Source organism: Elaeis guineensis, chromosome 2 (assembly GCF_000442705.2).
Source record: "Elaeis guineensis isolate ETL-2024a chromosome 2, EG11, whole genome shotgun sequence".
NCBI lineage: Eukaryota > Viridiplantae > Streptophyta > Magnoliopsida > Arecales > Arecaceae > Elaeis > Elaeis guineensis.
In genome coordinates this window covers 109,863,778-110,006,629 of record NC_025994.2, presented here as the reverse complement: position 1 = coordinate 110,006,629, position 142,852 = coordinate 109,863,778, and the positions used below count along the sequence as shown (strand labels likewise).

The 142,852-nt window shown below is 38.6% G+C and overlaps 9 protein-coding genes and 2 long non-coding RNA genes across 30 annotated transcripts; 5 read left to right on the top strand and 6 right to left on the bottom strand.

The window, feature by feature from the left end:
- Positions 1–1,112: 1,112 nt before the first annotated feature.
- LOC105048695 (probable receptor-like protein kinase At2g42960) lies at positions 1,113–6,346 on the top strand. 3 transcript variants are annotated; one of them, XM_010928106.4, is made up of 8 exons: positions 1,122–1,720; positions 2,408–3,083; positions 3,200–3,304; positions 4,631–4,753; positions 4,902–5,072; positions 5,178–5,307; positions 5,588–5,797; positions 5,899–6,346. In XM_010928106.4, the coding sequence occupies exons 2-8, from the start codon at positions 2,416–2,418 to the stop codon at positions 6,028–6,030; spliced, it is 1,539 nt and encodes a 512-aa protein (XP_010926408.1). In that variant the 5' UTR covers positions 1,122–1,720; positions 2,408–2,415; the 3' UTR covers positions 6,031–6,346. The 3 variants fall into 3 exon arrangements, with proteins under 3 accessions (XP_029121222.1, XP_019706445.1, XP_010926408.1); XM_029265389.2 differs by having other exon boundaries at positions 1,113–1,720; positions 2,403–3,083; positions 4,902–5,307; XM_019850886.3 differs by having other exon boundaries at positions 1,115–1,720; positions 4,902–5,307.
- An 8,304-nt stretch (positions 6,347–14,650) lies between these two features.
- Positions 14,651–15,647, top strand: LOC105048687 (chlorophyll a-b binding protein 1B, chloroplastic). The gene has a single exon (XM_010928095.4). The coding sequence runs from the start codon at positions 14,734–14,736 to the stop codon at positions 15,526–15,528; it is 795 nt and encodes a 264-aa protein (XP_010926397.1). The 5' UTR covers positions 14,651–14,733; the 3' UTR covers positions 15,529–15,647.
- Positions 15,648–21,780: 6,133 nt separating this feature from the next.
- LOC105048676 (probable starch synthase 4, chloroplastic/amyloplastic) lies at positions 21,781–42,775 on the bottom strand. 3 transcript variants are annotated; one of them, XM_010928073.3, is made up of 17 exons: positions 42,442–42,775; positions 40,023–40,239; positions 39,767–39,919; positions 37,885–37,966; positions 36,714–37,791; positions 36,567–36,618; positions 34,458–34,580; positions 34,285–34,360; positions 34,016–34,200; positions 33,726–33,920; positions 33,549–33,620; positions 31,020–31,229; positions 27,532–27,657; positions 23,204–23,353; positions 22,818–22,879; positions 22,644–22,719; positions 21,781–22,482 (listed from the first exon to the last, which is right to left on the bottom strand). In XM_010928073.3, exons 1-17 carry the CDS (start codon positions 42,573–42,575, stop codon positions 22,303–22,305), a joined length of 3,171 nt encoding a protein of 1,056 aa, XP_010926375.1. In that variant the 5' UTR covers positions 42,576–42,775; the 3' UTR covers positions 21,781–22,302. The 3 variants fall into 3 exon arrangements, with proteins under 3 accessions (XP_010926375.1, XP_073108765.1, XP_073108764.1); XM_073252664.1 differs by lacking the exon at positions 39,767–39,919 and adding an exon at positions 41,196–41,335 and having other exon boundaries at positions 42,442–42,579; XM_073252663.1 differs by lacking the exon at positions 39,767–39,919.
- Positions 42,776–45,009: 2,234 nt separating this feature from the next.
- On the top strand, positions 45,010–45,920 carry LOC105048668 (large ribosomal subunit protein P2B). Its single transcript, XM_010928062.3, has 3 exons — positions 45,010–45,175; positions 45,299–45,531; positions 45,610–45,920. The coding sequence occupies exons 1-3, from the start codon at positions 45,088–45,090 to the stop codon at positions 45,634–45,636; spliced, it is 348 nt and encodes a 115-aa protein (XP_010926364.1). The 5' UTR covers positions 45,010–45,087; the 3' UTR covers positions 45,637–45,920.
- A 2,498-nt stretch (positions 45,921–48,418) lies between these two features.
- On the bottom strand, positions 48,419–60,324 carry LOC105048654 (uncharacterized). Of its 2 annotated transcripts, XM_010928053.4 has the most exons (9): positions 59,978–60,323; positions 57,256–57,516; positions 56,795–57,168; positions 55,186–55,374; positions 54,959–55,050; positions 51,257–51,316; positions 50,861–50,930; positions 49,290–49,493; positions 48,419–49,154 (listed from the first exon to the last, which is right to left on the bottom strand). In XM_010928053.4, the coding sequence occupies exons 2-9, from the start codon at positions 57,503–57,505 to the stop codon at positions 48,771–48,773; spliced, it is 1,623 nt and encodes a 540-aa protein (XP_010926355.1). In that variant the 5' UTR covers positions 57,506–57,516; positions 59,978–60,323; the 3' UTR covers positions 48,419–48,770. The 2 variants fall into 2 exon arrangements, with proteins under 2 accessions (XP_010926355.1, XP_010926348.1); XM_010928046.4 differs by having other exon boundaries at positions 56,795–57,516; positions 59,978–60,324.
- A 14,170-nt stretch (positions 60,325–74,494) lies between these two features.
- LOC105048602 (carboxyl-terminal-processing peptidase 1, chloroplastic) lies at positions 74,495–84,132 on the bottom strand. 11 transcript variants are annotated; one of them, XR_832666.4, is made up of 14 exons: positions 83,383–84,094; positions 82,588–82,707; positions 79,630–79,767; positions 78,743–78,847; positions 78,478–78,646; positions 78,320–78,396; positions 77,565–77,609; positions 77,297–77,380; positions 76,303–76,353; positions 76,165–76,227; positions 75,925–76,054; positions 75,794–75,855; positions 75,018–75,157; positions 74,495–74,939 (listed from the first exon to the last, which is right to left on the bottom strand). XR_832666.4 is itself a non-coding variant. In XM_010927979.4 (13 exons), the coding sequence occupies exons 1-12, from the start codon at positions 83,809–83,811 to the stop codon at positions 75,800–75,802; spliced, it is 1,467 nt and encodes a 488-aa protein (XP_010926281.1). In that variant the 5' UTR covers positions 83,812–84,095; the 3' UTR covers positions 74,495–74,939; positions 75,794–75,799. The 11 variants fall into 11 exon arrangements, 7 of the variants coding, with proteins under 7 accessions (XP_010926281.1, XP_010926264.1, XP_010926256.1 ...); XR_832665.4 differs by having other exon boundaries at positions 74,495–74,896; XR_832667.4 differs by having other exon boundaries at positions 74,495–74,877.
- Positions 84,133–85,161: 1,029 nt separating this feature from the next.
- LOC105048593 (uncharacterized) lies at positions 85,162–99,786 on the bottom strand. Its single transcript, XM_010927942.4, has 10 exons — positions 99,467–99,786; positions 96,687–96,730; positions 96,087–96,198; positions 95,860–95,986; positions 93,149–93,858; positions 91,110–91,386; positions 90,760–91,039; positions 87,455–87,613; positions 85,924–86,412; positions 85,162–85,820 (listed from the first exon to the last, which is right to left on the bottom strand). Exons 1-10 carry the CDS (start codon positions 99,648–99,650, stop codon positions 85,542–85,544), a joined length of 2,661 nt encoding a protein of 886 aa, XP_010926244.1. The 5' UTR covers positions 99,651–99,786; the 3' UTR covers positions 85,162–85,541.
- Positions 99,787–107,808: 8,022 nt separating this feature from the next.
- LOC105048578 (pterin-4-alpha-carbinolamine dehydratase 2, mitochondrial) lies at positions 107,809–118,036 on the bottom strand. Of its 2 annotated transcripts, none has more exons than XM_010927924.4 (5): positions 117,667–118,036; positions 113,466–113,551; positions 113,264–113,387; positions 111,167–111,235; positions 107,809–108,285 (listed from the first exon to the last, which is right to left on the bottom strand). In XM_010927924.4, the coding sequence occupies exons 1-5, from the start codon at positions 117,671–117,673 to the stop codon at positions 108,197–108,199; spliced, it is 375 nt and encodes a 124-aa protein (XP_010926226.1). In that variant the 5' UTR covers positions 117,674–118,036; the 3' UTR covers positions 107,809–108,196. The 2 variants fall into 2 exon arrangements, with proteins under 2 accessions (XP_010926226.1, XP_073108762.1); XM_073252661.1 differs by lacking the exon at positions 117,667–118,036 and adding an exon at positions 113,966–115,002.
- Positions 118,037–123,683: 5,647 nt separating this feature from the next.
- LOC105048551 (aspartic proteinase oryzasin-1) lies at positions 123,684–133,028 on the top strand. 4 transcript variants are annotated; one of them, XM_010927895.4, is made up of 14 exons: positions 123,744–123,896; positions 124,233–124,604; positions 124,736–124,796; positions 126,382–126,476; positions 126,562–126,674; positions 128,597–128,765; positions 128,901–128,940; positions 129,051–129,115; positions 130,449–130,562; positions 130,678–130,742; positions 130,859–131,015; positions 131,098–131,217; positions 132,659–132,747; positions 132,822–133,028. In XM_010927895.4, the coding sequence occupies exons 2-14, from the start codon at positions 124,239–124,241 to the stop codon at positions 132,904–132,906; spliced, it is 1,539 nt and encodes a 512-aa protein (XP_010926197.1). In that variant the 5' UTR covers positions 123,744–123,896; positions 124,233–124,238; the 3' UTR covers positions 132,907–133,028. The 4 variants fall into 4 exon arrangements, with proteins under 4 accessions (XP_019710458.2, XP_010926197.1, XP_010926203.1 ...); XM_010927901.4 differs by having other exon boundaries at positions 123,858–123,990; XM_010927907.4 differs by having other exon boundaries at positions 123,862–123,990; positions 124,237–124,604.
- Positions 133,029–133,546: 518 nt separating this feature from the next.
- On the top strand, positions 133,547–135,437 carry LOC140855798 (uncharacterized). The gene is made up of 2 exons (XR_012139085.1): positions 133,547–133,968; positions 134,071–135,437. It is a non-coding gene; the product is annotated as an uncharacterized lncRNA (long non-coding RNA).
- A 686-nt stretch (positions 135,438–136,123) lies between these two features.
- On the bottom strand, positions 136,124–142,343 carry LOC140855799 (uncharacterized). The gene is made up of 3 exons (XR_012139086.1): positions 142,207–142,343; positions 141,997–142,130; positions 136,124–136,256 (listed from the first exon to the last, which is right to left on the bottom strand). It is a non-coding gene; the product is annotated as an uncharacterized lncRNA (long non-coding RNA).
- Between the last annotated feature and the right edge of the window lie 509 nt (positions 142,344–142,852).

Below are 142,852 nucleotides of genomic sequence, written 5' to 3'. Positions count from 1 at the left end.
AGAAAAAAAAAAAAAATCATAAAAAATTCAGAAATAGTATGAATTACAAATAATTAGAAGAAAAAAAAATTAACCTAAAAATATGAACTTTATTAAAAAATGAAGTTTATTTATGTACAAATAAGTACAGTAGAGGCAAAAATAATAAATAATAGTAAAAAAAAAAAATCATTGGTAGCAATAATATATGATATCCTTAATTTCAAGCATATAACTTTTTTTTTAAAAAAATAGTTATGAATAATTCATAAATAAATCATAAATTTTATATAACATTTATTGATTCATTTTTGGAGAATTATTCCTAGTCAAGAAAAGAAATCAAGGATAATTCCAAAAAAATAGAGAATATTGAAACCGTGAATCATATGACTTGATTTTGCATCAAGATATGGAATTGTTCATTGCTTGCCTCTTATAGACGGGTTTTTGTTATAAGAATCTATTTGATGCATTTTGATCACAATAGTTTCCCAAGCACACAGTATATTGTACATAATCAGCTAGTTCTATGACATAAGCGATTTTGATTTTATGGTGCAACTACCATCACTAGCACTATACGGCAACCACCTATACATGTTGCGGATTAGTTACATGATCGTGAATGTTATTATTATTTCAATCGTACCCAAAATAGCTGCATATATCTAAATGTATGAAAGCGTTACTAAAAATAGAACATAGTTTATGATTTATTTCCACTAAGGTATCTCATTAGACAAGTAGCTTGAAGTATTCACCTAAGGTATTTTGATTAAATAATGACTTTGTAGATGATACAACGTACCTTGGCAATTGGCATAGCTAGCTGTTTTGTTTCTTCCATCCCAAAGCCCACCGTATATTATTATTATTTTTATTGTTACTCTCTGCTCTTGACCCATAAGTTGAGATGTAGTTTCTTGCATTGCCACCACAGAGCTCGCGAAATCAACGAGCAGAAATAGGTATTGCAAGGGTAGGTTGGTCATTTCGTCAAGATTAGAACAGTGCAACATCTGAAAGATTAAGACCGGGAACGGAAGGATACGATGGTAAATGGAGATGTGCCAGCCAGCGAGCTAGATTTGGAGTTTTGTCTTCCGGGTTGACCTCATCCCCATCCCTCCCATTATCCCTCCTATTTATCTTTTCTCCTCCTCCCACTAATCCCGTTGTTAATGATTTCCTCTATTTTCTAACCCACCTTTAAATGCTAAAGCTGCATCTCTTCTCTTGCTTACCCTTTACTGCTCTCTCTCTCTCCTTCCGCTCTGGCTTTCCTCCAATGCAGACAAAGCCTCCCTCCCTCCCTCCCTCCCCCCCTCTCTCTCTCTCCTGGTTTTCATGGTTTCTCTCCCTTTCTCATCAACCCAAAGGGGAAAGGACTCACCAACCATTTAACCAAACCATCCCTTTCTCTCCCTCCAAACTCTTGTAGATTGAAAAAGACTTTCTTTTTTCTTCTTCCAACGGTCCTTCTTGGTGCTGAACTGGTGCTTTCTTGTCTATTTTTGCTTTGAGTTTACTCTTCCATTTTTTTGGGTTTTTTATGGATTAATTTTCTTAGAGACCATTTCTCTGCTTCGAAACCACTCTAAGTGCGTCTCCTTGGTTGGGGTCCTGTGTTTTGTTGGGGTTCGTTCTATTTGAGGCCCCATGCGTTAAGGGTCGGTTTGTGGGAAGAAGCCCTTTGCTTGGTGGAGGGGAGATCATCAGGATCAAATCACCAAAAGAGGTATTTTTCCTTGCAAAATTTGTTCTTTTCCCTATGGTTATGTTAATGCTTCAAATGCTATGTTTTCTTTCATGCAAATGCTGTTATGAATACACCTTTCTCATCCTCCGGCAATGATGATAGATGGGACAGAGATGGCATGGGGGAATTTGCTTCTTTATTTTACCTTTCACTTCTTCTCGTCTGTGGATGTTTAGCATGTTGTCATCAATTTGGGATTTTTAGAAATTATTGCCACACAATGCTAATAATGTTATTAAATATTTTGGAATCAGTGAAATATATGGTTGCAAGTGCCTTCCTTTTGCACATTAAAGATGTCATGCAAACTTTGTGCGTTTCATGTTTCTGAAGAATTCTCACCATGAAAGATAAAAGAAACGCAGTGTTTCCGTTATTCTTGAAGTGCGAATTGGCGAGTTCAGCATGCATGGAGATCCATGGCAACATATGTTTCGTTTTATAAATGGAATTAGATTTTTATTTTTTATTATCAGTGAAGCATCATCTTAGCACTTTCACAGAATAAGATTTCTGGGTGGGGGATGAGGCCTTTCAAAAATTACTTAACATTCATACTGTAATCTGGTTGTTTATCGATCCATTGATGTCAACTTTTTGCAAAGCTATGTGCAAATGTGATATTTAGAATCCTATGCCTGATCCCATTCCCTTTTTCAAGCCCAGAGGAGAAAATGTCAACCAGTGATTCTCTGAATACTGAGTTGTTGAAGAAGACCCCAGTTTTTGGCCTGAGAGTGTGGGTCCTGATAGGCGTCGGCGTAGGTTTGTTGATAGTGCTGATTCTCCTTATCCTATCCATATGGGTGACATCTCGGAAGAAGGCAAGGAGGACCTTTGCTAAGTTCCCACTCTCACAGATTCCTAATGTCTCCAAAGAAATAACAGTAGACAGAGTTGATGGTCATAGTCTTGCTCAGAGCTTCCATGAACGTGAAGGACCTATATATTCCTTGAACGACAAGTTCAATGATAAAGATTCAGGAAAGACATTAGCACACTTAACAATGAGCAAATCAAGTGATGCTGATAACATGAGTCAGTGCAGCTCAGTTTACCATAATGACAGGGCCGGGAGTTCATATTCTGGAGATGAAGGCAACTCCGGACCCACTAGGAAAAACTATTCTTCATATGGACTTGTATCAGCATCTCCTTTAGTTGGTCTGCCTGAATTCTCTCATCTGGGATGGGGTCACTGGTTTACTCTGAGGGATCTTGAGTATGCAACAAATCGGTTTTCAAAAGAGAGTGTCCTTGGGGAGGGTGGATATGGAGTTGTTTACCGGGGCCTCCTGATAAATGGGACTGAGGTTGCCGTCAAGAAGCTTCTTAACAATCTGTAAGTATGGTTCTGGCCAATGTATATAAGTTTCTAACTCATTCAGCTTCAAAATTTAGGCAACATTATTTTTGGTAGTAAACATTTAATGGTAAATTTCTGCTTCGGTCTTGTAGGGGGCAAGCAGAGAAGGAATTTAGAGTGGAAGTGGAAGCTATTGGCCATGTTCGACATAAGAATCTGGTGCGGCTGTTGGGATATTGTGTAGAAGGAATCCATAGGTGAATGCTTGTTTTGATTAATTCACTTGTTTTATTTTGTTCAATGTCGTGTTTTTGGTTGACGAGAGCTATGTAAGAATTCATTAGCATCTTAGATCCTTTGCTAGGATTTCTTACATAATATAAGATGCCAAAGGATGGAGCAGGAGGGCCACCATGAGCCCATATTCTAACAATGTAATCTGCGAAAATCTCTGACCGGTAATTCAGTATTATCAATAGAAATTCTGTCGATAAATGGTACCAGTGAGCCTAATGCTGTGACACCACAGGTCAGCAAATTCTTTTGGCAAAATCAGCTGAAACAATAAAATAAACCTAATTTCCAATACAGCACAGAAGTAAACTAGTTAGTGTACTGGTTTTGAAACCAGACAGCATTGAACTGTGAGCATTTGTATGCATGGAGACTGGGTTAGTTTTACACCAAAATCATCTGCTAAGAGAACCCTTGTGATGAAATCATCTGTACTTATCTTCATTAAGTTTCTTATTTCAGAAAAAAGATGCTTCACTGTCATATAAAAGTAGACTCCTCTAAACCTCTAGACAAGGAGAAAAGATTTTAATAAATATGGCAAATGAGAACCGTAATGGAATTGGCCAACCCCCTTCTAATATTATAATTTAAGCCTTAGAATGCTACTAAAGAAGTTTCTATGGCTCAACGTGGAGAAATAGTGCACAATCATTAAATTTAGATTCCACACTTTGGAGTTTTATGAGCATAAAAAAGCATTTTCAAAAAAAGAATTGTTTTTTGTTTCTACAGCCATGCACACAATAGGTGATATCAAAAGTAGATTTAGAAATGCCAAATCAAGCACAAGAAGATAAGTTTTTGATCAGATCTGCTCATTCCAAAGAAAATTGCCAGATGATCCTCATAACTCGATTGGTTGAATTTCTTGGAAACTTTCATTTGCACATTAAATAATGTACTTCAAACATAATTTGCAGAAGATATGTACAAAAAAGTAATAAGAAAACCTGATGATAAGATACTTTTCCATTCACTAACGATTGTTTAAGCAACCTTAGAGGCTGGTGAAACCCAATTGTACTCAAACTATATGGTCATTCTCATAGAATTAGTTATTCCAACCACATTTGTTCAAATGCTTTGGTACATTATTGTGCTTTTTTCCTCTAATGAAATTTAATTTTGTCATTTAATATCTACTTATTGCATCTTCAGTTGGGTGATGAATGGCCCATCCCCAGTGGTTGATAATCAGGAAAAGGTTGATTGCTAGTGCTTTTATGATCGGATTTTTAGCACTATCCTCATAGAGCTCTCTGTGCAAATTGAATAATGTATTGTAGGATGCTTGTTTATGAGTATGTGAACAATGGGAACTTAGAGCAGTGGCTTCATGGAGCTATGCGTCAATGTGGTGTTCTTAGTTGGGAGAATCGCATGAAGGTTATCCTAGGCACCGCGAAGGCGTAAGTTTTGACACCCTAATATAATTCATCCCTTTTGTCTTTCCTGGTTTTCTGATTCATTATGATGAACTTAAAATTTAACTTTCTGTTTGGTATTAATAATTTGTGATTGATAGTTCACTAAATTGAATAACTAAATGGCCTTCAGACTTGCATATCTGCATGAAGCAATAGAACCAAAAGTCGTGCACCGCGATATAAAATCGAGTAATATTTTAATCGATGATGAATTCAATGGCAAGGTTTCTGATTTTGGATTGGCCAAGCTCTTGGGTTCAGGCAAGAGCCACATCACAACTAGAGTAATGGGAACATTTGGGTATGCCTACATTTTCATGTCTGCTATATTTCATGTTCTGTTAATAGAATCTGAGAGTAAATTTATTTGTGGATGTTCCTGTACTTTGGTTTTTTCCTTTTCCAGGTATGTGGCACCTGAGTATGCAAATACTGGATTACTAAATGAGAAGAGTGATGTTTACAGTTTTGGAGTACTTCTGTTGGAAGCTGTGACAGGAAGGGATCCTGTAGATTATGCTCGGCCTGCAAATGAGGTACGTCTAACTCAAAAAATCTACGACCCACAACTCGCATTCCTAATGAGTACTCCATTTGACATCTATTTTTTTTGTTGGCATCAACATTCTGAGCTTCAATTGTTCATGATATTCAGCAACCAGTGGTACATCTACCAGCAAAATTATGTCTAACTTGTAAGATCAAGTGATGACTCAGATTAGGGATTTCTTGGTTTTGGTTTTGGCCATCGCTAGGTATATCTACAGGTTTTTTAGCTGTTTTAAGAAGTGGTATCAATAACATCTATGTGACCAGGTCAATCTTGTGGAGTGGCTTAAAATGATGGTAGGAAATAGGAGGGCTGAGGAAGTAGTGGATCCCACCCTGGAGGTGAAGCCATCCACAAGGGCTCTTAAACGAACTCTTCTAGTAGCACTGAGATGTGTCGATCCTGATGCCGATAAAAGACCAAAGATGGGCCAGGTTGTTCGAATGCTCGAAACAGAGGAAGTCCCGCACCGTGAGGTTGTACTGTCTTTTATGAAACCCCTTTCCTTCTGCCTGTCTCTTGAATGATTTATACCTCAAGGTAATTATGTTGTGACTCGTTTTATCTTTCACAAAAGGATCGGAGACACCGGAGGAGCCACATGGGTAGCATGGAGATCGAGTCCCTAAAGGAGAACGCAAATTCTTCTGATATGGAAAACAATGTAGGACCATCAGAGAGTGGGACATGGGGGAGGTCTCAAGCATAAGGTGGACTGATGTATGGTGGAGATCAGTCTCCAGCATTCTCTCTTTGCTGACAAGATTGAAAAGCTTTCATTGACTGCTATCCAGAGGCTGCTGGCTGCAAGAAGAAGGTGACATTTCGAGATAAAATGCGGACTTATCTTTTGTGGGTTCTTGGGTCATGCTCCTGTTTCTGTCACCAGCATCAGGAGAGACAAGAGGAGCAAACTCATCCTTGTGAGTTTCTCAAGTATGCAGTTATTCCAGCTTTTGTTGTACAGATTCCTGTCTTCAGTTAAGAACGTTCGGTTAGTTTATACAATTTATCTGTTATTTTTATTCCCTCTTCCCTCTGCCCTGTCCTTGGTGTCTGCCTGAAGAATGATCATTTATTATTCCCTCACTTTGCCTTTTTGTGCTCTTGAGGTTTTCTTTATTGGGATGGAATGATGCCTTGCTCCATGGTGTCTCTTTTCTCTTTTCAGCCCTGTCTCTTCTTCCATGTTTTAGTTGCAAGGTTTTTTTTTTTTCAGTTTTGTTTAGATGTAAAGTTTGATCAAAAAGATCAACGACATCCGTATCTGCTAACGAATCAATTATTAGGGAGAGAAAGGAGACATGGTTAGGCATCGACCATTAGCTATGTTTTTAAAACAATTAACCTTTCTGGAATGCTGTATAAAAAGGTCTCAGTATAAAATAAAAATAAAAAGATAGAATAGTTCGTTGGGAAAGCTTTGGATCTTTAGTTAACCTGGCATTAACTACTCTATGCATGGAGGGCTGGACTAGTTTTGGGGTCTTGTAGTTGAGTGCTGTTTGCTATATGGAGTTTGTATCGTCAAGTACTAGTTCCCTTCTATTTCATTCATGTTAGATCTTTAATCTTGAACCTCCAAACATCTTTTGAGTCATTTTGCAAACTCTTGATGGTGGCTGAAATTTTTTTAAAATTAAAATTGGTCCAATATTTGAAAAGGCATGCGCTATTTATTTGCTTGCTCTTGCGTTCATTCATTCGTTCCTTTGTTTATTTGTTGCTTGGAGTTCTAATTTGCATCTAGCATGTCCCTTAAAAATGTAATAGGGATGTACTTTCATGAATTTAAAATGGGAAGCAAGAATTCTTGAATGGGAAATTATTTTTATTCACCAAGTTTTCTTCCCTGGAAATTTTAATAAACTCTATAATGAGATCTATCTCGATATGTAGTTTGTTGCATTTTGTGCAGATATGTTAAACAATGTGCATCTTTCACCATAAATGGTGGCATCTATAATTTCAATATATGTAACATGAAAATTTTATTTATGATTTATAGTAACTTTAAAATTAAATAGCAATAAATAAATAAAGGTCTAGTTGATTTTGATGCTAATTGTATATTTGTTGTAATGTAATTTGAATATTGATAATTAAAATGGATAGATTATTAAAAATTATTAAAACAAGATAAAAATATTCTCATGCGTAAGGCTTTAAAGCGCACGTTTTGGTTTTCGAGATCTTCACATTATATTTACTAAAGATTTATCTTCCAATACTCGCCTTCTCGTTCACAATGGAGGATTGCCGTTAGTGTATGAGAAACAGACCTGCTACTGATATTATTAGTTTGTTGTGGGACACCTGTGCAGGTTCCTGCCCTTAGTTTGCAATGCTGCCATCATTGCTTGATAGTTTCTTCCAATCATTTCCTAAAGGTGTTAGAATTTTTCTTTCTTTGCATGAAAAAATGGGATAAAGTTGTTTAGATTAGATAATAACCAACACATTAGCATGAGTGCAAGCAAATATCCCAAGTCCAATTAAGATGTTGCTTGTTTGTTACACTAAACCTGCTTTCGACATGAAGCAATCCTAGATGCTTCAAACTAAAAATATTTCATTTTTATAGTTATGAAGTATTTCTTCTGCTATAATCATTTTATAGCATTGAAGTAAGACTTCTTTATGATGGGTGAGTGATGACATCTAAACGTTCAATATCTCAATCTCATCTTCCAAGTGGAATATTTTCTTCTCTCTCTCTCTCTTGGAGGAAAGCTGGCTGATTATCTTGCCAATCCTTTTTGTAGGCATTTTCTTTTTTGGCAGACTATGGTAGGAGCTAAACGCTTGGGGGATTGGGTGTAATGTGAGATGTGGGAGTGCGCACCTACCCATTTGGAGTACCGACCCTTGGTCATCTATTTGGCATCAAGGATGTCTTGGCAGGTCACTCAAATAACAATCCAAACAAGCACTCTAAGCTGCCTGACATGACCAAGTTGGCACTCTTCTCTCCTTTTTCTTTGTTAATAAAACCATTCTTACTTACATGGCCTAGTACGGAACTGGTGGTAACTCACCCTTAAGCAACCCTACCGGAAAAGGCTCACCTTTGAGCAATAGCAACCATCTTAGATTGTTGAAAGAGCATTGTAAAAGAGTAACACGCATGTGAAAATAAATAGATGGATACCTTCTTTGAGCATCCAAACAAAACCAAACATAGCCTTTTCTAACTGAACCATGGATGGGATAAAAAGAGAAGGGGAGTGACACACTTGCTCGAAAGACCTTGTCTTATACCAAGAGAAGCCACCGAACACCATCACATAAGACTTTGTTGCTATATTCTCTCTCCCTCTCTCTGAGCTGAAATGGTCTTAGCTTTAAGCTCTGAGCCAACGACCTTTACACCCTGGCTCGCACGTCTTGGCCTTGTGATGCCATTATTATTATGATGTGGGAGAGAGATGGAGCTAGAGAGGGTGTGGAGAAAAATAGATAAAAAATGATCAACTGAAAAAGCCTTCTGCTGGAAGTGGTTGGTGTGACTATTTGACTCGCAGCATTCCATGTGATGTTGCATTCCTTTTTCTTGGCGTAATCCCATGCAAGGAAGCCCTTTCATCATTCCATGAGCTAGGAGAGGATCTAAAGCCCCTATAAAATGATTTTTAAAAAAAAAAAAGAAAAAAAAAGGAAAGGAATAACTAGAGCACATGCCTGTTAGTTAAATTTGGGGTGGTTGTTGCTCAAAACAAAGTCCATGAGCTTGTAAGTTGGTACCCTATGCTCCTATGGAATAAACGTGATCATTTAATACAAGATTTTATAGCGAATCGATCTATAGCTCCAAGACCATCTTGTTTTGTTTGGAATAAACATGATTGCTTAAAGACAAGTCTTTATAAAAAAATTCATTACGTATGGTTAAGGATCTTGTGAGAATTGCAAGTAACGCGGTACTTGGATCACCATATCCAAGGATGTCACAAAAAGTGGTGCTTTCAAATTGACCCGTGAATGAAGGAGACATCTTTTCTCTTTCTTTCCTCATGTCCCTCTGGTTTTTTATTTCTTTATTTGTTAACAATGACAGGCAAGCATCATGTTGGGTCTCAGAACTAGGTACTAAATTACAATTATATGCGTACAAGAAAAATCAAAAGCGGCCACTTCTTCCCCAACTCTTATTTGTCTCAGTTTAGTTTTCTTATGAAGACATCTTCTGCTATTCATCTTTTCTTTTTGCCTTTGCTTAATTGCGTATTGTTCCACGATGCTCGATTCTGGGAAAGGACTCAGTTATGGTTGAATTTTCAGTAGTTGAAATCTTTTAGCCCAAGTGTTGCATTTATTTGAGTCTTGCCAAAACCTTGCACATGCAGCCACTTATTAAACCTTTGCCTGCTTTGAGTCTTTGTAACAGCCTTAGTTCCCTGCTTCTGTATGGTCTTAATACCTACGCCCGCTTTAGGTAACCAAGGAATATAGGATCACCAGTTGCTCAGATGAAAAGATTTGGACTACTTCCAAGTGGTTGTGCTACTATCTTAAATCTCTATAAAATGACTTGCAATGTCAACAATATGATTATGCTTCTCGTCAAGAATTAGACATTTAGCGAAGTCAAATATTGCCTGTTATTTTGAATGCAGTCCAGCAGAAAAAATGGATGAATTACTTTGTGGCATCAGGAGTTGAAAGTACTAACAGCTGCTCGAATTGGTTCCATAAACCAGAATATAGCCTACTCTCTGGACGAGGTCCGAGGTATAAATTTCAACTAGCATTAAGACAAAAATCTGTAATTTGGTTTCGTAGATGTACAAAGAGTTCTGGACGCTGCTAAGTTATGAAGTTGTGATTTTTATAGTTATGTGCTGCAATATCTAGCCTTCTTCAAATGTTGCTCGGGATATTGACATGCCAAATTAGATGCGCACAAGCACTGGGTGAAAACATCCACAAACTATAATCCAATAAACTTTTGCAGTGCTGTCAATTGAAGTAATAAAAGAATATTATCATGCTGTAAGAGAAAGGACATTAGTAATCCTATATTGATTGTAAATCAAGAGAAGTTATAGTTTATATGGAACGCCTTATCTCCTCTGTAAAAGCATCTTTTAAAGAATAAAATCAAGAAACCCCATACTTTAGTGGCTAAAGATCGAAATGGACAATATTTCACATAAATATCGGCACCTATGCACCGTAGGGCTGATGTGCCTCCGACGGATCGTGGAGATTGGTCCATCCAAGCTACGAGTCCTTAACCGCAATAAATATTATACATGAACCATTTATTTAATAGGTTCCTGCCTCTAACCTATCTGATTTCCAATCCACATTGATCGCAACAATGGAGCTTTATGCGGAACCTCGAGCTCCAGTATCCGAAGTGTTGCTCCTTTGTGAGATAAAGATTTCTCAATGGCTGTCACATAAACAGACTTAAAGGTGCCAGCCATGCTGTTGAGCATCTCCAATTCTCAATTACAACTGTTGGAATTCCGCCAGCGTCAGGAGAACTTGCAACTTGGGGGTAGTCATTCGTATTTAGCTTATAACATTGGATTCTTGAACCTTATTCTCGTGTAACGTAATCTATTATACGGTGGGCAGCTTATTCTCGTATAACGTCATCTATTATACGGTGGGCCATCTTGCATGATCCACATCGTGAGCCCACAAGCCTCCACAAGAAGGGATGTTACTGGCCAGAACGGAATCGATCCAATGAAATGGACTGACGGCCTCAGCCATGGGAGAAATAAGTAGGGGAAAAAAAAAAAAAAAACTCGAGGATACAGGTACAAAGAAATGCTTATTAACCTTAGCATCACTATCATTTCTCTTAATTTTAAATTAAATAAAACTTTTATTATATTTTATTTTTAAATTTTAAAAATTAAATCTATTTGCTGTAGTTAATTATTTTTAAAAATAGAAATATGATGGCAATGTCTCAAATGGCACTGGTGGTAGTGGAGATGACGAAGGCTATAATAATAGTAGAAACAACACAAAGGTGTTGGCAATGTAATAGATATGATAATGGTGATGAGGATATTGATGATATAATAGCAATAATGATAGTGATGGTGATGGTATGACAAGTTGTGAAGGTGACACTGATGTATAACAGAGGTAGTGGAGATGGAGATAATATTTCTACATATAGGGAGATGATGGAGGCAGTAGGGGCAACAATGACAATGATTTTCTACAATCATGATGGTAAAAAATATATTTTTATTTTCAAAAATAGTTAAATTAAAATTTTTTATTTTATTTTCTCTATAAATTGTGAAAATAAAAATAATACCACCAATCATGTTTTTTATCTTAATTTTAATATCCTATTTTTAAATAAAAAATAAAAAAATAAAGGTGATGCCAAAATGGCTCTTATACATGTATATGTATGTATATATATTTATTTATGTATATGTATATATAAATAGTGATACACCATAGTCAACGAATCGTTACAATCATATGACCTAAATCAAGGACATGTGTTGTTTGCAACTAAAATTAGAATTGGATCAGAATAGTCACATCTTCCGATATATTTAGTTAGTGATTGAAATTAGAATTAAAATCAAAATAATATTTAAATATTAAGAAAGAGTAAAAATTAAATTTTGAGAGATTAAAATATTTTTAATTTTTTTAGAATTGAAATGAAGAAGTTAATCATTTTCATTCTTATTTTTGTTTCAGGATTCAACTCCATCTAATCAAACATACCTCAAAAATTGTTATCGAATAAAAAAAAAAAAAAAAAAACAATCACCATTGCACCTGCCTGTCCTTCCCACATTTGCCAGTCGACTAGATCTGACGTTACGGTGATTCATGCAAAAGAGACAAAGTATCAAGTATCAAGCACCATCGGGCGGATCGACCAAGGGATTTGTTCTGCTTGGTTGAGAATTTGTACGACGGTGAGAAAATAACTCAATTAGCAACCAAGGGATACCCAGGCTAGTAGCAGAGCCTCGCATGGTCCATGCCTCCGCCAGCAATAAGCATAAAGCTGCCAGCACCCACATTTCTTTCTTGAGTCGAAGGCAAACCCATCATGCGCCCTAACTGCAAAACCGGGCACCGCCTATCTGTCCCATGGGCCACAGCATCCATCAGTATTGAGCCCAATCCACTGAGTTGCGGGTAATGCCCAAACCATGCAAGTGGGGAGGATGGGCAGGAGAATACACAATATTTACATCATGTTAACAGTGCTCGGACACTTGTAATAATATTTGCCTGAGTGATCCTAGTGCCGTGGAACACAAAGGCGCCCTAACTCTTCTATATATACTGGAGTATTAAAGCAAACATACATATTCTTACCCAAAACCTGTCAATCCGACTCACATTCGATCCATCTTAAATAGATGTGAATTTAACTTAAATGGATTCAGATCGTAAATAGGTTAATCTATTTAACTTGTTTAATAATTAGATCGGATTCAGATTTCAGACAACTGGTTTGTTTAATAAATGAACTGGATTGGATCGAATTGTAACAAATCCGTTTAACCCGTGACACTAGAGAGCTTTAAGGATTTAAGAATTTCGGCCGATTTCGCTATTCGCCATCTCATCCTCCTCTCGACGCTCTAAGGTTTTCTATCCCATCCCATTCCATCTTGATGACGACACTCGTGGACGGGCCGTTCGTTTCGATGATGTCGCATTGGACGACGTCGAATTCTGCGGCCGCATCATGAACCTACTAGACTTTGACCTTAAGGTGAGCCGTCAGGCGTAGGGCTTTGAGCCGGTGTAGATCTCCATCTCTCTCTCTTGTTCCCTCCACCGTCGAAGCCTCCAACGTCACTGGAGGCAGTTAAGAGCACTAGGGTGGAGGTCAGAGAGACGGTCCGACAGAGATGCGGTGAGGGCGAAGGTGGAGACGATCAACCACAGAAACGGAACGAGTTTTTTTTTATTTTTTTTTAATTATACAATCCTCATGCTCTAGGGATCCCGACGATACTGGACGGGCCGTTCGTTTCGGTGACATCGACGCTGAATGGCGTTGGGTTCCGTGGCCGCACTGTGCAATCTGTCGGACTCCGTCCTCAGGGTGAGGCACTGAGTCCAAGGCTTCGAGCTAGAGCAGATCTTCGATTCTCTCTCCCATTCCTTCCACCGTCGAAGCCTTCGACGTCGTTGGAGGAAGTCGAAAGCACGAGGGTGGAGGTTAAAGAGACAGTCGGACAGAGATGCGGCTAGGACGAAGGCGGAGACGGTTGGCCATAGAGATAGAAAAGTTTTTTTTTTTAATTTTATTTTTTTTATAAATAGATCATTAAACGGATTGAATTTTATTTTTTTAAGAGATTATAAACGGATTGTAAATAGATCGGATCGGATAATCTATTTATTAAATGGGTTGAGTTTGGATTTTAAAATTTGATCTATTTAAATAAAGAGATCGGATTCAAATTCAAAATTTTTTTATTCGATCCATATCTGGCTTGATCTATTTATATCCGATTCAATCCGATTATCATCCCTAAAAAAAATCATCATGCGTGCGGCCATTATATCATTAAAATTGGTCATCTTTATCCAGTGCTGCGCAAATGGGTACATGTGGAGTGCCATTGAATTGCTCCCGTGCAAGCGTGGCATGTCAACGTTCGAATTAAGGGTATGAGGAGCGTATGGAATAGATGGGGCGGGAGCCTAACAGGCTTATGTTGGCCTTGCTGGCTTGCTCGTGTTTGAACACGTTGGTGACCAATGAGCCATAGTTTGGTCATTTTTGGTCTAAGATAATAAGTATTTTTTTTTCTTTTTTCTCTTTTTGCTTTGATAAATTAGATTTATTAAATCAAGCTACAGTAAATGTATCCGTGAGCATCACCGAAAATCCTCCTCTTAAAGAGGTCCGACTAGACTGGGTTACATGCTAAGCAACTCAAAACTCAAATTCCAAATCAAGTCACTCATGCACCGGCTCAACTTGGTTTAGGGTAGACGACTGCCACTAGAACGGTACATCTAGAACCTTCCGACAAGCTGTTTGATAAAAGTCAGGAGATGTTTACATCAAAAATAAAGATAAAAAATCGGGGATACGTGTAACTCCAATTTACGCGTGGATCCCAAGTCGTGGAGGGGCGACCACCGGGGAAGAAAATCTAGGAGGCCCAATCACAACTCAAGAACGAGATTCCTAGCAGAAACCAATGCCCAAAGTATCTGAAGCGCAGCTTGCCAGGTGTTCGACCATTAGCCTTAACCTCAAAGCCCATGAAGCAGCCAATCAAATGAAAGAATTAGATTTCCTGGGATAAGGACTGCACCCGCCCCTCGTCTTTTAAGTCCCCTTAGACCCAACCCTGCACTCAGAGCACCTACCCAACAGCATTTCCATTGGGATCACCGCTCCCATCTCCAAGGCATCATCTCTATCTAGTCCTTCTCAATGGCTGCCACCATGGCCCTCTCCTCCCCTTCCCTCGCCGGAAAAGCGGTGAAGCTCGCTCCCTCGGCCTCTCCCATCCTCGGGAATGGCAGGGTCACCATGCGGAAGACCTCGACCAAGCGCGTCCCCTCCGGCAGCCCATGGTACGGGCCAGACCGTGTCAAGTACCTCGGCCCCTTGTCTGGGGAGCCCCCGTCCTACCTGACCGGTGAATTCCCCGGTGACTATGGGTGGGACACTGCTGGTCTCTCGGCCGACCCTGAGACCTTCGCCAAGAACCGGGAGCTCGAGGTCATCCACTGCAGGTGGGCCATGCTGGGTGCCCTCGGCTGCGTCTTTCCGGAGTTGCTTGCCCGCAATGGCGTCAAGTTCGGCGAGGCCGTCTGGTTCAAAGCGGGAGCTCAGATCTTCAGCGAGGGCGGTCTGGACTACCTGGGCAACCCGAGCTTGATCCATGCTCAGAGCATTCTGGCCATCTGGGCTTGCCAAGTTATACTGATGGGTGCCGTCGAAGGGTACCGCGTCGCCGGCGGTCCCCTGGGTGAGGTCACCGACCCTCTGTACCCTGGGGGGAGCTTCGATCCCTTGGGCCTTGCCGATGACCCGGAGGCGTTCGCAGAGCTTAAAGTGAAAGAGATCAAGAACGGCAGGCTAGCCATGTTCTCCATGTTCGGTTTCTTTGTTCAGGCTATCGTGACCGGGAAGGGCCCGTTGGAGAACCTGGCCGACCACCTTGCGGATCCTGTTAACAACAATGCTTGGGCCTACGCCACCAACTTCGTGCCCGGAAAGTGAGCCTGGCAACCTTAATTAATTTGGTGCTTAGAAATTCTTCATCTGTTGTGGTTTTTGTTTGAATTGAAATTGTTGGCGTGGTGTGCATTAATCCAGTGCAATATTGTCCTCGCTCTTAAGAGCCACTTGTCTTCTTCTCTTCCTTTTTTTTTTTTTTTTCTTCGGTCTCCTTTTCTAGTATTTTCCGTTAAAGATCGGGTGCCCCAAATCATCCAATTCCTTCTGGACCTGAATAAACCAAGACTTCAACAACCCATGTGAAGGTCCGGGGAGAATGAAGTTTTGTTTTATCAAGATCCAGAAACTAAAGAGATGCCAGGAAAGGGTCTGTGGACTGAGGTAATTTATATCCTACACCCCGTGCACCAACACTCGTCGCCTTCCTGTGGGCCAACTGAAGGGAGATGAGGTGATTGGCATTCTGCAAAGCCACCATTCCTTCCTGATCACGTGAATGTACGTGGCAGGAGATTTTCCATCTCATATTTATTGTCCAAGACCTACAATCTAATAATAGAGATCTTACATGTAAGACTTTTTTTTTCTTTTTGATATAATCAGATTTATTATACCGAATAAAATCATATATGAAAATCGATAATTAAAATAAATATTGACAAATTCGATAGAAACATCCGGCAATGTCAAACATAATGTCAATTTAGTATAATTAGCCACGTATGTCGTCATTCAATCTGCAGAATTGCTTGTTTCTCCATAAATATGTGTGACTTTTAAATATTATAAAATTATCTTCATTTTTCAATAAATTTATTGAAGTGGATAAGAATCAATCTTAGAAAATATAGACTTACATAACCAACGGGTCATCTTTCGGAATACTTTGAGTTGCCTTCAGAATTCTCATTGGGCAGATTAAAATCATTCTAGGATTTCGATCAACATTTTGAAAAATAGGATCATTCCGGCCCTCCCAAACTTGATATGCTATATAAGCCATTAAAATAACATCTAATTATTCTCTATTTTTATGTGATCTTTCTCTGAGTATATAAAAAAGATCATCAAAAAAAAATTAGAGATAGTTGAAGAGTTAGAAATTGAAGCCATTCTCCAAATATGAGTAGCCAGTTTGCAATACAAAACAACATAATCAGTTGATTTTTCCGATCATGATAGAGATCACAGAATGTATCAAAGCAACGGTAAAATGGACACCAAGCTTCTAGATCAACCGATAGTTCTAGTTAATAGAGCTTTAGTTTTGAAATATTTTTAAAGATCGGCAACTCTAACAATAGCCTAGATGAACGTCCTCATCCCAGCCTATCAGCGTCATCTTTATTGGGATTAAGGATAAAAAGAATTTTCTTAGCCACGGACTTAGAAAAACTACTGATGTATCATTTAGACATTCCAACCATTTACATTGGGCAACAAAAGATAATTCACATTAAGACTTTGCAAAGATACAAAATAAACCAGAGTAAGCCGCTGTCCAATGGGAATTGATGTTTCATTACCTAGAATCCACCTAAGATTAGTTAGAACCAATGGAGCAAAAGAACACAACTTCTCTAAATAAGTGAGCCACTATTTGATCATACTGAAAAAGATATATATGACCGCTCACCATATTTTACCCTCATAAGAGATACCCACAACTCCTCTAAGGCCAACATAAACTTTGCGGCATGTTTGGCCATCAAAATATCACTTTGAAAAATTAAAGAGATAATTCCCAATCCATCTATTCAAATAGGCTAGTAAACACAATACAAAAAAGTCAAATGTACTCTTCTGAAAGAAATTGATGAATCCCATAGAAAATTTCTGGTTATACCCTCTACCTTCAATGGAACACATTTAGAAATTATACAGGAGACATTAAATAAATAAGGATCGTAGAAAGTACTAACTTAACTAGGATAATTCTATCTATCATAGATAGAGCTTCCACCACTAACCATCTAATCTCTTCAAAAACTACTATACAAGACCACTGCAATTGGCCAAAATCAACCTCATCCCTAAAATAGGCACATCCAAACAATTTCAGATTCTGTAAGATTCTCAAATATACTGATAATTCTTCATTCACAATCTCATTAAAGTGTTAACCTCCGAGCTAAACTTAATAGCTGATTTTTCTAAATTAATTTTTTGACTAGACATCCCATAATACTCTAATAAAATATCAAAGGTTATAATGGCATACCGCACTGTAGCTCGAGCAAAGAGGATGCAATCATTAAAAAAATAAAAAAATAAAAATATTTGAACAACAAGACAAATATACGGTAACAAAATTTATCAAAACACTATTTTTTTTGACAAAGTAATAAAATAAATAATAAATAAATAACATGAAAGATGATAGTCTTGTCACACACCAGTAAAAGAATAAAAAAATATGTGATAGTGTCCCATTTATTAGAGTAGCGAACGGCGGAGAGACAATGTTAAGTCTTGAAAATTTACTTTGCACGAAGACAAACAAGTGTTATTTTCTCTGTATTTTGCTATTGATCTTATACTTGGGTTACATATTCTTATTTACAAAGTACATGTATATGTTAAATGACATATTATTGAATAATTATTTACAACATGTTTAAATCAAGGAAGAAGACCTGAGTTATATTCCCGAAATGCATAGATCTCCTCATGTGACTTTCTTCAGTTACACATCAGCAAGTTGCTATCACATGTTTACAATTATGGTATGTTGAATCACTAGGTACCATAACGCTTAGGTCATCCACTGCAGGCAGGTGATGCTCAAATCTTTAGGTTGAATTCGATGCATCACCGGATAATTTTAAAAAATAATATAAATTATCTTTAAAATAGATTATCATCATTAAATTATTAGTAATATTGATTACTATACTAGATACAGGTAGGTAATATTGTAGTAAAATTATTAAAAATTTTTATTGACATATTTGGTATGACAATTATATTATTAGTAATATAAAATTAAATTTTCAAAATATCTTCAGTAATTTTATCCTGATACTCTTCTTTCTCCCTAATGAGAACTGCAGGAATGATGTGGATATGATGGTGGCGTAGAGAAGCGGTAAGTTGAGGAGTGTGGGGAACCATGGGCATAGAGGGAGGGGGCAGGTGTATGTAGAAGAGCCGTGAGGGGGTGGTGGGGATGAGCATGGAGCTCGGGGGAGCAATGCAGGCACAGAGGAGTTATGGGAGTGGTGGAGAGGAGTGCGGAGGAGCCGCAAGGGTTGGTAAGGGCCAAAGGTGGAAGAACCACGGGCAGGCAAGGGGGTGGAGGAGTCACGGGTCACGAGGGGGGATGAAGAAGCCGCGGGCAAGTGGTGGGCGGAGAAGTCACAAGCAGGCTGGGGGCAGAGGAGTCGCAGGTGAGCAGAGGGAGATGAAGGAGCTGCGGGCAGGGGCATATGCGAAGGAGTCATAGATGGCGCCGGGGGAGGGTTGGGCGATAGGTTTTATGTGATATTTTTGAGGGATAATTTTATTTAAGATTTTTATTGTAACATTATCAAAGAAGTGATAATCTGGATAGCCATCTCTCTCCAAAGCTATCTAGATTGTCTCATGAGAAGTAATGTAGATTGCCAAGGTAATTTAAATTGTCATCCAAAAATCATACAAAATACAGCAATCCAGTGGGCCTACTTTAAATTGTTGGCAATCTATCCAAATTGCCAGCTACCAAACGTAACCTTAGGTCTATTTTCTTTGAGTATAGCAACTCGAGACCTCATTCCAAAAAGTTAGTCGAAAGGTATGATTTGGATTCTTTGATCTTAATAATTATTCAAAATCTATTAATATATAGGACTAAATATATGCTCGCATGATCCCCACTAAAATAAGTTATATAACCCATAATTCGAACCAATGATCTCTCATTAAAATGTGAAGATCATGCAGGCGTGCATTTAATTTCACATTAGCTACGTATTAGGTAGATCATGGGTATTTATACAAAACCAAAGAATCCTAATAATATTTTTCAGCTAGTCTTTTTGGATGAATCTTGCATATCAAATCAGACTTGGTCTATGGCCTACATGGCTTAAGGGATATTATAGCATGGGTTCATGGGAACTAATCACAAGTCGATCGTGGTGTTTATAATCAGATTTAAATGGATTTAGATCCTTATCCTAGCAAGGATGCTAGAGCTTAAATGAAGGGAGTATGTGAGAACCATGTGGATGTGCGTTTAGTTTCGTATTAGCTATGCACTACATACATCTTGAATATTTAAGATCAATGAATCCAAATAATATATTTTGGCTAGTTTTTTTTGGATGAGGTCTCAAATTATTACACTGAGCTTCTGGTTGCAATGGGGTCAAGTTCAACGAGGCTACGTGGTTCAAGGTCAGATGTTATATCTTCATGGATGATTGGACTACTTGGACAACCCAAGCTTGATTCACATCCGAAGCATTCTGGCCATATGGGCCTGCCAAGTCATTATGATGTTTGTTGTCGAGAGGCACCGCATCGGTGGTGGGGCGTTGGTGAAGTGACTGACCCTGTTTACTCGGTAGCCTACCGGCAATTCTGATCCCCTTGGTCTTATGGATGACCCAAAGGCCTTTGCCGAGCTAGAGGTGAAAGAATAATTCTTTGTGCACTATGAGCAGTGTAAAAAATTCGATGTGGAGCACATCACTTTATGTGATTGATCCACGTAGCCATCGCTTTCCAACACATATTAACATATGTAGTTTCACTGTTTTATTTAAAAATTTTGAATGACGAAAATACTCCTACTCTCTAAAAAAAATATGACATCCCGTGACATATTATAATTTTTTACACATAGGATATCATAATATGGTTCAAAAAATTATGACATCATATGTTATATTATGATATTCTATGTTAAATTATGATTTTCTATATTTAGGATGTCATAATATGATCCAAAATAACATAATATGTCACAGAATGTTATAATATAGAAGAGATATTTTTGTTCAACTACTTTTGAACACGTATTTAATGCCTGCAATTCTACTTTTTCGTTTGAAAATTCTGAACGGTGAAAATATCTCTGCTCTTTGAAAAAAATTATGACATCTTATGGCATATTATGACATCCAGCATTAAAATTATGATTTTCTGCATACAGGATGTCATAATATGGACATAAAATATCATATTTTTTTTTTCAAAAAATAAAAATATTTTCATAATTCAAAATTTTCAAATGAAAATACGAAAATACAGATATTAAATACACGTTGGAAAATAGTGGCTATATGGATCAATCACATAAAGTGATGTACTCTACATCAAATTTTTTACACCGCCTACGGTGCACAAAGAATTTCTCACGGTGACAGAGATCAAGCTCCATTTCCAGCTTCTTCGCTCAGGTCACTGTGACCGGCAAGGGCCCATTGGAGAACCTGGCCGACCACCTTGCTGATCCCGTCAACAACGAGCCCGGGCCTATGCTATCAACTTTGTCCTTGGCGAGTGAGAAATGGAGAGATTCCATTCACCTGCAGATCAGCACCAAGGAATTAGACCGCGGAACCGTGCACTAGTACGGTCTTCAATAATGTTAAGCTCTTCCTATTTTCTTGGCATAAACCATGAGTTTAGCACCGCCGGAGTAACAATTGCAGGGTGTGGGTAAATGACTCAATAACGTCATGCCTCTTATGCAAAAGCACACATATATTGATATCTAGCAAATTAAAGTGCAGCAATGATTAACTTACAATATCCCGGTCCCAAGGAAAATAACCAATGCATCTACACATACCATTACAATAACAGTTGCTGAAGGTTTGCACCTTTATTTTGCCCTTCTTAACTTACCATAAGACGACTGGCAGATGCCTAGACAAAAAAGGTTGATGTGGTCAAATTAGAAACTACCGAATCCCATCTGATAGAGACAGCACGTTCACTGAGAATAATGACAGACATGAATATTTCTGTAAGCATTGTAGAATAGAATCTTGCATGTAGAATTCTACATTTCAACTTCAGTAATACATCCAATTAAATAAGCATGCCAGCAACCATCAAGAAATACACGTTATAAAGTCCGATGCCCAGATCCCTCTCTCTTTCCAACAACTGATATAGTTTCAGTTCTACTGCCGCACCATGAACTAATCAGAAGACATTTCTAATGCTTCAGAAATTCTCTCCTGTTTACCTCTTGTGATATTTAAGAGGCACAGGCAATAGTCAAATTATTATCAGCAAGTACATACACGCTCAGCATAACATTTTAATTGTCTAACTTTAAGGGATCCTGAACCAAAATAAGAAAATGAGAAAGTAAAATTGTGATCCCTGATCATGTTAACCGTGCTTGTCATTCATCAAAGCACTCCATACTACATACAAAGAATGCACAAAAACTGAACAAAAGATTCTCTTTTGTAAAGGTTATAGGTATGTCACCCGTTGTAAAAGGCTGGGCAACAAAATTACAAGAGCAGAGTGAGAGATCTACATCTATGTAAGACATGGACCAAGAAAATCCCTTTTGAGTTCCAAGAGAGTGGAATTCTCGTATTTTCTTCTCATCTAGCATGGATGGAATAATGGCGACCTCTTGTGCAACAGTGACATCTATTCCATGCATCATCATGATCAAAAAGCTCATGTATAATTCTGTTAACCATCAGTAAAGTTTGTATTTTGAATCACTGGCAGACTTTTATGTCAAAGCCATTAATCAGAAACCCAAATGCTGCAGTGTGTCACATAAGGTACTCCAAAAGAATGAATGTGACAGTTGGTCTCGCCCCAAGGTGGATTCTATATAATACGGACTAGAACTTATGCACGAGCTGCCGCCGCCCTTGCTCTAGCTACAGACTTCTCATATAGCTCCTCATACTGTGCAGCTGATGAATCCCAGCTGAAATCCATTCTCATGTCATTCTGAACAAGTTGTTGCCAGCCAACAGGATTTTTCATGTAGTAACTGAATGCCCGTTCCAGGGCACCACTTAGGCCCTACAAGTGTGTGCAGTAGTTAATTCAGAAAATGAACAGCAAATCTTTGGCTGATAACAAAATTTTTCAAAGGAGTAAACATATAAAAAATATATAAAATCCTGAATTTGCGAACAAATTATGCTAGCTCCTGGCACAATGTGCCAAACAATGGTGCATACCTGCTCATCTGGCGTCATAAATGTAAAGCCATTTCGATATTGTACTGGAATTGTATCATCATCAACATCAAAAACACTGCAAGAAATAGTTGATAGAGAGATAACCGATGAATTAGTTAAACAAATCCTGTTACATTGTGAAATTTACATAAAAATGCTAAATTGACTGCCCACCTATCAGTCAGTCCACCAGTTTTCCTTACAATTGGCACAGCACCATATCTCATAGCTATCATCTGTAAACATCAGAGAACTTAAAGTTTTAAAATCTAATAATAAAAGAACAGTACCCATCTATATATAATGAATTTTGTAGTTTCCACTTCTTCATTAATTTCCTCAAAAATGTATCCATAGTTAAAGATGTATCCATTAATCCGGAACAAAAGACTCATAATATGAATGATGATATGGAACAGCATTCTTCCATGTACACAAGAATATTCCACCTCCATACAATGACAATGATGATGACAATGATGCCAGGACTGTCGAAACCAATTGTAGTGATGATGCTTAAATGATTTACATAGTTCAGGTGAATGAGAAGAGAATAAAACCTGAGTAAGGCCACAAGGCTCGAACATTGATGGAATCACAAACATGTCAGATGCTGCATAGATTGTGTGTGAAAGAGCATCATCATATTTCAATAGCAATCGAACATGAGGGTGATTCTGGAAATGGTTTGCAATACCCTCAAACTCCCTCTGCAAAGTAAATTCAACTGATCAGACTAATGTTTGCAATGATACTCTTCTGAAGTGCAAAGAATTTAACTTAAATGACTTGTACCACCAGAAATTATTAAAACTATCACAATATACTCAGATAGTCAGAAGTATCTTTTTTAGCCAGGAGTATACTTTCTAGTATGCAAGATATAACTAATCAGGTAAATGAAGGAACAGGTTAGCAACTGAACTCATAGCATGGATACATTGATTTTTCCATATATGAAACCCAACCCCACACCTGCCCACCAACAAAAAAAAAAAAAAAAGAAGAAGAAGATAAAGAAGCATAAATGAGTTGGTTCACAGTCAAAACAAATCCATGCTAGAGTAGGTACCAAAAACTTTAGTCCTCTCAAAATGTCTATTTACTTGGAAATAATCAATTTAGTTACAGAAAATGACAAGAAAACTCTTTTTCTAGATCTTTAAGCCCTTAAATATCTGAAAATATGTTATACCTAAAAATATTTTTAAAGAGTATAAGTATAATTTGCTTCCCAACTATTTGCTATTTAATATCTGGGATCTTCATAAATGTGCATGAATTGCTAATAGTGATCCCAAACAGCATATATGGATGCTAATAGCAATGAGCTATACTTGATTTCCAATCCATGGGTGAACTTGCCGAATCACCATTACATTGTAGACATGATGCCCTAACTAAGAGCATTTTGTAGGTATCAAAGGATATGAATTACAATAGATAAATTAATTATCATGACAAGCAGTTGTTAACTAGAATAAATTGCCAGCAACACATTGTATAATGCATATATGTAAGATTTATCTATGTTTTAACAATATCAACAGTCTGCTGTTAAGATTTGTATTGACATTTATCAAAGTGTCATGATTCAATAAGTTTATCCTAAACACACCAACCTTATATATGCAAGGGGTCAATTTTAGTTAGGGGTGTAACTGGGAGTTGCTTGACCTGGGTCTGGTCGAGTTTGATTTGAAATTAATTTCAAGCTCAAAATTTCAGAATCAAGCTTGATTTTTTTAAAATACTATTTCTAGCTTAATTCAAACATAATTTTGAAGTGAACCGAACACGGTCCTAATTGATCAGCTTGAAAATCCTAAATCAAGTCAGAAATCAGTCCAAGTTTGAACCAAGTTCAGTTCAAGATCAAATTCAAGCTTGATTTCAGGATTGCATCAAATCTAAATTAACATTTAAAGGATTCAAAAATTAAATAAATATTCCTATCAAATAAATAAATAAATAAATATTCAAGCTTGAAACAACTCTAATAATATGGAATAGACCATTGGGTATAAGATCCAGTGAGGCAGTTTGCCTCACCAATGGTGGCGAGTGCAACTGCATGCAAATGGTGATTGGGGGGCCTACCCACGATATGCATACCCTGCGTATGGCACATATCCATTTGATGAGTGCACCCAGTGATCATTGTGCATTTGTGGGTGGCAAGCTAATCAAGCCAAGCTTGATCGAGCTGGGTATTTTTGGCTCTGATTCAAGCTTGGCTCATTTGACATTAAACTGTGCTTTTTTCATGCCAAGCTCGAGCTGTTCAGATCATTTGCCACTCCTAGTTTAGTTAATAAAACTATCAGCATAAAATGTGATAGTTTTACCAGTGAACTGGTATAATCTCATCCCAAAAGAAGTATCTGGCTGATACAACCAATAAATAACCAATACAACTGGAAAGGCTGGTCGATTCGTTAATGTCCAAATTAGAGGGTGGCCTGGTGCACAAGGCTCCCAACATTGCAGAATCTGTCGAGGGTCAGCCTTACCCCTGCATGTAGAGAGGCTGATTCAGGTTCTTGAACCCATGACCTCTAGTTCATACTGGACCAAGCTTATCATTGCATCAAGACTCACCCTCTTAGCAATGTCCAAATTAAGGACAGAAAATCTATATAGATGACAATAAGGAACTTATACTGTTTCGGTCTCTTTATGCTAACACTGATAAAAAAGAAAATGACAGCAAAAGAAGACAGATGATTTAAAAACAAAAAAAGAAGAGAGAGAGAGACATTAGAAATATCAGCATGAAAACTCAGAAGAAATATTTCCATCAAAATCATAATAAATCATCATCTTTCCTACACATTTTACTTAGCCGACCCACTTAATAAAGCATGCAGAATCTTAGATTTATCTGTAAAACGCTACACTTTTTTTTTATCCAATACCTGTTTTCAACTTTTCACTCCTATAAGAAACAAATTACCAGGAAAAATTATTTCTGGAATATGATATTTTATCCAGGCCTGTACTTGAATTGTAAACCAAAGATGCATGCAGATTGATTGTCATATCTATGGATGCATATCTTAATTTAAATTTTTTGGCCTTAAATGTTTTCTTACGAGAAAATGCATTCGCTTTGCTAGCTGGACTTGTCTAGATATAAAACAACAGCACTTCTAATATGGTTTTAAGTTTTTCACATTTCTTTCTGATTCTTCCTTAGTATCCTCTTCTTGTTATGCTTATCTTTCGCTGGTTCTAATTATTTCTATATTTTTCATCCGCAGCTTGACACTTAAAATTGATTTATGGCATGCCACAGAAAGTGCAACACCTTGGTTAGAAGTTTCTGGTTGCTAAGAATGAGAACATAATGCATAATTAGCTAATAAGAGAAATTACTAAAGATACACGCTTATACAATCATGTTAGGGGCCCTACAAAAGTTAGGACATGCTTAGAGCATATTTCTCGTAATTTCTTTTCTCCTTGTTTTTTTCTCAATCCCTGCTTATGTCCATTCCTTTTCTTTCTTGTTCCTTCTAGAAACCTCTCATATTTAGTATAGTCATTTGCAGTTTTCATTCTCCTTGTGTGTCTTACTAAAAAATTCTTGCATCCCTTATTAAAAGATGTAATTATTAATAATGCATGGATACCCTTTAAAAAGTTAAAGTGCAATATATATCGACATAGACACACCACACACAATTCTTGTTATTTATGGGGTCCATGCAGTATAAACACATGCACACACCATGCCTGCAAAATTCAGAAACTTGCATATATGCCTACACTATTACATAAATATCATCCAAATATAAAGTAGCATAATAATATATGATCCTTTTAGTGGACACCTTTATCCATTTAGGAAGTTTTGCTGGTCTATTCAATGAAACAGTCCTTAGCTGCTTATTTATATGTCAAAAAAATAGCACATGTACATTGGCATGAAATTCCAGATACGCCCCTCAAAATTTTCAAAAAATATACAAAAGGAAGGGGAAAAATAATTAATACCAAGTTAAGCTCCTCTTTGACCCTGCCAAACTAAGCCTAGAATGCAAATGTATTACAACAAGACAATAAAAGGATAACATAACCATAATCATCCAGTCTCTCCCTAACTATTTGAGGTCAGCTTTACGGATCCTTATTCAAAATTTGGATCCATTTCATAATTATCGACATATTTTGACAACCAACTGTCAACCTAACATCAAGCTCCGCAGCTCCACCTTTTATCAACATCTCATCCAGGCATGTATTTTAAACTTTTGGAAGGGAATGTATACGCTTTCAACCTTTTTGAGAATAAATTTTCAAATAATGGACTTAGAGGGGCACATATGTAAAAAAGCCCATAAATCCATAGCATCTTTCTTATAATAGATCAATTGGCCATATATAAAACAGCATAATTCATGCAGCCTATATTAATTATAATACACGGTATTGAAATAACATACAATCTAATGACTAGATGAATATGTTCTTGGTTATATACATTATCTAGATCCATATGCTCAAGCAAAGGATCATGATCAATGATTCTTCATACAAAATATTCACTTTCATATTCTGGAATCATGTGGTGAAGTAAATAAATTTCCAAAATAATCCAGGAAGAATACATGCAATGAATTCTGTTTTTGGGTTAGCAGGACACAATCTATCATTTATGTAAGCAGGATGAAGCATAAACAAGTAAATAAGGAAGAGACTAGCTGATTGACAAATCACATCATCAACATGTCATGACAACAGTCACCATGGATATTATGTAGTTGCACCAAGCGCTAAGGAAAACTACGCTTAAAGCATTCTTTGTTCAAAAAGGAGTGAAATACTGTTTTATGTGAAAAAAAATGACAAAACTTATTATCTTTCATGACAAAGAGAGTTTTACTTGAATGTGTGACACTGGACTTGAACCTAGAAGCACAAACTGTCCTCCTAACTCCAATGTTCGGTACATTGCATGCCTGATAAGATGTACACCCTTCTGAGGTACCAGTCGTGTAATGCAACCAACCTGTTACATGAAGTATTAATGAACTTTACTTTCTCTGAGATGATGGAAGATAAAAAAATATAAGAACATATAAAAGTTGCTTGAAATGAAGGGAATAATTGATGCAAATCAAATTAAAGCAGTGAACCATGAGTAATCGAATTAGAAGACTTTATAGTGAATATGATACAGAATGGTATCTGGAAAAAAATGTGCAATGTGAGTTATTCCTCAAAAGGTCAAATGACAATTATGGTTGTTCAGGTTGCATTTTAATATGATTAACCAGGAATAGTCAAATTGGTCAACAGTCAGAAATTTTTCAAAATTATATTTTTTGGAACAAAATTTTAAATATCAGATAATCCTGCAACATAGTTATATTACATAGTTATATTTGCTAGGTCTGACTACTTGCCAACTGACAATGTAGGTCATGGTGGCCCCTCTCTAACCAAAAATTTCCTTCACCATGGGTCCAACACCATTTCAGAGTGTTGCCATTGAGAGCCAGTTATCAATATTTTCAAATTTCATTCCGTTGGCCATTAAATGAACCCACTAAATATAAGCATTGCTTTATTCCCCAAGGTTAAGATTGAATCGTATCGCATTGCAAAATTGTTTTGCTTGCAATTTATTAATATATGCAGATCATAGACTCATTTAGTTCAGAAAATGCAGAATTTTTATTCCTTCTAGACAAGCACAATAAACAGCTCTCCATAAACTTCAGTTATTTAAACTTTTGGAATAGCTTGGCTATTGGTATTCTATGAAGAAGAGCATTTCAGGAAAGATAAGATTGAATGAATGGTACAAGTATATATTTAAACCATATATGATTGAAAACATGAGATAACAAGTGGTTATGCAAAGTAGTTGCACCTCAATGGCAGTGAGATAAAGAGCACAGCCTTGAATAAGAAATGATGGTAGTAAATACAGAGGAGGATGCATGGCCAACTACGTACAACATGCCACCAGCAATGCCTCAGTGCCCAAGATCAATCCAAGAGATGTGAAGATCCCACGGTTGTGAGAAAAAATGGCACAACTACAGGTCGAGCATGATCATGCAATTAGTCATGATCATTGCATTGAGGATCGAATCAAAAGGATGATGTCACTAGATGCATCTTCCCATCATCTTATCAATCCTTCCCACCATCATGCTCTATATCGATGCTTGATTCATCTTCTCCTGCTTCTTGAAAAAGTGTCGTAAGGTCATGATTTGGTAACAAAGCCAAGCTTCCTGAGTTTCACAGGAGGCTCAATCCAAAGGATTTTCTTGGCTGCATCACTACCATCATGAGGTTCTTTGAAGCTATGAATGTCTCCAACAACAAGACCATAAAGATCGTGGCCTTGAAATCAAGGTTTTAAATCCCGTGGTATAAGGTTGTCCTGGTTTTCCTATGGAATGAGACGTGCCACCATCCCGTCCCATCTTGATACTTGGGATAGGGGATATCCCAAGATGTCCAGATCAGGATGCCGGGATGCCAGTGGGACAGCCATATCCCGATACATAGGATGGTACCCCGTCCTATTGTCCTACGGGATGTCCCGCTAGGACCTAAATCCTTGCTTGAAATTACAAGGCTACATATCTATTTAGTGAGAAAATATCCAACTTTCTTGGATAACAATTAGAAAAATGAAGAACACTGATTAGCCAAAAATGGAAAAGTATCTATCATGCCGCTTCCTTTTGGTAGATCACCCTCACCCTCTATATCAATCTTACTTAGATCTAAGATGGGATGAAAGAAGCATCACCATCGGAACACAGAAGAGTTTATCACAATCTCCACTCTGGTGTACCCACATGAGGACAAAGGAATTCATGTATCCCATTATCTCAATGACGTATAGGTTTTTCAATTCATGATGAGATCATTGAACACAATTTGTGGCATATGAACGATGCCTATCACAATGCATTGTATGCAAAGAAAAAGCTGCAATGAGCCCAAATGGCAAGAAAGAGAACCACCGACATGCCATAACGCATGCTACCCTTTCCTCCTCCTAAGACACACCACAATGCATGCTACCCTCCCTCCTCCAAGGACACAATTGCCCCGTCCAACACTACAAAGAAAACGCCAGCCACCAATCATCACATCCTGGTCTAGAATGAGGCAAGTCTTTAGGAGCCATGCCAAATGGCATGCATACTCCATCTTGCTACACTTGTGGAGATCCAAGAAACCATGCTTTTGAGTGTCCTCGCCAACATCCCATTACTAAACTCCACCTCATTGATGCATACGATGAATGCGATGGCAAGTATGAAGAGAATGATATCATCAATGATAGTTGGTTGATGAACCCTACATCAATCTTTAAACAGATTGAGGCCAAAGCCTTATTTGTAGAGAATAGCATATGCACCTAAAGCCGAAGAGGAGGATTAGCTTTCAAGCAACATTTTTCGCACTTGCTGCAACACAGACAGGCGTGTTTTCAAATGCATCATCGATAGTGGATTGTGCTTAAATACTGTATCTCAAGAAATTATTGACAAGTTCAATCTAAAAGTTAAGAAGCATCCTTGATGATGCAAAACTGCCTGGTTTAAAAAAAGGCAATGAGGGGGCAACCATCTCCAATTGATGCTTATCAATTTCTCTACTAGCAGCACTTATCTGACAGTGTATGGTGGAACATAACATCTATGGATACTTGCGATATATTTATCAGGTTGTTCTTGACAATATAACTAAGGGACGACTCTCGAAGGAAGATAGAATGCATAGTGTGGAAGAATCAAGTAGATTATAATATTCTATGATATGAAGAATCATGCAGATTGTGTTATGAAGATTATGCTGATATTATGCTGATCCTTGATATCTCCTTTCTTTTGTATTCTCTTGTATACATAGTTATAATTCTAGCCTAGATTCATTGTATCCTTTCTCTATAAATTGTACTCTACTGTATCATCAAGAATTCATTAAAATCAAATACAGAAATAAACAATCATTTTTCACATCTTTTATGGTATCAAAGGAGGACGTTATTCTGCTCCTATGGTCGCCCTAGCGTAGCGACTGCCCATTGATAAGCCAAAAGCAATAGAATTGGCAGCAGCAAACTTTACCAAACTTTCAAATGATGAAATTACTTAGAATCTCAAAAGAATGTAGTGGAGCATGCTTCCAAAGCGCAAAGGATGCATTATCCATATTGCAAATAATATCATACATTATTAGACATTAAGTACTGGCATAGAAGTCTAGTTGCTGCAAAATTATATCAAATTATCCCAAAAAAATATATAACCAATGTTCTTGATGGTCATGATTAAATATGGCTAATTTTGTAAGGTGCTTATGACATGTCATGGTAGTACAGATTACAGAAGTTACCAGTGGCTGAAAGGCATCTGTAGAAGATAACTTAAGATACTTTCTTATAGCATCTTTATTCTTTGCTTTCCCATGAAGATCGTCAGCATTGTACTGCATGCTGACAAAACCATCTGTAGAAGGATTCCATGCATCTGTATCAATTCCATTGAGAATTCCAACAAATTTCTTAGAGTGGAATTTTAATGTTTCGTGGAGGCCCCGTCCACCCTGTAAACAAGAAGAAAGCTTGATCAGAGGAGAAAGATTAGATGAACAAACCTTATGCAGAGAACTTTTCAGAAATAAATGCTCCAATGCTAACTAAACTTTTAAAAGACCCAAAACAGAGGTCATCAACAAATACCTCCTTCCCTCAAGAGCCATGTATGACTGCAACCGGGGAAAAAATGATACATCAAATAATATGCAATAGATTAAAGATGAGAATTCCAAGTACTACACAAGGTGAAAACATAAGGCATATAGCAAACTGACGCTGCAGGAACCTTTTGAGACTAATGCTGAAGAAAAATCTAGATGAATAACATGCCAAATGCTCATGGTCAAGTTTTTAGAATGAACTTGCACTTCTAGTATAAAATATGACAGCATAATGGTTTATAAGCGAAACGTACAATTGTCCTACTCTTTTAGGGGCAGACAGTTTTGTGACCAGAATTTTTCTTTAATGACCCAAAGACCCTTCTCTGGACTCCAACTGTAGTGTTAAGCTATTTCTCAAATCATGGCCTTCCAAGCAACTCTAGTGTTTCCATTTCCCACTCCTTTTTTCACTTTACAGAGTCCATTTCCTCCCAGCTTTTGTACTATTCCAACTCAGGGATTGTTTAACTCCCCCTAACCACCCTTCCCCTTTTTTTATTTTTTATTTTTTGACTCATTCAGCCCCTCTCCCCTGTTTGACCATGTGCATCGCACATGCAACATGCTAGTAGGAAATAATAAATGACTGAAAGTTGATGTTCATATTACATGATCACATGGTAAACAATGGTTGATATTTTCTATAAGATGAGATTAAGCATTTTTATTATTTCAAAGGAGATCTGGCACTCTAAATGGAATATGTCTGAATGAAGGACCTGGATGGATGGATGTGCACATTATCCGTCAGACAGAATTCCGTTGACTTGAGAGTTTACAGAGTTCATAGATGTAAAGAGAAGAGAGGAATCATATTGGAGGACCCCATTAATCATACAATTCAAGGAAATGGGAGATTATTAATTCCTTTTAAGAGGTGATTAACAGCATCCATTTTTCTTTTCAAAGCATTCTATTCTCCAGGAGTTCCTCCACAGCATTGTTTTCCTCGCTCTGCCTCTAGCCCAGACTCCTCACTTTGAGTCCCTAGCAGTTATGTAACAAAACAGGCCCTAGCAATGGAGTATGCAATTTTGTGGGTGACTAAACAGCAAGATTCAAGCTCGATAAAGAAATGGAACAACAAAGCATGAAACAAGTAAACACATTAACTTATTAGGAAAAGCATGGTCCATAATATTCAGATTGGCCCATTCCTTCTATCCTAAAAGGACAAAAAAATGAAAAAGAGCCGGACTAACCATGATGAGCTTTTGTGCATTATCACAAATTTTACTAACCGAAAATCTGAAAGCCTTCATTGAAAAGAAAACCAATAAATCGAAATCCAGATCTCTTGGAACCCATGCAGGTAATGTAGAGGTTGCATAGAACCAGAATCACTGCTTGCTACAATGACAAGCAGACACGACTAAAACATTGGATATGATTGATGATCATCAGTGTTGGTATTACTGGGTATATTTATGTAGTAATGTACAATTAAAACATCTAACATTGCAACAGTTGGTCATTTGCAGTAATGTCCTATTAGAAGCCCAATGCATAGGTTGATTTGTCTGCAGCCTAGACATAAACTAAACAGTTTACATTTGCCTCCAGAGTAGATAAATGGTGACCAATAATTTCTTCTTTAGAATTCTATGTTGGTTCTTTAGCTTTATGCTACAGATGGATGGAATTTGTGGAAATATAAGAGAGCACCCATCTGCCACTAGGGGGTGCTCAGGTCAGGGAACCATAAATTATTAAAGCAGAATTTTTTCATACAGATGTGCAGAAGTGTCATCAATAAATGCTTAATTGACACTATTTCCATGTCAAGAAGATGTGAGATGACTCTTCATTCTTTCATGTCCTTGATGCCAACCCATGTAAGAATGATACTGGCTTTAGTCTCTTCATGATACCATTGTGTAAGCGTCTTCTGACTAAATCCATTGACTTTTGTCTTTGTGTGGTTCATGTATTTGTTTCTGCATTTACATTGGTATGCATTTCAGGTGTAACATTAGCTGCATTGGTCCACAATCCACATGCAGATATTAGTCAGACACATTAGCAAATATTTTCAAGCTAGAACTGCAAACGGCATAGTTATATAGATCACAACTGATATGACTGAGATACAGCAAACTATCAGATATGAAATAATGAAACAGATCATTTGCAGTGTTCCTAATATGGTGTCATGATCAATACCTCTGCAGTGCGCACCTCTTGAGCATAAGTTGGTGATACTGTGGTAACAATGTTGGAAAATATGATTGCACCCTGAAAATGATAGTTGTCCAATTGTGACAGAAATACATAAAAGACACATGAAACTACAGAATATTTTATTCCAAACTAACTTTATAATCCATTCTATCTCATTACCTTAACAGGATTGACTTTGTCATGTGCTGAATTGTCCTGCATCCTATCTGGCCTATTTAGGTGGTGAACATCAAGGCCACAGGATCCCAACTCTGAAGCAGGCGTTGTTCCTTGATATTCAAAGTTGTGACATGTGAAGCAAATTCTAGCAGAATTGAACCCCTGTCTTGCATATATTTCCCAATAAAGTGGTGCCTGTTATGTTGAAAAATGTCAATCAGTATTTTTTACAGAATAATCAAGATTCTTGTATTCTATGAAAGCCATGCTTTTTCATGCTAAGTGCCTACAACAAAAGCTGTCTGCCAGTCATGACAATGGATTATATCAGGCCTCTTTCCAGTTTGATAGAGCAGTTCAAGTGCTGCACGGCTAAAAAATGAGAAGCGTTTAAAATCGTCATGCTCTCCATAGTACTGTCCTCTCCAGAAAAAATTAGCTGGATGATGAGGCTCTATAAAATAGATGGGAAGACCTGCGCATTACAATTCTGGTAAGCCTCAATTTATTACAAACTTATGCCCCTAAGAAGACAAACACTTCTGAGGCAGTCTTAAACCTTCAACAGTTCCAACCCAGATTTTATTTTTGAATAGCTGTCCATCGAAATAAGACTGTACCACCACATCTAGTACCTACAAGAATAGCCAAGATATGAATTCAATTAATCAATAACATGGCACAGTTTTCAAAAGGTCATGAAACAGAATGAACAACTAGCAAGTAATAAACCTTCAGATCACCAATATGATCATGCTGCATGCAGTCATATTTAGGAAGAACAATTTCCACAAGATGTCCCTTTCTCTGCAATGCTTTACCAAGACCAGATACAACGTCCCCCAGACCACCAACCTTAGAAAGCAAGAAATTAATTGATTAGGAGCTGAGTACAGAACTGAGTTAATTCAATTAAGCATTTCAGATCAATTACAAATATTAATCAAAGGTAAAGAAATTCAGAAGAGTAAATTGTAGAAATGCACCATTTTACATCTATATGAAATGTGCACACACACACACCAAAAAAAAAAAAAGAAAAAGAAAAGAAAATATAAAAAATCTATCAACAATGCAGTGCAGATAACAATACAACCTACAAAGCAAACAATAAGGTCCAGTACTCTAGTTAGTGAAATAGCTTAGAGAAAAGTATTTCAAAACCAAAATAAAATAAAGGAATGGTTCAACTATCGTGTGAGTAGGGATGGACACTTAAATAAATGCATACATTGTGCAATCACATGCTATGTAATGAAATGAAGAGACATCCTACTGACCACAAGGAAACCTATCATACATTATCAATGCTTTGTGATGGCTGGTGATCAAGTTTTCTGAAGATATTTGTCATACTCTATCCTTGGAACACAATTATGATATGCCGCAAAAAGGAACCACTGTAGGCATGAATGAGAAGTTCCTATAAGGAAGTAAAATTCATAGGTACAAGTACAACCTTTCCTCAGCAATTTAGCTAGAGCAGGCTTTGTCGATTGAACTTTGAAGTACCAACAAACACTTATGAATGATTTTTAAGGGGGAAAAAATTCTCAAGATGACCAAAAACCTTAATCAGTAAGTATCAATCTCTTGGTTAAGCAACTTTAGAAAAAGGATGGTGCAATGGGACCTAGAAAACAAGGCGATAGAAAGGGTGTTACCTATTTTATCAGTTATGCAATCTATGCTCATGCAATTACAGACAAGCCATCTAACGCACCCTTCAAATTCTCATAAGTGTAATAATTTGATGATTATATCATCACTATTTGGACTGTCAGATAAATCTTATCTTTGTTATTTCCTGATTTGTTAGTTTGGTTATATATATCACAATAGGAGGCTCACCGAAGCATCTAGTATACTTATCAGTATTGCTCATCAATTGTGTCATTGACTTCTGTTCAAGTCTGATTAATAATTTACACCATCCATCAGCTAGAAGAAAATTTTTAAGTCCTTTATATCTAGGTCAGCCTGCTGTCCATAGAGCCATATGCTTGCTTGACAGCCTGCTGTGCATAGAGCCATATGCTTGTGATATCTCCACTCAGTCATGGGAGAAGAGGAGTTTGGAGGAGAGTGAAGCAGAGAGGATTGGGATGTCTTTGATTTGCAATTGCAAAATAGTCAGGATACTGGTACCATTCAAATGACAAAGTAATCTGAAAATCTTGGGATTGTGGGATTGAGAACCTTCCTATTCCCCACGGCTCCTCCCTTCTCAACTGCTTCAGGCCCCATGGGAAAAATCACCCAGATATGGTATCCAGGCAATTATAAGGCTCCTTAATATATGTGGTTAATCAGTTATATTGTATCTATGTCTTCTCCTCTTTTAACAATTTATTTAAAAATCTACTGCCTTTTCAAAACTTTGTCTTGTAAAAATGCCTTCATACGTCATGTTGGCTCCAAAAATTAGCAATAAAAATATTATTCTCAAGTCCTCATAGCCAGTTTATACACCTACTTTATTCTCCATTCTTTAACATGAAATATTTTCCATTTCCACTTTTCCAGAAACAAATATTAGTATCCTTTCCCTTGGGACTGGACTAAAACTTGTTTTGCCCTTTCCAGGTAAACATAATGATGAGGTAATCAATCAAATTGATGTTAGATTTCAGCACTAAAGTCCTTCAAAAAGCTGAACTGACTCTGTCTAAATGTAAGCATACAACATCTGTAGAAATTTAATTTGAACAACTGAAGAATACTATGTTCAAAATGAAATATAAAGATTCAATCTGAGAAACATTAGAAACATCAGCATGCAGAAAATTCTCAATGAGAAATGGTCACATGTGATGATATTGTACTGGGAACTTGGTGTACCTTCGCAACTGGAGCCATCTCTGCTGCAATGTGAACAACATGCAATCCAGGACTGTATCAATGAAAACAAGATTATGCAAATCACCTTATATATCCAAAGCATGCAACATGATCATATTTCTCAATGAAGGAGGGAAAAACCAATACCTAGTTCGAGACAATGTCAATTTGAGGAATGTAGCCACAATTTCACGGTCATTCTTGCCCCTGCAAGCCAAGTATGCATCACGGATTTGAACATCCCTTTTCCATGCCATTTCTCTCAGTAACTTTGCATCATTGGACGATAATTTCTTCTCGAGCAACAAACCATCAATTGTAAGCAATAAACGGCTCCAAAATTCCCAAGGCATATCATCAGCAGGTTGTTGAAGTGATCTTCTCATGCTTTCTTCTTTTAACTTCTCAAGTGTATCTTGGAATTCTTTGACTGATTCTTGATACAACTGAATCTGTGAATTTATTTCCTGATCGGACATTTCAAGACGCTCATCTAATAGTTCAACTTTTTGTTGCAAAAGCTCATTATAATGTTGAAACATGTCTGATGAAAATTTATGTGCATTTGCTTCTTCCAGAGATGCTTCTAACTTCTCAACCTTCTGTCCCAGCTCCTGATTTTGTTGTAAAACTAATTTAGCCTGGTCTGCTTGTTGGGTGGCATTTTCAAGCAAGGTTTGCAAATTTTCCACCTTCTCCCTTAAAGCCTTGCATTCATAGGTCACAGAAGTAAGTTTTGAAACGTCAATCTGAGCAGCTGAAAATCTAGACTCCAACTCTCTTAGGGAATCCTCCAAAGAGGATCGTTCTTTCTCCAACACCAGTACACGTTCCCCAGTTTCCGTAACATCAGTAAGTTTTGCCTTCAGAGTTTGTATATCATCCTTCAGTAATGTATTCTCCTTCTTTAAGGCATCAAGCTCCTCTATAAGAGGGGAACTACCAGCATCCAAGGAAGATAAATCTGGGTTCCAAATTTTACCCCCAATTTCAAACTGTCCCTCGATGGTATTCCTTGAAGATATTTCATTATTCAACTTCTCAAGTTGATCTTCAAGAAGTTCAACGTTTATCTTTTCTTGTGCTGCAACTTTAAGTCGTGCATCAGTTTCTGCCAACTTCATCTCTAGAACATTCATTTCTGCTTGTAAGGTCTCCTTTTCAGAAAGAATCTTGTCAAGATCTTCAAGTGCACGAACACGAGCTTGATTGAGAAGCAAGATATCTAACAGAAAACCAATTAAAAAAGAAAAGAAAATATAAGATATGAATAAAGTGAGAAAATGAGAATTTCAGCGTCAAAAGAAATATTGCTTACTCTTTTCGGCATTCCTTATCATGCCTATCAAATCTTGAAGACGAACACTTGGAAGCTGCTGTCCACCATCCACATGCTCAATCTGTCATATAAAGCAACTTACAATAACCTAGAATCAATTTCTCTTAGCAAAGTAATTGAGAACATATGGCACTCCACGAGAAGCTCAAAAAAAAAGAGCATAATATGGCTAAAGCTCCTAAAAATAACATGAATGACAAACTATATGGTGCCAAAATAACTCAAATAAATCTGATATGGTGCAGTGTCATGAGATTTCAAAAATAAATGTTAAAAAAATGATTTCAGCTAGGTAATAAAACTCTCCATTCAAGAATCTACATCAATAGATTGCTACAACAGGTCAATAGGTAGGTCCACAACAGGGTTCAAAGGTGACTATGGGGAAAATACAATATGAAATTATGAATCTCAAACAGAATATATGGTTGGACAGGAATGCTGTTCTGCATAAATTAATGATAAGGAAGGAAACAAGTGCACAGATGACACAAAGTGAATAACAATGCCACTGGTTGGAATTAAAAACTGTTCAACATTAAAAATTTCAGAAGAACAAGTTAGTTTCAATTTTTCCATTGAATGTCTGGCTTGAAGTTCAGATATTCTATAAATTAAAGGTGTGAAACATGAAATAACTAGATTGAACCCCCAGTCTTAAACATCTGATCTTCAGTCAGCCAGATAATAAATTGATCAGAAGAACATTGATAGCAAAATTTCAAAAGAGGAAGATGTTAGGGATCTTCCAAAGGGATGTGGAGAACAAGAGAGAGAGAGGAGAGAGGTAGGGAGAAAGGCTCTTTTTCATTCTCCTTCCCATCAAACTTCTCAAACTCCACCTTCAATCCGCTGCTCATGATTGGCACCAATCACAATCACAACAAAAGCAGATCAAATTTGAGAAGGTATACCTTGGAAGAGGGTGTGCAGATTTTTCTTTCCTTAGAGAACTTCCTTCCTTCTTCCTCCCCACACAACCAAATGTTGGTCCAACAGAAGATAAAAATAAAATAAGGAGAAAAGAAGAAGAATGAAAAACTAAAGGATCAACTTATTAATAAATGTCGATTTCACATATCCAAGAACAGGTCAAGGATTTATGGGGGAAAAATAATTAACATGCCTCATAAAGTAGCTGAAATAGATAGTGAAAAACCTTGCAAAAGTCGTGTCATTCCATGTTGCTTTAAAGATGGAAAAAGCACTAACTTATTTGGGAAAGCTCTCTTCCAATATTTGGTAGCCTTTAAATGTTCATTAAGTCAGACCAAAATTTTACATTTTAGCAGGATGAGGGGCATCCTGGTCGTCCTGTCTTGTTCTTGTGAGAAAACGGGACCGAGATGGGCTCAGGACTCCAAAATCCATTCATATAGGAAAAGAAGAAAGAGGAAAGAAGGAAAGGAAGGAAACAAAAAGAAAAGAAAAAAAAAATGAAAGGAAAGAAGAAGAAAAATAAAATTAAAAAAAAAAAGAGAAAGGGAGATGAAAAAGAAAGGAAAGAAAAAAAGGTAGAGAAAAAGAAAGAAAAAAAGGAAGAAAAGACAAAAGAAAGAAAAAGAGGAGAAAGATGGAGGATATCCACCAAGATGCATGACCGAGATGATTGTCGGGATAGGACGGGACAACGAGACGACCCATTTTATGAAGAAATTAGGACACCTTTATCACACAAGATTGAAAACCTTAAGTCAGATGAGGTATAAGTTAAATTATTATTTTCCATCTTCAGCAATTATTAGTTACTGAATCCAATTTTAGGGTTAAAATATATGCTTTACAGATGATCAAACATAGAAACATAATTAATAAGAATCAAGACTAAACTTGATATAAGTGCTAGGATGAAATACAATACCGCAATATTTTTCTCCTCAACGGAGGATGGTAGTCCATCTATCTTGGTAACAAGACTAGCATCAGCATCAGATGTTGATAGAGTTTTTTGATGAGAATGTACATCATTTTTGATACTAGAATTTTGAACTTCATGGCTTTCTTCACTTTGCGGCTGAAGGTTCAAATTTAAATGCGGTTCAGGTGCCAGACACAGAAACATAATTAATAAGAATCAAGACTAAACTTGATAAAAGTGCTAAGATGGAATACAATACCACAATATTTTTCTCCTCAACAGAAGATGGTAGTCCATCTGTCTTGGTAACAAGACTAGCATCAGCATCAGATGTTGATAGAGTTTCTTGATGAGAATGTACATCATTTTTGATACTAGAATTTTGAACTTTATGGCTTTCTTCACTTTGCGGCTGAAGGTTCAAATTTAAATGCGGTTCAGGTGTTACTTTTTTAACCTGTCTCCTATGCTGGGAACTGCACATATTGCAATATATTCAAAGAAAATGATAACATTGAAGACTATAAGGTATTATAAATTTACCATGAGTCCTGTCAAAGATATTTGTACCAAAAGCATATTAGCTGCTCTTTAGTGTAAACTTGACATTATATGTAGGTGAAAACTTAACTTATGCCATGCCAAGAGCTTAGCAATCTCTTTGAAAAGATTCATCGACTGGATGTACCACCCTTTAGATGGATCTGAAGCTAAAATGTGGTTTTGAAATAGATTAGGGAAACTAAAAATAAAGTCTTGACACCTAACAACTAGTTTTATGATTATGATGCTAATACTGTATTTCTACATACATAGGTATGTAACTGTGTGCATGCATAAAATGGTGGACTTACTCTGACAAAGGCAAGAAACTTTAGATTTAGGACAGTGTTATCCTAAAAGAAATCTATATCAAACACAGACATGAACATTAATACAGCATTTTTGCACTTTGTATCATATATTAGATGAATTATTCCCATCATATTGTCCTTGGAAGCAAATCATGGGGGATTCCATTCCATAAAAGAATAGATGATATGGTAATACTTACAAGCAAGTGTGTCAAGCCAGGCAATACAGCTCGCAGATAACATCAAGAACTGAGTTCAGCTTGTTGTAATATTTCAAAAGTGATAATTTGACATCTCAAAACAGTGAGAACCGGCAGGCAATGTTATCCTTTATAATGCATATGCATATCATGCCCTCGATTAAGTTCAATAAATTGTTCAACAATTGATCTAATTTCATTCACTGTTCCTGAGATTGTATCCATGCATATTGGTGCTCAATTCTTAATCAAACTGGATCATATCTACCTTTCTGAAACAAGAAGGGGAGGTTCTTTTGATCCAATCCTAAGAAAATTTGGATGTTCAAGAACAAGATAGGATCGAGATATAGTTCTTTCTTGAAAATCTAACATCACCTTTTCTAGACAACACTACAGGTTCAACACGGAGTCTTGAAGGCTTGATGTAATCCGTTCAGAAAAGATTTGTCACTACCTAGTTTCCTGGAGCCAGATGAGCCTGTGCACTTTTTTTCCTCTGTTTTCTACCCAAGAACCTATTCCAGCCAAGTAGACTATAGTTATTTTCACATTTTGGGATGAGCTTAATTGCAATGATGACCAGAGAAACAAGAAATAATAAACCAAGAACTAAGAAAGTTCATTCAAGAAATCAAATCACTTGTTTCTTGCTTTAAAAGATTTTAAATAACAACTAATCCATATAAAAAAACCACAGTGATTAGCATAAATCAATGCTTAAATAAATCAAGCAAAGCACGCCAATAGATTATGGTTATTCTCACATTTTGGGATGAGATTAATTTTTAGAATGATGACAGGAAAGACCAGCAATACTAAACACAAGAATTGAAAACCCAAAATCAAGAAATCAAATAAATTGTTTCTTGCTTTGAAGGATTTATTTAAAAAAACAACAACTAATACATCCACGAAAACCAAAGCGATTAGCATAAAGACAAATACAGTAAAGAACAGAAGTCAAATCATTAAGCGAAGGACACTAGTAGACAACATTTTGGGTTGAGATTAGTTTTTTACAATGATGACAAGAAAATCAAGAAATGACAAAAACCAAGAACTAAAAAACCTCACTCAAGAAATCAAATAAGACGTTTCTTGTTTCAAAATATTTGGAGAAAACAACTAATGTACCCAAGAAAGTCCTAGCAATCAGCATGAAGACATGTTTCTGTGAAGAACAGAGATCAAAATCAAGCAGAGTAAACTAATGCATCAAAAGCCACCAAGAGTAAACTGATGCGAAACTTTACACTGATTCAATACGTTTTCTTCTCAAATCAAAAGATCACTAGAGAAAATGCAATCAAGAACCAGAGTTTATTATGTAGCAACGGAGAAATAGAGAAACGGTCCAAAGAGAGGCACGGATGCAGTAAAGAACGGAGCTCAAACCATCCAAGCAAAGTACACTACCGCATCGAAAGCCACCAAGAGATAGACATGCGAAAACCTTGCACCGATTCAATTCCAGAAACAAACAAGAAGTCGGTCGACCTAACGTTTTCTTCTCGAACCAAAAGATCGCAATAGAACGATGCGATCAAGAAAACAAAGATAATTTCACAGCAGCTAAGAAAGAGAGAAACGATCAAGGAAAGGCGAAGAGACAAAGCAGGACCTCAAATTCCGATGCCGCATCTTGCATGAAACCGAGAGAAAGGGACGCGGGCGAGTGATCGGGAGGCGAGCAAAGGGCTTGCAGTAGCTCAGGCCATGGCCAAGAACCAGGGCGCCGCACGCCTCCGACGCCATGGGAGCAGAGCTCGGAGGAACGAATCAAGAAGAAGCGCAGTAGTTGTAGAAAGATAGAGGAGGTCGATGGGAGAAGAGGAGAAAGGATGGGAGGAGAGCGATTTGCTCTCTTTTATAGGAGGAAGAGGGGAGCAGAGAGGAGAGGCTTCTTGGCCACGGTAAAGCAACGTCCCCGTGGATTCTCAAGAAAGGCGGAAACGGCTGGAGACTTATCGGGGACTTTTTATTTTTGGTTCTCCGTTCGTCCGAGAGTTTCCACTCGGTGATCACATCAGAGATCCATCCATCGTCACCGTCGGTTCGATGGACTCCTAGGAAGTATGGGTCACGTGATGGCTACGTCTAACCATTGGAGCGTTTGGGCCGTTGAAAATAGGATAGAGGAACATTCCTCGGCTGCCACGTATACAAAAACGCAACAAGTCATTTCATGACTGCATTATCTAGTTCTCGAGTTTTTGATTGGCTTAATTATGATGGCCAATTATGATTTCGGCGAAGATCAATTATAACGGTATGGACAATATGATGTGTTATTCAAAACCTTCGATTAGACTTCTTGGCACTAAAAAAAAAAAACCCTTCAATTTAATTTCATTTGGTTGTAAAATATTATTACATTCATGTAGTGTGCTAAAATATATAAAAAAATAGTCATTTACTTAAATTATTATATTTCACAGGGCACATTTAATATTTTTAAATTACTTTGGATATATACAAATCTTACTTTTCTCTTTTCTTACATAAGATATTTGTTGTTATTATATTTCTAACTCAATAAAAGTAATCCTTCACTTGAGATTTAGAATGGCCCAATTGATAAAATTTTGTTGTTGAAAACTAGGAATACTCATGTACCTGGATCATGTCCTTCAATTGCAAATGGCATGATAAATATTTCTTGAAGGTTAAGTAAAATTGCATAATGAATGTTTCTTGGATACATACTAATGGCTGGAATGTACAAAAATGCCATGCATTTGGATGCAAGCTATGCAGCCAAATTCACATCTAAGTTAGATTTTTTATTTGTTTGTGTACTCCTCCTCTGTCCCATGGCTTGTGCTCTAGATGCAGATATGTTGACCAAGCCTCGTGAATTTGGAACTAGCATTGCGATGAAATATTAAAGCTCTGTTAGATCTTAGGCAGTGGAAAATGAGAGAAGGACCAGCACACGAGGTGAAGAATCCACCAACAAAAAGATTTTCTATGGTTAAATATTATCTTCCAATTGCTTAACTCCTCCATCTCATTCCAAACTTTCGGCCAGATGCAAGCTAAAGCATAAATTATTATCAGATAAGATATTGAAGCATCCAAACATCCTAAATCAAGCAGGCTATCTTCCCTTTCCAGGCCACATATGTGCATCGGCAGTACAATCGAGCAGCAAATTGGAGTGCTCAACAAGCGTTAGATTGGGATATTACTCTGGATTCCTATGCCTCTGTTTCACTAGCTTTAAGCCGGCCCCACCACCACCACCTCCTCCTCCTCCCAAAAAAAAAAAAAAAAAAAAAAGACATACGGAGCCTAAACTTAAAAAATAAAGGATGAAATAATTTGTTGCTCAAATAAATTTTTGGTGTACGACGTTCCATGTTAGCATGTTATGCAAATGTTGATTTCAAGAGCCAGCCTCTCATGTTTCATGGGGATCCAACAACATTGGCCGCTACGTTGTTGGGCCTTTGGTCGTAACTAGCTCAATCTCGTGACCCCTTCGGCACCTTCAAATACCGACAGGTCGTTAGCACCAAATGACCCCTCTAAGAGTGCCCGGGAACTAGTTGCTGATAGGTCTCTCTAGCCCAAACATCAGGGAAGAGATGGCAATGGGGAAGTAGACGGTAAACTATTATGATTCCTAATAACCTCTAGGGCACCTTTGGTTGGAAAGAGAATCGGAATTTAGAGTGGAATGGGAATGAGTAATCCTTATTTTAGTTATTTGGTTGGGAGATTTTATTTTCATTCTGATTCTAGAAAGAAATCAATCTAATTTTTTAAAATTCAATCCCTACTCTCCTTCAATATTCAAATCTCATTTCGATTCTAATTTTAATTTCAATTTCGATCACAAACTAAATATTTTAAAAAATATAACTATTTTAATTTTTATTCTAATTTTAATTTTAATTGTAAACCAAATATGCCCCTAATAAAATCACAGTCCAATTTGAATGCTTTTTGCATAACATATTTTCCCAACAGCTTTCGTACAAGGATCAAATTAGTCATCCAGAGTGTTCTAGCTTTTTGAACACAAGTGCATTCCATCTTCCAACCCAAGCTCGAACCGAGCCTATTATAAACCATGTCGAACTAAAGCACAAATTCGTATCGGAGACGGCAAAAGCTAAAAAAGTTCCGAGGTACAGCGTAACACCAGAGCTGGGTGTTTTATAAGACCCATGACGTCCTAGGGCTTCTGTCGTCATTAACCGCTCGCACTCGCATCCTAGTCTCGAGCTCTGCAGCGGCTGCGGAGAGTTCGCAAGCGGAGATGAAGGTGGTGGCCGCATACCTCCTTGCCGTCCTCGGTGGCAACGTCGACCCTTCCGCCGACGATATCAAGGCCATCCTTGAATCAGGTATAATCTCTTACCCCCCGTTGATCTTTTACTCGTTTTGTTCTTGCTCTTAGATTGTCTTTTCGACCCTTCTTCCAATCTAGGGTTCGATCTGACCCTCTTTCTTTGGTTCTTGGTTCGTAGTGGGAGCGGAGTCGGAAGAGGAGAGGATAGATCTTCTGCTGACCCAGGTCAGGGGGAAGGACATCACGGAGCTGATCGCGTCCGGGAGGGAGAAGTTCGCCTCGGTCCCGTCCGGAGGAGGCATCGCCGCTGTCGCTGCCACTGCGGGCGGTGGAGGGGGTGCCACCGCCGAGCCCGCCGCCGCGGAGACCAAGAAGGAGGAGAAGGTCGAGGAGAAGGAGGAGTCTGATGAGGTAGGAACCGTAGCATTCTTTTTTTTTTTTTTTTAAATGATCTTTAAATTATTTTTTTTATTTAATTTTGTAATGCAGGATATGTGCTTTAGCTTGTTTGACTGAGGAGCTTCTTGCGTCTTGCTTTTTTTTGGATTGGAAGGGTAGTTCTTAGATGGATTTTTGGTCTTAAACAGAAACGTCAGTCTTTTTTTTCCTTGTTTTTTTTTTTTCTTTTTCTTTTGCTTGAACCCAGGATGGAAAACTGAAGATTTATGAGTGAATTTTTGCTTCGTTGAATATTTTCTGGTATTACATCTTGGATTAGTATTGTCTTGTATATGATATAATGATATAGTAATCAGTGGTTATTAGACCGGTGATATAATGATTCAACAAAATTCACAGCCAACTGTAATTTATACATTTGATAATTAATTATGTTTTGCTGCAAACACCCACCCTGGCTATTTTATACCTTGTCCTCTTTTTACGTTTAATACCTGGCACCTATTTGAAAGTGGATAAACGTGTAGAGAAATAAGCCTAACCACATACAGTACAGGTCCTAAGGGTAAAATGCTAATCTATATGCTAAATATAAACATGGCATTTAAACAACCAATTGGATATTAAGTTCCCATTCACTTATGCTTCGGCCCAGGCTATCGTTGCACCGCTGTTTCAATGGCCATGCTATAAACAGCTAATCCATAATTCGAGAATGCTGTTCAGAACTCAAGCTGTCGTAGTTTTTGGGATGTTGAAATCATTAGTGCAATAGGTTAAAGGTAACTTAGATGAACAATACGGGACTTAAGAGTTCTGTTTGGAATTGCTGTTAGGAGTAGAATTTTTGGAGCTTTTGGAAGTAAGAATATTTTTTGATAAAAATTATTTGCTGATTGATAACTATATTTATAAAATATTTCAAATTTTAAAATATATTTAATAATTAAAAAAAATATTTATGATATGATAAAATGATAATTAAAGACATTGCATGGTATTGATATAGTAAAAAATAATACAATATAATATTATATATTATTATATATTAAAATATTATTATCATATGATATAATATAATGTCATAGTATAATATAATATTATAATAATATAATAGATTATATTATATCATTATAATATATCATATTTATAAAATATTTTGAAACTTTATTATATGTTTGATTACTAAAATAAAAAGGTACTTTTGATATAATAAAATGACAATAAAAAACATTGGTATTGTATGGTGAAGAATAATATAATATAATAATATTATTATATTATATTATTATTATATAATTTATAATGTAATATAATATATTGATCATAATCTAATCTAATAATAGATTATATTATATTATATTATATTATTATAATATAATATAATGAATTATAATTTAATCTAATAATAAATTATTATATAATAGATTATATTATATTATTATTAAATATTGTTATATCAAATTATATTTTTATAATATAATAATATTATAATAGATTATGGTATATATTTATAATATATCATAATATTAATTTATTATTATATTATATTTTATAGTATAATAATATAATATGATATGATATAAGATATAATTATAAAATTTGTTAGTAAGCATTTTGATCATTAAAAAATTTATCTAAATCTTGACATTAGCTAAAAAGTATTTCCGAAGAAAATTTCAAACTTTTCAATTTTTTAGCAAAGTCAAAACAATTTCTTAAATTTTTTATCAAACATTATGTACCTACTTTTAGAGAGCTAAAAAATACTTTTTAATACTCTAAAAACTTAGTCAAATAGAACCTTACATATTTTCTAGCATGAAAACTTAAAATTTATATTTTATTATTGATAATTCAAAAAATTATTAGTTAAAACAATCCAACCATGTATACGCTGCACCACCCAATAACACACTAGCACACCATTCCAAAAAATAAACTTTTTTCCATTCAAAACATTTAAAGTAATTTTTTTTTATTTAAAATTTTCAAACAAGCATGGATAACAATGCATATTTTTATTTTTTTAGATAATATATTAATTTATTATTGAATGGTGTAAATTATATATGATAGAACTATTCTAACTAATAATTTTTTTTGATAATTCAATTGCCCCCTCTTTAACGCTATAGTGATTGGCAGAAGATCTCATGAAAGACGATCTTCTGACCGAGGCAACTTTGATCCTGGATGGCGTTACCATTGTTCTCGCAAAACACATTAAAAATATATATATATATATATCATGAGACCTCCGGTATGTATAAAACCAAGCAATAAAGTTCTTCCTAAGCAAATTTACCATAATTTGGATGTGCTTTCGTTAAAGTGTAGATCAGTGTGTAAATTATGCTGAAACCAATCACCCATTATTACCGTATACAATAAAGATTAGCCTTCGTAAACCAATTTGATATCGCTACAGACTTTGAATTCCTTTTGCAAATTGTGTTTTAAATAGTGCATTTTAAAATAATATGCTGGCCAATGTTTCTATAGGTCAGTTGTCATGTATTGGCCATGCTATTTCAATCTCTTGCTCATTTTCCAATTTTCTTCTCTCCATCTTGGCCCAACTACTGAACTAGAATGCCCCAGAGCTCATCGTCAACAGCACCAAATTACAAGAGCCAAAGCCTTTTACACCCATACCAGAACATAGAAAAGGAAGAAAGTAAAATCTTTCTGAGCCCGTAAGTTGGTACCAATGTCTTTTGGTGTAAATATAGTGGCTATAAGTACCTTGGTCACATTAAAAGGCCATCAACCTTCTATATCCACTCAGCTAAACTTAAAAAGTTGGTTCCCCTCAGTTTTGGGTAGGGCAGAAGTTTGAATGTGACTGCTAGAAGCCGAACAGCCTCAAACAATACATTTGAGGGCATTGTGACTCTGATCAATAACAACCTCCCTTCAATGACTTAATAGTAACAGACATCTGTTAAATTTAATGGAAAGCAGGAGTTAAAATTGCAGTTTCCACCACAGAAAACAAAGAAAAAAAAGCGATGATACCCGACAGCTAATGTGCAGAGTAGAACTACAAAATGATACGTGGAGCACCCAGATTGGTGTCTTAGGTAGCTTCGATTTACTGACGGTGAGGTCTGATGGTCATCAGACCACTTGATGATCTGATAACCGTGGCAGCCATTGGATGACTCTGCATGCGGTGAGATACGATGACCTTGATGGTCCAACGGCCACCGAACACAACCCAAACCCTACGTCCTCTAATGCTATTTTCAGGCAATAAGAACATAACCTCTTTCGGCTATCACATCTGCAGCTGTTGGAGGCAAATTATGCCTTGAGATGCCATCTCTAACCTTTGCATGAGTTTCTGCATCGTGCTGGAACATCGACACCAGCTCTTGGAGTTCCAACTTTCTCACCTGAACCTGCTCTTCGGTGATAGGATTTTGCAACCCAAGATACAGCAACCCAAGCCCGATCAGGATAATTCCTATGACGACGAGAGTTCCCGCAAACGTGCTAAATGCGTATGGAGTATTCTGGGCCCCTGGTATGCCGTCTACATTGATCCCGAAGAGACCGGTAATTATGGAAAGAACAAGGCCACAGCCACCAAAAATGGCCAAATTATGGTTTATACGGAGGCTCCTATCCTGAATTCATAAACAGTGAAAAAGATTCAGGGATCCAAACTTTTTGGAGAACCTTAATTTAAAGAAACCCTAGCATCAACGTAGTACTCTATTTATCGAATAACATACACTGAAAGATGTATATTAGCTGTATACCTGCAACCATGCACGAACTGTGCTCTGCATAACATCCTGAATAGTAAACAACCGTCCACGGACAGCTTCTTGCTCGTCCAACATTTCCCTTGTACTCTTTTTGATTCCCTCTAGCATGTTTTTTGCAGCATTTCCCCTCAAGTGCTGCAGAAGCTCAAATACGATTTCCTCCCTTGCATGCAATGACCATTTAACTCTAATTACCTGCCTCAGAAGTTTTTACAAATACCAGTCATCTTTGAAAAACAGAAAAAATAGAAAATACAAAAACATAGGATAGAACTTTACTATAGTGCTTTATAATAGTACTGGCTGGACTTGAGATAAGCCAACAGACCATATGCTCGATCAGGACAAAAATCTGTATTTCTTCTTTGAGCCATTATTTATTTTAGTGAATTAAGCACAGTTAGCATCTGACAACATTAAAGGCAGCCCTAAATAGTAAAGCTTGGCGAATAGTGAACAGCAATTAGTTGGGGCATCGCTTGGCAGTAATGACTAATGCTGCTTTTAATGATTAATGAATGGGAGCGAGCTGTCCCAACAATAATCTTCACTGTCAGTTGGAAAATCAATGAACCCCTTGTACAGTAGTACCTCTTTTCTTGTTTTAAGTTACACTCAAAATTTTCACCTAGAGCATAAGAAAAGTTTAGTTTTAAACAGATTACATACTGCATTCAAACCAAATTTTCTTTCACTGAATGATAGCAGATTTTCTGGCACATGTAAATATTCCTTCTTTTAGGCTGTATGACGATACCAGATGGAAGCCATCCAAAAATTAGGGGATCAAAGAACCATTTGAAAGGATGAATTTAAGCATGCTATGAGTGCAATTCAGCCACCACTGAGTTCTAATTGATGTTTAATAACTTTACCATCAGCAGCTGTTATAAAGTCTACCATGCTCATTGATCTTGCTTTGATGGGATGGTGGATGTGAATCAGTCAGAAGCAGCTAGATGGTATGGTTTCCTACTCTCTTAACAGAGGACAAGCATTTAGATTACCTTATTACCTTCACTTTAACGATGTTTTGCTTCATTTTTGACCTTTTCAAACCGTACAGGGACTTTGCCTGCATGGCAACTTCCAACTTTTCAGGACCAGTGTCAACAAAGAAGGATAAAGAGAATGGATCACCTTCATGGTGGAGCATTATTAGGGATCTGCCCATGCATGTCGGTGTTAGCTTTCTAGACCAACGATCTGGTTTTATAAGACATCCAGCTTCACAACTCTATCCACTCTATAGCAGCATAAACCTGGAGTTTGCCAAGATCTATGCTCCAATCTAAGTAGAAGGACTTCAATATTCTTTCTTGTGCACTTGTAACAATACTCAAGTGCAGGTCCATCAAACCCTTCCATGTATGATAAGTCACCATATCACAAGCTGTCTTGTTTGATATCTTCATCATTCAGTAATTTAATAAGCCAGTAACCATAATCTAACATTTTTAATATAGCCTCCCCACATTGCTCATTGAAAAAGGAAGTATTATACAGTAATAAGTGAAACCTGAACAAAGAAAAAAGTTGACTAGAAAGTGCAGTGTGAATACCTGTGTTGCCAATCTTCTAATTTCTTGATTTAAAATTACACTGAGTAGATTTAGATCTTCATGATTTCTCCTGGTCAAAATAGCAATTTGTTACCGACCTCTCTATTACCCAAATATAAGCCACAACTAAACAAAACCAGAAAATACTACAAAGAGAGATTTCTATCAAGACCAATATGATGAACGTAATTAAAAAATACCTATTACAAACTCTACAAGCATGATGTAAATTGGGATCGTAGTATGCCTGTAGAGTTGTTAGTTGTAACTGACCTGAACATTGCTGCCTGCTGACAGTTCTGGGCATGTAACTGACAAGTTGTACCTAAGTGGCTGAATAGCCATTTCTATAATCACACACACACACACACACACACACACAGAGAGAGAGAGTACCTATGGACAAACTTCAACTCAATTTCATCAGCTGCCCCAAAAACATACTTGCGAAACAATCTGAAGCATGTCCAAAGAGCACATGTTAGAAATATGATTTGTTTATACTATCAAATAGTAATATCAAAATTGTGCCATGATAATAACATGATAAAGAAGCAGATCAAGTAACTGGACCAGAGATTCAAATGGATGAATTGATCATTTAGAAATTGTTCACATCAGAGTGATTCTACCAAGATATTCTTGTTGATTCAGGGATTTGCTTGACCCAGATAGGGCCTGAAATAAAGTTTGGTTGCTAATTCATGTCTGATCCACACAATTGTATTTCTCTGTTGAATCGGATCAGGTTTAAGTCTCAGACCCAATAGGGAGATCAGTTCAAGACAGGTCCAACTAGATCTAAACCTGACTGCACATGTTTGAATTTGAATTTGAGCAGGGAAGGTTAGCAATATGTTGTACTGCACTTTTATTTTCTATTTTCTCCTTCCTCCACTTCTAGGAAGGGATTCCCTCCCTTCTTAAATTTGGGTGGTTCTTCCAGCAAGTGGAGCCACTAGCCTATCGACTAATCAAAGTAAAAGATCATACATAAAGTACAGGGTACACCACACTCTTAAGAACGCAAATGAAGATGGTGAACGGAAATGGCATTACATCTTTGAACATTTCTGTGTGAAAACATGTTTATGTTTCTCCAATATTGCAATTAAAACAATATTTATGCTCAGTTTCGCAATCAAAGCAGAGATTTCCTCAATATACCATGTTTCAAAACAAAGCTGCAAATCTCCAACCTAGCTTTGTTATTCTTGGACATACAATTTAAGTTAGTATACATCTTTTTTTTTTTTTTCAGGACTGTTAAATACTTAAATTATTGATACAAAGTAACAGTACTGTTGGCTATGATTATGAGATTCTAAGTATGCATGCGTTGGAAAGATTTCTTTTTTGTTCCCTAAAACCACAGCCTCATACCACAAATGCGTGCTACCAACATCTTAATTACACCTACATATATTGATGGGAAAAAAGAATTCCAAACTTGGAATTACATCTTACAAGTCTGCAGAAATAACTGTTAGCCTACTTAGTAAATAAGATCATCGATTGGGCAGATATGCATATAGGGAGGAGATGAAGCAGGAGGATTTTTGCCTGAGAATCAATAAAAAGACCAGGAGCTGCCAATGACACATCCATGGACAGACTAACACAATGTCATAGCATAAAACAAGGTAAGGGGATACCTGGGAAGAGCAAAGGATCTAAAATAGAGATTGCTAAGAACCACTAGTACCATTTTGGAGGAAATGATTGGTCAACCAAAAGGAAAACATAAAACTCAAGTAAAATTAGCAATGGAGGCAAAGAGAATTCAAATGAGTGCTACCAACATCTTAATTACACCTACATATATTGATGGGAAAAAAGAATTCAAAACTTGGAATTACATCTCACAAGTCTGCAGAAATAACACTTAAGCCTACTTATTAAATAAGATCATCCATCGGGCAGATATGCATATAGGGAGCAGATGAAGCAGGAGGATTTTTGCTTGAGAATCAATAAAAAGACCAGAAGCTGCCAATGACACATCCATGGACAGACTAACACAATGTCATAGCATAAAACAGCGTAAGGGGATACCTGGGAAGAGCAAAGGATCTAAAATAGAGATTGCTACGAACCACTAGTACCATTTTGGAGGAAATGGTTGGTCAACCACAAGGAAAAACATAAAATTCAAGTAAAATTAGCAATGGAGGCAAAGAGAATTCAAATGAGTGCTACCAACATCTTAATTACACATACATATATTGATAGGAAAAAAGAATTCGAAACTTGGAATTACATCTTACAAGTCTGCAGAAATAACTGTTAAGCCTACTTATTAAATAAGATCATCGATCAGGAAGATATGGATATAGGGATGAGATGAAGCAGGAGGATTTTTGCTTGAGAATAAATAAAAAGACCAGGAGCTGCCAATGACACGTCCATGGACAGACTAAAACAATGGCATAGCATAAAACAAGGTAAGGGGATACCTGGGAAGAGCAAAGGATCTAAAATAGAGATTGCTAAGAACCACTAGTACCATTTTGGAGGAAATGATTGGTCAACCAAGAGGAAAAACATAAAATTCAAGTAAAATTAGCAATGGAGGCAAAGAGAACAGCATAGCTAGGACAGATGATCGATGATTGCGGCGTCAAACTTACAAGCACCAAAAAATTTTGTCATATCATCACAAACACATGGGCTTAAGACTCGCAAGTGAATCCAATAAGGCTTCAATCAAGGGCTGAAATACTAGTATATTACTAGTAAGAGATGAACCATATTGATAATGTGTGCTCATTGGTGCAAGCACAACAAAAATGGTGTACTATGTGTTAGTATAGTACAGTACAGTACACAGGGTTAAAATGGTACAGTAACCTTAGAAATACAGAAGGTATGGCCAGTACAGACCAGTATTTAAAGCCTTGGGCCTTCAATAAAGTCCAAATATTAGCAATGAAGGCATGCTAAAGCTTCTAGGACACCACAAACTTGACTGGCCGAAAATGAGTCCATAATGGAATGGGAGGAGGGCCAACAACCTTTAGAAAATGTCTAAGAAGGCACAAATTGGATCCAACAAAGGTTATACACTTTTGAACAAATGACAACTAATTAATATAAACATTGAACCTCAAATGCTTTCAAGTGTTTTTTTTCCCTTTTTTCCATGTGTTCGCAGGCAAGTGAAGGTAGGGTGGGGGTAGCCAAATCAGCAGCTGATAAATTCATATGAAAAATGGAGGCTCATACAAACTTTAATTAATACAAGCTTGGTGTAATGCACACAAATAAGGAAAATCTTCCTCTCATAACTCTAAATTTAGGAAAAATCACAGAGGAACCACTTGAATTGAGCATGTTCCCAATGATCAGACCAGCTATTTTGAGTTAATAAAATTGACAAAAAGGCATTGTCAGTTGCTTGCAGTAAAAGCACCTTTTGACTCTGTACCGGAAATCTAAACACAGCATAGAACTCCAAGAAAGCTTGCAAGTCTGTGGTTTCTCCAGCATCCAGCAAAAGTTTCTTGGGATAAAGTGCTCGTTTTTGCGCAATTCCGCCCAATATTTTGATGAAATAGTTTGATAATAAGCACAATTTGGATATGCAATTGAATTACCAGTGAAAGTAGAAAATCTATGTGTCAATGTTCAGAATAACAAAAATGCTCAATATGCACATGTCACAAGAGTAGTGTGGTCTGGAACAGTAAAAGTACATTACAGTGCAAAAAAAAAAACAACTAATAGCATCTACAACTCTTATACAATTAAATGGTGTATATCAACTAAGATTGATAATTATTTGCATTTGCCTTCATCAATGGACAAAATTCCAAAGTTTTGAGATGGAAAATGACTACCATTTGCAGTTCAGCTTAGTCTGATTGGCTATGAAAAAATTCCCTTTCATTAAGACAGGACAAAAGACCAAGAATGAAAGTATACATTCCTACAATGATCACATTGAAATCAGCTAAAGAATTATATCACAAGAGGATTTTCATGGGATCATCATCTTATAATCTATAGGCAAGAATTCAAGAGCATCAGATACACCAAAACTTTAGCTGATTCAAAATATTCAACAACAGGAAACAAAAACAACTATATCTACACCACCTATCATCCCATCGAGAAAGGCGACAAGTTAAATGTGCTATGACTTCATGAACTGATTTAGGAGCAGCACTCCCACCAGCAAGAAGAAGCTCCTGAGAAGAATTTGATCATTTATGCTCAGTAATGGAGAGATCTTAGATGGAAAACAAAATATCCATATTTAACAAAACAGTTCAGTAGCTCAATCAACAAAATAGTTTACCAACATGGATAATCTCTTTCAGTACCTGAACTTCAGTTATACCCAGCACATTTATGTTCGAGGCAGAACCTTTGACATGCAATGCAGTTATTAAAAAGTTTCGAGCTTGCCATGACCGAAGCACAATGGGTATGTCATCCTCATCATGGAATGGATCACCAACAGATTGGCCCAAAAGTTCAAATAGGAGCCCACCTGCAACCCTAACCGGGACCTGAAAAGCTAGCACCAGCCACATTCAATTAATTTAAGAGGAATGACAGCATCTAGTAACTGTATGACAAGCTAAACATAAAGTTGATGGTTTACTGCCTCAAGATTATATTAGACAAAAGTAAATGCATAGCAACAGCGACTTTCTTAACAAAAAAGTAATTTACAGGTTCAAGTTCTAATCAGTATTCTTTATATCAAGACTACATGACCATACAGAACCCAGTCATCTATGCAAACTCTATTTGGTTACTTTGTTGGCCACCACTGCAAGCTTGAGAAGAAAAAGAAAGAAAAAAAGATCCCCTTAGTTTATTGGCAAATTCTTCATAATAGTTCTTTGTTTGTGTGTCAAATGACAGCTTTCAAAATCCCATTCCATACAGTAGAATTTGATAATGTCTTTTACCAAACCTTGTTTACTTGATCGTCCCCGTTATGCCAGGATGTTATATCAAGAAATGATTATTTCATGATACATCATTCTAAAGTTGGATCTCCTTTATACACTAATTAAAGTATTTTATCGCCTCCATAAAGCAAGTTCATGTCTGCTGATTAAGTGAAATTTTTGGTAGTATTTTGAAAAAAAATATCATATTTCACTTACAGGTTTTACCAGAAAATATGCTGAATTTTAGCCTGTTGAGCCTGATATACATTTTTAACCAGTCCCCTAACAGCCTAATCTTTTGGATTCAAGTGATTAATCAACATGGTATTAGAGCTAATGTTGCTGAAGATCAGGAATTCAAACCCCCTCTAAGTAAATCATTTATGTAGTTAATCCAATTGTCCTCTTGTCTCATTACATCAACTTGTTTATCTCTCCATGCACATGGTCCTGGCCAATCCTGTATGCATGCGATAAAGCTGGTTGGTTTAAGTCGAGGTTTATGACTTTCTTGACAATATAGACATGCTCAACAGTGAGAACAATGAGCTAGTTAGCTGGTGTCAGACCTATTCATATCATGAAACTTAAGAAGCAAGGAAGTTGTTGTTACAGAAGATTATCTGTACAAATTTAAATATCAAAATTAGCCATCATTGAATTTTAATGAATGTTGTGTCAACAGATCTAAGATTCTTCTATGATTGTTATAGGCATTCTTCAAAGTTGATTAGTTATTAGTATGAAATAATATGTTTGTGCTCTAAACCTAGGAGAATTTGCAGTATCAGACATTTGGAAAAGAAGGCAAATAATTGTATAATTGTTTCAGGAAACAAAGGAATCTAAATTATATCTATACATGTGTGCATGTTTCTAAACACATATGCTCACATGTTTTTTTTATAGGTAGATAGGTAGGTAAGTAGCACGCATGCATGCATACACAAAGAAGTTACAAACTTAAAATACAAGAAGTTCATGAAATGAAATGGAGCATCTACTAGAAAAATCAGTAATAAGCCACCTCATACAGAAGGTGCTTCATCCGTTCACTAATAAGCCGACTCTCATCTCTCAAGGCAATACTGATGGCAGGATGCAACCATGGAGCGTGACTTAGCCATGCATCAACAGAAGGATGACCTGCTGTTACATGACACCACCAGGTAGGCCCTGCTGGACGTTCCCAATAAGGGGCTGCAACATCAGCAACAGTAAAATCATCCTCATCCTCAGTAATATCTATCTGCTGTGAAGCCCAGCTAGCATCAGCTTGGACCGTCTGGACTAGTTCTGAAATCCTAGCCCAACCAATAGGAACCCAATGGCTGTCCGAAAATTCCCTGATATATTTTGGCTTTTCTTTATAGTCATCAAGTTGAGGAACTTCCTCGGCACCTAAGATGGAGGCAGTGTTGTTTAGATCTATGAGAGGCATTGATTCCAGTAAGCTGTTCTTATTCAAATTCTGCAAAGAAGCATTACCCATCCCAGATCTAGTTACTTGCTTCTTTGCATTCAGACTATCTTTACACTGCAAAGACTGGGTCCTTGGACCAGATTTATCTAGACCTACCCACCTACGGGCTCGGACAAATTCAAAAGCACAGATCAGGCCATCTGTCCACAATTCATTCCATGGTGCGCCTTCTCTTCCCACATGGAATTTACTTACCTCTTGCTTCTTACAATTACTGCCAATGGAAGCTGGATTTTGTTCATCAATATCACTCATTTTGATTTTACCTAAAGAAGCAATAAAAAATTTTATCAGTTCATCATTCATTATGATAGTTTAGATAGAACAGGAAATATACAATATGAGCAGTTCCAGATGATAATCTCACATTCCTGAGAGCCTTCCATTGGCTGAAACATGCAGAACTATTTAACAATTAGTCAGAATTCATGTTAGAAGCTCAACATTTGTTCTTGCAGGCATAGAGTGAAACCTCAAAGTTACCAACTGCATGCTTTCAGGGGGAAAAGAAAATAAAAAAGCATGATAACATCAAATTCGCTCGAGAACATGTGAGATACCAAGATATGCAAGTTGTTTTAACATTATGCTAACATACAGTGAAAAAGCTATGACAACCCTAAATTACTCAAACATGAATCATAAAAGAAAAGGAGAATTGGTAATAATCGTTTACCTGACAGAGCAGTAAACAAACATAGCAAACTCCACTTACTCATAAAAGTCACTTGAAGTATATTAAAATTCAGGACACTCTGTTCAAGCATAACTAAAAGGAGGCTTGTCTATCAAACATAAGTTGAATGCCTCCATCTAAAAAAAAAGCCTCAATATATGGCAAACATATAGCAGACAACAAATTGAGTGTGTTTCCGCATATGGGGAACTAAGAGCAGCACAGCAATAATGTTCCTCTTATATTTTGTTCCCTTCTTACACCATTTAATGTGAGATCCATAATAGGCATTGAACTGTTAGTTTCTTTCAGAAAATGAACCACCTCCTTCATGAGCATGCTCAAACCAACTCTTATCCATCTTTACTCTACCCAACTGCTGCCCTTCTTCTGGGACAAATGTTAGCCAGATAACTTATTTTTACACATTTAAAGCCACTCATATTCTAGTTGTTTTGATCAATAATATAAATTCAATGATCACTTTTGGGTGCTGGAAATCTTCTTGTTCCATGAGACCACCTTGTATGTCTCTTTGACTGTTCAAAGCCTAAAATTTTACTGCCAGCTCACCCTCAAAGTCATGAACATGAACACACACTATTAGTACAAAGAAATTTTTAGAATATTTATCTGTGCTCTCATATATTCAATCTAGATATTCAGAGTTGGTTATGGATGGTAATCTATTGTCCCTGGAAAGATATCACCTGAGTATTCATCTCATCTCATTCAGCAATCAGTATATTTGTGACCAACCTCACCTACTCCACCACATTTGTGCTCCTTCAATTTATAGTGAATTGCAGAGCATCACCTACCCAGAGAGTCATTACCGCACCATACAGATATGATTATAAACATCGACTCTCATCTCAAATAGCAAGAGCACCTCTAATGCCAGGCATCTCAAAGTCCTTCCCATGAATTTAATGCACTGGCTTAGGTCCTCCTCACCTCTTTCCCAACACTTTGATACACATATAAGTACATATTCAGGCCTTCCTCAAAACTCTACTGCAAGTCCACAATACCTTCCCATGGCTTCACACATCGTAAATTGCTTTGCTCTCGATTGATGCATATGCTATGCCTCTCTTCATCCTACCCTCCCTAGTGCTAGCAGACAACCATCACAATGATACTGTCCTGAATAATATAATTTCCAGTCCTCATCATCATCTGCTGACCAAGTATTTCATTAAGTCAGCATGGCCTGCATTGGTTGAATCAACACCCCAGAAGCATTCTCCATTCTCTCAGGCAATAAACTAAAACAAATATTTTTGGAGAAAAGGTTAAAAAAAATCGATACTGATCCAAGATAAAACATTTTATTATCCGATCAAGATAAACTAGACCATTTATCTTCCCAAAATATGTGCAACCTTTAAACTACAATTTTAGTCACAGAACTGGACCTATACACGTTTCAGCTTCCTTCATAAAGTGTAGTATTCTGAGTAGCAATATGCATGATATTCCGCATTCAAATATTGGGTTTTTTCCTATTGTTTTCCTCAAAAGCAAAAAAATAAAAAAGGAATGAAGGAAGGAAGGAAAAAAGAGAAAAAAGAAATTCCACATTCAAAAGCAACATGATGCTATGCCATGCCTTCTAAATCAACCTATAAATTCCTTCCCTGCACAAAAGTTTCAGCACATTTGCAGACACCTTGATCATTAAAAATTCTAAAAAAAAAATAACTGTTTGGCCTTCTTACGAAAAAGATCAACGTGATCAACCCTTTAGCTTGAAGGTTCTCTCAGATCAAAATTTTAAACAGATAAATAAACCAGGCAAAGCGTCTAACCTATTGAGAAATAATCGACTGTAAATCAATCAGTTCACGAAGCCAAGTATCAACTCCACTATCTAACCTTAAAAAAAGAAGAAACTTCACAAGATAGAGCAACGTATAAGACCAAAATTTGGGGGAAAATAATCGATCCAAGAATGCGACATCTAAAATGAAAATTAATTTACTATAGAAAGTAAAGAACAAGAACTAATAATAAAATAAGAGATCGAGGATAAGGAAGAATAATACCGAAGATTGGGAGGCGGCGAAATCCTTCTGGACTCGCTGCTTCTCCTCCTCTTCTGTTTCTGGCTTGGAATTTGAATGGGAGAGGGTGGAGCTCTGAATCCGATCACTATCCGGGACCGGGAGCCGACAATGGAACCACTGAGAAACGTGGAAGCAGATCAGCTGAGATAACCGTCAGATACCGGGTTTGTCCTGCACCTTTGTAGGAACCTGGCGAGCCAGGGGCGGTGGGTTGACTGAAATTTATTGGTCAGATGGTCGAGCGAGTAAAGGGTTTTGGGGGATTCCACGCTATTGTAGGCGCAGCAGAAGTGACCAGTTTCCAGACCTGTCCCGATTTCGAGCAGTATCGTGTTTTTGGAAAAAAAAAAAACATCATTTATACCAAAAAAAAAAAAAAAAAAGGGAAAACGTCATAAGATATCAGTTCACTCATGGTTGTAACCCCCAAACCCACACCCTCTGAAATGTATCTCTCGTGGGGTCTACCAGGCTAGTTTAACAAATAAAAGTTGGCCAATGGCCTTGTCTCTTTGGAGACATCCGATAAAATTGGCCTAGGTCATGTTTAGTAATCCGTTAGTAGGAAATGAATATTATAGATTCAGGAAAGCGTAGGAAACTATTTTACAATCACAACGAATACTGATAAGGTTGCCTGACAAGCATCTATATAGCATAGGTAAAATGATCAACAAATATTGAAGAAGAAATTTTATGTTGGCACGTTAGGTTATAGAGTAATCTCCTGACGTACCACGTGTCCCCACCGAACCTACGTTTTTTTGACTTCGCTCTTCAAGCCTCCACCCGATTGAGGCTCCTGAGGATGGAAAAATAGCAGAAAAACCTAGGGATTGACACTTCGTTCGCCCTGTCCTCCCAACCATCGTCCAAGCTTCCTTAGTCGGCCGCTCCAAGCTTCCCACTTTCAATCTTTCTCCCTTGCCGCTGCCGACAGGACCCGCCACCTCCCCACAAGGAGGACATAATCGTCAGGGCCGCCGAGGCCCGGAACCGCATTGAGGGCACTGCGCTCCACGTGGGGGTCCTGGTGATCGAGAGGTATTCGATTGTGGGATGGCGTGAGGGCCGAGATCATACCTGAGGGGGACAAATTGGAGCTTTTCTTGGAGGATGGCAGGGTGAGTTACGAGCTGGAGGTCACGGTTGGCGACATTCTTGCCACCTTCGGGTGTCGGTTGGCTGGTTCCGAATTCCATTCGTTCACAAGGTTTTCCGATCTCTGGAGGCGCGCCTTCCATCCTGGTCTTTGCTTGCGGGGCCCGAATCCCGAGATAGAGGCTGCATTATGGTGGGCATGCGGGGTTTCTTTTGGCTTGCGCGTGATCGGATTCCTTCTCTGCCCCTATTCTAAGTTTTTTTTTAAAATAAAATAAATGGCTTGCAGTGCTTCTCAAAAAAGCCGAAGTATGAAAGAAATGGCTTGGTATCATTGAGGAGACCCGGATTGAGCAATGAAGAGTATGCACTGCAGTGCGAAGTAGCAATTGTATAGCTTGATGACAGAATATCCAGACAGACTAATATACTTCCAGTGACCTTTTATAAGAGCTCCTGGCAGCAGAACCATGCTCATATGAAGCAGTATTAGAGCCCAAGATGCATGTTGAAGTGTAGAGAGCTCATGAGTAAGAGTGAACTACTGAATTTCAATGTCGATAAAGTTTGTCATTACATATGTTTGCTCGGTTCTGTACTTATATCCGAATAATTTTCTTTCCTTTAATCTCAGATAATTGAAAAAAAATCTGGTTCGTTTTCACGGCAAAAAGTCTGTTTGGAAGATTTTTGCCAGATCTGATTAACTTATATCGTTCCCTTCCCCCCTTTGTTTTTTTTTTTTTTTTCTTATGTGGACATAACTTTGTGTTGGATATTTCTTGAAGATGCCAGGGAATCATTTCTGTCCTCTTATATGGATATAACTTTGGGTTTTAATCTCTGTTCTTCTTATACAGATATGAGGATGATTTGAGGATCTAGCGTTAGACTGATTTGTTTCATAAGTGAAGTTTCTTCTTTTATGTTCGTGTTTGATATTATCTGATATAGAACGCAAATTATTTAATCTAAGTCGATCAAATGATTAAGTTGTTGTATGAATATTTTAATTTTATTTATATGCCCATATGGTAGGAAATATAATGAAACCTGTTACGGCCAATCCCCTCGTCGCCTGGTCGCCGGGAACGAGCGCCTGCAAAAAAGGAAGTCCACACTGACCGGAGACGGCTCCGGCGGAGACCCTCCGACGGTCAAGTCAGAGAGGTGACTGGGCAACCGTGAAATGAAGATAGAGAGAGCTCAATCAAGAGAGAGAGAGAGAGAGGGAGCAAGCCTGTTGTTTCGAAGGCCCTTTGCACTGTTGCCTTCCCCGATATATATATAGTGGAGCGTGGTATGGCGCCGTCATTAATGGCGCGGACAATTGAGGAATTGTCAACTCACTGTAGACTGTCAGAGTCGCCGTGAAAGTGTCACATCGTCGTGGGGCTATCAAATCACTAGGGTTGACAATGCCCTAGGCGGGATAATGCCCTTAGGTGGCAGTGCCGCATGTTGCTGTCAGGGCTGACAGTCTCTGGCAGCCGTACGGCGATCGGAGGAGTCGACCGACCCTAGGTCGGTGGCCAGCTGTGTGGCGTCGGGTGGAGATTCGGACCCCTCTGATGCTCAGTCGGGCATGTTGCGAGAGTCGGCCATCAGACTTCCTGGTTCAGTCGGTCGGGAGAATGGAAAAGGTCGGCCCGACCGACATATCCTCGATCGGTAGAAGGCCATTAATCGGCCGGTGATGGCGTTCGGTCGATCGGTCGGTCGGTCGATCGATCGGGTATGTCCGATCATAAGCCGTCGTGAGCGGGGTCGGTCGGTCGGTCGGGTATGTCCGATCATAAGCCGTCGTGAGCGGGGTCGGTCGGCATCTCCCAACAGTTGCCCCCCTCCACTCCTGAGTCGGACGGTGCGCTAGCCGATGCCTCCGTTTGGGCAGCAATGCCGAGCGAAAAGGAGTGGATTCACCGTACGTCAAATTTCGACCGTACCGCGAGTTGATACGATGTCAGGTGTCTCATAAACGTCGAGCGATTTGCTGGCATCAGGTGTTATGTCGGCGTCAGGTGTTACGTCGGTGTCAGACGATCGAGTGCCGGACGATTTGGTGTCAGGCGATCGAGGGTCCAGCACCTTTTGGGGAACGCAAACCGCCGCCCAGCATCGATTCTGGGAGCGCGGGGCGCTGTCAGGCGTCCCATCGGGAACGCGAATCCCCGCGGGCGATTTAACTCAGAGCCGCGGCCCTTTCGCCACGTGTCGGAGGTGGTTGGGCCGGCGTCTTCCGCATTAAATGAAGGCGGTGCGGCCATCCCGGGATGGGCGCGCCGATCCATCGGGCCGAAGGGAGGGTCCGGATGCTGCCACATGTCGCCCATCCGGGGGATCTCGGTCGGCGCGGGGTCATCTCGACCGTCGAACGGCCCTATATATATAGGACCGCCTGCGCTCGAAGCCCCACCCTGAACAATTTGCCGCAGAGACTCTGCCCAAGTGATTCCTCCGTCGTCGCCAGCAGTCGTCTCCCCTTCCGCTCTTTAAAGGGTCCGTTTCGGGTTCGTGATCCTTTCCCTCAGCCGTGGTTTCCGTTTAAATTTTCTCTTCTTTCTTCTTCTTCTTCGGCCTCGCCTTTCCCTCGGTTCTGGTGCGATGGCCGAAAATCCATCTCGGGGGGCTCGGTCGGGAAATCCGACCGATGACCCTCGATCGACTCCGGAAGTTGAGGTTTCCTCACTTTCGGGGCCGAACGTTGATCGGCTTCAGGATCAGTATCGCATCCCGGAGCAGTTTCAACTTTCCGCCCCAGGGGTCGGCGGTCGGGTTAACAACCCTCCGTCGGGCCAGTTGGCGCTGTACGTCGAAGATCTCCGCGCGGGTCTTCGGCTTCCGATTCCGGAGTTCGTCCGAAATCTGCTGGATTATTACGGACTTTGTCCGGCGCAACTGGCGCCGAACTCTGTCCGACTAATAATCAGCTTCGCCTTGTTGTGTCAGCTTCTGCCGACCAACCCTCGTATTTCTCTCTTCCGGGTATTTTTTGTGCTCCGACCCCACCCTAAGGCCCGAGGGTGGTGGCTCTTCAACCCCCGGAAGGGTCTTTCCTTCATCACTGGTCTTCCATCGTCCATCCACGGGTGGAAGAACCAGTTTTTCTTCATCTCATCTCTTTCTCCCTGGGGCTTTCCATCTCACTGGGGTGTGCTCCGAACCGAGGCAAACGAGAACAGCCGGGTGGAGGCGGACGACCGGGAGGACTTCCACCGACTCAAGGACATGTCGGTCCCGAAGCAGAGGGAGCTTGTTACCGAACAAGCCCTCTATGACGCTGGCCTGAGCTTGGTCCCCCGTCTAGGTATCGCCCGATCCATCGGTTGTCTTTTCATTCGGCCTTCGTTCTGGTTCTTATATTAATATTGCTGTCGGTATCGCAGGGACACCTCCGAGGATGAGGCCGACCGACATCGAAATCCGACAGTACGCGACGAGGAAGAGGCCGGCATCGGGGGCCGGACCTTCGCGTCTGCAGAAGAAACCTTCCACGGCGGTGCCGACCGTCGAGGCGTCGGCGACCGACCAGTCGGAGCCGGTGATAGCGCTCGCGGCTCCGACGGTGCAACCGGAGGAGAGACCGGCGGAGGAAGCGGCGGAAGGGACATCGGCGGCTTCGCCGGCGGGTGTGGCGTCGGACGACGTTCGGGAACCCGAACATCATCCGACGGCATCTGCAGCCGCAACGGGGGGTGCCGCGTCAAACTCAAGCATCCCCTCCCTACCGGATCCGCTGGTTGGGGTGGCCGATCGGGGGAAAGCCCCGATGGACCCCGCGGACGACACGAGGTCGGGGAGTCGCACTGTGTCGCCCAGCGCTCAGTTCCCCGAAGGGGCGTCGGCGCTGGCCGACCACAACCTAGCCAGGAGGCTGTGCCAGGGGATCCTCCTCCCAGCCGATGTGGAGGCGCTGAGGTCTCGGCAAGTGACCGAGATGTTATCTTCGTTCTACCCGACCATGGTCGAGGTAAGTTCCGCTTCGCCTCCTCTTTCCTTAATGTTTTTATTATTTTGCTTTCCTGACGAAACGCTCACGTCGGCAGCTGATCTACACCATGTCCGAACTTGAAGCCGGGTACCGGAGGTTCGGGAATGTCCGGGCGGCTTGGAAAGATAGGGCGGCGGCGGTCGAAGCCGACCGGGCAATGCTGGTCGACCACCTGAAGCAGTCGACCGATCGGGAGGCGAAGTTGGTGGACGAGGTCTCTCGTCTCGGGTCCGAGCTAAAGTCGGCCCGAAAAGAAGCCAAACGCAAGGGTCGGACCGTGCACCGTCTGCGGCGCGAGCGTGACGGCGTTGCCGCCGAACTCGAGGGCGAGCGCGAGCAGCTCCGGGTCAGCTTGGAGAAGCTCGCCAAGGCTGAGGAGGATCTGTCAATCGCCCAGGCCGACGCCGACATATCGAAGGCAGAGGCAGAGTCGGCAAAGGACTCGCTCGGCCTGGCGGAAGCGGAAGCAAGGTCGGTGAAGGAGTCGGCAAGTCGGGTGGTGGACGACTTCCGCGCCACCGACCAGTACCGGGAGGAGTTATTGGAGTCCGGCTTCGCGTCGTACCGGGTGGGGTACGAGGATGGTCGGGATGCGGTCCAGGCCCTGTACCCGAAGCTGGACCTCAGCGATATCGTCCCGTCGGGAGTCGAGGACCAAGCCACGGAAGAGATGGCCGACCCGTCGTCGGGAGGCGTCGCCGTGGCCGGAGGGGCCGTCTAGGAACAAGTTGCCGAAGGAGAGACGGCTGCAACTCGTGACCCGACGCCGGCTGCCAGTCCCTCGCCGACCGACGATCCTGCTTCGGCCGTCGACCCAGCGTCGATCGCGATGGACACGTCGGTCATCCCCGAGCTTCCATCGGTCGAGGAGATTGACTCGGACGGATGACCGCGGCCTCGTCGTCTTTTATCCTTTTTGTTTTTTCTTCTTAGAACACTTGTAACCGGGCTTCGGCCCGACTTTGTAAGCTCCTTTTGATCTTCAATGAAGTCACAGTTATAGACTTAAACCTTTTTTCTTGTATTGTAGAATGCATCCGAACACGTAAGTCGCCAACCCATATGAGTCGGTTAGGTCGTTCGGCAACTCGTGCCGTCACGAAGGTAGGACATGTCCCGACTTTGGCTCGGCCTTCAATGGTCGAGGTCGTAAGTCGGGCGTCCTTCCCCCGGCCGCGCGTCGGGCACGTTCGTTGAGTCGAAAGCCGACCGACCGTCGGATAAAGGTTCGGTAGTCAGGTCCCTTCCGACGCGTTCAGTCGAATGTCGTCCGGCGCATTTAGTCGGGGGAACGCCGATAAGTCGGATCCCGATACTCTTGCGACGGGTACTTATACTGCGCCAAATGATATACGGTGATAAGCCGAATATCTTCCGGCCGGCCGTAGCTCTGCCGGTGAGTCATGAATGCGACTGAGGTCACATCGTGCGATAGACGGTGGTAAGTCGAATATCCTTCGACCGGCCGTAGCTAGGTCGGTAAGTCGCGAGGGCGGTCGCGTAGGCATTCCACCTTTCTTTGGTCGGGGTTCAGTCGGTAGGTTAGCCGATTGTCTGGCCCGAAAGTTCGACCGTAGAAGGAGTGTCAACTCCCGTCAATATAGATATATCGGTCCTTGTAAGGGTCCGATGTTTCGTCGACCGTCGAAGGAGTGTGACTCCCGTCCATGTAGATATATCGGTCCTTGTAAGAGTTCGATGTATCATCGATGATGGTGCCGTCGGTTTCAGGCGGATACCAAGTCCGAGTCGGCACGTCGGGGCTCGACCTTGGTGAGCGCCGATCGTCAGTCGAAGAGTTAAAACTCCGAGATTTCAAACTGGATTTGTATTCAGAATGAACAAGTACAAAGTTCATTGGTGATACAACTTCAGGTTGTCGGCATTCCATGTTCGGGGAATGGGTTTTCCTTCCAGAGTCTCCAGTCGGTAGGCCCTCGGACCATAGGTGTCTGCCACCGTGTAGGGCCCCTCCCAGTTCGGAGCCAGCTTCCCTTGGTCCAGGGGCTTCGAGACCTCTGCCTTTCTCAGGACTAAGTCACCAGGCCTGAAAAGCTTTGGTCTGACCTTGGCGTTGTAATACCGGGCTACCTTCTGTCGGTATGAAGCCATGCGAAGTTGAGCCTCGTTTCGCAGTTCGGGGAGGAGGTCTAAGTCGGCTCTCCGACAATCAGAGTTGTCCAGCTCTTGATACCGCTCGACCCTTGTAGACGGCAGCCCGATCTCGAGTGGGATCATCGCTTCCATCCCATAGGTCAAACCGAAAGGCGACTCCCCGGTCAGTACGCGGGGGGTCATTCGGTAAGCCCACAGAACGGAGCCTAGCTCGTCGGTCCAGAGGCCTTTGACTTCGTTTAGTCGGGTTTTGAGCCCGTGTAGTATGGTCCGGTTGGTCACCTCGACTTCGCCGTTGGACTGTGGGTGCCCGACCGAAGTCAGTCGGTGCATGATGTGAAATCTTGCGCAGAAATCTCTGAAATCTTGGTTGTCGAATTGCCGCCCATTGTCGGTGATAATGGTATGCGGCAATCCGAACCTGAAGATGATGGATTTTTAGACAAAGTCCTTCATCTTTCGCTCGGTAATCTGCGTCAGGGGCTCGGCCTCCACCCACTTGGTGAAGTAGTCGATGGCGACAACTATGAACTTTCTTTGACCCGATGCTGGAGGGAAAGGACCGAGAATATCGACCTCCCACTGGGCAAAGGGCCATGGAGCGACGATAGGAGCGATTTGGCTGGTCGGTCGGTGCTGCACGTTAGCATACTTCTGGCAACGTTCGCACCTCCGGACCAACTCAGCCGCGTCCTTCCTCATGGTGGGCCAGTAGTAGCCCTGTCGCAGGACTTTGTAGGCCAGAGACTTGCCCTCCAAGTGATTCCCGCAGATCCCTTCGTGCACTTCTCTGAGAGCATAGTCTGCGTCGGTCGGTCCCAAGCACCTAAGCAAGGGAAGGAAGAACGATCTTTTGTAGAGTCGGCCATCCATGATCAAATATTGGGAGGCCGACCATCGGAGCCGCCTGGCCTCTGTGGGGTCTTCAAGGCCGGTCCCGTCAGTCAGGAACCGAACAATCGGATCCATCCAGCTTGGTTCGGCTGTTAGTTGTAGTACTTCTTTGACCCGATCGATGCTCGGCTGCTCGAGGTTCTCCACGAACGTCCGACCCAAAGAGTCGAAAGCCGAAGTCGCCAGTCTGGAGAGTGCGTCGGCACGGACGTTCTCCGACCTAGGGATGTGGAAAATTTCAAAATGCCTGAGGCACGCTACGAGATCCTTCACTTTCTGGAGATATTTGGCCATGGTCGGATCTCGCACCTCGAATTCACCTTTGACCTGCCCCACGATCAGCTGAGAATCGGAGAATGCCCGAAGGCTGTCGACGCCCAGTTCCCTCGCCATCCTCAAGCCGGCGAGGAGCGCTTCGTACTCGGCTTGGTTATTGGAGGCTTTGAAGTCGAATCGGAGGGCGTACTCGGTGACTACCCCATCCGAGTTGGTGAGCAGGAACCCAGCCCCGCTCCCCTGAGCGTTTGAAGCTCCGTCGATGTGCAGTACCCAGGTGGAGACCGGGTCTGGCTCGGAGACCGCATCTCGTCCCGGGTCCGCAGCTCCCGACCCTTGGTCGGTGGTCGGGCACTCGGCGATGAAGTCGGCCAAGACCTGAGCCTTCAAGGCAGGCCGCGGTCGGTACTGTATGTCGAACTCGCTGAGCTTCATCGCTCACTTCGCCAGTCGTCCCGATGTGTCCGATCGGCGCAAGATCGCCCTCAGGGGCTGGTTGGTGAGAACCACTATGGCATGAGCCTGAAAGTATGGGCGAAGTCGTTGTGCGGAGACGGTCAAGGCGAAAATCATCTTTTCCATCTCCGAATATCGGGCTTCAGCACCGCGGAGTACTTTGCTGGTATAGTAGATAGGCTGATGGGTTCGGCTCTCGTTTTCTCGGACGAGCACCGAATTGACCGCCTCAGAGGAGGTGGCCAAATAGAGATACAAGGTCTCCCCGACTTGCGGCTTCACGAGCAGCGACGGGGAAGCCAAGTACTTCTTCAGATCTTCGAAGGCCCGTTGGCACTCATCCGACCAAGAAAAACTCTTCGCCTGCCGCAAAGTTTTGAAAAATGGGAGGCACCTTTCAGCTGATCGAGAAATAAACCAGCTGAGAGCGACGATTTTTCCGTTCAGCTGCTGGACCTCCCTCTTGGTGTTCGGATGACGCATGTCGATGATCGCCTTTATTTTCTCAGGGTTGGCCTCGATCCCTCTCTGAGAAACGAGGAATCCGAGGAACTTCCCCGAGGTTACCCCAAAAGCGCACTTAGTCGGATTCAGCTTCATTCGATGTTGTCGTAGAGTGTGGAAGGCCTCTTCGAGGTCCTGAACGTGATCCGGAATTCGCGCACTTTTCACCAGCATGTCGTCTACGTATACCTCCATGTTGCGCCCGATCTGATCTTTAAAGACCTTATTGACAAGTCGTTGGTAGGTGGCGCCAGCGTTCTTCAGCCTGAAGGGCATCACTCGATAATAGTAGAGGCCCTTGGGGGTCACGAAGGCAGTGTGCTCCTCGTCTTCAGGCGCCATCCGGATCTGGTTGTACCCGACAAAGGCATCCATGAAGCTGAGCAGTCGAAATCCGGACGTCGCATCCACCAGCTGGTCGATCTTTGAAAATGGAAAGCTATCTTTTGGACAGGCCCGATTCAGGTCGGTATAGTCGATGCAAATCCTCCACTTCCCGTTGGCTTTCTTGACCATGACAACATTGGCGAGCCAATCGGGATACGTGGCTTCTCTGATGAAGTCCGCCTCGAGCAGCTTGTCCACTTCTTCATCGATGGCCCTCTGTCTTTCGGGAGCAAAGGACCTTTTCTTCTGCCTCACCGGCCTCATCGTCGGGTCGATGTTGAGTCGGTGGGTTATTGTCTCTGGGGGGATGCCCGACATATCTGCTGCCGACCAAGCAAATACGTCGGCATTGGCCGTTAGCAGCTCCGTCAACCGTCGCCGTTCGGGTTCTGGCAGTTGAGACCCGACCCATACCTTCCGGTCGGGGTCTCCTGCAATCAGGATTGACACGAGTTGTTCGGCCGGCGAGCCCCGTTCTTCCTCCTCCCGTTGGTCAAGTTTGTCGATCGTCAGGGAACTCCTCAACTCGTCGTTCTGAGCGGAGATCTGGAAGCATCAGCGAGCGAGCTGTTGGTCCCCGCGCATCTCTCCGACCCCGTTTCTTGTCGAAAACCGAACGAGGAGATGGTACGTCGAGACGATCGCCTTGAGGGCGTTAAGTCCGGATCTTCCAAGTATGGCGTTGTAGGCCGAAGGCACTTGGACGACCGCAAAAGTCAAATGAACCGTGCTTTGTCGTGGTTCGGTGCCGACCGTCACGGGCAGGGTAACTTCACCTTCCGTTGAGACGGCGTCCCCGGCAAAGCCTATCAAGGGCGTAGGACCCTCTTGAGTCGGTCGGTAGATAGTCGCATCCGGGAGAAGGTCGAGTAAAATAAAATATTTGTCAAACTTCCATTATCTACAAAAATTCTTTTTACATCATAGTTTGCTATTGTTGCCGAGACAACAACAGCGTCGTCGTGAGGAGTTTGGATGCCCCGAACGTCCTCCTCCGTAAAAGTAATCACGTCGTCCGGGCGCAACTTCTTCATGGGCTCCCCTTCAGCAGACGTCCCTGGGTCGAGTCGCTTGGAAATCATATTGATGACCCCGGCCGTCGGCTGATTGGTGGTCGCTTCCTCAGTCGGCGGGGGTCGTCTGTCGGCCACAGGTCGAGTCGTCGAGTTCCTCCGAAATTTACCGAGATACCCTCGATGGATGAGAGCTTCGATCTCATCCTTAAGCTGGATGCATTGCTCGGTATTATGGCCGTGGCCCCGGTGGAATCGGCAGTACTTCCGTCGGTCGAGGCCTTTTGCCTTCAATAGCGGAGGCCGTCGCAGGTATTCTTCCCCCTCGATCTCCATTAAAATCTGCGCACGGGGAGCGGAGAGATGAGTGTAGGAGTCATACCTGGGGCGTGCCGGCCTTGGAGTCTGCCGTCGGGGCGACTTTTGATTTCGTCGCGGGGGCGAGACCCGACTATCAGTCGGGGGCCTGCTAGGTTCGGCGGGGTCCCAACCCTTCCTTCGCTTTTTCTTCGGACCCTTGAACTCGGTTGAGCGCCGGTCGGAGACTCCTTCGTCCGCGCGCATATACTTGTACGCGCGCTCCAACAATTCGGCATATGTACGGGAGAGGGTCTTGTCCAGGGAGTAGGTGAATCGAGACGCCCTCAGCCTCCGTTTCATGGCTGAGATAGCCATGTCTTCGTTGAGGTCTCGGACCTCAAGCGTGGCCGTATTGAATCGCGCCACGAAGTGTCGGAGCGTCTCATTTTCTCCCTGTTTGAGGGAGAAAAGGCTGTCCGACGTTCGCGGCGGCTTCCGACTGGTGCTGAAGTGAGCCACGAAAGAGTGCTCGAGCCGCCCGAAAGAGTGGATACTTCCCGATCGAAGACCAGAGTACCAGGCCCTGGCAGCCTTGCGGAGTGTGGCGGGGAAGCCGATGCAAAAGAGAGCGTCGGTTGCCCCCTGAATCGTCATGAGAGCTTTATAGCTCTCCAGGTGGTCGATTGGGTTGGTGGAGCCGTCGTATGGCTCCACGTGCGGCATCTTGAACCGACTGGGGATCAGTTCGTCGAGAATGAGTCAGGAAAGAGGTTGGGCAGTCTGGAAGTCGACGTCGTTCGAAGACTTCTGTCCATCCACCTGCAACTGTGCAAGTCGACGATCGATTTTCTCGAACCTGCGTTCGTAGTCGTCCGTCCGCCGGTGCTGGGAGACCCCAGGAGTGGAGTCTCCGAAAGATTTCGAGAGGGAGGCGGACGGCGCTCGCGGTCGCTTCTCCTTCCTCGCCCATTCCAGCAGGGAGGGAGAGAGCTGCTGGGACTGACGGGCATCGCGCCGTGGCCGCCCCTCCTCCGCTCCTTGAGAGCGCTGTGGCAAGCGCTCGCGCGGAGGCGACGGGGATCGACGCGGGCGTCGGCGGCTACTCCTGGAGGGCATCGGACGGGCCGTCGGTTATTGCTGGAGGCTCTTGACCGCGTCCGTCAGCACGGTCATCTGCCGTACGATTGCCGCGATCTGCGCCTCCGTGGTCACCGTGGGGTGCGGAGAGCTGGGTTCCGCCGCGGAGGGTGGCGGAGAGGCCTCTTCCCGGCGGGAAGAGCGCCTCGCCGACCCTGTGACTCTCGATCGTTGGGCTCTTGTCTTTGTCATCAGTATCTACTGCTTGAGAATGCCTGTCTCGCCCCCCTACCTGGCGCGCCAATCTGTTGCGGCCAATCCCCTCGTCGCCTGGTTGCCGGGAACGAGCGCCTGCAAAAAAGAAAGTCCACACTGATCGGAGGCGGCTCCGACGGGGACCCTCCGACGGTCAAGTCAGAGAGGTGACTGGGCAACAGTGAAATGAAGACAGAGAGCTCAATCGAGAGAGAGAGAGGGAGCAAGCCTGTTGTTTCGAAGGCCCTTTGCACTGTTGCCTTCCCCGATATATATATAGTGGAGCGTGGTATGGCGCCGTCATTAATGGCGCGGACAATTGAGGAATTGTCAACTCACTATAGACTGTCAGAGTCGCCGTGAAAGTGTCACATCGCCGTGGGGCTGTCAAATCACTAGGGTTGACAATGCCCTAGGCAGAATAATGCCCTTAGGTGGCAGTGCCGCATGTTGCTGTCAGGGCTGACAGTCTCTGGCAGCCGTACGACGATCGGAGGAGTCGACCGACCCTAGGTCGGTGGCCAGCTGTGTGGCGTCGGGTGGAGATTCGGACCCCTCTGATGGTCAGCCGGGCATGTTGCGAGAGTCGGCCATCAGACTTCCTGGTTCAGCCGGTCGGGAGAATGGAAAAGGTCGGCCCGACCGACATATCCTCGGTCGGTAGAGGGCCGTTAATCGGCCGGTGATGGCGTTTGGTCGATCGGTCGGTCGGTCGGTCGGGTATGTCCGATCATAAGCCGTCGTGAGCGGGGTCGGTCGGTCGATCGGATATGTCCGATCATAAGCCGTCGTGAGCGGGGTCGGTCGGCATCTCCCAACAAAACCAACCAAAATGGGCTATCATATATAAAACCCATGGTGTCTTTTGCAGGGATAGTTTATATATTAGATTAGAAAAATGGTGAAGGAAGTAATACTAATGAGTCACTTTGTCAATAGTGGTTAAGCTCTTTTAGTGAAAGGGACATTAATCATGCTTTTCGATTTGGTTTACGTGAGAGGGGAAAGCAAGGTATGAGTGGTTCTTTTTTCCCATTTCTACTAGAGAAATGAATGGAACAACAGCCACCTAGATGACTCAGTGGTTCTTGGGAGGAAAAAAAAAAAGGAGAGACTGTGAAGAAAGTGAGGGACATTGGGGGAGAAATGAGAGAAATATGGGAGATATATAACCACCTATAGGAGATCACCAAGGTTGCCTCTCTTGACCTTTCTTCACATAGATGATCTTTTCATTTCAAAAATACACGCTACTAACCTATTTTATAGCATTTTTGATTTTTGAATTTACTAACATTCATAGTATAAAATAACATCATTATTGTTAATATCAATTAAGCCCCCACAATGCGGGGGTTGAGTGCTAGTTTATAATTATGCGTATAGTTAGTAACTAGATCATGAATTACTGAGAAATTCTTGAAAAATACATGATTTTTCATTACTGGATGAATCTTTGAGATATAACCCCTTCTTTTATTTCTTCTTCTGAATGCCCTTATCGGTGCCCTCGAGAAGGCCCGAATCGTCAGCCATCAAAGTAGAGTTAGAGTAGCTCATCATCTCTATTTTAGATGACAGTGTTAGCAGGGTAATGGGAGAGGCTGGTTTTTCCAGCACTTTGGAAGAAGAAAGCTTTGTTTTAGGTCAATCTTCTCCCCCCTTTTCTTTGAACCCGCAAGGAGATCTGAAGGTAGGAAGCTTCTGACAAACTCGGTAGTTCCATCCTCCCAGACGGTGGATTTGAGGTGGTCTTGGGAAACAGGGGAGAAGGAACGATAATATGGTGATGGGGGCTCTGTTTCCATAATAGAGGGGCTTGCAATTGAGCTTATAGGAAGCGTGGAGACAGGGGAGGCCCCTGATGAGCTTGAGTTTGGTCACTTCATCAACTCCCACTGTTTTATGTTCACCGTTGGCTCATAAGCGGGAGAGATGCGGACATGAAGGTGACTGACCTTACGAGGAAGATCTCCTTGGCATCAAAATGGAGTTGGTGGGGTTGTGCTCATCAATGCAAGAGACTTGAGATGGGTAGTGGATGAAAAGCCCATTTAACGAGACTGGAGGGCAGAGGTATCCTCGCCACAAATAGGACGGAGGGGGGCGCAGTGCAAAAGAGAGAAATTTGAAAGGGTGTAAGGGGAACTTCCCTTTATTCCAAATCAATCAACTAATTTGAATGTCATTACATCGAAACAAACAAACTTGAAGAATGATCTGCATCCAGAAAATGATCGCCAAAGCCTGAAAATTTATAATGTTGGGGCCCAACAGATACTCCTGTGATTTCTTACTGTAAAGCAAACTGTGCTCAAACAATACACAGGAACTGGAAAGAGCGCATCCACGGCTTACGGCCCTCGAGCGTATTTACGGTGCGGCTTGAAAATTGCAGCTATAACACATTTGCAGCATCTGATAGCAAACAAGAAGCTGCTACGACGACCACTCTCATCTCAGATTCAAACGTTGCTGAGAGACTTGTCAGTTGTGGCCAACCAGAGTAGCTGTATCCAAACAATGCACCTGGATGAGGAAATGGATGGATCCTCACTTTTTTTGTGATACTCTATAAACAAACAAAAAATGAAGAATGAAATCTGATATTTCATGAGCCACACATTACAGCGGCTAATGGAGAGCTAACCTCACAATCTCAAGTGACTGGTTTTCTCTGCCCAATAGATGTGCATACAATTTCCTATAATTGTTTGAATTCAAATAGCATATGCACCCCACTCATGTTATAAATTTGACTTGTGGAGAGACATGGAGTCACATGAGCGCCTGGAACAAATATAGTTGAAGAAAGGCATTAGGGTACAAGGAGGCCAAGGAGATGAACCTCTGCATGAATTTGCAACTAAATCACCATGAGCGGGGGCATTAATAAGAGGAACAGTTGGTGGTTGGCACACTTGGAACAGATGTAAGAGTTAATGTAGTTTGGTAGGAACCAAACTACATGGTTTAGATGCTGACAGCCTGTGACATTTCCTCATTAATCCTTTCAACATAAAAGAGTGTTAGATTTCTACCAGACCTAATACACATATGTGTGTGTGTGTCCTGATAACAGGGAACTGATTTCACTAAATTTTTGGCATGAATTAGGAAGAGTAGGCCTTAGTTTCATTATAACAAACACTTCTAAGACTCTCCTCAATTCTCAAAACATTGATGAAAACCTTGCTTTCTAATGACTAACTAAATAGAACAAGACATCCAAGACTTACTTTCTTATGATTAACTAAATAGAACAAGACAACCAAGACTAGAACTAAGGATCTCATGATGGTGCTACCAGCAAAGCTTCAAAAAGTCCTGGATCTTCATATGCATTGTTAGGTCGATATGAATGCAGGAAGTCATCACTAAATAAAAGTGGGATACTAAATTCAGAAAACAGAAAGCAATTCAAACCTGTATTTATCCCATCAACGGAGTTTGGCAATGTGAAAGATAATTTCTGACTTCACTCAGAGCTGCAATCAGAGATCAATTAATGCTCGATGCTCATTTTGCTTATGATCAAGTGTGAACATAGTGGATACCTGGGAGGCGTGGAAAATCAGGTTCTACTCCATTTCCATTGATGTCCATGTGATTTGGTGTCACATACTTCCCTATAGTGACAACCACACCAGATCCATCGTGAAGCTCAAAAACAGATTGTATTAGACCCTGTGAAGGTGTTCATGTAGCATATTACATGCTGAATTACAGATGGAAAGGGAGGTAACAATTTTATAAAGATGCATCAAGAAATAAAAATTCATGGTTATTATCAAGACCTTGCCGTAAGTCCTTTCTCCCACTAGAACTGCTTTGCAGTTATCATGAAGTGCTGTGGCAACCTAAGAAATGACTCCTGTCACAATATGAAATTTTGGTCTAATAATTTTGTCACACAAGCAGAATATACCACTCACTATTTCGCTTGCGCTTGCAGTCCTCTTATTCACAAGGACCTGCACTACAAACTACAAATAATTAGAATAAACAAGGTGAAGCCATGCAACCATACATGTTTTAATGAGGACGAGGAGTACATGAAAAACAATTTTTGTCACTATATGCACAACCTTGAGACAATAATCTTCAGCAACTAAAACCCCCTCTAGATATCCTAAGAGACAGCTCATGGTAACATTCAGAATATGCATAGTTTAGACACTAGATCCCTGAGATGCCAGAGAATGTGTATAGCTTGGCCCAAGAAAGGACAAGCAATATTAAATTACCCAAAATTTTTCATCAAACAAGTAACTTATTAATGTGAAGTAAAATTTACAATGCAATAATAACCATAGGATACTGTGAAGAGTGTTTTACAGGAAAAGAGACATGTAATAATACATGTTACATGAGGCATAACTACCTTATATGAAAGTATAAGCTCTAAGCATGTGGTGGTCCAAGAATCTTAAAATCTGATGGGCTCTCCATAGTGCCTCAGACCAAACCTTACCAGACAGACATCGATTGTTGAAGTCATGAGACCATCTAGCGTATTTCCACAACTCAAATCCAATTTATTTCCATTAAGTGGGATTGGCTTAAATGATACCTATGTACATCATTTGTTAATTCCTCAAGGCCAGGCAGCATACTTGAACATGCCACATCCATTTCCCCCATTGACAGGACTGATCGAGCATGCATGCATGTGTGATACATCCATAAAAATGTTCAGATTGTCACCCAGCTATCCTTTCCTTAATGCTCACAATTAACATTGCCTCATTCTTCAATAAGATACTAATGTTGTTGTTATACCATGTAGTGGTTCTTGATCATGGCTTCTAATTCATGGTAATGTTCACACTTCACACAAATAAAATTGATCTACATGTGAATTAGACAAACATAATCAGTTGTTATGACTCAAAGGAGAATAATTAAAGAAATGTCATGTTTGCATACAATAAGAGGAGTGGTAGCAAAAGGTGCAGCATCCGCAACAATACTTTTTTGAATGTGGGGATCCCTGCCAACAGTATAAGTGACCTGCAAATAGGACAGGAATTAAGAAACACAAATTATGGAGTGGGTGATAATTTTAGGAACAACTAAGATCAAGGGAAGGCTTCAGAAAAAACAAGTATAGCTCATAGTGCATAACAATTATAGTTTATCATCGTGAAGGAATTAAATGGGGGCATACTATAAATATAAAATCATAATAACATACTGTTTCTCCTTTCTTCAAGAAAAGCTTAGCAACTTCAATCCCAGCCTAGGAAGAACAGGAACCATTATCAGATTCTCGGAGCCACTGTTTTACTCACAGGATGACTATAGTGATTATACATATCTGAACCATAATCATAATGTATTACAAGGCATTTCTTTTCAAGTTTATTGGTGTTGAAATATCACCTTCAGGGCTGGTCATGGAATGTTCATAAACTTTTGACGAAGTCTGGTCCATAAAGCCAACCCCATCTAGATGGGATAAAGCTTGTTGACTAATCCATAAAAAATTAAACATTATGGCACCAACCCAAAAATAACAACCTCACAATTTCCTAGGAGATATACAACCATAAAGGTTACCTTGATACTTGCGTCCATCTTAAAACCGATTATATATGATGAGGCAAAACATATGCCCCTGGAATACATTCTCTCGACACTGAGCTACCATGCCATTTTGATATGCATTAGCTGGATCTATTCATGTTAATTTGTGTTAGTGACAGTGTGTTTTTCTTTCCTATGTGAGGTAGCATTGCTCCAGTACCAACGTATTTTGTTTGAGCTTCTTTTCAACAACCAATTTCTTTAATTCCCCTTAATGAACAAAAACAGTAAGAAATCAATAAGTAAAACACTGAGATCCAAATGGATGGTCATAGTTTGATAGGCTTTGGCCTCAATTTTCTGCATTTAAAGACCTCATATGAAGCAAACATAAATGTAAGCAAAAAAACACTGTTAACTAACCTGCACTAGTCCACCAAGATTATCCCTAAGATCCAAAACAACATAAGAGGCACCAGAATCAAGAAGATGTTTCAGTGCTGCAATAGGCGTTTGCTATATCAGCATACACATAAAAGATTGTGAAATAAAAAAGTCTAAGATATACAGTTAACACATGCCAATAACCAAATCTCTTTTTGCCAATGCATTAAACTCTTTTATGTGTATATATCCAACTGAAACATCGCCATTTTCCATTTTCTCCAGACGATAGAATACTGGAGTCCTAGCAACAAGTTGCCTCTGGACCTTTATTGACTGGATTGGGCCACAGTTTCCATGTTTAACCTACATGCATAGATATTAATGTTGAAGGATCATAAGAACTCAGGAAATGTAAAGATAACCATGGAGTACATTTATTAGCTAATATGTAAACACAACCTCTATAGTCACAAATGTTTCCTTTGGACCCTGTAGCATTGAGGATACATCAAATGCTGATCTTCCTCTTACATTCACACCATTAACTGATAAGAGCTCATCCCCCTAAAAAAAAGCACAGAAATAGAAGGAAAATGTGATTAGAAAACTGCAGTAAGAACCTTCCTTGATGCTAAAACTTAATAGCATGATATGTTAAAAACAATGCCCCCCGCTCAGAGTTGGACCACCACAAACAACCACCTGAAAAGGCCCTGCACTTCAAGTGAAGTCCGAACTAGCTTCCTAACAACAACCTAATCACTAAGTCAAATCGAACTTTAGCAAATGCTGCTTCCTTACCTCCATATTCATAAAGAACCACTTCCCTACCTATTAAGACTACAGCATCAAATCCTGCATCATAATGTAACAATGCTCCATTCAAAAATCCTTCATTCCTAGAAAGCCTATGGCAATCAATTGAGTGTACATCCAACTATGCATCCACTACCAACCTCTTTTAGAAAAAGAATGAATAGAAATATCAGTATTATACAAGCACTGAAAGGATCACGATCCTAATCTAACTAGACATTGAAATCTCCACCAAAATTGGGTCATGTGGTCCTCTCTGCATTAAACACGGGGAAATTAACTATAAATCCCTTTTGTTTAAACCCAAAAAACAAAACTGTGGGCATTAATATGACAAGCCTGTATATATCACAATAACCAAAAATGATCTAAGAAATAATCAGGTAACACCATGATAACTTGATTTTGGAACCACTCCTATCCAGACTCACTAGATTGACCTCAAGATCAGTAATATATATGTGGCATATCCTAGCAATAATTAAACATATATTCATTTTAAGAGAAAAAAATCAAATGACTTACATTACCTGTCTCACGCCAGCAGAATGAGCAGGACCATCTAATATGATCCCTAACACCTTCAATTTGACAGCACCATTGTCATCAGGAACTTCCCTCAGATTTATTCCAATCCCAGTAACATCATACTTGGACATCTTTGAGAACTTTCATCAAAGATGAAGGCATCATATGTCAACAAACATGGAAGCTGCAATTCTCGTGAATATAATGGTAGTAAAGAAGAGAAGAGTAGCCCAAAGTCATAAATAAGAAATTAATTAACATATTTTAGAGCATATATTTGAATGGCATTGACCAGCATCAGATGCTCATTTCCTTGTCTACACTTACTCATTCACAAGAAAGAGAAGTTGAAACGTTTCTGATATAAAAAATGAAATTAAATGAAGATGCAGAACATTTGCACAAATACGAACGATAGAAAATTAGATGTATTCTGAAAGTAAAAGGATTTGCAAGCTTCTCAAGGAAGAAGTTACATCATCACTAAATTTTGAGTGTGTGTGTGTGTGTGAGAGAGAGAGAGAGAGAGAGAGAGAGCAGCCCTGGACTATTGTTCAGTTACTCTGAATATTTTTATTGTTTTGAGGTTATAATACTAGTAATCACATAGGTAGGAAAAATAGTATTGAAGGTTCAGGGATAATTATTCTACTTTCCGTAATTGTTTGATTATCCAACATACTTACCCCATATTAAAAATAAATTTCAGCAAGAACAAAATTATCAAGTACAAACAGTTTACTGGTTGTTATTATCATAAGATGAGCATGTTTCTCAATATGCATTGCTTATATGCAAGTTAATATTAGTCAATTTAGACCATTATACTTATTAGATGCACATATTCAGTGGGTTATCCTCATCGGTGCATGATGTAGTGCAGGCTTGTTCCTCCTCAGGCTCTCTCTAACACATGGTTTCAAAGACCTCCCAGTCATTGAGATCACTTGAAAGCCCCAACCTCATTGATATTGATAATGAGAACCAATTGATAGTCAAGGTCATGAAATCAGTCATCATAGAGACAAAAAAGACATAGAATAAGGGTTTCATTGATTCAAATACCAAACTACCAGGAGATATTCTAGGTTAAAGCTTTCATTCTCAATCGGCTTCCCATTGAATTACTCATTGAAGCTATAGTTTCTCATGTATCTAAAATGAGAATCAGCTGCCATGTGTAACTTGAATATCGGGAAGGGAAAAGATATGCTCTTTTTTTTTCTCCTCAGGCTGTAATATCTGATGCTCAAATTCCATCAGGATTTGTTTACCGGCTTCAGCTCTCCACCATAAATCCGAGGGCTAAGTGTTCATGGCTGGAGATATTGGTACTGAATGGAGATCAGGCATCAGCCCTGACCCTTTTGGTCTCAACATTTATTTGTCATTTTATTTTTTCCAACTTTATCTATTATATATATGTCATCCTATGCCACTAGAGATTGAAGATTACCCTCAAATGAATCCTAAGAAATCACACTATCCATACTTTCTTTAACCCAAAGTTGACTCTACAGTCCCTTCTTTCTCATCAGCTTGCAGATGTAAAATCCTTAATTTATTATAGGTTGCAATGGCCTAATAAGTCATTTTTATATTTTTAAACTTTTACCAGTCAGTTCGTATGTTGGGTTTTCAATTATGGCATTGTCCTTATTTTAATATTATTAGAAGCCTTTTCTCTGTGTCATTTGTTCTTTAAAAGGGCTTGTGTAAGATCCAAAGGAACTTATGTTGAAGATTAAGGTTCATATCTAAATAAAATGATGGGCATATGAATTTTCTATTGAAAAGATGCAGAAAATTATGCACATGCAAAAGATTTCCTATTCCAGAGGTGACTCCTCAAGGCTCGCATTGAAAATGATCGACCAAGTTAAAGCAAGAGCGAAAGACATGTAAGAAAAGAAGAAAGAAGCCTAACTATTCCTTAATTTCCAAGAAAAACTTAACCACTTCTTTCTTCTTTAAGGAGAGGGTAAAGAGATAAGGTAAAAACCAGAGCTTTCCAGGATGTGGCACAAAGACAAGCATTTCATTCTCCTTTAAAGCCAATAAAAGACTCAAAATTGATCTCCTGGACCTTATAACTCAACTAACATATCATGTGCAAGACCAGTCAAGAGAAAAGGAGAAGCCAGCTGGATTAGATAGCCAGCCCCTTTTTTTCGCTTCATTTTCATTTTTTTTATTTCCATTCTCTTTCATTTCTTCCTTTTTGTTTCTTTTGTTTCCTTCTTTACTTCCCTTTTACTTTCCTTTCTCCCCATTATTCTCCATCTCTCCTGTCTATTAAAAATGTCACATTGTTCTAAATCCTGGCCATGGTTGCAGAGAGGAGTTTATACAGCCCAAATAAGCTTAGAGTGGCGCATTATTCAGCCAGCTAACATTATTAATAATGTGTGTAAGTCATGGATCCCCATCTATAAACTCATTGATTTCACTGAAGACATTCTGTCACAGATATATTCGTACAATATCAGAAGTTGTCAGCTACAAACACATGAAAATAGCCTGTAGAAGATACAACTCTATGGATAATAAAGATCTACATCCATCATCTAACAAGAATTTGCAAACAAAGTGTAGGAAAAGGATGCGACTGCAGAGACCACTATACAATAACAGCCTCATATCATCTCTTGTGATTTCCCCTGGTCACGTGAATTGATGAGTGACAAAATGTACTCAAAACCCAAGACCTTGGACTTTAGGCCAATCGTTCACAACATTTACCTTGGATCAACACTAGATATGATTCATATTTAACTACAAAAGTGATCATTTCATAAACCAAGGGCTAAGTAGATTTCAGATCAAAATCATTGTCCTTCTAAAAAATCATGCACCAAATCAACCATCAGAAGATAAAAACACGTGCTTTAAATGCAACAATAAATTCATAGCGTAAAGAAAGGTCAAGCTAAATCAACTATTGGAAGGAAAGAAATTACTTCTGAAGGAGAAAGGAACCGTGTATATGGGTCACCTAGGCTGGCCAGCATCTTTTGAATGACATTGTGCGCTCTAGATCTTGTTTGGATACTTTTGTGCAGAAAATCTTGCTTTTTTTTCTACAGCATGAAAGGAGAAGATAATATGACCATGCTGGAGTTTATAGAAAATACAAAATTGTGAAAATCATAGCCCCACCATTGCAAGATATGGAAGTAATTGAAAAAATTTGGATATCAAAGATCCGAAGAGGCATAATAAGTTTCGAGGCTCTAATATACTAGGAAATGAGATAACATTGTAACATCTCAAATAAAAAGAGTGGCACATCAGATGCTTGCACATATTTTTAATGCATGCAGTCATCAGGTTTTCAAAATTGTCGAAATGTTGTCCAAATAATAACCATCTTTTCTTGTTGGCCAAAAGCTTCTTCATATTAGCACCCATGTATCTAATTATCTGTCCAATTAGTCTTGCCAGTCCGATCATGAAGAAAATCTGATATCAGTTATTTATTGATCCTTCAACACTCAAAACTACTTTCTCTGCGTTCGTTTTCTTCTTTTTCAACGGTACTGGACTTATCTTTGTCAGATTTTTCAACGGTACTGCTCAAGCAGTTTCATCAGTTCTTGGCAGATGATGAGCAACTACAAAATCAATCTGGTTTGATATATGCATGCTTCTCTTTCGTATGGAATTCACCTACAGCTGCATCTTTATTCAACTCCAAGAATTTGGAAGGCACAATTAGATACTGTACAAAAAGAAGAATAATCGATTCAATCTACCAGCCATTTCTCGGGAGACCAGGAACGGCTGACGGCGTCGCCGAGGAAGCTCTCGTTGACGACATCCCAGGCCTCCTCCACGAGGGCCTCGTTCGTGATCGACTCCGGTGGCACCTCCTCCTCCTCCGCCCAGTCGTGGCAGAGTTCCGACGGTGGCGGCGGGATCTGGACAGCTGGGGGACCCGCCGCCTCCGCGAGGGAACGGAAAGGAGAAGCGAGGAGAGAGAAGGAGAGGGCTCCGGCCGTCGCTTGGAGAAGTAGCTTATGGAGGCATCGCCAGGATTTATCGGAGGAGGAGGAGGAGACGGAGGCGACCGCCTTTGGGCGGTGGAATGGAGAAGTCGGCGTTCTCTTAGTTGTTATCGGCGGAGGTCGGAAGGGCAAGGGGGGTTGGGGTGAGCGGTGGCAGCGAGACAAGGGGAAGCTCATTGCCTCCACCCCTTCTTGCTTGGCTGCTCGCTCGATTGCTTGGTCCCCTTCGCTCCTGCCGTAAATGCGCTCATCCGCTGTTACGTCACTAAGTACTCTCAGCGAACTGTAAGTGACCTGGACTTGATAACCCTAACTAGGTTGCAGCTGGGCTTGTCAATGGATCAGGTTTGGCTCAGAATAGATCTAATTAGTAATGCGGTCAGGTTCAGATCATTTTCAAAGCATCTGTAAGGTTATTGAATCAGGTTGATTTGGCCCCCCTTTCTTTTTGTGTGTGTGTGCTTTTTTTCAGGGATCTTGCCCCATTCCTAACAAACAAGTCAGTCTCTGAGGACAACCTGACTTGGGTTTATAACGGAATCGTCAACAAGCAGCTTGAGATTGCCTGAAGTCTCCCAACAAATGAGTTAGAACGCATCTGGTATCAAAGTAAGCTCAATCCACATGACCTTTAAGAAGTCTGAGAATCAAACAAATTGTTTGTTATCAACATTGGTTAGGTTGGATATTGTAAGAATTGAGGCTTTAATCAAGCTATACAGAAAGTCTCAAATAGGATGCCCATAAGAAAATAATAAGAGCACAATTGATGGTAGATGATCACCCCAAGATCAAGATATGAATAGAAGTGATAAGATCAATACATTGAATTATATCATGATAATCCAACGTGGCAATGATCTTAACTTAACCCTATTCAAATCATTGCCCAATCTCCTGATGGAAAATTCTTCCTTAAGAATCGATATCCAAGATCACTGAATTTGAGGACAGAGACATCACTCAATCCAATGAAAAAATGATATATTAATAATATATTAATATTATCTATATTGATGTTATATATAACGTTCATGATCATATTATTAGTCATAATATTATTTAATTATATTTTATATTGATAATAAAAATATTGTTTTACTTTATATTTATATTATAAAATTATTTACTATATTACTTTTATTTTTATTTTTTTCTAATCAAAATAAATATTAGTACTAACATAACAATATATTATAAGTACAAATAAAACAAATTAATTCTAAAATATTACTTAATATACTCTTATAAGATTAATAAATATCTTTTTATAAAATATATCAAAGATGATTTTAGTATTATGTGATTAGTGATCTTAGATTCTCATAACATACCAAAGAAATAACTCATAAATATCGAAAATGCTTAATCAATAGAACATAATATATCAAATACAGTGATCATAGATTAGCAGAATTTGATTACCTCAAGATAAGAATCATCAGTGATGTAAAATCATCTTGCTGATCCCATTTAGATTATCAAATACCACCTAAGAGGAATTCACTATAATCAACTCCAGAGTCGTGTGATACTTTTTGCTAGGCAGGAGCTCAAATTTTGGAGGGATATCAAACATTTAGCCTTCCAGGGAATTAGAGTCCGCCGCTTGTTAGATAACTTAGTTCACTGTTACATTAAATAAGTTTGCAGACAATGCTCTTTATCAGAATGAAGAGAACACCGCTCAAATTAGTCCTACGTGGTTATCAGTTGAAACACACTCAACCTCTAAAATACATTGGACCTGTCAAGGCTCAAGGCAGCAGCCAATTGGGTGATTCTTGGCAGCTTTGTACAGTTGATCAGACCCCAATGCTCAGCATGGATACATCTGATCAAACTGTATGTGCCCTGTCAAGGCTTTTCTTCCAGAGACTGACAGCCTCAGAGAAATGAGCGATGGCTCAGTAACTGTGTTGCCAGATCTGGTGTGATGGCTGGGATGGTGTGGCCTGGGAGCCATTCAGATTTCCTTCACCTGGATTTTGCTGATGTTCTTGGGAGATTCCTGCTTGCGAATGATAGAAATTTGGATAACCCAGAGCTCCAAACTGCGAGGGCTGCTGACTCTGTCGAAACCCGCTATGCTGACTTTGCCCCTGAAAGCTGTAAAAAGTGCTGGCAGGAAGAGCTGACATTGTTCTGGAACCAGCTCCGTGAACCCACATGGCAGGGTTATCATTCTTCCAATAACAACCAATTAACAGTCAGATTTTTTTTTTTTTTTTTGGGTGGGGAGTAAAAGGTTCAGACTGCTTAGAATTCTGAGCTTATGATATATATTACCTGCTGAAGTGGCATGTAATGATTCGCTTCTTTGTACTGAGAGCTTAAAGATTCATCAAATCCAATGGTTGTGCTGGCCGAGGCACTGGTAGGATTACGAGTGAAGCTTCCAGGAATGTTGGTTGAGCTTCCAAAGCCTCCATAGCCAGAGACTACAGCAGCAGACTGGGGTAAGCTGGTTACAGAAACGCTGCTTTTGTATTGTGGTAGCGTATACTTTATGCCTGCACTAGGCACCGCAGCTGGAGATTGATGGAAGGGACCATTGCCCGTGTAAGGTTGTTGGAATGCAGCAGAAGGCAAGTAAGTATAGCTTTGAGGCAGAAATTGGTAGCTGATCATGTTGGCAAAATGACCTAAAGGAAGAGTTGGTTGAGCGTAATGGTGGACAGGTAATTGTTGAGGGACTACAGGTCCTGTAGGGATGGTTGTGCTTGACAAGGTTTGCGGAGTTGACTGGGGGTTGGAGAAAGCGCCTGGCATCACAGCCTGCACAAGGTAAACCAAAGTTAGGACAGTGAAGCATGACAAAAACTTCTATGGGACAGCTTAAACTTCAACAAAGTTAACAAGTTCAAAACTGGGGGGCCAACTGCTTTGATGCTAAGATAGGAAAAGACAGCAAGTACAAGTCAGGTCCAGCATGGTCAGCCGGCTGATCATGCCACCAACTCAGTCCAGCCTAATCAATTGATGCATGATGCCTCCATGGCCTCCGGCCTGCTCTTACTCAAAGACAAAGAATTCTAAAACAGACAAACCCAAATAATCAAGACAGTTCAGATTGCAAGAGCATGAGCAAAGCCAATCCAACTCCCTCGTGCTTGGCTTGCTAGCTGTGCAAGCTAAGATTTTTAAGTTTGGGATCAAGGCAGGGTTAAATATCAGGCACAGAGTCATTTGCTGGCTTAATGTCTAGGATTCGGATCCTCTCCTGCCCCAAATTGGACAGGAGAGGGCCTGCCTTTCAATCATGGCCATCCTCGATTGGCACAACGGCATGATTAGATGAGGCCCAACGCATTTGATGAGGCAGATGGCCACATCCAATCACAGCCATGGTGCCAATCAGGGGTGGCCACAATTGGAAGACACGCACTGTTCAGCCCATGTCAGGACCGGAGAGGATCTAAATCCTAATTTATAAGCGAAGATATTCATGCAGATTCTAAAAGTATGGACATGGCTTAACCCTGTGGATTATATGGCTTCAGCATTGGATAGGCTCATTATCAAGCCAGTGCAAGTGAAGCTGTAACTATGTTTTCCAAAAGACAACTCCTGAGAGCCTGACCCAAGCAAGTCAACTTGTTGTCAAGATTGTTAGGGACCTAATCCTAAATACTTCCAGTAGTCAATTACATTTGAAGGACATGAAGGCATCATGTCGCAGTAGACCATTAGCTGCCATTGTTGGAAGGTGTATGCACATCTTAAACACAAAAAGTAGCAAAAACAAATATAAAACACATCATAAGCCCAATTATCAAATGTATTTACAATTTAACTAGTTCATAATGTAGATGAGTACCTCAGGCATGGAAACAGTTGGCCCACTAATAGAAGAAACTGCTGTACTATATTTTGTAGGCATTGACTGGGTGGTGAGCAAGGGCGAGAATGGAAGGTCAAAATCTTGGAGAGGTGGAACACTTGGTGCCAATATACTGCTTGGTAGAGAATTTGGTTGCTGCAGAGAATTATGCAATTTCCAATGTTAGATCTGATATAGAAACCTGTATCTTGCACAAGAAGACCAGCTAAACCAGAGCAACCTTTAATAACATATTTCAAAAGAACAGCAAAAGATTTTTTTCAAAAATATACAACCTCAATATGAACACAGCATGAAACTATACATCACAATTCACAAACACCCACCATTGATACTTTATTAACGCAACTCCATGCCACAGATCTTATTTTCTCATATAAGTGCCTGTATATGTTCCATGTTATGGCCATTCAGAAGCTTCTCACAAGAACAATGAAATACGAAATAATAGTTGTCAATTATATGAGAGCAGCAGGTAATACGGAACAGTGTTTTTCAAAAAAGATAGTGTTGAGAATGATGGCAATAGCAGCCGGAGGTCAAATAGCAAAGAAATCAGAAACTTAACCCACAAAGTGGGAACAACACCTCCCCATAATACCTGTTTACGTTTCAAGCAGAAAGCTATGCGCTGCATTTTATCACACTATATGAGGAGGTCATATTATGCTATCGCATGATAAATATTCAAGGTACTATCATGTTCAAGGCTAAACAAGAGCAAATTGCTGCATTTGATGAATTCTTAATTCTTTATTTTCTCAGTAATTTATGAATACTTCACAGAACTTGAGAACAACTTGACATGTAGAATCAGTTCTATCAAAAGCTTAGTGATATTACTCATAAATATTTATAAAAAACACTTAAGAAAAAATCTATATCGAAGGTTGTGATATTCACCATAAGAATATCCTACCATCCCATCTCTACCTAACTACTACAGCAACCTAAAATTTAACTGGTCCACAAAATGAAATTGGCCGGTAACAGTCATCACAGAAGCACATTTAATTCAGCATTATTTCTAATTTAATCCCTAAACATCGTTCGCAAGCACCCCCTTGCCCAAGCAGGTGCATTAGAATGTTGTATCTAATGCCAGATGAAGAACTCAATCGAAAACATGGGATTTATTGCTAAATCGCAAATGGGTTGAGTTCAGGTTGGATCCAGCAGGAATCAAATCAAACCTCAATAAACCTGGTTGAGTTACGGGTTTTCCTTATCTGAGTTGATCTGAATTTTCCTTGTCTATCAGATGGCATATCCAAGTCTCATGCAAATAAGCTAATTGGTTCTATTTTTAGGATCAAAACACAATTATCAACAGTCAGGTCAGATCACATGATTGTCAGGTACCATTTACAGCCATATATCTATATCCGACACCTGAATTGATCACCTCTAATAGCATTTGTCTTTTTGTTAAAAGAGATGTCACTCAAATGATCATAAAAACAAACATGAAGTGATTAATGTTTGTACTTGTCATCAATCTTCATACCGCATTAGAAAAGTGGACAACAACATTTTGGACAATGCCACTTTCACCAGTTGTTTGAAGTTATTAAGTTCTAGCTAAGAAATGCCAGCAGTATATCGCATCAGCTATAGGTATTTTTTGTTTACCATCCAAAATTAATTAGAGTTTCACATAGTTAGATGCAGCGGATGCCTGGTATGGCATAAATAGAGGTCTCCCTCATGGCTGCTGTTTATGCTTGGTATGGTATAAACTTCATTACCAACCTCTTCCCCCATGTTCTAAATGACAAGCCTCCTAGTCCTCTCCTAGTATCTCCAGTGTTCTTGGTTAGAAAATATGCTCAAACCTCCTTACCAGCTGCAACAATTTTTTTTTCCTTCCTAACCATGTCACACTCCACATCTATCAGAGAAGGAGAGAGAGAAATTGGCTCAGTGATCTGCAGCATTCCAAGGAGAGATTTTCAAGGTAAGAAAGCTAGCTTATGGTGAAGTCTTGATAAGGTGAAAAAAATCAGTTTTATACACTGGTGTGCAAGAAAGAGTCTATTGATGTCAAATGTTACATGAAATACTGCATCATTTTGTGAAACAAGATAATGAGATTTCAAGTAAAACACTGTAAGAAGAGTGCAGCAAAGATGACAATGTTCATGTGATTATGTGGTAATGATATTAAGAACAGCCTTAGAAATAAAAAAGCAACTCTAGGAGTCAAAATCTAAGGATGAAAGTGAAAGTACCATGATGGTTTGGGCACAAGAAACACAGGCCACAATGAGGTTTTAAATTCCGTGGGATTAAGGTATCCCAGTTTCTCCATGGAACAAGACACAGTGGTACGGTCATACATCCTGGTAGACATCCTCGATCTCTCTCCACTTTTTCTTTTCTTTCTTTCTTTTTCTTTTCTCTTTCCTTCTTTTCTTTTTCTTTTATCTTTCTTTCTTTTCCTTTTTCTTTCTTTTTTCTTATCCCCTTTATTTCTTTTTTACTTTATCTTCTTCTTTCTCTTTCTTGTCTTCCTTCTTTCCTTCATTTCTTTCTTTCTTTCCTTCTCTTCTTCTTCTTTCCTTTTACTTTTTCCTTTTCTTCATCTTTCTATCCTTTCTTTCTTTCCTCTTTCTTTTTCTTTCTTTCCTCTTTCTTCTTCTCTCCTTGAATGAATGGGTTTCGGAGTCCCAACCCTATTCCAGTCTCATTTTCTCACAGAAATGAGATGGGATGACTGGGATGCCCCCATCCCACTGCGAGTTAAAACCTTGGGCCAAAACTATCTCCAATATGAAGAGGATCTTGGACTTGAGTTGAGAAGTTGGAAAAGGTGAGGGAGGACAGCGAAGCTTGCACACCAAGAGGGGCATCAAGAAACTAAAGATTTTGAAATATTATTCTTCAATAAGAACCAATAGCAAAGTAGACTCCATCATGCTGATTGCAAATGGATGGAATCAGAATTCTTGTTTATAATTTCTTCATAAAAATAGAATCTCTAAAGAAGAACTTTTATACTTTTATCAACGCTCACCCAACCATGCACCATACAAAAACCAACAAGTCAAAGCAATTACATGAAAGGACATTTAAACCAAGCACAAGCCTAACACTATATTGTTGAGGTTCCATCAACATTCTTGTTTCAACAAAGTTATGATGTTAGAAGAACCACTACGATCAATTCAAGATGGAATACACAATGTTTAGACATATTTAGCAATTCGTCATAGAACACCATTAAACTGACTCTTTATTTTGGTTTGCCTAGAAAGCAAAGAATCGGGGTAGAAATTTACCATTAGACTTGAGAAAGGTGAAAGATTCTGCATTTGCGTATTTCCTTGTGGATAAGCATAAGCTGCAGCATTTGGCTGCGTGGTGCTCGAGAGTGCATAACCCGAGACAGATGGAAAGTTGTATTGGAGCCCATGTGTAGCATCTAATGCATCATTTGTGATGACCTCAGGTTGTGAAGCTGCAGGCGTATCAAGATTACCTGTGTTTGTGCCACTTCTAGAAGCTACATCTTCATTTGATGGAGGCTTTAGCTGCTCATTGTTGTAGTACTCGTGATTGCTGCCATCACAAGTATGCATTGTCATATATTGCAATTTATTATTAAGAAACAACAGAACATGAAAAATACCTAGCATCCGGTTGATCAAGTGAAGTAGCAGCATCTGCAACTGGGAGCACCTCCAAGTTACTTTTCGGGGTATTTGATGCAAAAGATCCAGAAAATGCACCAGATCCAAAACTACCAAAGCTCAAATGCGCGCAATCTGCATTTGTAACCTGGAGATGATCAGGAATAATTACAGCAGGGTAGTCCTCAGCAGATTTCGTGCCTCGCTCCTCTGTGTGTAGACCTAGTTGCTGTAGGTTTGCAGCAGCTGATGAAATGTCAGCCCTGACATCTTCAACTGAAAAAGGGCAAAGAGAAAGATGCCAACAAGGAAATGTCATGATCAGGTTAAAAATCAAACACCAGCCAACCCATTTTAACATCAAAGAAAAACCTGTAAGGCACTGACAAATGCAAATAACATTCCATTGAATGAAATGCATTTCTAGCCATGACAATTTCAAGGTGCAACCAACCAAGGGAAAAAGATTTTTGAATGGTTCAAACATGCTAAAGCATACCAAAAGAAATCGTACGAAAGCACACTTTCCAGATTTTGTGGCATTTCTGCACCTATTGCAATACAGTTCTTTAGGTATCAATCAACACTTTTAGTAGCAGAAAGCATACAACAAGCTTGGGAAATAGCAGGTCAAGAAGCATATTTTCACAAAATGTGCTGCACAATACGGTTCATTAGGTATCAACCAACACTATTGATAGCACAAGGTATTAAACAAGCTTGGGCCAAAGTAAAATTCAAGAAGCAAACTTTGACTAACACAATACAAAGCTTAGAAGCCTAGATCCTTTCAAATTGCTGACAATTTTGCATTGCCATTTGTGACAAGAAGTCTTCGGAGATTGTCACAGATTAGAGGGGTGGATATTACGAGAAATTACACCACAGGGATCTTGGTTTTATGGATTGTATGGATTACTCTACTTCAAACAAATATAATCTCAGCTGGAGAAACCCATTGCTCTGCTTTTTCCTAGTAAAAACCATGCTTCTTCTAAAAATAATAATAAATTTGGAACAAGTGTCACAAAGAAAATATTTCACCAACAAATTAAGTTATTAGTGGGAAGTCTTCAAGATCAAAGATTAAATACACTACTACTAGTTGGACTAGTATCTTATTGCATCTAATAAAGAATTATATTCCAAGATAGCTTTGCGGATTATAATTTGTGCCTCATCCATCAAACAGATATGTCAAACCTTCCTTCTTCCCTCTTTCTGGGTCTCTGTTTAAGACTAGAGTTACCTTGGAAGATTGCTCCTCAATGCAATGAGGTTAAACTGTGTAACCAGCAGAATAGGCCATCATTTACACCCGCAAGCATCGAGCCTGAAAGGTTGGACTGTTTATTGTCCAAAAGTAGCATGGCTAGGACTTCAGCACAAATTTATATTATGGCTAATTGAATCTCCATGCATCATATCTTGATCCACAAAATGGTCCCATATAAATGGACAACAATTGTGGTTGACATCAAGGCTGGTCTAGAATACTTCATAAGGTGTACTCTGCTAAAAAGTTATCTAAGGAAAAAGATATTAGGATTTAATATGTATAATTGTACAACAAATCTTATTTATTAAGGTTTAATGGACTTGAACTCCATATCAATCTCAAAAATCTAACCCTCAAGTCAATAACTATGCAACATAATATGGATTCACAAAGGGAAGCAGTAAGCATTACCTTAAATAAAAAATATTTGCTGAATGAACTAAAGTTGGTTGACAATTGTGATTTCATGGAAGGAAAATTGGTTCATTTCATATTAAGCTTCATGAAGATGTGACATTACTACTATTATTATGAAGTATCCAAATTGGCAATCATCTGTTTCATACCTGTGAATAATATTTTAAAAATACCACCTATTTTTAAAATAATGTCCATGAAAAATAACCTTACCTTATTAAAAAAAATTGCAATAAGTCAAAAATCACTTCCAGCAAATATGACCAATAGTGCAGTACCAATAACAGCAATAATATATGATAAACAGGAAAAAGAAAGCTAAAATCAGATATCCAACTGTACCTTCATGATGCTCACATGCATGCCTTTGAGACTGGAAGGAATTCATGTTCTTCAATAAGCCATCATTCAACTGTAAACTCTCTCCAGAATTATCTGGTTGTATATGTCTGTCAGAGACACCTTTTGATGTAATGGATTCTGCTGGTAGACCTCCACTGTTAACATTTCCCTCCAATACTTCGATCTCATCTAAAGGAGGATTTATGTGCACATTAATTCCATCATCAAGCAATGTTGATGAGGGTGATGGGTCAGTATAAACAGCAGAGGTGTCAGATATTTCTGGCACAAGTGACCCGCTTCCCACAGGTGGCTCATCAACTAGAGTCCAATCCTCATGAGATGTATGCTGACCATCAGCAATGCCAATATCATAACTAGTCTCTGCAATCTGTGAAACAGGATTCTGAGAAGAGTGTTCTTCCTGATGTGTTTCTGATGGCAGAACTGTGGTTGGAGATTGCTTCATAATGTGGTGGGAAATGTGTGGCACAGCAGCATTTTGTGATGTGGAGGATCTGTCGCTTGCTACAATAGGTGCACTAGAAGGTTTGCCCTGAGGTCTGCCCATCTTCACAATATCAGCCATCGAAACATGACCTGGCTTCCCCAACCAATTATGTTGGAATCCAGATGAAGTTTGTGAGGGTGTACGAATTCCTTCAGATAAGCCTGTTGCTTGCATTGTATTTTCCATTGAAGCAGAATCACTGCAACAAAAGAGGAAAGATATCTAATTAGAAAAGGTAAAAAGCTCCATTAAATGATCATCATAACTGATAACCAGCATGTTAGTAAGCCAAGAGAATAAGCCATCAGATTGAGTATTGATGATCTAAATGAAAGTCATTCTGAACATGGATACTAATGTATAATGTATGCTAGCAAACAAAACTCTTGAGGAATCACATACAAGAACATGATAAGAAAAAAATACATCAGTTTTGAATGCAAACAGCAAGCTGGAAATCTCCCCTGACAGCACATAGTCAAAACCCATCTTCTTAGCAATTAAACCAATGCAGGAAGTATAATGGTATAATTGGCGCTTGAGGAAAAATTGAGAAAACCTCTACCAATACAGACATAAAGAAATAGCTGTGAAACAGCAATATCTGCTCTTGAATTCTTTATTATGATAACAGAAATGGCAGTATTCACCATCTTGAGTAAACAAATATGGAGATGGCAAAGTTGGACATTCTAGCACTATGTCCAATTCAGTATTTCGGGTCATCTAAGGTAGTACTAAGCACAAACAAAATTCAGTCCCAAACATTTAATCTGGAGGAATTTTGTTTAAACATCATTCTTCAAAGTAGAATTGCAGGACTATAGCCCTTCAAGCACAGATCATCTTGCAAATTTTTAGACAGTGTTCTCTGAAGCTTTGTTAAAGTTTCCATGCATCAGAACACTTTATAATAAGACCGTCAACCACCAAATTGCCCGATATGGTCTTTTAACAACTATAAAATATCTCATACGTCAAAATTCAGAATAGAGTTGTATAGAAACAGAAAACCAAGCTAAAGTCACTGGGACATGATGCAACTTAAAACTCACATAAACCAAACTATAGCCATCCAAACAAGGCCATGTCAATAGCATCAGCTCAAGCGCAAGAAACTTGCACAAAATTTGGGTTTAAGTCTGGTCTAGAGTTTGCACAACCTCTTTGCCAGAGTATGCAGAACAGATCATGATTTAACATTTTGAACGAACTCCAAAACCAATACCAGGACATTTTCATTTCAGTCATAACCAATCCAGAACCATAGCCAGTTTGGGGGTTTGGCTGGCAGCAGTTCATGCATGGGAATTTTCATGGCTCTCTACTTATTTTTTTCATTTCAATGACTTCTCAGAAATATTGTGTCAGAGCTGACCTTGAACTTTGCAAGTCTTACCAAGATACTGGGTTTAAAGTAATTTAGAGAAATTAGTTCATCGACAGACTTGGTTATCCTTAAGCTCAAAGCTCATGGATCACCATGCAGTAGGTTGTCATCAAGTTTAATTTACTCTCCAATATGATGTGAAATATGATGTTTATCTTCTCCTTTTTTTATATAAGTCATAAATTTTCTACACTCAATATGAAACCACTGAAAATGACACAGATGAAGTACACAAACAAAATAGCATATCTTAAAAAGAAGCCAATTCTATTATCATATCTTGTCAATTTTTATTCAGTTTTCTGATATTTCATCTGTTTTGATATGTTTGGAACTTTTTTTGGCTAAGATAATCGTCATCGATACTATGAACTTCCAACATAGCCAAAATTTTTGAAACTGAAATTCATTTGGTTGCCCAGCCAAGACCAAAATGAATCTTGTGATCAATCATGTTGTATTACATCTCATTGTATTTATCTATCAAATTGCTCCAAATGTAAACTAAGAGGAGCTCAGAAGAATGTCATCAAGATAAACCCAGACCACATAACAAACTTCAGATGAATAAAAAAAATGAAGCCGTATGTATAGAACAGAGCAAATATGAGCATTAGGCAAAGATGCGTACATGCCAATGAGATGGCATGTTAAGTTACACAAATAGGCAATCAGCACGTATCTAGGCATCAATCAAAAGTTTAATAGGCATAGGACTCAAACAGGATAGGCAATAGTCCATTGACAAAATCTACATATAATTTCCGGAAGCAAGTGAATACTATGCAATAAAGTTTAGGAAGTACTGACCTTGGAATTGTTGGCCTTCGATTAGGGTTACTTGTTACTATGATAGATCCCAAGATTGATGAGGTAGGAACAGTAGGAGTCCCATTTTCTTTCTTGTTAGCAGGTTTGCCACGAGTAAGTCCATAATCTAACGGGATGCAGCCAAAAAGAAAAGGTAGAACAAACAAAAATATAAGTTTTGAATTGTGTTCTTTGGTGTAAAAGACAAAGGGACACATCCACATTACCACTTGAACTGGATTGGGTAGAATTATTACGTCCTGCACGGTCAGTTCCACCCCTAGCTCCACGCCCTGAACTATTCACTGCTCGAGACCTGGATTCTGGAGTTTCTTTGATCTAAACCAGCAAAGGTAAATTATAAAGGCATTTAAGTAATGTTAAAGTTAACTTATGCCTTAATAGCTATGACATTCAAATATAAAATTTAATCAGGTTAACAATCACTACCTGAAATAACTATTAGCAACAAGAAAAGGGAGGAAAACTCATTAATAGTGATTAGTTGTACTGATATGGATAAATTGTCAAAGCAATAATGCTTTGATAACAAAGATATTGGAGTTTATAGCCACTACAAAGATTGGATAGTGAAAGAGAATCTACTAAGCCAATTTATAAAACTTATAATTTTTTTTTAAAAAAAAATCATTGTTCAGAGTGATGACAGGTCAGCCAATAGTTGTCTAACATACAAGATGTGCAAACCTATAAACCAACTGCAGAATTGTAAAATGAAAACAACAAAGATAAAAAGAATAATCTATCATTTTTAATGAGTGGAGCATGATTTGCAGCATCTATGATTAAACAATATTAGCACTAACCTCTTTTTTCTTGTCACGTTTGCTCTTCACCTCGTGAAAAGTATCTACACAATTAACAAGCCTGAATTAGATACTAATTATTCATAGCATGAAAAGCTGTATGCACATAGCTCCGAATTATATATGCTACAGAAAATGCTGAGTTGAGATCTTGAAATACATCACCCACTCATTTGATAGCAGAAGTAAATATTCTTATAATATATGAAAATATATATGCATCTGATGACTATTATAACTATGTTGTCAATTCATAACCTGCAACAAAAGACACTCTACTACAGAACAACCAGCAGACAAAAAGATAAAACACATCTCCAACTAAATATTTTTTTTTAAACCCAAGACAACAAACTTAACAGGAAAAAAAAAGCTGACAGCTCCAAAAGCATGGAGAGATTATTAGCATATCTCTTTTAACTAAAATGCATATTTATTGTCCTTTGAAAGCAAGTGATTGAGATAATCATGGATTAAAAATGAATAATGATAGTTGACTTGCCTATATAAACACAAACTAAAGGAAAAAAACAATGGATGAAACCTACATGTTTTAAAGAGCATCATCCGAAGGAGACTATCCTAAGATTTTCAATCTCGGTACTAGACTCCATACCGATAGCTTGTTAGTACAGGTAGCGTTGATATAATGCACCACTGTACTGACACATTGCATGTTGCCAGAGGTGAGACAACAACTATAACATGTCTCAGTTCAGTAACATACTTAGTCCCCATATCGATACCTTATTGGGTGGGTATGGTTTATGCCTGGCAATGGATGGTGTGGGTCAGTATAAAAAACTTTGGACTCTCCAACTGTGTGCAATTTTTTTGACAATATAAATGATCACTAAGGGAAATATAGACCAAACCTAATATCCAGAGCTAGTCAAACCTAAATCAGATCCTGGAAGGTTCAGTCTAGTTACATATTAGCTGAACATTCAGGTTACAACAAACCGCTGATTAATAATATTACTTCCTCAAAGACCTTCTTGATATCACTTTCCACCACCTTTTGCATCTCATGGAAAAGAAAAAAGAAAAAGGAATTCATGGAAAAGAGCAATAGTCAGACAAATTTTCTGCATTAGAAGGTAAAAAAAAAAATATCATCAATGATGCATGAAAGTCTGTTAAAACGATCTAGAGAATCATCAAACAAGAATCAAAGTGTGCATAAGCTTTTCTCGGCCTTTGTACTATAATCATTGGCAGGCTGCAAGATACCCCTTCTCAAATTTTGCATCCTGAGATTGAGAATTTAGCATGAAAAATAGACAGAAAATACTTTGACCAATATCTTAAAAATTAGACTAAAACCCCAGTTTCAACACATCAGTTGGTCTCAAAAGAAATGTAACTGTATCTGCAATTAAAAGAGATGCAGCCAAGAGTGAGGTTATGATATCAGGTGCACTAAGCGAAACTAGTTTTGATAAAAAATAATGCGATTAAGAATAATAGAAGTGAAGTCATTCTACAAGAAGTGCAATGAAGTGGCAGAAATAGGAGGACCAGACATCAATGGAAAGTTTAATATGCCTCAAAGATATCCGATCAGGATTATCACCAACTTAAATTATCAAAGAGATAAGCAAACAGATTAAGGCATCTCCAGCAGAAATAGAGCTACATGCATAAGGATACATACATAAATGCATATATAGGTAGCAATAAGCATGCATGAGACTTAGACTTTGATGGGAATATTTGGGATGCCAATCATGGAAGCTTCGTATTCATATATAATTGAACAACATAATATTAATAGCTCATAATATCAATGCAAAAAAACAACTAACAAAATAAGAAGAACAAGAAGAAGAAGAAGAAGATGCATTAAAATTAATGGAAATAGCTTATAAGGAGAAGATGAAGTCCGCAAATATTAATGGAACCAGCGAAGAAGAAGAAGATGCATTAATATCAATGGAAATATTAATATTAATGGAAATAGCTCATAAGAAGAAGAAGAAGAAGAAGAAGGTCTCCCAGTCCATACAAGTAGAATTCTTCCAAGAAAATAAACAAGAAGAAGAAGAACAAGAAGGTCGTACGGTCCATACAAGTAGAATTCTTCAAAGAAAATAAACAAGAAGAAGAAGAAGGTCTCACGGTCCACACAAGTAAACTTCCTCCAAGAAAATAAACAAGAAGAAGAAGAAGAAGAAATAAGTCTCACATTCCATACAAGTAGAACTCTTCCAAGAAAATAAACATGCCGCAGACCGAAACCCACCTACCAAACAATATTTTTCACAGATTAACGTGGAAAATTGCCAAAAAGTGTCGCACCGCCCATTATCTCATTCCAGCCAACAAAACCCCTAGAAAACCGCTAATAAATCGGAAAGGAGGTTCTTTTATCCTGAAAGATGCCCTCTTTCTTGGAAGTTCTTATAGTTCTAATTGTTCTACAGACGCATTCGAGGAAACAAGAACAAAGAAAAGAGTAAATTGTAGCGTACTCACGAACATAAAGCAACTAAAACTCAACCGGAACAAGAATTGCAGTCCACCCTAGTAAGGACTATCTACAGAAACAAATTTGGATTGTTTTTGTTAGATCGAAAGGGAAGCGAGCCAAACGTGAAGGATTATTCCACTCATTATCTCTTTTCTATCAGACCAAACCTAAAACCGCCCAAGAAACCCAAAAGAATTGCTTCCTCTCCTCCAAGATGCCCCTTTTCTAGCTATTCCCTCTATTCCCAATCGTTTTACCGATATACACATCAAAAAGAAGAGCGAGAGAATAGATAAGGAGGCGACACCTTGGGAGAGGAGTCGGTGGACGGCCTCGTTGGGGTCCATGTTGCACTCCTTGAGCATGGAGTAGATCTCCGAATCCGGGCAGTTCACGATCTCCTTCACGGTCTGCACCAGCTTCCTCGACATCGACGGGATCGGGCCGGCCGCCGCCCCGTTACCCCTACTCGCCCCTCCGAAGCCGCTCATCTTTCCTCCTCCTCTTCCCCCCCACCCTCTCCCACAGAATAAAAATCCTTCCTATTTCCCGTTCTCTATCTCTCCCTCTCTTTCTCACGCGCTCTCTCTTTTCTCACAAGAAGCAGAGGTTGGGAAACATCTCTCCTCCTCCTCGGCGGCCAAAACCCTCTTCCGTTCCGTCTCCCGTTATATACCCCTCGCTCTAAAATAATAATAATATATTATGGTCATCTTTTTCTTGGAGGCAAGGGCGCCACTCCGACTCCGAGTGAGTAACGAGGCTTTTGCCGAGGTGGGGTTGCTATTAATCCATAGCTTTGCCACCCCACTAATGGTAACGATTAGAATCTTTTAATTACACTTCTTGTTGCTTGCTCATAGGCGTCCGACACAAATACTATGCGACAGACAAATCATCTATGACAAGTAGATAGTTCTCACATTTATGTGATCTTCTTTATTCTCTCTCATTAATTAATGATCTGGCTGAGCATGGAACTAATGTTTTGGTATTTTATTGCTTTCATTAATCTTTGACAATTAGATGGTTTACTATTTTTAGATTTAAAATATTTATCGAGTTGTAGCTACATCAAGTCATGTACAAGAGACTTGACATGGTTATGTGGGTAAATCTGGTATTGTCACATGCAATGCTTCAAAAGGATCCAAGTTGAGCTTGGTAAAAATGTTGCGGCTTGGATACTTCCAAATCAAGTTATGCGGTTGGTGGCTGCTCATGTCCATGGAAGATATTGATTCATAGATTTTTTTTTTTTTTTAATCAGAAAAGGTTATGTGGTTTCAAATTGGTGGGTAGTTGGCTTACCATGTTAAAAAGAAAGAAAACATCTTTGCATGTTAAAGTGGTATTTTTTGAAATCATTTTTTTCTAGACATTTTAATTCTTATTTGTAAGGTTGGTGATTTTCATTTTCAGTTGATTTTTTTATAGGAAAGAAACATCCACTCGTTCTATAGTTTGCGAAGTTCCGGTACTCAGAAATATACCATCAAATATTCAAATTCCATTGGGACAGGTACCGGTTCATATTTTCAATTAAATATTACATCTTCAAATCCTTGCCTTTCTAGTTTTAAGATTAAACTTTAATTGTCGATTTTAGTTTCAGAATTAAAATCTCCAATAAAATAGAACTATAATTTGATGTTCCTACATGTCATTCGACTCAAATAAACTAATCTTGATTTGAAAAATCTAGACCCATGTCAAGGTTCATTTGTAAAAAAACGAGCAATCTTTCCTGCACCTCCAACTAGAGAAAATAATCTACCGCTTGAAGAGTGCATGTTTCAATTAACTCCTCCGAGCCTATGTAGTGTCACATGTGATCGATCAATAACAAGATCGAGCCCATATATACAATAGCCCCAATCCCAATTTCAATGTGATGTGGTTCAATGATCGGCTTCTCATACATCATCTATGATGCTATATGAATATTTAAAAGCAACCACCGTTGTCACATTTCCTTTCCTTTTCAATTAGGTCCATGTCTCACTCAAGAAGAAACAATAAAAAGAAAAATTGCCTATTTATCCCATTTTCAATGGTAGATTTCATGTGATCTCGATGATGTGGAGGGAGCACCTTGAGTGGATTGTGTGCATTAGTCCCACTTAAGACAAAATTGTACATGGAAGATTTAGACGCGAGTGCTCTTGAAGTTGAACAAAGTGGAAGATGCAAAAAGTTAAAATCTATTCTTACATTCATTTTATTACTCATGACCTGTTAAGTTTCAATTTTAAAGAGCATATGTCAGGTCCTTGGTTTGCCTCTTCCTGTTTCGAATGGGTGCCAAATCACGGATTTTTTTTAAAAATATTATTTTTTATTATATATTTTTAAAAATATGATTTAAAGTCATGATTCTATCCTCTATGCTATACATCTACCCGTCATGCTGTATTTAAAATTGTCAAATATAAAATCATGATTTGAAACCGTGATTTCACGAAATCGTGGCTCAATGATATAATTTTTTTGAAATCGTGACTCCAAACCACGGTTTCTATTGCGATCTTTCCCAAACAACAGTCAACCCTAATTTAATCGATTTTTTTTTTTGGACACCCCAAGGATGGACCACCGGCACATGAGATGGGGGTGGAGAGAAATCGAGGGCGGACGAGCCACAGCTGGGCTGCGAAGGTGGAGTAGCAGTGGGTGGCGGGTGTCGGGGCGGGGGTCGGGAGGGAGACTGAGGGCGGAGGAGCTACACGTGGCGGGGGGTGATGTGAAGGAGCCGTAGATGGCGGGTGAGGGCACAGAGGAGCCACGGATGACGCCGGTGGACATGGAGAAGCCTGAGTGGAGGGATGGGGCGGACTTGCGAGTGCGCCGAGTGGAGGGGTTGGGAGGGATCGAGGGCGGAGGAGCCCATCGAGGAGTGGGGGAGGGGAGATGTGAGCGTGGCGGCCATGGGGGGGTCATGGGAAGGGGAGCAGAGGGTGGGATGGGGTGCGGGCGGGAGAAGGGTTCGTGCGGTCATAGAAAAAGTCGCAGGAGATCGGGGTGCAGACGCTAGGACGGAGGAGCTCGCTAGGGAGCAAGGGGAAGGGGGGCGCAGGGGGGATGGGAGCGCGGCGTCGGAAAGGAGGAGCTCGTCGGGGAGTGGGGGAGGAAGGGGGCCAGGATACAGGCACCGGAGAGTGCGAAAGAGCTCGTGGGGGGTTAGGATGCGGGCGTCGAGGCGGGGAGGAAGGATGGTGGGGGGGTATCAGGATGCGAGCATCGAGGAGTGCGGAGGAGCTTGCTGGGAGCCAGAATGCAGGCGTCGAGGCGAGGAGGGATGGTGGTGGGGGGGCATCGGGATGCGGGTGTCGAAGAGCATGGAGGAGCTCATCGGGGCTAAGATGCACTCGTCAGGGAGTAGGGGGAGGAAGGGGGGCCTAGGGCCGCGATGCAGGCTTCCGGGAGTACAGAGGAGCTCACCAGGAGGGTGGGGTGTGGGCACCAAAAGGGGAGGGAGAAAGGGGGGTTGGGGTTGCCTGCACGGAGCCGGGAGGGTGCTCCGTATTGCATGCATGGTGCAATTATACTGTGCAAATCCTACGGTACATAACACGCCATGTTCCCCCTTGCATGTCATCAATTCCTGATTATGTGCTCTCCACCGTGCATACGCTCCGGGATGTGCCCTGCACCTGGTGCATGCAATAATTTCCCAAGAGGGTGGGGTGCGGGCGTGTTCGAAAAAAAAAATCAATAAAATTATGGATTGAGTCCATAATTTTATGAAATGAACTCACGATGTAATAATTTAAATCAAACTCACGACTTTAGTTTAGACGACATCATTTGAGAATATTTTTAGAATAAAATATTAAAAAAATAATATTAAAAAAAAATCTGCCAAATCGCATGCCAGTATTACCGTGTACAATATCGAACAAAGAAAATGAAGATTTTATCTTTTTGGATACTGTGTCTTGCACTTCTAGAATCTGCGTTTACTAAAAAGAAAGAGGACACACATGTAGGCTATCAATAGAAAGACCACCCATTGGGTAAATATAACTGCACTTCACTTGGTCACAAAAAGATCAAGCCACGAGGAATATGATTTAGCTGGTCTGCAGGATTACACTTAGTGAGATTCTTGGACGAATCTTAGCTGCTGCATCACGACTATAGGGATCTAAGTAATTATGGTATGGGTAGTGTTGCTGCGTCTTTCCAATAAAATGATAAGATGGTGGGACAATAAAGATTGCCTATTGAGCTGGAATAGTCAGGTTTTCTGACGGGATACTCTCCGATGGTTAAGAAAATCCGGACGCATCAAAGAAGAAGATGGAATTTTCTGACGGGAGACTCTTCGATGGTTAAGTCAGAGAGAAAAAGAATAGTTAAGAAAGATGATGAGAATCAATGGAGTATCCAGAATCCTTCTTTTTTTTTTTCTCTATTCTTTCTTTTTATAAAAAAGTTTGTTAGATGGTTAGCGTTTGTCGGAGTTGGAGTAGTAGATATCAGAGCCAAAGCAGTAAGTATTAGCACGTTATTATAGGGCCAGCTATCTACGTCTAGAAAAATAGTGGGCCATTGCAATAAAAAGCCAATTCATTATCGTCTGCGCACCGGCAATTATCTATGATTTCTAATCTGTTGGTTAGTTCGTAGGAACCACAGTATCGCCTATAGAGATTAAAGGTGGCGATAAGGCCAAATCGGCCAAAAATTGATAATGACAACTTTGTCTAAGTGCTGACCTCATATAGTCGATCATTTGATGATAACGTCATTGCTGTACAGGACACACATCCTGAATCGTCCTCATCACAGTGTCAGATGTCTGCCGCATCTTTAAAGATTGGATACGTCCCAGACGGACCAATTTCGGTCCAACAAGTAGGTCTCTCTCCTGATTTATCTCCACCCCCCCCTAGTCACCACTTATACCCTTATCTTCTTCCGTGAGCACCAATTGTAATGCTCATCTTCATTCAACCTTTTCATCGGTTTTTAACTATATTTTATAAGAACGTTGTATTTCTGGGTCTGCAGTGCAGCAACTTATCGACGTGTACAAAAAAAAAAAAAAAAAAAAAAAGAGAAGTACAAATTGTCATGTACAAAAAGAAGTTTTTTTGAGCAGAAAACGGTACAGCAGCCAAAGAGACCAACTTCAAATCCCTCTCACAACCACTTGCAGCATAGCTTCCTTCTAGCTGGATGTTTATATGTGTGGCACCTTACAACTTTCTTGGTCTCTTGCTGATTGACATGACCAGAAGGGAGAACAGATTAGTATATTTTGAAATAAAAAAATTAAATAAATTGATCCACTCTTTGCACGACACAATCTGCATATGTACCGTAACACGAAGGGAAATGAAGCAACCTATGAAGCACACCAACAAGCACTTTGTTTTCTGGCATAAGGTCATAAATCACAACCGATCGACTCCCAAGTAACTGCAGGTCTAAGCATTCACCATCATGGTAATTAAATACGTTTCCAAGAAATTGACGGTGATTTTGAAAGAAGGGCTCGGAATGTATCACAGGAAAATATCATTTAAGCACTCTTCACATCAACATTTTTCAAGCAGTCATTATAACTCATTATTTAGATTAAGGTTCTATTTAATTAAAATTTTAAAATATCAAAAAATATTTTTTTTTAATTTTTTAAAAATATTTTTAAATAGTACAATGATGTTTGATAAAAAATCGATATGGACGATGGTTATTTTTAGATTCAGTTAATGAAATTTATACATTGCTCTAAATTCTAGAGACCCTCTGAATCTTATAATTGCACAAGACATTGAGCCATTCGATCAAGTTTGCCCGAGACACTACAAGCGAGCTTATTTCAATAGTGCGTTCGAGCCACTCATCAAGTAAAACTCCTGAGCCACTTCATTCACTTCAATCAAACTACAACCAGGAACCTTCTCCATCTTTTTTCCCTACCTCGATTGCATCATCCCACCTGCCGCTCATTTGAGTACAAGTTCTCACAAGGCCACATATAAGCGAATGGCATGGGGAAAAAGATGTGGAAGGTCTCACGTGCTTCAATAAACACACAAGAGCGACCATGCGTGCATCATGCTTAGCTTTTGGCTCCAAATTGCATATTGTGCTCATTAGGTGAAAGCAAGCAACCACGCCCCTCCACCATCTCCGAATGAGTACAGACACTCAAAAAGGTCGTATTATCTGGCGCGCCATTAAATACGAGACGAGCCTTGCCCTTTGTTCGACACTTTGCATAAACGTCCCACTCGTGCTGTTCCCAGCACAGCATCCAATCTGACCGCCTTCCTGTTAACATAAATATGATCCATCTAATATAATATATATATATAAAAGGTTCAAATTGATGATCTTTTGGCAATGGCATTATGACATTTTAAATATTTAATATTATTTATTATAATTTAATAAAAAAATCAGATGGATGCTCTTTTGATAAATGACATTCTAAGTATTTAACAAATAACATTTTGAATATTTAATATTATTTATTATAATTTAATAAAAAAATATATTAATCATTGAAAAAATTATTTATTAATTATTTTTAATATTAAATTAATTAATTAATTTTAATTATTATTCTGTTTAACTTTAGTAGAATATATATATATATATATATTACACCACGCATTGTACGGATTTTAATATCTAGTGTATCCAGTTCCAAGGCCGCGAGGTTAGAGCAAGCAGAGTAGATGTGTGAGGCTCCATTTTTCTCACCGGCATCCCATTAAAGAGCTATAATTTTTTTTTTGGGTAAAAGAAGAGCTATAAAACCTGCTTAAGGCAGAGTTTCAATACAGGAAGGCATGGGTGGAAAACAACAAATACATCAAATTGTTTCTCTTTTTTTTATAAAAAAAAGCATATCATGATTTGGTTTCTTAAAATCTTCTGTTTGTAACTCCAAGGAGCAAAGACCTTGGAAATGATGAAGTTGACTCAAATGAATTAGTCTTTTTTGACCAAATGGACTTGAAAGATGAATCAGTCTTTCTTAGTTTATTGGACTTGAAAGTTTCTGCGAGGATCCTTCAACCCTGATGGTAACAGATTGCATGCACGTACTACTCGAAGAAAAGATTCGGCAGGAGGTCAAAAAAAAAAGGTACATTCAAGATTTTTTCAATTTGAAAGGATATGTGTTCAAAAAATTTAATATTTTTGAATTGTGTGGCATTCAAAGCTAGAAATAGAGATTCCATTAGATTTTGATAGGATATTTGGATGAAAGTGATCCTCCTTTCTTCTCGCATTGATACTCTTTACTCCCAAGTGATAAAGATGAATATGCCCATTACATCATTTTGGAGTTGGAGAAAGTTAGATTGGTGCATTAGAGTGTGGGGACTATTGAGTGGACTTCAAGCCAATCAACTAGTTCTTTATTTGTCTCTCCTACTCTTCTCAGATCTTCCCATATTGCGGATGTGCCAGTAAGGAAACTGATTCAAAATGGATTGTTCTCCTTTGGCTCTTTTTAAAAATTCATTAATTGTGATAGCATGAATGCCCATTCAAAAAAGTGCTTTGGAGGATCTACGCTCCTGAAAAAAAAGATCAAGATCTTCTTGCCGTTAGCAGCAAAAAATAAGCTACACACAAGTGAGGTGCTCATCAAGAAAGGTTAGAATATTAGCAATGATTGTACTTTATGTGGCTTAAATGTGAAAATAATTAATTATATTTTATTTAGATGCACATTCATTCAGAGTTTATGGACTACTCTCAAGCTGTAGTCAAGATTGAAAAGAAGGCCATCTTTATTCCTTGACCTTCGCGTAAGTTGGAGAAAGAAGAACTGAAATTATTTGGACAACAAGGGAGGGGATATGCTTATGGCTGTGATTTGCTAGGAGACGTGGAGAGAGAAATGCACCTATTCTTCTAACCAAGGATCTATTTACTATACTTTGCAAAACATCCTTCAATCTTTTAAAAGCCAGAACATTCTTTGTCATCATTCTCTATCCAAGACTAATGCTAACGTACAAAGCCTTTGGAAGAGCTTGATAGCTTGGCATTGCCTTTCAAATTTTGATTTTTTTTTCTTTTTTACCAGCACCCACTCGTGTATACATTCTGTAATCTGTATCTATTTCTTGTTGTGAAAAAAATTAGGGGTAGCTCTCCTTTGCCTCCCTTTTTCCCTTCAAAGAAATAGATGTTTTTATAATGTTATACATGACGCTTATGTCAGTATGTGTTTATATGGAGTGGTTAAGCATCCAACATCTTATTGTCTTCTTGAGCTATGTATCGTGAATGCTAATTCAAGTCCCTTGTTGGACAAGCAAATTTAGCATTGCTTGATAGATTTTCTTTCTAAATTTCTTACGTCCATCTTGTACCACTCTTTTTTAAAGGGGTCACCAAAGACCAGATTTCATTCAATTTTCCTAACTAGGTTCACCAATTCTATTGTCTAACTTTCATCCTACAACACTATGCAAACAGTGAAGTAGGATGGTCCGTTGTGGATATCGTTTGTCACCGATGCCCGACTGCTCCTAGCCAAGAAAGGAACTAAGCAAAATTCTGAGATACTAAGTCCAACAGGCAAGTCCCCTCAAACATCATTCTTAGAATTTTTCTATCTCTGTTGCATGCATATTCTGGCCTTTTCCTTGCGACAAAACCATTTCAACATGACTGTTTAAACTTTTATAGTATTTATTATGTTTAAACCCCAATGGTCTCAAACCAGATCTTTTCCTGTCTTAGCTTCAGCACATGGGAGCGTATTGTTAAGGGTCTTCTGTCGCATAACAGCAAGTGAAACATTTACATCATATTCACAAATCTGTTAACTATTGTAGAATTTCCTGACTTAAAGCTACAGGCTCATGTAATCATCCATAACATGGCTATCGCCTAGAACAGAAGCAAGAAACGTATGACAAAATCTGGCTTATGCAATGATCTCATCACCCATATAGCTATGCTAAATGCAACCAACAACCCACCAGAAGCAGAGCACAGTTAATACTGCAATATCGAGTCACGGACTCACCGCACGAATTCCATATGTATATTCCTAAACAGCAGCTTTCCTTCTTAGAAGATGTTCCACATGGAGAGAATTGATCTTGGCAGCAAGTATAAAGTCATTTTCAGTCAATCCTCCTGCATGTAACAAAAAGCAATACAATTTTTAGAGATTGAAAGGAGGAAGACGGTAATGCAAAAGAACACGTTTTTACTATAATTTAATTTGCAACTGCAATAAATATAAGCAATGTAATGTCATATAAGAAGCTCTGGCACTATTCCTCAGCATTTAATAGTCAAAGAAAAAGAGGGTAGAACAATATTCTTCAACTAATTTCCAATAATGGATAAGTCATATGATATGCTGCATCTTTCTTGGTATCTATTAGCAAGTTCGCAGGCCCGTTCAAATGACTAGGAAGAAAAGAAAGAATGCTCATGATATAAATGCAACTTCCAGTTTTTCTATATCAAGAAAGTAAAAAAGGCATCAATTACTCCATAAGTGACAGAAAATGATAGTTGCCTTGCATTGATAAATTTACCAGTGAAGACCTAAAGATGTATGAACATGCATTGATGCATGCACTGGTGCACAAGTTTCAGCACGTGTGAATTTGTTGTGGCAACCTTTTCCATCTATTTTAGTGCGAATATAAGTAGGTTGGAATGCTCTAATGTTAAGTTCTACTACAACATTTTTTCCCACCTACAGGCCATAGCAAAAGAAATTCAGTGTGAATTTCAGTATGTCCAGAAAGCTAACTGATTGGCTTATGCACCACCATTTCCTACATCTTAAAGCTTGAAAGTAAATATATCTCCAATATAAACCAAGGCAAACCATATTCCTGCACTTTGCAATGGTATACAAAGTTTCAAATGCAAATTATCCAAAATATATTTATATTTCATAAACATAATTCGCAGTGTCCGTATCAATAAATAGTCTCAGAACAACAAAAGTTGATGCCATAAACAAAGATTTGGGACATGAAAGATCTGCCTGGTTGTGCATATCACAAGCAGAACAATCTCTGGCAAAAGTGATTCTTCATAATATCTAGCTTGAATATACACTATGTTCAGGTGGCTCAAGAAGCATGTATCTTCAGAGTGATCAAATCCTCAATGACAACAATGTTGATGTTTGAAGGTCGTCTTTATTAATTCAAGGAAAAAAAATCAAATAATGAAGTAGGAGCAATTTATATTTAGAATTGATGATGCTGAGTGATCGATGCTTCAGAAGTCAGAGACAGCACTAGTTAGTATGCAGGAAATGTCTGTAGTTTGCTACATGAGAAGAAAAAAGTATATATTATTATATGACGGACTAGATCTTAAGCTAATGCAGCTGACAATGACAATGATCAGCAAGCAGCTTGAATTGTTGCAAATAAGCAAAGCCAAAAGACCTGTGAAGAAGAAAGATACAGATCACTCTATCAGGTCTGATGGAGCTCGGCTCCTATAAAAGCACATAAATTTCCACTTTTCCATCAAAATGGAGGACAAAGAGGAGGAGTTGGCCTAATTGGAGGAGTATTTGGGTTCCATTCACTCATTATATTTCCTACACCACTAATGCGCAGCTCTCTCCCCATAATGGATATAGAGAGCTCAAATATATTATGTGATGGTCGTGACCAGCTAATTATGTAGGGGCATTTTAACAATTACCCAAAAGAAGCTGGATGTCGCACACTAAATATGGAGGATCAAACCCCCCCCTCCTTTTTTTTGTCCAAATTGATACCAAGTCACCAGATTCTAGGCATCATGTATGATTCAAATATGAAACAGACAGCTCTATTTTCATTGACTGGCCTATTATCACATGAATTATTGCCTACAGATGATGGATTGTATGGTCAAAGATACATGTAATTCTTTTTTATATAATGATATAATAGATGTGCTTGTTCTTAGTAATGCTTCCAAAGTTTGATTTTCATATATGATAAACTGGGTTGAAAATGGACGCACATGGATCTCTAATGCTAACACTAATCATGCTATGTAACTCTATCTGCAACAACAGTGACACCATGGGAGCATTTGGAGTGCAGACATAGGGTGACGATATGCTGCACTCCAGCAACAATGGAGGGTCTTCACCAGTAATCATTGATTGGTCATTACTTCTATAATGGGAAGAAAAGGAGAAAGCCCAAGATTGAGGATCGCATGGCATAACTGAATGGTGGAAAATGAGGGGCAAAAAAAAAAAAAAAAAAAACTCGAAGTGCTCTTCATCTGCTTAGGCTTTTATCGGTGTTCAGAAAGCCAAATTCTAGGTGTAAAAATCAGCAGGACAAAAATGACTTCTAGTAGTATCATCAGTTTTAAACTTTTACCCTTCAGGTGGTTTCAAAGACTGCTAATAGATGCAGAAATACAGTTGTTGAAACCTATTCCCATAGAACAATGTTGGTTTTAGAAATGCACAAATTCAGGAGATATTCTTAGCAAACACCAAAATGGGTTACGAAATAGGGGCATATATCATTTGGGGGTAGGGATGGCAATTTTAGCCAACCCATCAGTACCCAATCCGACTCGACCTGAATGGGGTGGGTTTTAATTAAAATCCAGGGCTGCCATGGGTTCTAGAAAAAAAAAAAAAACCGAAGCAGGTTCAGATCTAGTATGAATAATAGCATACCCTGCCCCGAACCCAACCCAATGTAACCTTAATCTAAATCTCCCTTTTAAAATCACAATTATTTTATAATGTTTACATGTCGAGTTCCTTACCTCACCCAATCTGATCCCTCTTATCTATCCAACTAACACTTCTACCCAATCCAACCCAACCTAAGGTGGATATGGGACGGATATGGAAATGGGGTTTTTAATTACAGGATGAGTACAAGTATCAGTCGAACTGACCCATTGCCATCCTTATCTAGGGGGTACAAATGGGCCCACATGTTATAACTATACTTCACCAAAATATTGAAATAGACTTATATTGTGGAATAGTCAAAACTAAAATGAATTAACAGCTTACCAATGGAATGAGTCCATGTATCAATTTTGACATTGTTCCAGCCAACCAAATGAAGGTCAGGATGATGCCCTGAAAAAAGGACGTGTTGCCAACACATATGTTAAAAACATTGGTAACCACATTTAAAAATGTAATTTGAAAATCATTTGATTCATTTCCCTATATAGATCAATTAAAAATACAAAAATCTAAGCATTTCTCAAAATTCAATCCAAATATCAAAAGAAGACCATCCAAGATGTAATTTAGGAACTATCTTTTTTCTAGCGCAGAGCCATTGAATTTAGGGTCAATGTCAAAGAATACAATGTGCTACACCCAAAATTTATCGGCAAGGATAATATTTAATTAGAAGTGCAAATAAAAAGTAGTTTAGTTTTTTGTCTGCTTAAGATTCATACACTTGTGGCATTTCAAAATCATAATCCCACACTTTTCTTGGTATCAGATCAAAGAATAATTTAAACGATAATTACACAATAACACCAAATAGTTTCTTAATAAATTTTTTATCATCTCATAATAATAATCCCACAGTTTTCTTGGTCTCTGATGAAAAATGAGTTAAACAATAATGATGATAGGTGAAATCATGAAAGCAATTAAGAAAATTAAGATATTGGAATATTATGAAGAATTTTTGAAATTGCATTCATGCATGTGTTCTGAATAAGGATAATATCGACCACTTGACTGTTAAAAGAGTAGACCATTATTGAGCCCAAGGACTATATGGATTCAACATTATTGGATGGCTATGGAGAATGTTAAGATAGGACTATAACCATCATCATCATACGTACATGCATCAATAGATATATTCCAATATAAGGCTGATATCCTACCACTTCAATTTGAAAAAACTGAATGATGATGGAACCCAGCACATAGATTCAACATCATGGGATGCATCGACATAAAGCTATCATCATAGATACATATATTCTATATAAGGCTGATGTCCTACCACCTAACTTTTAAGAGTATAGGATATTGAACAAAGGACCATAAAGATTCAACATCATTGGGAGGCTACAGAAAATGTTGAGATAAAACTATCATCATCATCATCAGTATGGAATTATCACCAACACAAAATCAGCTGAAAAGATGCAAGAAGTGATTATAGAATCTAATTGGTAATTATAGCAATGCTTTTACAGTGAATTCTTTTGCATAACATTGTTTTGTGTTATTCTTTGTTGATCTCAAGTTTGGCTCCATACAGTTTTCCACTAAGAGATGCAAATGATGGTCCACAAGATTGCACAAGATGAAGATACAAACCTTTCCATAGAATTAGTAAAAGATGAGCTAATAGCAAATCCACTCAACTTCAAGCAATGGCTACATACAATCAAGCAATTTAGAAATACTTTAAGTACTTCAAAAAGAGCTTACTAATATGGCGACTGACTTGGGGTCCTAAACTAACTTAGAACTTAATAAAAAGAATCCTAGTAAGGAATTGTCCTAAAATGTGACTAATAAAATAAGTAAGAAATGAAAAAAATCTTCAATAGCTATTGCTCTGGCCTGATAGCCAGATTGTCTACCTCACAATGGTGTTGTGTCTGGAATGCATTATGGATGCTATTCTGGCCTGTTTGCATCATTTTGCATTTGCATCAAAATATTACTAGATAACATCAAAAAATGTATAAAAGAATTAAAAGTTTGAGCTCTTTGAGCTCAGGGTCTTTCTTTTGTTGCAGGAATATAAGAACAAGGAATTGGAAAAGAAAATCTTCTTGAAAAATTAAATTTTCCATTTGTTTGGTTTGTTACAAGTTTTGGTGATTTGAGGAAGGAATATTTTTCCCTTGTACACCAAAATAGTTGAACTTCCCATTTCCCTATGCAAATAGAGTCAAGTTTTGCAGCAAAAATAAAAAACAATTTTCAATACTAGGTTGTTCCTATTTTTCAGAAAAAGATAAAAGATTCTTCTTTGGGGTGGGGGGCACTTCCTAGCAAACTAACAGGCCCTAAGGGCAAAAATTTAAAACTTGGAATGAGGGAAAATGCTGCATGAAGACAACAGCAATATCTCAAAATCTTATATCAGTGATGGATTATATGTGAAATCATAGGTACCCTCTGCCTCAGCAACATCTGCCACAAGTTGAAAAAACTCCACTCCTTTTGTGAAACTCTTCATTTTCCATGATCGACGCAACCTCACAACACCATCTTCATTCACCAAATTCCAACCTTGTACCTAATTTCAAAGTATGAGTCCAAAGTATTTAGCATAACTAAATGCGGAAAGGATCCTAACAAGAGGTTGTAAGCAAACCTGTTGAAGTAGTTCATTAGCTGCCTGTTCAGACATTGGTTGAATATCCTTTGAATTACACGGCACACATTTCTTGGAGGTCAAATCTGTGATTACCATCAGAAGATTTTTAGACAGCAAGAATAAATTTTATTCCTGATCTCACTAGAATGTGGGATAGAAATCTAAACCAGGAAAAAAAACATTTTTGGATACATAATATGTCAAAACTTATGAGTTCACCACATTGATGTTATTTACCACTATATTTGTAGGTCTCTCCTATTTTCAAAAAAATTTTAATGAATTTAAATTTAGAATGAAACCCATAATTTGTATCATTACAAGGAGAAAAGATAACTATATTGTTTCCCCAAAGATGATAGGGCCATTAAGAACAAAGCAAACCTAAAAGACTCAATTCTTACCAACATGACAAATAAAAACAAGAGGAAAAAGGAAAATAGAAGAGACGAAAAGGCAAAAATTCTGTCTTCTAAGGATCATGGAACCGAGATTACCACCAGCACAGAGTGGCCGGTACATTCCAGCCCAATAAGGGATCAGCATGCAGCACCACAGCTCTGTACCAGTTGATACAACAACATGCCACTTAATACCAGACCTCACTGCTGGATACATCCCATCTTTCTGCTCATTTAAAATGAAAATGCCAGTCCCTGTCCCATGTTGGTACATACACAATGTCATGCATAACATACTGACACTGTTATGAGCCTGTACTATGATTTTTAAATCCTTCTGTCTTCATTATTGTCATGTGTTACTGCCAAACAAGAAAATCAAATCCTCCACTGAAAAACAAGTCTAATTCTGTTCCAGACTTTGATTTAATTCCCAAATCACTATACTGAAATTTCCCTATACCCTTGTTTCTTGAATTTCCCTCTATAATGTATGTGGACTGATGCTTTGACACTTCATGACCTCTTCACTTTTTGATGCCATGTTCAAACAGACTGGCAAGACTGCACCAAAAGGTATCTTAAACAAAAGGAGAAGAAATATCACAAACACATAATCTTGTCAGAGTACATCCTCCAAAATCCCCTAGCACATCAATTTGGTGAGTTTTATGTCAGTGAGAAATCTCTAGAAAACAGCAATATAGCGATTTCATGGAACTAGAGTGGCATCAACTTTTTTAAAAGCCTAAGATAACTCTTAAGCCTGAGATAATGGCAATATGATTTCTGATAGAAAAACCAACTTTCACGCCTATTTTGCAATTTCCCTTCCTTTTTTTTGACTGTATTTAATCATCTGAAATATTTAGGCTGATATCTTTTATTTGAATTTCAAATGTCTTCCCTCAAAGATGTTATTCCCCTTATTCTGTAGATGCATTATTTTCTATTTATGCGTAAAGCCCCGGTATATAGCACACAAACACCCAGAAATGATAGTGAATATTGAACAGATACTCAGATTCCTCATAGTTTGAAGTTTGAACCATCTGTTTTCAAGTTCAGTTATCTATGGATATAATTGTTGATCAATAATATGATATGATAATTATATATCTAACCATCCTTAGTATAAAGTTATTTTAGTAATTCTTCAGATAATATGTGCCCATGTGCAAATTAGTATTCAAGACTTATGAACGTGCCATGGGTTTACTGTATGGTAAATTTTATCAATGTCCCAAATCTGTAGTAGTTGAACACTTCCAGCTCCAACTTATCCATTGTTGTTTACATCCATATCAGTATATGGGTATGTAAAAAGGCACACGCATGTATTTGGTATATGGGGGCAAGCCTAAGAGGATGTGGGAATTTAAACTCCATGCATCCAAGTAGATACCAATTTAATTGGATAATAAGATTGAGAATATATCATCATCTAGTTTCCTTCAAGTAAATATTTAGGAATTTTCATGCATGAGCTTCCAAAACAAATATCTACTTTTGTCTTTGATTTTTTGAGGTGTACTAAAATGTAATATGACATGGTCTGCAAATTCTAGTTTTTGATAAGAATCATTAGATGGCAGCAATAAGAACAAAGACTTGCAGAAGGACTTGCCACCCACCATGACACAAGAGACTGAACCAGTGCATGCATATAGCAGGAAAAGAGAATGTTGCTTTTGCTTAGGACCTGGAGGTCATCTGTTTAGTCATGCAGCCATGCACTAGGGATCCTACAAGGTTATCTAGAGTTATATAATATAACTTCAAACAGAGATATAAGTCACTACTTTTTGTAATGATGTTGATTGATTAGATTCTCAAGATAAAATATGTAACAATGTTGAGAGTGAACAGGAAATGGATCAAGTCACACAGGCCAGGGGCCAGTTTACCCACAATATCAGATTTTTTTTTCCTTTTTTCTTTTTTTTTTTTTAATTTAGAAACTTGATACAATCTCAAACAATATTCCAGAAAAACTTATAAGGGCGAGGATGCTAATCAAGCACATCACATGAAGAAGGAAATGTCTATACACCTAAAAGACAATAAGACCAGAACTTATTCACAATAAAATCGCAACCTAGAGGTGTTGAAAGAGATAGCATGCAACTTGTGATGTAGAAGAAGAACTAAACCCATAGCTAAATCTCCTAATTGGTGGGACTCTAATGGGGACCTGAAACATCTGGGATATCCAACAATCCAAACTGTATGAATATAAAATATCATCTTTACAAAGCCAAAAGATAATTTAAAAGGCAAGCCTACAGAATATATAAAAACTACTAATGGAATAACTTTGTGGAAATCAAATACCGCACAGCCTATACTGACTTGCCACCTCATAGGGCTTCATATCTATACTCAACTGTTGATAGTTAGATGGTTTGGTCAATAATCACAAATAACAATGTAAATAACAACATGAGGAAAGAAAAATCACAAGGACTGCATGCTTTCAACAATTTAGCCAGTAGTATAGACAGCTAGTTTGCATTTGTCAACCATCCAGTGTAAGTCGATTCTCATATCCCATCAGATGTTCGAACATCAAACCATATCATTGTTCAGCTGCAATCAACAGAATAGAGGATATACTAGTTGGACAGTTTGTACTGACAGATAACCACTGGAAGCAACTGTGTAGAATGTCATAGTGAATATTCTATAATTGGAATTGATGGATCACATGAGGCAGGAACCAAGTGGGAACCTAAAGGACCTTGCTGAACCTTACAACAAGGATCAAGAGAGCAAGAGTGCCTTTTTTAGGCATTTTCATCATAAGGCAATTTTACAGGACATGTTATGAACATGCAGCTGCTAAGGGCTAGCCAAAAGAGAGATGGGAATTGTACACTCTACTGATGATGCATACGAGCTAAATGGATGCAGGGAAGGAAAGTACGGATAGTTCATAGTGAAGCACTCTGCACTGCTATATTGGGTAAAGACAAAGCAACATAAAGATCAATCGACCACCATTCTCAAACTATACTTCACAGCCGCATCTTTATACATTTAAATTTAAACTAGGGGAAACATGTGTTGCAACGTGGAGCAGAGTTGATGGCTAATATTTGGAAAGCCACATAAAACAAGAACATGGATTAGATTGATAGATTCAAGTAAGAGGACAAGATCAATAGATTCGAAGTAAGAGGAACAAGAGAAGCCAAACATGTGGAGATGTGCAATACTCATTAAGCTGTAGCTCAAGGTAAATATAATGCGCAAAAAGTGTGGTTAACCACCAATACCACCACAATATCCTAAACTAAAGATACCCATATACACTAACACAGATTTTGACTATCAACTGCAGGTGGATCAAACTTGCACAGAAGGAAGTTCGTACTGATTCTCGTAGCAAAGTTTTAGAAGCTTATCCATTAGGAGGTTACATAGCCCCATAATTGCTACATGCCTACTCCAGAAGGAAGTTTATACTGATTCTCTACTCCGTTTTCTGTCCTTTTGAATTCTATGCCTGTCAATATTTCCAGCATCTTCTGTTTTAAGAAGCGTATGAGATCTGGATCCACCATGAACTGGATCCTGTCAATCATCTCTCCCGCTCTCTACTAATTCCTAAGGCGGTAAGACCATATGCTCTGTTCTCGAACGTTTTCCAAACAATGAATAGACACCATCGAGTCCTAATTCCTAAGAAGATATGATCAGATAAAGAAGAAGATGATGAACTCGTCCTAGCATCTAAGAAATAAGAAACATATTCGAACAACAAAATACAGGAAAGGATAGAGAAGATCGCACACCGTCCATGACGTAGATATGGGCTCAAATGGGCGCCTGCCAAGGGAACGAACGAGAGGAATAAGAATTTTTTTTTTCTTTCTTTTGGGCGGGGTGGGGGGGTGTGGCCGCGGGGGTGGTGCTGTGGAAGGGTTCTTGGAAATATTTGAGAGGGTATTGAGCCGACTTTGGAGAAAGAGATGAGACTTGGAAGCCTCGAAGGTATAGCTGGCACGGGGAAGAAACGATCTCACGGTGATGCGCGCGCGTGGCTGTGTGAGCCGGATGAGGACTGGCAAGCTGTGTCCTCTGGCTTCTTAAACGGCGGTGCGCGCACGAGCGAGCTTTGTCCGGTGGCTTCTTAAACGGTAATGCGCGCGCGTGGCCGTGGGTGCTGGATGAGAACCAGCGATCTTTGTCGTCCGGCTGCATAATCGGCGATGATACTGGGCCGAGTCCGATCGTGGGCTGCGCAATGGGTTTGGTCGCCCAACAAAAACTAGGGGTGAAATTCTGTGCACCGCGGGCGTAGAACGGCACACACCATCTGTGATGATTGACTCAAGATTGAAAAAAAAATTATTTTTTTCATGCATCATACGTGAATCAACCACCGTGGATAATACGTACGTTGTGCATCGCCTACGGTGCACAAAAAATTTCTCAAACTAGGGACCCTCGGGCCACCCTTCGATTTCGGAAGCCTTTTAACTTGTTGTGATGTCATAATGGATGAATAGTCTGATTTTTCTCATAAATTTTTTTTTTAATAAATCATAAAAATCCTTTAGATCTGCGAAAGCCATGCTGCGTAGTATGTTGTCTAAATCAATCTGACGTCTTTGGAACCAGTATTGGTATTGCTCCATGTACTAGCACGCAACACCCGTATTATGAAAATTTATTTGATAATAAGATAATATTTTATATAAAATTATTCAAATCAATTAATTTCATGATGATAAAAAAAATCATTATTTTTTTCAAATGTGGCTTCTCAAATCAAGAAAAATTACTGTATTTGATATTATTTTTTTATCATATTATTTATATTAATATTTTTTATTTAAAAAAATAAAAAAAAGTTGATACGAGATGTTGTAGGAGATTATTCAATAATCTTACGTGTCAACACGGAATACTATCCATAATATTCATATATTGTTTTATTATTATTATATAAATAGATAAATTTTTTTATCATATTATTTTCTATTTTTATTTTTTATTTTAAAAATATAAAAAAAATAAAAAATAAAATTTAATTTGTGATGTTGTGGAAGATTATTCTATAATCCTACATGTCAACACAAAATATCATCCATAATATATGTGTATTGCTTTATTATTATTATATAAAAAATAAAAAAATAAAATTTGACACATGTCATTGTGAGAGATTATCCTACGATTTTACGTGTCAGCACAGAATACTATCCCTAATACCCACGTATTGCTTTATTATTGTTATATAATTTTTTTATTAAAAATATAAAAAATAAAATTTGACACGTGACGTTGTTGGAAATTATCTTATAATTTTATGTATTAGCACGAAATATCACCCCTGATACTCATATATTATTTTATTATTATTATATAAAAAATAAAATAAAATAGAATTTAGCATGTGGTATTGTGGAAGATTATCATATAATCTTATGTATCAATACGGAATACCATCCCTATTATCCATATATTATTTTACTATTATTATATAAAAATATAAAAATAAAATTTGACACGTGGCGTTATAGAAGATTATTCTATAATCTTATCTGTTAACATGAAATGTCATTTCTAATATCTGTATATTATTTTATTATTATTATATAAATAAATAAAAAAAATAAAATTTGATATGTGACGTTTGTGAAAAATTATCATATAACCTTACGTGTTTATATGAAATATCATTTCTAATATTTATGTATTACTTTATTATTATTATATAAATAGATTATATAGCACTTGATTTTATAATGCATTTTTATGCCACGCACTATTTTAGTCTTAATTTTTGGTTCTATGGTTGTTTCTTATCGTTTTGTTCTGCAGCACTGGGTAAATGGATTGCTATAATGTAGATTATATTCTCCTAATGAAGCCTTCGGGCCTCGTTCTACCAAAAAAAAGAAGAAAAAAAAAGCACAAAAGGGAACCAAAAATTACCAAAATATATGTTTTGACTGGTAAAACACTCATTGATGGAGAGGTTGCGTGGGGGCTATGATTCCCGGAACTGGGATTTTGTTCAATTTCTAAATCACTACCTATCACAAGGTACCACTCATAAATGTTTAATCTTAAATTTAAAAATGGAACTCTTCGTTCTTAAAAATCCTATCATATGTCCCCTGCATATTGATAAAAACTATTGCAAACTCCAAATAACAATCGCGAGAACGATAAATATGTTGCTAAAGAGAGAGAATTCCAATCCTAGACGCTGCGATACTCTTGGGAGCTGTTTGTTGGCTATGTTTTGCAAACATATAAAATTATAGATAAATAAACAGAAAAAATAAATAAATAGGTTTATAGAAAACTCAAACTAAATAAGATCTATAGAAGGACTTGTATGATTGCTTTCCATGAATCATGTTTTCTAAAAATTGGCAGGTTATAAAACTTGAAAATGAGATTTATAGAAAACAAGTCTTTCCTTTTTCTTTTAAAAAACTTATATATATATATATATATATATATATACATTTCATGGGCATATGTTTCAAGAAACCTCACAAATGATCATATATGCCCCAAGTGATTTTAGTAGGAACCATACTTTTAGATCAGTTCTTGCTAACATCACTATCACTACAATCTTAAAACATCACATCATCGTGTGGCAGTGTTTCAAATAATTGGCAAGCATAAAAAGATATTATTAAGCATTGAGAAGGATCAAATGTGTGCATAAATCAATTTTATTCTAGGTTGTAATTAAATACCAGCCTACTCAAAATAGTTGCACAGAAATCGACAAATCATCTTGTTTTTTCTGGTAAAAAAGTATTTAATGTCCCTAAATATTTTGAATTTCAAGCCTCTTAACCTTTTTGAGAAAACTTTCAATCGTTTCACCATTGGGTGAAACAAATAGCTTGGTACACCCTAGGTAAACAAAAACGCCAACAATAAGTGATCAACAAGGAGAATATGGTTGAGCTGTCCGGCAAACGCTGCATACGATATTGATTGATGGAAATTAGGATGGGCTCAAGTTGCCAATGTCTTACTATATCCCAGACCAAGATATCCTCACAATTGGAACAAAAGTATAGCATGTAGATATTGATATAGCAACCTTTTAATTATGAAGATATCAATGTACATTGGCCAGAGAATATAAAAGTGACAAAGTGCATGTATTTCTGTTTTGAACGTATGCTGTTGCTACTATAAGTGCAAAAATGATCACATATGCCCAATTTTTCCTCAGATTGTTTCATTAAGGGGAAAAAAAAAGAAAGAAAAAAAGGGCCCATCTATGGGCAAATTATTTAGAGTATTATTGTCTTGTGGTTCTTTAATCAAAAAAATATTATCATGTGGTTCACCTGTCATATATATATATATAAAATAATATTTTACAAAGGAATATTAGAGTATTACTAATTCAACTTTTCAAATAAATTTTATTGTACCATTTGAAAAGAACACTTCTTCATATTAAATTATATTATTAATATATAATATTTTTATATTTTTATAATCAAAATAAATAGTTGAGAAGCTGATATATTTGACTCCGTATAATGCGCGGATCTTCGATTAGTCAAAATAATAAAACCACAAATTGCAAGCATTGTTTTGCACTGTCTAATACAAATTACACATTCAGATAAAATCGGGCAAGTAAGCTAACTATATTAAAATAATCGCATCCATCCTTTTTAAGAAATTATTCTTTACATTCCATGTGTCATATGGTCATACATGCCATCAACTACAATTACTCATTTCTATAGTGATGCATCAAAATGATTGTTTGATGAATAGGATCCATAGAAATAAATAGTTGTAATTAATGGTGTGTACGGCCATATGATGCATATAGTTTAATGAATAATTTTTCTTAAGATAAATTATAAAAATACTTCTCAACTCTAATCTAATTTTACTTACACTCCTTCGACTTTAAAAAGCATCAAACTAGCCCTTTAAATTTTTAAAGTATTCCAAAATGGTCCTATGCTTATCATGGTTAACGGAATGATGTCACATGATTATCATATGATACCATTATTTTATAAAATGATAAAAATATTTTCATTCTCACATTCTTTTTTTTTTCCGATTGATTTCTTTTTTCTTTATCGCCAGCATCCCTCTTTCTCCCTCCTCCTCCTCATGCAATTTTCCACCTCTATGACAACTCATCCTTCCCTCTCCTTCTTTACTTTCTTTTCTTTTTTATCATCCACTTCCTCCAAGACCGCCTATGAGTCCTTATCCTCCACGATGATTTTTTTCATCTATATTCATTCTTTGTCAATGGCCTTTTTCGCTTCTCATCTGCTTGTTTTTCTCATTCTATTCCTCATTCAAGTTTGCCCATGAGTTCTACCCCTCAATGACAGCTTTTTTCACCTCTTTTCCTTCTCACCGGCAATCCATCATTCTTTCTCCCCTTCCTTTTCATCCCTTCCTCATTATCCTCCTCCTCTAAACTCATCTGTAAGTCTTTTTCTTCCATAGCAGCTCTATCTATCTTCATCTTTTTGGCGGCCTCTCCTACTTTTCTTCCTTATCTCCTTCTCCTCCTCCTCTAATCTCATTCATGGTACCTTCGACACCGTCCTTTCCCTCCATGTCGACCTCTATGATCCTATTTTTCTCCTCTATAATAATTTTCTTCATCTCCATCTCTTTCTCACCAATAATTCATTTCATATAGATGAAGAATATTTTCATCTATTAAGAAAAAAAACTAACATTATTTGTTTGAAAATAAATAATAATATTTTATAATATTTTAAAATTTAAAAAAATAGTTTGATGTTTTTTTAAATCGAGAGCATGTGAGTGAAATTATATAATATATATATATATATATTTTTTTTTCCCGGTGAGATCCTGTTGGATGGGTTTATAACATATGTAAGGGCCCAAGAAAAGAGCAGCATGATGGATGCCAGAAAACTTGTTTTATTAAAGGGAGGGATAACTTATATATCGTACAAATTTATCATCACCATCAACATTCCTTGAACGATTTATCCTTCTTCTATCGGAAAAAAAGAAAAGAAAAGAACGACCCCACAATACTGTTTTGCAATCTCAGGTTGGAGAACAGTGTTGTGACAACGAAAAGCTTCGCAAATCGCCGTTACCAAGTTGAAAATAAACAATATTAATATGTTTTTCTTGCTATTCTCCTTTGTAAATTTGGATCATTCAGATCTAAACAAGGTTTGGTGGCAGATATTTGCCAAATTGTAAGCTATCTTAACCAACTCATCTAATTCATGAAGCATGATCGTAGAGGCGAACACCGCAAGAGACCATCTGATTCTCTGTCACTCACTGTACTGCAGTGGCCTGATTGACTTGTCACGCGACTCCCACACGTTCGGTGTGGCATTTTGCGTGCAAGCAAGCCGTGCCCATCCGGGCGATGGAAACCGAAAGGCGGTGAGAACGTGGCAACGCACCCAGAGCGGAAAGCATCGCTTAGTCCTCACGCCATCGACCGCCTCGTTACTCTAAAGCATGCCACTTTCCTTCTGGACTCCGGAAATCACCAACTACGCGTCACAAGATTAAAGCCCACACGTCGGACGTAGCGTCTAATCTAGTATCACGGCCCATCCAACTTTGTCAATGTAATTTAGGTCATATGTCACGCACATCCTTGTATAACTTAATATTTAACCCACTAGTTAATGCGAAAGACACCACCTCCCAAGTACATACCCGCTCATGACATCACCCCACCAACCGAGGGTCCCACAGGACATCTAATTTTTTGGGTCCCCTTTAGAAGACTTGCCAATTTTTAGCATATATAATATTCGCGTGCCTTACTCCGCAACCTAAAATATGAACCTCGTGATGCCCGCGGTAATCGTAAACCCGAGGGGATCGGCAGCCGGACCCCTCATCCGACGGTCCGTATTTTTCTCACGAAATATCGGACGGTTCACAATAAAATACGCTTCTCGTCTCTATTCCTCTGACTCCTTTATATATGGCCAAGGACCCGACGGTGAGACTTTGAGAGCGAGCTCCTGGAGAGTCGAAGAAGGTTAGTTGAGCTCCGTGCTTTCCTCTCCTTCTCCGATCTTTTTTTTCACCCTCATCTCTCCATCTCCGCTTATTGATCCCGATTCCTGTTATCGGTGAGCTAATTACTCGCTCGATTCCGGATTCTTTATGCTATTTTTGGGGTTTATCATAGGTTTTCGTTGCTTTTTGTTGATTGAATCTTTTTTGGTGTAATTTTTGGTAAACGATCTCGTTTTTACGTTGCTTTTGCTGTTTATGATCCGATTTCGCCCTGGATGGACAAATTATAGGGTTTCGCTTCCATCGGTGATAACAAATATGATTCTTGGTTTTGTTCTTCCTGTTTGATCGGTAGGTAGCCATGGAAACTGGGCGTGGAGTTCTTGCGATCGCTGTTCTTTTTTCAATCGTTTTGGTTTCTTCGGTTGTTTTGGCCGAGGGTGATGGGTTAATTAGGATCGGATTGAAGAAGAAACCGATGGACGAGAACAGCCGGCTGGCCGCGAGGTTGGCGGAGAAGGAGGGGAAGCCCCTGGTGGCCGGAAAGTATGGCCTTCGAGGCGGTCTCGACAACGGGGACGAGACCGACATCATATCGCTCAAGAACTACATGAACGCTCAGTACTTTGGGGAGATTGGAATCGGGACCCCGCCTCAGAAGTTTACCGTGATTTTTGATACCGGGAGCTCGAATCTGTGGGTTCCTTCTTCCAAGTGCTACTTCTCAGTGAGTGATTCTCTCTCCCTCTTCCCCCTCCTCGTGTTAAAAATGTAAAGCAATTACATTTGATTGGATTTTTGTTTATAGGTAGGAATTAAGTCTAGAGGTTTGCTTATTGGTTTTATATTGGCTTGCAGGTTCCTTGCTTTTTCCATTCGAGATATAAGTCAAGCCGGTCAAGCACCTATCAAAAGAATGGTCCGTACGTGCTATCCGAAAATTTCTGATATAACTTGTAGATGTTTTGTTTATTGAGCTATTAGTTTTTGTTCTTTGTCTGGGTTACATGATTATATTGAAATTTGGTTGTTTTACCTGGATATTTTGAAGAATTTGCCAGTATGAAATCATTGCATCAGAAGAGGTTGTATTGTGATGCTGTGTTGAGGATATAACTATCTTAAGCCATATAATTTTGGGGTATGTATGTGTAAATCATGAAAATATGGATTTAATCTCTCTACAAGCTGAAATATGCTAGAAATCTTTACTTATCAGTCGCTTAAGGGGTACATTATGTAGGTCGATTATATGGATTTGGATTGACAGAATGTTATATGTTGTGGTGTAGAAGGGAGGGCATCATTGGTCCCACATTGATTGTGAGTCAAGGGGACTATGGTTTATATAGGAGGGGATCATTTTTCCCATATGAAGTGTCTTTTAAAGGGCAAAACCGTGAGACTTATGAGTCAGAATGGACAATATCTTACATACTGAGCCACGAGTCCTTGGTCGTAATAGTAGCGTGCCAAGTAGGGAACCACCGCTGCAACTGTGGGGCTTCTCCTATCCGTATACAGTCTGTGATAAAAATAAGAAAGAGGACACCTTCCGTCTGTACACAGAGTTCCCATTGATGCGGCATTATTGATCCTACATTGATTGTGAGTCAAGGAGAACTCTAGCTTATATAGAAAGAGACTATTCTTCCTATGTGAGGTATCTCTTAAAGAGCAAAATTGTGAGATCCATGGGCCAAAATGGACAATACCTTACGTGATGAGCCCATGTGCCTTTGGCCGCAATACTACAATTTCCTAATTCAGCTGAGTCAAAATAGGATTTAGAGACTCCTCCTCTTGAATTTGTACATGATGGACAATTGATCATCCTCGCTGTGTATTTGTATCTTCTTGAATGTGAAGCCAAAACCATCCTGTGTTAGTGCTTCTCAAAAGCCAACACCATTTGAGGTGTTCTTGTCTATCTTGTTAAAAAGGAAAAAAATTACCAACTTCATGCATTTCTTCTTACTATTTTTGGGCATTCTTGTCATGCTTTGGCTTATGAGTCAGTCCATGCTTAATCCTAATTGTTATCCGTGGTCCATCCACACAGGAATGCGCCCCGAATTTTTCTCCTCTTCACCTTGATGATGTTTTCCATTGTGAACTAACTCATAGAACTTTTTAGTTCTCACGCATGCATCCAGTTGCATCATCATGTGGATGGGTAGAAAGTTTCTCTTCTACCCCTCTCATCTTACTGTCTCAACAGATGGTGTCTCCTAATATTTATACTTATTGTCTTGTCTTTTGGGAGAAATACTTGAAATTTCCTAAAACCTGTTTAGAATACGTTTGGTTACAAGGAGAAGTTTCCAAACAAATAACATTAAGTTCTCCTATGCCATTAATTTCTTTTCAAACAAACAAATGAAAATTTGTCTTCCAAGGAAAACAAGCTCTCCATGCATTTTTGTTCTTGCAAACACACAATACCTTTAAGAATTATTCTCAAAGGGAAAAGCCGTAAATTTTTTGTTCTCTCTCTTGAACAGGAAAGTCTGCAGATATTCACTATGGAACAGGATCAATTGCTGGTTTCTTTAGCCAAGACCATGTTGCAGTTGGTGACCTTGCTGTCAAAGACCAGGTTTGTAATTTTATTGAAACATTTAGCATTATAGTGAGGAAATATTATCATGGGTTTTGTGGACTTACACTGAAGACTCCCTCAGATCTTTATTGAAGCCACTAGGGAGCCAAGTGTCACTTTCTTAGTTGCAAAATTTGATGGCATACTTGGACTTGGGTTTAAAGAAATCTCAGTTGGGGATGCAGTGCCTGTCTGGTATGTGAACCTACACTGACCATCATCTTTTGAACAGACTGTAACTTGTGCATCTAGAAAGTCTCACCTTTTTTTAACTTTTGATTTCCTGAAAACTATTTTTTTTCCACAATATTTTATTCATTTGCTTACTGAAGGTCTTTTTCATTGATTTTTCTATCAATAAATTAAGATCATTAATAAAAAGATGCTGGTATAATGAAGATGAGGTAGGTGCTTTTCTCCCTAGCTACTTTGTTATGACCATTTTCTGATTCGATCAGGTCTCTTTTCTTCCAAACCTGTGTATTTTTCCTGGGAAACCATTTCATTATCATACTGAAGAAGATGATACATGCTGGTAAAATTTGATAATGCACCTTTGATTTGGTGGGCGATTTCTTTTACTCTTTTGGGAGTAATCCTTGGTTATATGCACTTGTGAAATTGTTCTTTTCTACCATGGGGCATTATTCATCCTTTTTCCTCTTTATTTTCTGTCAAATATGATAGTTTATGCCATGTTTTTTATCAAAAATAAATATCAATTTTCATATTTTGAAATGGTATATTGAAATGCTAATATATCGATATTTTTTAAACTTTTCATAGCAGCAAAGATATGTCTGATTAATAATCTTTAATAATCAATGATGTAAAACAATTATATATGTCTTCCCTGGTAATTTCATTGATTAGCAGATGCAGTAGGTGCTAATGGATTTAAATCAGATGAAAGTTTAATCTTTGAAATCATCATATATGGTACTAGATTATGATGCCACTAACTTTTTTCACCTTTCTCCTTCCATATTCTAGCAACAATATCTATTAAACTGATTTTCCGATTAAGATCTCCTTTGTTATTTTTTTTTTTAAATTAGGGATAAATGAGAACCCTCAATGTTGAGCAAAACAGTCTGTACCACTGCTTTTTAACAGGGACAATCCCCCAAGGCTTTCTTTTAAGATAATCCAATTTGTGAGAAAAGGCAATTCTAAACACCTCCAAGGCATTTTCTAGATATTGCTATCAAGAACTTGTCAGTTGTGATTTTATTTTTGCCAAACTACACACACCATATTGACTAAAAGATATTATTTATATCCATACACGTGGTATTAGCATGTACATAATTTCTCAAAAGTTGGAGTTATTTGAATTACATGCCTAAGTAATTGGAAATAAACTATTTCAATTTGTTAGCTATCATGATAACAGCCAAACTGTAAACTGGTATCACATTAATTATCCTAATTTTGAGGCATTTCTTAATGTGGGATGCTGCAAGGTTTATGTTTGTTGTGGATGCAATCATCAATAAGAGCACATGGAAATCTGCAATAATGAATTATAAAGCCATAGATACATAGTTGTGGTTATCATTAAAATTTTGCGGATCAACATCCGGTGCAACTTATCAGCATGTTTTGCAAAGAAAAATATGTTAGTTTATTGGTTGAGTGGTTAATCTTCCTAAGGAAGAGGTGCTTTTACCAGTGAACCAGATTAGTGAGTTGATGAAGGAGGCTTGTTAGAGTTTCATATTACTTCTTGATTGCGTGTTAGAGATCTTGATTGCACTTACTAAGGAAGAGGTGCGTTTACTTCTTGATTGCACTTTTAAATTTGATAAATAGAGTTTGCTGGAGGCTTGTTAGAGTTCGATATTTTTAAATTTTGATGCGTGGGCTATAGCCTTGATAATATGAACAATGATGGGCTAATTTCAAGTGCCATCATGCTGGGTCTGTCATGTACTCTATTTTTGGAGCACTTATATACTTGTTCTATCATGTCTACACATCTTAATTTCCCTGGGATGAAATGGGTAGTAGTTCTTTGGAGGTTTATTACTTAATCATTATCAAGTGTTTGACAGTTAATTTTGTGTTTTTTGTTCTTGGTGCAAATTACTTACTGCAACTGCGTATTTGTAAAGGTACAACATGGTTAATCAAGGTCTTGTCAAGGAAGCCGTTTTCTCTTTCTGGTTTAACCGACATGCAGATGAAGGGGAGGGAGGTGAGATTATATTTGGTGGAGTTGACTCAAAACATTTTAAGGGTAAACACACGTATGTCCCTGTGACTCAGAAAGGTTACTGGCAGGTGGGTCTCATACTCCATTTGTTTCTTTTATGTGAATGGATACCAAGATACTTATATTACTCATGACACAAATCGCCATCTTTTACCACTTATACAAATTGATTGAATAAATTTTCCTAAAATTATTTGTTGCAGTTTAACATGGGAGATGTCTATATTGGCAACCAATCAACTGGTAATGATTATGTATTCTATTTTATACTATTGTTCTGTTCTTTAATTTGATATTCTTGTTTGGTACAATGATTGTGGCCCCTAAATCTGCATGATATATGTGCTTATTAGGGTTCTGCTCTGGAGGCTGTGCAGCAATTGCTGATTCTGGAACTTCTTTGGTTGCCGGTCCAACGGTATTTATTGATACAAATAGCTTACATGACATTTCAAGTCTACATTTCTTCCTCTATTATTTTCTAAGAGAAATCATTTTGTTTCCAGATCTTGTACAAGCATCTATATGCATTATTTTCCAGTGATGGCAATTTAAAGAAATTAAAGTTTTGTTTTATCTTCACATTTTTATAATTTATCTCCTTTGGTATTGGTGCACTTCTCTAAGATCTGAAATGGATTGTTTTCATCGTCACAGTGATACATTCTTTGGTTCATCTGTACAACATTCTTTTTAAATATAATAACTAAATGATGTCACATGTTGTTTCTGAACTTCTCAAAGAATCTGATTTTTCTAGCTTCATGAAATTTGCTACACTGACTACTCAATTGGTTATGCACTTCCACTTTGTTGTGAATTTCAGTATACTTGTGGACCACTGGAATCCCACCAAGATAAGGATTCCGAGCCCCTTTAAGCTGAAAATTGGTTTTATTTTATCTTTTTCCTTTTAAAATAATGCTGGCACTTTGTCGGGGGGATGATATGGATAGTCCCCTTATTTTTTCTTTATGTTGATGGTTGTTATCCAGACATTTCTTTTTTCTTTTTTGGGATAAAGATTGAAGTGCTTTCATGATTGAATATGTGGTCATGGCAGGCAACTTTGATCTCTTATTAAGGTTAGAGAAGCTTCAAGTTTGATATGGCAATATTTTATTTGATTGTATGAGCAACATAAGGACAAAGTAGTTTATATTCCTGGTTTTGTTTTTAATTTTGGAAAGCCTTCATAGTTGGCTGACTCTATCTAATGTCTTGTGCAATTCATTGCCATCAAAACAAAATATGAGGTCTCATTACATACAAAATAAAATATAACTTTGTAATAACTAACTTAGACATGTTGCATAAAAAGAAAACTATAATTCCTGTAATAGTAAGTAAATTATCAAGGATACCATAATTACATTGTAATTCACTAGGCATTCATACAATATGTGATATTGCTTCCTTGTTGGGTATTTTTGGAGGTTTGTATGCCCAACACTGATACTTGGTACCATGTGACGTTACTTAACAGGAGAATGGTCATATAAACATTTCATAGTAAGAGGACAACTCTGATGTCTGAACAATATTTTCCACTGCTACAAGAAAAATGATAGTCTGTCACCTTTTATTTTGTCAAGGTCATTCATTTTTCCAAATCAAGTCATCCAATCAATTCCTACATCAAATGTGCACCCTGATTAGTCTCAAAATACCCTTTTTTATAAGATCTTTTACTTGGATGATGTTGGTAGGCTGCTGATTGATCATTAACATCACCAGCATCTTCTGTGCAGACCATTATTGCAGAAATTAATCAAAAGATTGGCGCTTCTGGTGTTGTTAGCCAAGAGTGCAAAGCTGTAGTTTCGCAATATGGGCAACAGATTCTGGATATGTTGTTGTCTGAGGTTTGTATCGCATTGTTTTGGCAGAACACCCTAGATGGATTTTTCAATTTTCTGACCTCAATGGTTATTAATACGCATATCAAACAATATTTGTTGATACTGGTTTATCTTGCAGACACAACCAGCAAAAATTTGCTCTCGGATTGGTCTGTGCGCCTTTGATGGAACCCATGGAGTTGGGTTAGGCCTCAAAACACTATCCTATTTATTGTGTATTTACCAAGTTCTGAAATGTATTGTTTACTGTTTTTTCTCACATAAACTTCGGTGTTTTGTTTTTTTATCCCTCTTTGCAGCATTGGCATTGAGAGTGTGGTGAATGACAATGGAGATCTATCAGCTGGTCTTCAGAGTGATGCCATGTGTACTTCTTGTGAGATGGCAGTTGTATGGATGCAAAATCAGCTGAAGCAGAATGAGACACAGGATCGCATATTGAACTATATCAATGACGTAAATTCATTATTAACTTTATGGTCTTATCTAAGACACCTTTGCATGTGCTATGATAATCATGTTTTGAGTTGCTTTGCAGCTATGTGAGCGACTGCCTAGTCCCATGGGTGAATCCTCTGTGGATTGTGCTAGCCTTGACTCCATGCCCTCTATTTCTTTCACTATTGGTGGTAAATCATTTGAGCTCACACCAGAGCAGGTACCATGAAACTTTTCATGATTATCTAGTAAGCACTTAATATAAACAAGTACATGTTCCACATGCTGGTTGCCTGCAGTCTGTTAGTAACATAGTGTATGACAAAAAATTTGATTGTGTATTGACTTTTATTTCTACATCCAACTTCTTACAGTGTCCAAAGCTGTAAAGCAAAATTATCTTGATGAAACAAACGGAAACATGAAATGGGAAGAAGGACTTGTCTTCTTGGATTTGAGGGGTAGGATCTTATGGCACAGATGGGGAAAACAACTAGTTTCATGTTCTCAGTCCAGAAAAAACACGTTGACCATATATCTTCTAGATTTTGTTATGAGACTTATTAGGGAGAGGTTAGGGAAGAAAAGAATCAAGGTTTCAAAAAAGAGATATACGAAATAGTAAAGTTCACCATCAGAAGAAAAAAGAAATCAAAATCTGTCCGGTGTCTGCACATCTTCCTTGAGAACCCAAATAACTAAATGTGCTCTGGAGTTGGTCACTTGAGAGAGAGTAACCTCGATGATGTATGGACATCTCACACACTCATTGGCAAGTATCTCTATTATAATGTACCACAACACATTGTCATTCCCTCAATTACTTTTTAAGTTTATTGCGCCAGACTTGGGAGTTCTTGGTGTCCTGCATTTCCCCTCTCCTTTTGTAAAGAAGTAGATGTATCTGTACATTATTGATTCTTTATATTAGACTGGCTGCCCTCAACTCCAGTTGTTAAGGCTGATTAGCATCAAATCATGCTCGGGATGCATCCTGTGCCTTAGATGAGTTGCACTTGTAAGCTTGATTTTCAATTCTTGACTCTTGAAGACACAGAGTCGTGTATATCAAATGTTAGTTGCATGAGAAACTTTCACTTCAGTTGGTGCTTCAGCATCCTTTTCTACCAATGCCATTCTTTTTCCTGTCCTGAGTCTTGCTAGTGAAATTTTTCTCTTTATGTTGATCTCATGCTTTTGACCTTCTGCTCGTCCAGCAATTTGATGTTCTTATCCAAGTCTAAAACAAACTTGAAGCGTTCTCACTGTGCCCACCCGCCACCCCTTTCCGTTTTTCTTCCCCCTTTCCCTCCCCTCTCTCTCTCCGTCTCTTGAGAAAAAAGATAAAAAAAAAAAAAAAGGACGGCAGCTGCTTTGGTGTGAGATTAGAGTGTTCAGGACTGATGGTGGCTCTAAACTTTTCTAAAATTTGGGATAATGCTGGGATCATTTAGCCCAATCCACGTATTGGCCAAGGATGCGGACAAGCATGGTGGGACAGAGCTCCTTGTGCATGAGCAAGGAGTGGTGGTTGTTGTGTGAGGATAATTTTGAAATGTTTTATTTCATGAGATTCGGTTGTTGTTGTTCTTATTACCTTTTTGGTACGAAATTGCTCTACGTGCCATTTTTTTGACCTGGTTATTGGGTTGTGCTTGCAGTACATTCTGAAGGTTGGTGAGGGTGCTGCGGCGCAGTGCATTAGTGGATTCACAGCCTTGGATGTACCTCCTCCTCGGGGTCCTCTGTGGTAAGTAAAGTATTGCCATTTATCCCTTTTACTCGTGTTCCCTCTAGACGGTCTGATTGATGGACCTGCTGCAGGATTTTGGGAGACGTCTTTATGGGAGTCTATCATACTGTGTTTGACTACGGGAAGATGAGAGTTGGATTTGCAGAGGCTGCATGAGAAACAAATGCCTGTTCTCTGTTAGACATCTAAAAAGTTTCGATTTCACGTAACATTATTAGTTTGCCTATGTCCATATCTGGATTAAGATACATATATATATATATATGTATAATTGACTATATGAAGCTTTCTCCTCCAACTATATGATCTATACACCACAAGCTAGCTCGTCCCACTTCCGCTTGGCGTTCATTGGGCCAGGGCTTATCCCTGGTCTTTTTTCAAAGGGCCAATATAATGTGGCTTGTATGTGCTGTAGATGGTTGGGAACGTGGAGAAATGGTTTCAGGAGGCGAAATTTTTTGCGGATCAGATGGTATAGAAAATTCAACGAGTACATTATTTTTATTTGATTGATCTGTGTAGTCATTATTTTTTAATATATTTTAAATATTTGTAGATTAATTTTTTCGTTTAAAAATTTTGTATGATGAAAATATTTTTAATTTTTAAAAAAATTATGATATTTTTTGATTATATTTATATTATGATATTTTATATTTAAAAAATTATAAATTTTATTTATAAGATGTCATAATATATTATAAAATATTTTATAATATGTATTAATTTTTTTTAAAAAAATATTTTTTTTATTATTTAAAAATTTTAAATAAAAAAATTGATCTGCAGATATTAAATGTATATTGAAAAGTTGTTAGATAAAAATATTTTTTTTATATTATGATATATTAGGTTATGTATAGTGTTTTGGATTATATTATGTCATAGAATATTATAATTTTTTTATATTAAATGTGTTAGAAAATGATTATTATGTGGATCAATCGGATAAGATTGGTGTGTTTCACATCAGATTTTTTACATCATTTGTAGTGCATAAAAATTTTTATTCTCCAAGAAAATGGGGTCTATGCTTGTTTTTTTTTTTTATCGTAATTTAAGTAGGCAGAGTCGTTCAGAACTTCATTGGCCGCTGTTCTGGTTTTCGTGTTCTCGTCAACAGATGCCCTAGTCTACTGGAGTAAGTACATACAAACCAGCATGACTCTCCGATTGACTTCGAGGGAAGGATTTTACCATTTAGCCCTTCTACAGGTACGGCAATCAAAAATCAATTTAATTTTTTTTTTAAATTCCAAAAAAGTTTATGAATAAATTTGGAAATTCCTTTACCGGGCGGTAGGCTTTTTACTGCAGACTTTAACTTCGCGTAAAATTGTAGCAAAAATTTAAGGATTGCAATGGAAGGCTTTATACTTTTTGGGTACAGCAATCCTGCTTCGCTCGGTTTTGTTAGTTCCATTGCATATGTGCATAATTATAGTCCTATCAGTAACAAACTCAAAAAGGATTTTAGATCGTTTCTGTAGGGTCAACGGGAACCAAAAAAGGCGCTGCACCTAATATTATGGGATGTGGTTTGTTCTCTCAAATTCTGTGGAGGACTTCATCTTCAGTCCATTCAGCTTAGACAGCAAGCATTTAAAACCAAATTAGCTGGCCAATCGGTACCAAATCCTTAATCTTTATGGGCTCAAATGATACATGCTAAGTATAGATTTAATGGATGCTGTTACAATAAGGTGATGCCTCAACAATGTTCTAACATTTAGAAGAAGATGGTGGCTACCGTCCCTACGGTGCGATTCCAACTTACATGGTCCCTTGGTGATGGATCCCAGGTTAATATAATTTGCCCTGCCAGCTCTCATAAACATGAATTTGGTATTGTGGATATGCAGGTGATATCTTGAATTACTGCCGATAGATCATGAAATAAAGCTACTTTGGCCACATTATTCTCAGTTGATATGATGGCCTTTATAGCTTTTGTTCCGTAACCAAGGCGGGGCAGATCAGCTTGGGTGGCTCCGCTACCATCGGATGCGCACCAAGAGAAAACTTCAGTACCATCAGAAGATAGCTTCGGCGCAGGTGAGGATCATCTGATGCAGGCTAGAACCAGTCTTGCCGGCAAGCTTCGGCATAAGCCGGATGTAGGAGCACACGTGGAGAGCGTAGCACCGGACACGAAGGACTCTGAGGCCGCTTGTAGGATCTACTGATGGGCAACTTCGGCGCCATCAGTAGGCTAGGCATGCGCAGGGGTGACCTCGGGTTGGCCGGGTTGGAGGGAGATTGGCACCACGAGGGGGGATCTGGCATCGTCGGAGAAGGAAGGACTTGGATCCTTAGGAGGGATCGACACTATTGGCCAAGGAAGCTCAGATCAGGAGCTAGAGGAGATTGATGGCGTGAGTTGGGACACGTGCGAGAAGGGTATGGTGCTATCTGTGGATGATTTTGGATTTGTCGGTGGAAGTAGGGATGGTAAAATTGATCCGATCCGATGAGTATGCATTCTATCCAAACCCAGTCAAATCCAAAAAATAGAGTTTGATCGAGTTTGGGTAAAATCCAAAAACTGTAGTACGGATATGGGTAAGGTATGGGTAGTGTTGTTTTTTATCCGAACTCGAACCCGACCCTGACCTGAACTTACGGGTATGGGTAATACCTGACTCCATATCTAAATATATATATTTATAATTCTATTTTGGTAATTATGTTTTGGTTGATAATATGTCTAAAATTATTTTGGTTATTTATATGTTCTATGTTGAATTGTAATTCTATTTGTATGTTTAATTTTTAAAAATTTAGACTTATAAATTATATTCTATGTTGAATTAGTAATTCTGTTTTATTTGATAATATGCATAAAATTATTTTGGTTGTTTATTTTTTTTGGGTATGGGATGGGTATGGGGTGTATATAAATTGGGTATGCAGAAATGGGTTACCCGTGGATATCCCCGAACCCATTGGGTATGGGGATCGGTATCTCTTTTCTTATCCAATCGGATATCGGATAGGGTTTGGGTATAGGATATTAAGTTTGGATTTGGAGATGGATAGTATAATATCCGACGCAAACCCTATCCGTTGCTGTCCCTAGGTGGAAGCTTCGGTATCATCTGGAGCTGGATCTGGAGGCATGCGTGAGAGGGGCACAGCCTCTGGAACCTGGAATAGCGGGTGGAGAGTAGACGCGCATGAGAAGGGTGTGGTCTCTACTGAATTTGGCAAGTTGTTGGTGCTTTGGCACCGCCCAGGATTGGAGGGCTTTGGCACCGCCCAAGATTGGATCGACCTCGCCGACAGGGTTCAGTGCGGTTGATCACGGACCGGGGGAGATCAGTGCCGATCGAGGTGAGGCATCATCGGAGAGAGAAGAACCAGGATGCTTGGGTTCGGTACTCTCAAATCTGAGAGAGATTGGCACCGACAATAGGGGGAGTTTGGAGCTCGAAGAGATTGGTGCCACAGAGGAAGGAGCTCGGATCTGAGAGCTAGGGGAGATCTGCAGCATCATGTAATATCTGAAACAAAAGAAAGAAAAAGATTAGTAAAAAAACAAAGAACTAAAAATACTACTCATCTTGCATCTGATCACCAGAAGGGAAGCATGTGAGACACAAAGTGGTGAACTTTGATCTTCAGAAGCTCAAATCTAAGACCAGCACAGTGATCTTCAACCCATTTCGGCTAGGGTTTCAAGAGACGGCTAGGGTTTCAGAAGGGATGGTAAAGGGAAACAGAATCGGTAGCATCTAGAGGGTTCTAAACCCTTCTTATATTGTCGGATAATGGGTGAAGGATCTAGCCAACAAATCCATTAGCTCGACCCGATAAGCCACAAAACAACAAAAAATTGGCCAATTTGTATTTCATTTCAGAAGCATTTCATTTTTATTTGTCAATGTTTGCATTTCACTTCAAAAGCATTTCATTTTCATTGTTACTGTAACTGCATATAAATAAATTATAACCATGATATTTAAACAGAGAATGAAATGGTCAAGTTTTCCCTCATAATTCCTTCTCCTTCTCTTTCTCAGATCTAAGATACCTCTTTCAGATCAAACCCCTCTGAAAATTTCTCCCTCATCTCTTATTTCTCTCCTCCAGATCTAATCAAAACACCTTCAGAATTTTTCTTTGTTCTAGAGTTTAGATTCAAACTACTTACCTGCAGGTTTAGATCGGCATCAACCAAGAACAGAAGCTAAAAATTCTTACCAGAAGATCTGGGATGTTACAAATTTGGTATCAGAGCTTAGATTAGAGCCTTAGACCTGGGGCATGGAGACCTGTAACAATCAAATTACTTCTACCTGATTTTGTAAATGGTCATCAGTGAAACAGTAATAGCTCAGATTAACTGAAGATTGACAGTAGAACTATCAATCTAATCAAGTAGGATACTGAAACATCAGGTAATTTCCAAACTGTTTTGAATCTACTTCCAGTAGAAACAGAGGTAAATGATAAAGAATGTATCAGGGTCTCTTACTAGTGATTACTGTTCTAACAAGTTAGGAACAGTAATTTGACCTCATGAAATCATCATCGACCACCCTGATAGAATTCACTGTAGCCAGGAGTTGTAAAAATTTTCCCACCAAACAGTTTCAAAACAGTGCAAAATAGTAATCAAAAATAGAAACTAATTCAAACATTATAAACCACTAAATCGAAGTGAAGTTAAAGAAGAAATGGCAGAAGGAACCAGATTGAAAGAAATTAGTGAAAATATACGAATATTAGAAGAAAAAATGCAAACACTCTTTACTGAATGCCACAATCATATTGTAAATCGGTTATAGAAAGTATCAGATGAATATAACACTAAATTAGGAGTGTTTGCAAGATAGTTAGATGAAATACAGATAAAGGAAAGATAGAGGTATGAAGCTTTGCAAATAGAAGCAGTAAGGAGGCATGGGATTATGATGCAGGAACAAAATCGCAGGCATGAGCAGTTGTTGAACTTAATTTCACCGCAGCTATCAGTTTTTCGGTCCACTCCTTCATTCACTGCAAACAACATCCCATCAGCCATAAGGAATAGAAGAACACACATTTTAGAGCAACCTGACGTTAGTTCTTCAACCATAGCAGCTGAAGATAGGGGTAAGGGGATACTACCCACACCATACCATCAATTGGATAGGTTGGGTGATACCCAGAATAGAACCCCATTTCACTTACCTTATCCGAAGTTGAAGTTTCCCACTTTAGCGGAGAAGAACCCAAGGAATGGAGCAATAAAAGTAAGCAATATTTCAAAATATATCAAATTTCTATTGTCCAATGAAATTGAAATATATCAATTTCAAAATATAGCCACAATGCATTTCATGGGAAAGGCACACAGATGGAAAGAAGGATACCTAATAGATAAACTAAATTTGAATTGGGAGGAATTAATAGAAGCAGTGAACAGAAGTTTGACAATGCCAGTATGAAGTAGTTGATCAGAGAATTTAATAAACTGGTACAAACAAACACTATGGAGAAATATCAAGAAAAGTTTGAAGATATGAGAGCTAGGATGTTGCATTATAATCCAGCATTAACTGAAAGATACTTTATAAAAAGTTATATCAGCGAATTAAAGAAAGAACTGATACCATGCATTGATTTATCTCATCCTACAATCTTGGAGAAAATATATGAGCAAGCTAAATTATATGAACAGACCTTGTTAATGATGTGAAAAGAAGCAAGATGAATTATAGAACATCCACAACAAAGCCAACAGATTATTTCAATCCTAAATTAGCAATACAAAAGGAAGGTATAAAGTTTCAAACTATCAGAAATTCAAATTTACCTCAGAAGGATAGTAAGCAACAGTGAGAACAGAGAAGAGCTACCAATCTATGTTTTAAATGTGGAGAGAAATACCATCTAGGTCATTAGTGTTCACAAAGAATGAACCAGTCTATCAGTGCCATAATAGAAGCTGATGAGATATTTGATGAACAATTATTGCAAGAAGAAGAAGAGGAGGAGGAGACTATGGCAGAAGAAGAAAAAGAAAAGAAAGTAGAAACTGCTGTATATGCCTTAGTTGGACAGAATCAGAATGAAACTATTAAGATCTAAGGAGAGGCTAGTAACAAAATATTAGTTATCTTAATCGATACTGAAAGTATTCACAGCTTTATTGATTATCAGGGGGCCAAGAAAGTAAAAGCTATACTCACTGCAGCAAACCCACTAATAGTAACAATGGCAAATAGACACAAAGTTTTGAATAAGCTTAAATGTGTTAACTTCAAATGGACTATATAGCGAGAATAATATCAGGCCGACTTAAGGGTGATTAGATTGGATGGATCAAGTATAATCTTGGAAATTAATTGACTGAGAACCTATAGTAAGATAATCTTTGACTATTTGGATAATGCTGTCACCTTCATTAAAGAAAAAAATAAATGACATTAAAAGGCATTACAGGGGGATCTAAAATAAAGTTTACTAAGGTTAAAGGGAGACTGTTGTGCTATAGGACATCTAATGAATTTTGATGAGAACAAAACAGAAGTAGAGATACCCATTTCAGTGAAAAAGGTGTTGGAATAATATGTTGATGTGTTCCAAGAACCTAAAGGATTGTCCCTCAGTAGGCCACAAGATCACAGAATACCCCTGTTACCAGGAACTAATCCTGTCAATATTAGACCTTATAGGTACACCTATGAACAGAAGAATGAGATTGAAAGACAGATACAAAAAATACTTGTCTACCATCATTCAGTCTAGTACTAGTCCATATGCATCACCTGTGCTTTTAGTAAAAAAAAAAGACAATAGCTGGAGGTCTTGCATGGATTACAGGCAGCTCAATAAGGCAATAGTAAAGGACAAATATCCTATACCTCTAATAGATGATCTCTTAGATGAACTTGAAGGATCTCAGTATTTTTCTAAGATAGACTTGAGGTTGGGATACCACCAAATAAGAATGAACCCAGAAGATGTATATAAGACAGCATTTAGAACTCACATGGGATATTATGAGTTCCTGGTTATGCCCTGCGGGTTAACTAATGTTTTTGCCACATTTCAAGCTATCATGAATGAGGTATTTTCTTCTTACCTTAGAAAATTTGTGTTAGTTTTTTTTGACGATATTCTTGTATATAGTCAAACTTTAGAAGAGTATGTGGAACATCTCATAGAAGTCTTGAATATATTAAGAAAGAATCAGCTGTATGTAAAAAGATCCAAATATTTCTTTGGGCAGCAACAAGTGGAAGACTTGGGATATATTATTTCAAAAGGAGTGGCAACTGATCCAAAAAAAGTGACAGCCATGAAATGGTGGCCTATTCCATCTACATTGAACGAACTGAGAGGCTTCTTGGGACTCACAAGATATTATAGAAGATTTATAAAAGGATATGGGGCAATCAGTAAACTTTTAACTGAGCTTCTCAAGAAGGATAATTTTCATTAGGATGAAACAATTTTAGAAGTATTTGAGAGGCTGAAAAAGATAATGTTAACAGCTCCAGTTCTAGCAATGCCAAATTATTCCTTATCCTTTACTTTGGAAATGGATGCCAGTGGATATGGGATTGGAGTAGTACTCACATAATAAGGAAGACCTATAGTTTATCTCAGCAAAGGGTTGAGTGAAAGACACAGAGCACTTTCAACATATGAAAAAAATTCTTAGTTATTTTGATGGCTGTAGAAAAATGAAAGCATTACATTAGCCCCTGACCATTCATCATTAAAACAGACCATCAAAGTCTAAAATATTTGTTAGAACAGAAAGTAACTACTGCAGCCCAGCAAAAAGGAATGATAAAATTCATGGGATTGGATTATATGATACATTACAAGAAAGAAAAAGAAAATCAAGTTGTAGATGCATTATCAAGGTGGGATTTTGAGGAAAAAAAGATGCAGGCCATTACAGCAGTGGTATCCACATGGAGTCTAGAAATTGCTAACAGCTGTGAAGGGGACCATTAGGTTCAACAGATCATAGCGGAGGTACTCATAAAATCAGAGTTACAAGTTGAATATACTTATAAACAAGGAGTGCTTAAGTTCAAAAGAAGGATTTGCATTGGAAAAACAGAAGAATTGAGGCAGAAACTCTTATAATTGATGTATGCATCAGCATTGGGGAGACACTCGGAAATGAATCATACTAATAAAAGGATCAAACAATTATTTTATTGGCCTGGAATGAAACAGCAAGTGAAAAAGTTGGTGAAAGAATGTGAGATTTGTATTAAAAATAAAATAGATGGTACTCCATATGCAGGACTATTACAATCTTTGAAAATTCTCACTCAAGCATGGCAAGAAATTAGGATGGATTTCATAGAATCATTACCCAAATTTGAAGGCAAAGATACTATACTAGTGGTGGTGGACCGACTCACCAAATATGCCTATTTTATTCCTCTAACTCATCCCTATTCAGCACAGAATGTAGTAAGATCATTCCTAGATGCAGTATACAAATTACATGGAATGCCATAAAGAATCATATCAGACAGAGATAAGATATTCATCAGTCAAGTATGGCAAGATTTATTCAGATTGATGGAGATTAAGCTGCATCTAAGTACTGCTTATCATCCACAAACAGATGGTCAAACCGAGAGGGTAAACCGATGTTTGGAAACATATTTGCGCTGTTTGTGCTTTCAAAGTCCCCATAGATGGCTTAAATGGTTATCCCTAACTGAGTGGTGGTACAACACCAACTACCACTCCTCTTTAGGAATGACATCTTATCAAGTCTTATATGGTCATCCACCTCCTATATATCCGATGGTCAATCTGGACATGAGCCAGCAAAGTACAGTAGAAGATTGGAACAAAGAAAGAAATAAAATGTTACAAATCTTAAGAGATAGACTCAAAGAGATGCAGAACCATATGAAACCAAATGCAAATAAGAGAAGAGTAGATAAAGAATACAAAGAAGAAGAAATGGTATACCTTAAGCTCCAACCTTACCGGCAAAGTACAGTGGCCATATGCAAAAATCTCTAGCTTACCTCTCAATACTATGGGCCTTTCAAAATATTAAAAAAAATCGGCCCTATAGCTTATAAGCTCGAACTTCCTGAAGGATCTAAAATACACTCCATCTTCTATTTATCCCTACTTAAGAGAGGGATTCAGAAATCAGGGCAAGCATCACCAATAGTACCCCTCATAGGAGAAGATGGACAACTATTAGCTCAACCAAAAAAAGATTTTAGACAGAAAAATGATTCGCAGGAGAAACAGAGCAGTTACCCAAGTATTGATCAAATGGAGTAACTTCAGCGAAGAAGAAGCCACATGGGAGGATTATTGGGTTCTTAAGAACCAGTTTCCTCAGTTTGATCCTTGAGGATAAGGATCTTTTGGAGAAGGAGGGGATGTAATATCTGAAACAAAAGGAAGAAAAAGATTAGTAAAAAAAAAGGAAAAACTTAAAATACTACTCATCTTGCATCTGATGACCAGAAAGAAAGCGTGTGAGACACAAAGTGGTGAACTTTGATCTTCAGAAACTCGGATCCAAGACCAGCACAGTGATCTTCAACCCATTTCGACTAGGGTTTCAAGAGGCGGCTAGGGTTTTAGAAGAGATGGTAAAGAAAAACAGAAGATATCGGCAGCATCTAGAGGGTTCTAAACCCTTCTTATATTATCGGATAATGGGTGAAGGGTCTGGCCAACAAATCCATTAGCTCGACCCGATAAGCTACAAAATAATCAAAAATCAATCAATTTGCATTTCATTTAAGAAGTATTTCATTTTTATTTATCAATATTTATATTTCATTTCAAAAATATTTCATTTTCATTGTTACTCTGCATATAAATAGATTGTAACCATGACATTTAAATAGAGAATGAAATGGTTAAGTTTTTCCTCCTAATTCCTTCTCCTTCTCTTCCTCATATCTGAGATACCTCTTTCGGATCAAATCTCTCTAAAAATTTCTCCCTCATCCCTTATTTCTCTCCTCCAGATCTAATCAAAACATCTCTAGAATTCTTCTCTGTTAGAGTTTAGATTCAAACCACTTACCTGCAGGTTTAGACCGGCATCAACTAGGAACAGAAGCCAAAAATTTTTAGCAGAAGATCTGGGATGTTACAC

Excerpts from the sequence above, each read along its gene's own strand:
- LOC105048676 (XM_010928073.3), bottom strand. The coding sequence starts at position 42,575 with ATGGCGTCGGAGGCGTGCGGCGCCCTGGTTCTTGGCCATGGCCTGAGC. Across the intron at positions 40,240-42,441 it reads ATGCGGCATCGGAATTTGAG|TTCCCAGCATAGGAGACAGG; the intron begins GTCCTGCTTTGT and ends CAATATGTGCAG. Across the intron at positions 22,483-22,643 it reads TTATGACGCCAGATGAGCAG|GGCCTAAGTGGTGCCCTGGA; the intron begins GTATGCACCATT and ends ACACACTTGTAG.
- LOC105048668 (XM_010928062.3), top strand. The coding sequence starts at position 45,088 with ATGAAGGTGGTGGCCGCATACCTCCTTGCCGTCCTCGGTGGCAACGTC. Across the intron at positions 45,176-45,298 it reads CAAGGCCATCCTTGAATCAG|TGGGAGCGGAGTCGGAAGAG; the intron begins GTATAATCTCTT and ends CTTGGTTCGTAG. Across the intron at positions 45,532-45,609 it reads AGAAGGAGGAGTCTGATGAG|GATATGTGCTTTAGCTTGTT; the intron begins GTAGGAACCGTA and ends TTTGTAATGCAG.
- LOC105048578 (XM_073252661.1), bottom strand. The coding sequence starts at position 114,164 with ATGTTATGCATGACATTGTGTATGTACCAACATGGGACAGGGACTGGC. Across the intron at positions 113,388-113,465 it reads CTAATGAACTACTTCAACAG|GTACAAGGTTGGAATTTGGT; the intron begins GTTTGCTTACAA and ends CTTTGAAATTAG. Across the intron at positions 108,286-111,166 it reads TACATGGACTCATTCCATTG|GAGGATTGACTGAAAATGAC; the intron begins GTAAGCTGTTAA and ends TGTTACATGCAG.
- LOC105048551 (XM_019854899.3), top strand. The coding sequence starts at position 123,692 with ATGAACCTCGTGATGCCCGCGGTAATCGTAAACCCGAGGGGATCGGCA. Across the intron at positions 128,766-128,900 it reads CTCAGAAAGGTTACTGGCAG|TTTAACATGGGAGATGTCTA; the intron begins GTGGGTCTCATA and ends TATTTGTTGCAG. Across the intron at positions 130,743-130,858 it reads GATGGAACCCATGGAGTTGG|CATTGGCATTGAGAGTGTGG; the intron begins GTTAGGCCTCAA and ends CCCTCTTTGCAG.
- LOC105048593 (XM_010927942.4), bottom strand. The coding sequence starts at position 99,650 with ATGAGCGGCTTCGGAGGGGCGAGTAGGGGTAACGGGGCGGCGGCCGGC. Across the intron at positions 87,614-90,759 it reads CACCTTTCTCAAGTCTAATG|CAACCAAATTCTCTACCAAG; the intron begins GTAAATTTCTAC and ends AATTCTCTGCAG. Across the intron at positions 86,413-87,454 it reads CAACTGTTTCCATGCCTGAG|GCTGTGATGCCAGGCGCTTT; the intron begins GTACTCATCTAC and ends TACCTTGTGCAG.
- LOC105048654 (XM_010928046.4), bottom strand. The coding sequence starts at position 57,505 with ATGAGTGATATTGATGAACAAAATCCAGCTTCCATTGGCAGTAATTGT. Across the intron at positions 55,051-55,185 it reads TGGGTATAACTGAAGTTCAG|GAGCTTCTTCTTGCTGGTGG; the intron begins GTACTGAAAGAG and ends AATTCTTCTCAG. Across the intron at positions 50,931-51,256 it reads GAGTTGAAGTTTGTCCATAG|GAGAAATCATGAAGATCTAA; the intron begins GTACTCTCTCTC and ends TATTTTGACCAG.
- LOC105048695 (XM_029265389.2), top strand. The coding sequence starts at position 2,416 with ATGTCAACCAGTGATTCTCTGAATACTGAGTTGTTGAAGAAGACCCCA. Across the intron at positions 3,305-4,630 it reads TGTGTAGAAGGAATCCATAG|GATGCTTGTTTATGAGTATG; the intron begins GTGAATGCTTGT and ends AATGTATTGTAG. Across the intron at positions 5,798-5,898 it reads AGGAAGTCCCGCACCGTGAG|GATCGGAGACACCGGAGGAG; the intron begins GTTGTACTGTCT and ends CTTTCACAAAAG.
- LOC105048687 (XM_010928095.4), top strand. The coding sequence starts at position 14,734 with ATGGCTGCCACCATGGCCCTCTCCTCCCCTTCCCTCGCCGGAAAAGCG.
- LOC105048602 (XM_010927979.4), bottom strand. The coding sequence starts at position 83,811 with ATGAGCTTCCCCTTGTCTCGCTGCCACCGCTCACCCCAACCCCCCTTG. Across the intron at positions 77,610-78,319 it reads ATCTTGGTGGACTAGTGCAG|GCTGGGATTGAAGTTGCTAA; the intron begins GTTAGTTAACAG and ends TGTTCTTCCTAG. Across the intron at positions 76,055-76,164 it reads GAGAAAGGACTTACGGCAAG|GGTCTAATACAATCTGTTTT; the intron begins GTCTTGATAATA and ends ACACCTTCACAG.